The sequence below is a fragment of the Heteronotia binoei genome, chromosome 1 (genome assembly GCF_032191835.1).
Source record: "Heteronotia binoei isolate CCM8104 ecotype False Entrance Well chromosome 1, APGP_CSIRO_Hbin_v1, whole genome shotgun sequence".
Taxonomy (NCBI): Eukaryota; Metazoa; Chordata; class Lepidosauria; order Squamata; family Gekkonidae; genus Heteronotia; species Heteronotia binoei.
In genome coordinates, this window is record NC_083223.1 from 263,086,863 (window position 1) to 263,228,682 (window position 141,820).

General features: G+C 48.2%; 3 protein-coding genes across 4 annotated transcripts; 2 read left to right on the forward strand and 1 right to left on the reverse strand.

Moving 5' to 3' along the window:
- Positions 1 to 2,213: 2,213 nt before the first annotated feature.
- Positions 2,214 to 49,204, forward strand: USP21 (ubiquitin specific peptidase 21). The gene is made up of 13 exons (XM_060257121.1): positions 2,214 to 2,297; positions 3,405 to 4,218; positions 11,626 to 11,685; positions 18,672 to 18,795; positions 22,779 to 22,890; positions 25,388 to 25,525; positions 26,587 to 26,651; positions 27,405 to 27,508; positions 30,683 to 30,769; positions 33,501 to 33,579; positions 42,873 to 42,980; positions 43,336 to 43,450; positions 48,568 to 49,204. The coding sequence occupies exons 2-13, from the start codon at positions 3,430 to 3,432 to the stop codon at positions 48,656 to 48,658; spliced, it is 1,872 nt and encodes a 623-aa protein (XP_060113104.1). The 5' UTR covers positions 2,214 to 2,297; positions 3,405 to 3,429; the 3' UTR covers positions 48,659 to 49,204.
- A 3,567-nt stretch (positions 49,205 to 52,771) lies between these two features.
- Positions 52,772 to 78,715, forward strand: PPOX (protoporphyrinogen oxidase). Of its 2 annotated transcripts, none has more exons than XM_060257145.1 (13): positions 52,772 to 52,892; positions 55,776 to 55,869; positions 57,919 to 58,053; positions 59,318 to 59,433; positions 59,548 to 59,680; positions 66,277 to 66,421; positions 68,675 to 68,865; positions 71,963 to 72,023; positions 72,314 to 72,432; positions 73,162 to 73,275; positions 73,655 to 73,804; positions 76,305 to 76,347; positions 78,261 to 78,715. In XM_060257145.1, the coding sequence occupies exons 2-13, from the start codon at positions 55,783 to 55,785 to the stop codon at positions 78,395 to 78,397; spliced, it is 1,431 nt and encodes a 476-aa protein (XP_060113128.1). In that variant the 5' UTR covers positions 52,772 to 52,892; positions 55,776 to 55,782; the 3' UTR covers positions 78,398 to 78,715. The 2 variants fall into 2 exon arrangements, with proteins under 2 accessions (XP_060113128.1, XP_060113137.1); XM_060257154.1 differs by having other exon boundaries at positions 52,865 to 52,887.
- A 4,996-nt stretch (positions 78,716 to 83,711) lies between these two features.
- Positions 83,712 to 118,364, reverse strand: B4GALT3 (beta-1,4-galactosyltransferase 3). Its single transcript, XM_060257134.1, has 7 exons — positions 118,227 to 118,364; positions 109,410 to 109,712; positions 101,357 to 101,592; positions 98,086 to 98,276; positions 92,557 to 92,679; positions 88,567 to 88,671; positions 83,712 to 86,333 (listed from the first exon to the last, which is right to left on the reverse strand). The coding sequence occupies exons 2-7, from the start codon at positions 109,660 to 109,662 to the stop codon at positions 85,760 to 85,762; spliced, it is 1,482 nt and encodes a 493-aa protein (XP_060113117.1). The 5' UTR covers positions 109,663 to 109,712; positions 118,227 to 118,364; the 3' UTR covers positions 83,712 to 85,759.
- Positions 118,365 to 141,820: the final 23,456 nt, after the last annotated feature.

Sequence of the window (141,820 nt, forward strand, 5' to 3'; positions counted from 1 at the left end):
GGGCCAACAACAGGGCAGGGAGGCCAAGGCCTTCCCCTCAAAAGAACATCAGAAGAGCCTTGCTGGATCAGGCCAGTGAGGGTCCATCTAGTCCAGCATCTTGTCTCACACAGTGATCTCAACTAGTTCCTCTGGAGGGCCGACAACAGGGCAGGGAGGCCAAGGCCTTCCCCTCATAAGAACATCAGAAGAGCCTTGCTGGATCAGACCAGTGAGGGTCCATCTAGTCCAGCATTTTGTCTCACACAGTGATCTCAACTAGTTTCTCTGGAGGGCCAACAACAGGGCAGGGAGGCCAAGGCCTTCCCCTCATAAGAACATCAGAAGAGCCTTGCTGGATCAGACCAGTGAGGGTCCATCTAGTCCAGCATTTTGTCTCACACAGTGGCCTCAACCAGTTCCTCTGGAGGTCCAACAACAGGGCAGGCAGGCTGAGGCCTTCCCCTCATAAGAACATCAGAAGAGCCTTGCTGGATCAGGCCAGTGAGGGTCCATCTAGTCCAGCATCTTGTCTCACACAGTGGCCCCAACCAGTTCCTCTGGAAAGCCGGTAACAAGGCATAGAAGTTGAGATCTTCTCCTGATATTGTCTCCTGGCACTGGGGCTCAGCGGCTGACTGCCTCTGAACATGGAGGATCCCCTCAGTCACCAAGGCTATTAGTCACTGAGAGACCTATCCTCTATGAATCTATCTAATCCCCTGTAAAGTTGTCTGTCCCTGTGGCAATCACTACCTCCTCTGGCAGCGAATTCAACATCTGAATCACTCTCTTTGTAAAGAAGTCTATCCTTTTATTAGACATCTCGTGTGATTTAAATGCTTTGTTTGACATTGTGTCATCCACCTTGGGTATCACTGAGAGAGGCGTGTGTGCTGTACATCAATTTTTGCCAGTCTTTGTTGTTAGCGTAGAACATTCAAAAAGAAGATGTAAGCCTACAACAGACAGTAGAGCCCTGTAGCGCAGCGTGGCAAAGCTGCAGTACTGCAGTTGGAGCCCTCTGCTCACGACCTGAGTTCGATCCCCGGCGGAAGCTGGGTTTCCAGGTAGCCGGCTCGAGGTTGACTCAGCCTTCCAAGGTCAGTAAAATGAGGGGGGGAAGTGTAGATGACCGGGGAAGGCAATGGCAAACCACCCCGTAAAAAGTCTGCCGTGAAAACGTTGTGAAAGCAACGCCACTCCAGCAAAAACGACTGGTGCTTGCACAGGGGACTACCTTTACCTTTACGCCTACAACACTCGCATGCAAAATATAGATTAGAAGATCCTAAGGCTGGACGGCTGGGACCTGGACGGGCCAGGCTAGGCTGGTCTCATGAGATCTCAGAAGCTAAGCTGGGTCAGCTCTGACTAATGTTTGGATGGGAGCCCACCAAGGAGAATCCGGGTTCTTACACAGGGGCAAGCCATGACAGATATCTTCATTTGTTTCTTGCCTGGAAAACTCTATGATAGTTGTCCCCATCATTGTGTCTGTGGGTGCTGTGGTGCCCACCAAGTGTTTTTAGCAAGTGAGAGGGGCAGGTGGGACTTCTGCCCAGCAGGACTTCTGATTGGCCATTGGAGATTGGATTGGCTGTGCGAGTTAAAGTAACACTGCTTTGGCGGCAGCTGCCTCTTTCCTCTCTTTCTCAGTGTTTTTTTTAAAAGTTGTTCCTCTTGTCCCTTGCACTCAGGCTTCCTTTGCGTGTGGCCCCGCCTCTCATGGCAGCCATAATGTGATTGGCCCCGCCTCTCACACCAATCATATTGTAGTTGCGCCCACCACCTTGTGTCCCAATTCCAAACATGCCGGTAGTAGGCTCAAAAAGTTTGGGGACCTCCCCTACAAGGCCCACTTGATGGCACTGTCTACCACCACCAAGGCTGGTGGAGAATGCCACTTGGGTAAATTTTGTGTGCATGTGAGCAAAGAATCAGCGTCTCTTTCCTGTACCTCCTTTGCCATTCCCTTCTGAACTTGTGCACCCTGTCCACACCTGTGCCTTATTACTGTGGCTCTGTCTTCCCTACCTATTTTGTTGAAGTATTTCCAGATTGCTGTCTTGGTTTCGAACACTGAGGGCTGCAAGCTTTTCTTGGGGCGGAGAGCTGAGGTACTCAGGAAGCCTGAGATCTCTCCAGTGCGTATCTGAATGCAGGGAATCATCTCTCAACAAAAATGGAGTCATCTCTTACGAGTCCTGTCTTGTGTTCTGTCTTGCAGGGCAAGAGGGAGCCCTCGTGCGGTCAGCCACCTCTGTGAGGTGTGAGCCCTGGGCTGGCCGGGGCGAGAGGCTCTCAGCTAGTGAGAGGTACGTACCAACTTGGGGTGGCTCTACTGGTATCGATTGGGTTCAGTGTTCCCTCTAAGTGGAGTTAGCGTGAGCTAGCTCGCAGTTTCTTAGCCTCCAGCTCACACTTTTTTGGTCCTAGCTCAGGAAGGAGGGCCCCAGAGCAAAGTAATTGATGCAGTAGCCCACAGCTTTAATGCCAGTAGCTCACGAAGGAGAATTTCTGCTCACAAGGCTCCACAGTTTAGAGGGAACATTGATTGGGTTGCCAGCTGTGGGTTGGGAAACTTCCTGGAGATTTTGGGGGGACTCTGGGGAGGGCAGGGTTTGGGGAGGGGTGGGCCCTGTTGTACATCGCCCAGAGCCCTGGCGCTAGCTGGGATGGGGCGATTCATTCAGTCCAATCAGTCAACTAGCAGAGTATAATGCCTTAGAGTCTACCCTCCAAAACAGCTATTTTCTCCAAGGGAACTGATCTCCACAGTCTGGAGATCGATTGTAAGAGCAGGAGAGTGCCAGGGGCCACCTGGAGGTTGGCAACCCCCAGCATTGCCCTGGTTGGTGTAGTGTGGGGCCAGTTTGGTGTAGTGGTTAAGCATGGCTTTTTATGTGGAAAAGGCCTAGCAGGAATTCATTTGCATATTAGGCCACACCGCTTGACACCAAGCCAGCCGGAACTGTGTTCCTGTGCGTTCCTGCTCATAAAAAGCCCTGTGGTTAAGTGTGCGGACTCTTATCTGGGTGAACCGGGTTTGATTCCCCACTCCTCCACTTGCAGCTGCTGGAATGGCCTTGGGTCAGCCATAGCTCTGGCAGAGGTTGTCCTTGAAAGGGCAGCTGCTGTTAAGAGCTCTCTCAGCCCCACCTACCTCACAGGGTGTCTGTTGTGGCGGGGGGGGGGGGGGGAAGGTAAGGGAAACTGACTGCTCTGAGACTCTCAGCTTTAGAGTATAGGGTGGGATATAAATCCAATATCATCATCTTTTTCTTCCTTCACCCCTCTGTCAAGGGCTTTTTATACAATGAGGCATGAAAGCCCGCAGGCTAGCAAGCCTGTCGCTCCCCGCAAGCTAGCGTTCTTATGGCTGCAGTTCCCTCCCGTGACTGTCTCCGGCTCTCTCTTCCTAGGGCTTTCCTCTCCTTTCTCTCCACGATGCCCCAAGCCTCTGAGCACCGCATGAGCCGAGCGAGAGAGCAGGCAGTCATCACCTCTCAGCCGAAAGCGACCAGCAGGCTCCCGAATGGGCACCGGACCGTGAGCCAAGAGCACCGCGGCCCCGTGGCCGTCTCCAACGGACTCTCCGTCACCCCCAAGCTCCGGCCCTTGCCCCCAAGGCCCAACCCGCTGGACGACCGGGGCAAGAAGACCGAGCTGGACCGTGGCCGGACCTCCAAGCGGGCCGAGGCCCTGCGGAGCTCCACCTCCCGGCGTGGCCCGGTGAAGGCGGACCATGCCCTCAAAGTGCCCGGCTGCCCCCAAGGCGGCGCCATCCCCGGCAGCACCTCCTTCACCTTGCCGCCCGGAGTCCTCCTGGGCGGGCCGGACTCGGAGCGCCGGAGGAGCAGTCTGATCCGCTCCAAGTCGATCAGCATCGGCGACCTGAGCCAAGCGGGCACCCGCGGGGAGGAGCAGCTAAGCGCCGTCCTCAACCGGCTAGCCCTCCGGGACCGGGACCGCAGCCCCTCTTGCAGCCACAAACTCGGCCTGGGCTCCCTGGCCCTGAAGAGAAGCTGCTCGCTCCGCAGAGTCAACATTTCCGGGGGGCTGGACGGGAGGCCGACCGCCACGCTGCTGTCCGTCCGCACGGAAGGCTGCCCGAGGCTCCGCCCCTCGGACCCGCAGGCCGTGGAATACGCTCACACCCAAGACATCCCGGTGTCGACGAGCCCCCCCCAGAGCAAGACCCCCATTCCGAGAGGGCTGGAAGAGAAGGCATCCACTGTAAGGAGCTAAGCAAGGGGGAGGACTGAGGGTGGCTGGGCTTCTGCTGATGGGAGGGCTCACATAAGAACATAAGAGAAGCCATGTTGGATCAGGCCAGTGGCCCATCCAGTCCAACACTCTGTGTCACACAGTTTGTGTGTATATATATACACATATATATATACAGACAAACACACACTGTGGCTAATAGCCACTGATAAACCTCTGCTCCATATTTTTATCCAATCCCCTCTTAAAGCTGGCTATGCTTGTAGCTGCCACCACCTCCTGTGGCAGTGAATTCCACATGTTAATCACCCTTTGGCTTCTTGGCTAAGGGTTATACCGGGGTGCCCAAACTGGCTTGGAAGCCATGTCTGGCTCTTTCACACACATTGTGTGGCTCTTGAAGTCCCCACCGTCCCGTTGGCTTTGAGAAGGCATCTGTCTCTTTAAATCACTTCTCCAATCCAAATCAGGTGGTGGCTTGGAGAATGTATTTAAAGGTTAAATTTGCATTCTTTCCACATCTCTCTTCCCCATCTATTTTCCTTCCTTCCTCCCTCCCTCTCTCCCTCCCTCTAACTGAATTCATGTCTTGTTGCTCTCAAACATGACACCTACCTACCTACCTTCCTTCCTTCCTTCCTTCCTTCCTTCCTTCCTTCCTTCCTTCCTTCCTTCCTTCCTTCCTTCCTTCCTTCCTTCCTTCCTTCCTTCCTTCCTTCCTTCCTTCCTTCCTTCCTTCCTTCCTTCCTTCCTTCCTTCCCTTTCCCCCCAGCAAGCTGAGTACTCATTTTACCAACCTCGGAAGGATGGAAGGCTGAGTCAACCTTGAGCCGGCTACCTGAACCCAGCTTCCGGCTACCTGAACCCAGCTAGCTCCCTCCCTCCTTCCAACTGAATTCATGTCTTGTTGCTCTCAAACGTTTGACATTTATTCTGTGTGGCTCTTACATTAAGCAAGCTTGGCCTCCCCTATTTTATATTATTATACCCTGCCACCATCATCTTTTTCTTAAATACAGGGAAAGCCAAGGCACTGTGGCTCAGAGAGCATCTGCTTTGTATGCCAGTGGCCCCAAGTTCAATCCCTGGCATCCCCACTTAGAACACATGAAACTGCCTTCTACTGAATCAGTACCCTTGGTCCATCAAAGTCAGTCTTGTCTACTCAGGCTGGCAGCTGCTCTCCAGCGTCTCAGGCAGAGGTCCTTCCCATCACCTACTAAAAAGGTAAAGCACCAGTCGTTTCCAACTCTGGGGTGATGTCACATCACGACGTTTTCACGGCAGACTTTTTACGGGGTGGTTTGCCATTGCCTTCCCCAGTCCTCTACGCTTTCCCCCCAGCAAGCTGGGGACTCATTTTACCGACCTTGGAAGGCTGAGTCAACCTGGAGCCGGCTACCTGAACCAGCTTCCGCCAGGATCGAACTCAGGTCGTGAGCAGAGAGCTCCAACTGCAGGACTGCAGCTTTATCACTCTGCGCCGCTACTTGGTCCTTTTATCTGGAGATGCTGGGGGTCGAACCTGGGGCCTTCTGCATACCGAGCAGATGCACTACCACTGAGCCGCAGCGCCTCCCCGATCATATGGCCATCTGATAGTGATGCTGATTCTGTGAACTTAAATCATGAGAAGGAGGGCAGGAAGGGTTGCCTCAGGGCTTAGTTCTTGCGGCCGTTTCTTACACATCTAGGGAAATGCTGATCGGCACTTCAAGGTCATGCAGCGGTCTTTCTCCGGGCCTGTTTGGCCAGGGATCCTGGAGGTTTTTGCCATCTTCTGGGCTTGGTGCAGGGGTCACTGGGGATGTATGTGTGTGTGGTGAGGGAGGCATTTGTGAAATCCCTGCATTGTGCAAGGAGTTAAGACTAGAGGACTCTGGAGGTCCCTTCCAGTTCTTTGGTTCTAAATGTGAGGTGATGTAAAAGACCTCTTTCCCTAAGGCTTTGGAGAGCCGCTGCCAGTCAGAGAAGACCTTGCTGGACCAGCTTGATGAACTGGAATAGAACTGCAGGAAGAGCCGTTTGCCCAAAAGGTCTCACCCCGAGGAGAAGCCCCTTTACTTCCGACATTGTCAGGCAGGCCTGAGGCTCCTGCTTGCGAGGTGGGCTGGAGACCTTTTTTCAGGAGGGTTTTCTTTTTTCTGCCTTTGGCTCCTGGGCAAAACCACGCACGGCCCCGCAGTTGTGCTTCTAAGGCAGATTGCAATTCAAGGAGTGGGGACCGTCACACTTAATGATAGCATAGCAAGGCAAAGAAATGTCTCCGTTTCCATAGGAACAGGTGCACGTGCATAGAGCAAGCAGATGCCTCCTCCGAATTCGTTTTTTGTGAATGCCAGGAAAGTTTTATGTATGTGAAATCAGCCAGTATCATAATGCCCCTGTATAAATCGATGGTGCGGTCTCATTTGGAGTACTGTGTGCAGTTCTGGTCGCCGCACCTCAAAAAGGATATTATAGCATTGGAGAAAGTCCAGAAAAGGGCAACTAGAATGATTAAAGGGTTGGAACACTTTCCCTATGAAGAAAGGTTGAAACGCTTGGGGCTCTTTAGCTTTGAGAAACGTCGACTACAGGGTGACATGATAGAGGTTTACAAGATAATGCATGGAATGGAGAAAGTAGAGAAAGAAGTACTTTTCTCCCTTTCTCACAATACAAGAACTCGTGGGCATTCGATGAAATTGCTGAGCAGCCAGGTTAAAACGGATAAAAGGAAGTACTTCTTCACCCAAAGGGTGATTAACATGTGGAATTCACTGCCACAGGAGGTGGTAGCGGCCACAAGCATAGCCACCTTCAAGAGGGGTTTAGATAAAAATATGGAGCAGAGGTCCATCAGTGGCTATTAGCCACAGTGTGTGTGTGTGTATATATAAAAAATTTTTGCCACTGTGTGACACAGAGTGTTGGACTGGATGGGCCATTGGCCTGATCTAACATGGCTTCTCTTATGTTCTTATGAAGAAAGCGGATAGAGACGTTTCTTCTCCTAGAACACCAGACCTGGGCAGCTCAGAGAGTACGCTTGATGGGCAGTAGAGATAGAGCCAGGCGAGTCCAGGATGAGAGACCCCCAAGGATGCGCAGGGTTGCTACACGGAGGCAGACAGGGGCAAACCAGCTCTGCTCATCTCTTGCCTTGAAAAACCTACCTAGGGGTGTCGAACTCATTTGTTATGAGGGCCGGATCGAACATGAAAGAGACCTTGTCAGGCCGGGCCACTTGTGTAGTAAGATGCAGTGCCGGGTAGCAGAGATATTAACTTCATAAAGGACACTGACAAACACAATTAAATTTAAAAAAAAAAACCCAGAAAACTTAAAACATTAGCACTTGTTGGTCTTAAAGGTGCTTTTTTCATATCTCTCCCAAAGGGTCCAGGGAATTGGGCAAAGGAACTCTGGCTCTTTCTTTCCTTCCCCAGAGGACCAGGAGGGGGAGGGGCCTCTGCCAATAGAAGGAAGAGAGGCTTGGCTTGGTAACTCTGCTGTGAGATTGAGAGAGCCTGTCAAAGCAAGCTCTGCCTTCCCCCCCCCTTCCTCCCCAAGGGAGGAGCCTCAGCCAATGGAGAAAGTAAAGGTTTTGCTCTGTAGCTCCTGTGCAATTGAGCAAGCCTTGCGAAGCAAGCTCTGATGCAAAAAGAAACAAGGGAGACGGAAACAGATGACAGCCAGTCACTCAGGGGCCTGATTCGGCCCCCGAGACACATGTTGGACATCCCTGCCCTACATGGCCACTATAAGTCAGCTGCAAATTGATGGTGCTTTCAACCCCCAGACTAAGAGCAGACTTCTTTCTTCATGCAGTAGATTCAGAGGAGTTAGCCATGATAGTTGTTGCAAAAATAGCAAAGCCTCAGTATACCTTTAAGGCGAACAAATTGTACCATAGCATAGGCTTTCAAGAAACATCTGACGAAGAGAGCTGTGTTTCTTGAAAGCTTATGCTACAATAAAATTTGTTAGTCTTAAAATGGCTACCGGTCTCTTTGCTATTTCTTCACACAAGGGCTGCTATCAGACACATTAAATAATGCACTTTCAATCCACTTCCAGTGCACTTTCCAACTGGATTTTTCCTGTGTGAACTGGCAAAATCCAGTTGGAAAGTGCACTGAAAGTGGATTGAAAGTGCATTACTTTTTTGTGTGTGATCACAGCCAAGATATCAAGTCGCGGGAATTTGTCGTGCTGGAACCTGTGGGTCACTTTCACTAGCGGCGGTGTCTTCCCCTGGCACAGGGCTCCTTGTAATGGAGGGAAAGCTTCTTGCGCTGTGAGCAGATGGTGCTGTTAGAAGAGGTCTGTGGGACTCAGCCCGCTGCCCAAGAACATGATGGTGGGTGCCCCAACCTGGATAGCCCAGGCAAGCCCAGTCTCATCAGATCTCAGAAGCTAATCAGAGCAGATTCTGGCAAGTGATTGGATGGGAGACCTCTTTGGAATACCAGAGCCAGAGGCAGGCTTTATTCAGTCACCTCTCCGAGTATCCTCCAGGCCCCCAGTAGGGATCTGTCATCAGAAGTTGCCATGACTTTCAGGTGCAGACACACACACATAAACACCCATGTAAAATGCAACCCCCCCTCCCCAGTTTTTCTTTTTGAAGAATGTGGTGGGCCATTGGCTTTGTAAGGGGTTTAGATGCACGAGATCAAAATGGAGCTTCCAAGTGCAGCAGAAGAAGATGAAGATATTGGATTTATATCCCGCCCTTCACTCTGAATCTCAGTCTCAGAGCGGCCTACAATCTCCTTTCCCTTCTTCCCCCACAACAGACACCCTGTGAGGTGGGTGAACCTGAGGGGGCTCTCACAACAGCTGCCCTTTCAAGGACAGAGGCTCAGAGAGGCCTACAATCGCCTTTCCCTTTCTCCCCCACAACAGACACCCTGTGAGGTGGGTGGGGCTGAGAGCGCTCTCACAGCAGCTGCCCTTTCAAGGACAGAGAGCGGCCTACAATCTCCTTTCCTTCCTCCCCCACAACAGACACCCTGTGAGGTGGGTGGGGCTGAGTGGGCTCTCACAGCAGCTGCTCTTTCAAGGACAACCTCTGTCAGAGCTACGGCTGGCCCAAGGCCATGCTAGCAGGTGCAAGTGGAGGAGTGGGGAATCAAACCCGCTTCTCCCAGATAAGAGTCCGCACACTTAACCTCTACACCAAACTGGCTCTGAATCAATGTTCCCTCTAAGCTGTGGAGTCTTAGGAGCAAAAATTCTACTTTATGAGCTACTGCCATGAGTTGTGAGCTGCTGCATACCTTGGTTTGCTCTGGGGCCGTTTTTCCTGGGCGAAGACAAAAACGTATGTGCTGGAGACTAAAAAGCTGTGAGCTAGCTCACACTTCCTCAGCTTAGAGGGAACAGTGCTCTGAATACCAACTGCTAGGGACAGGACATGGCTGTTACCTCGTTGGTCTGGTCCCAATTTGAGGGTGGGCACTCAAATAGCCCTTCATCCACTGGGGCCATGTTCTGGTCTGTTTCATCACAGTGCATGGACAGCATGGCCAATAAGAGAAGCTTTTCTCTCAAATGTGCTGCTCTTAGTTGACCTGCTGACCAGCCAGCCTCTGTTGCCACGTCCCCAGGCCCTCTATTTTGGGAGAACGTGCAGCTTCGGTCTGCCCCTTCCAGCGTCCCACCTGGTTCCCTACTTGCACCCAGTTTCCCCAGCAACACCGTCAACTCACATGCCGGCCCACCTGGCGCCAGATGAAGGTGTAACCGTTAATTAATTCCCCCCGGGGAAGCCTTTTTCTGCATTCTTAACAGGGCTGGGGAGCGGCTCGGTGGCAGCCCAGGGGAACAGCCAGCTGGGAGGGACGAATGTTCCTATTGGCTCCCTGAAAAGTCACGCGGTAGCCCTGTGGCAGGTGGCAGCTGTGACTCCTTGGCCTACTCTGGGCCTTCTCCTATGTCGAAGACCTCCTAAGAGGCCAGGGCACCCTACACATCAGGTTTTGTTGTGGTTGTATATGCGCGTGGCGTTCTTTTTTAGTCTTTGCTGGGTCTCCAAACAACCCCACTGCTCCCCTGAGGATCTCTCTCAGCTAATTAATCCCACAGAGCTGAGCCTTCAGAAGAGCCAGGAATAGCCAAGGGAAATCGGATCAGCTAATGAGCCGGTGGCTTATAGGGACAGGGGGAAGGGCCCTGCCGCCCTTTTGCCTGTGGCGCCACACCGGGCGAGCTCCATTTCTCCCTGCCCTCCGCTCGGACAGAGGGGAGCCATGCCGGGGCTCCCGGGGGCCACTCTGGTGGAGCTGCCCCGCAAGCTGCACCGCACCCTGGCCACCAAGCGGGAGCTCCACGGCCGAGGGGCCGACATCTCCGAGTCGGTGGTGCACACGGCGGTGATGGGGCTCCTCCTGATGACCAGCGAGGTAACGGCGCGGGGGTCCCCTTTCGGCCGTCGTGCCGTGAAAGCTGCCGCCGCCAGGTCTTGGGGTGGGGGAGGTGGACGATGGCTTGGGGCAAGTTTGGTTTTGGGGGAGGCTTCAGCCAGAGCAACTGGATCATGCATTTGGGGGTGGTTCAAGACCAGGAGTTGTCCACCTTTTCAGACACAGGAGGCATTTTCCACAGGGGAGGGTGGTCTTAAAAATTCACTTTAGTAATTTTTTGCTTCAGTGTGAGATGCTTTTCTGATTTTCCCCATCTTTTTTTTTTTTTTTACACTCTTCCCTCCTGCCTGAAAGGAGAACAGCAGAACTTCCGAGTCTTTTATTTATTTACTTACTCATTGGGGATTTTTGTATTGTGTGTGTGTGTGTGTGTGTGTGTGTGTCTGCACCTGTGAGGGACAGTGGCTCAGGGGTAGAGCATCTGCTTGGGAAGCAGAAGGTCCCAGGTTCAATCCCTGGCATCTCCAAAAAAGGGTCTTTATTTATTTATGATTTGTATCCCACCCTTCCCACAAAGATGGCTCAGGGTCCAGGCAAATAGGTGTGAAAAACCTCAGCTTGAGACCCTGGAGAGCCGCTGCCAGTCTGAGAAGACAATACTGACTTTGATGGACCGAGGGTCTGATTCAGTATAAGGCAGGTTCATATGTGAGTCTTGGCGGCTTCTGGTGATTGACTACATCAGGGGCAGTGTTCCCTCGAAGCTGAGTTAGCGTGAGCTAGCGCACACATTTTTGTCTTCGCTCAGGAAGGATGCACACTGATTTATGCAGCAGCTCACCACTTTGATGCCAGTAGTTCACAAAGTAGAATTTTTGCTCACTAGACTCTGCAGCTTAGAGGGAACATTGATCAATGGTGTGTGGCCTGATATGTAAAGGAGCTCCTGCTACAAAAAAAAGCCCAGAATAAAAGAAGCCGTCTTAGCGAAAGGGACTGGGCAATCAGCGGGGGAAGTAGTCATCTGTTTTGTGAACATGTGTGTGTTTGTGTTTTTTTTTAGACCCATCACACCCTCCTGCTGGGGTCCGGGCACGTTGGTCTCCGCAATCTCGGCAACACGGTAAGAGGAGGGGTTCTTCTCTCCCCTCGGCTGTTGGCAATCAGCTTCCCCGCAGAGGCGCTCGCCTTTCAGAAACGTCTCTTAAAAGCGAGAAGCGATGTGCAGTTTCTGCTTCTCAAAACGCTGCCTTAAAATAGCCGTCGTTGGAAAGTCAAAACGGGCAGCGGCTTGCTGCGTTTGTCGTTAAGTCAGCCTTCTGGAACCGGAGCAACGCAGTAGGCGAACCAATGCCTCTTACCGGGCTGTTCCAAAGAGCAGCACGGCTCCGAACGCTTGCGTGTACCGGAGGGGGGGTGGGATAGGCAGAGCCATGAGCACGGTTGCTCTGTGCCAGGGAGAGAAAATGGGAGAGAGGGAGGTGGTGGCTCCATGGCAGAAGACGTGCTCGGAGTGTGGGAGATCCCAGGTTTAATTCCTGGCATCTCCAGCTACGAGGCTGCTGGGGGAACACCTGCTCGGTAACCGAAAAGGGACACGGCAACTGGGAGAGCAGCAGAGGCAGCTCACCACAACAACACGGAAAATGGCAAAGCTGGATGCCTGTGGGAAAGAGCACAGGAGATGTTGCCTTGCAGGCCTCATTTTGGGCAGGAGTGGAGCTCCGGAACCTCTGAATCAGGGGTGTCAAACTCATTTGTTATGAGGGCCCGATCTGATATAAATGAGGCCTTATTGGGCTGGGCCACGTATACACCTATTTAAGATTAAGGAGCAGAGAGATAAACTTTATAAAGGACTTAGACAAACATAATTATTTTTTTAAAAAAAACTTAAAACATGCTTAAACCGTTAGCACTCGTTGGTCTTAAAGCTGCTCTCTTTGTCTTTTTCCCATGGGATCGAGGGAACTGGGCAAAGGAAGCTCTGGCTCTTTCCTTCCTTTCCCAGGGGACTGGTGGGGAAGGCGCCTCAGCCAATAGAAGGAAGAGAGGCTTGGCTAGTAGTTCTGCTGTGTGATTGAGAGAGCCTTGAAAAACAAGCTCCGCCTTCCTCCCCAAGGGAGGAGCCTCAGCCAATAGAGATAATAGGGGTTTTGCTCTGTAGCTCCTGTACGATTGAGCAAGCCTGGCAAAGCAAGCTGTGATGCAGAAGGAAGCAAGAGAGAGGGAGAAGGAAGCAAATGACAACCAATTGCTCAGGGGCCTGATAGGAGCCCTCTGGGGGCCTGATTCGACCCCCAGGCTGCATGTTTGACACCCCTGCTCTAAATTTTGTTGTGTTCTTTCTTTCTTCCCTTCCCTCCAAAAATTGCTTCTAGGCTCCATTGTTCAAACCCGCTGTGAGAATTTTGCTGAACTCTAAGATTTGACAAACCTTCTAATATTTTCCCCCACAAAAAAGGGAAAAATAACCAACACATCTAAAGCAGACAGATGGAAAACTTCCTCATGCCACTGTTGCCACATAGGCGAACGTAATTTAAAAAGTATGATTGGAGGAAGTTTTTATTATGACAGTTCTAATTCAAAAATTGGTGCTTGGAGGGGAGCAACAGTGGGACGGCTTCTAGTGTCCTCATCGCACTGGTGGATCTCCTGATGGCACTTGGGTTTTTTGGCCACTGTGTGACACAGAGTGTTGGACTGAATGGGCCATTGGCCTGATCCAACATGGCTTCTCTTACGTTCCTACTGTGTGACACAGAGTGTTGGACTGGATGGGCCATTGGCCTGATCCAACATGGCTTCTCTTACCTTTACTGCGTGACACAGAATGTTGGACTGGATGGGCCATTGGCCTGATCCAGCATGGCTTCTCTTATGTTCTTAAGAAGCATTTTAGGGTAGATGCTGATATAATTTATTACACCTTCTGGTTAATGTCGGTTTTGTGGCATATGCAAGTGAGTTGTGCTGTTGAGCTCTGGCACCCCTTTTTCTACGCAATGACTCCTGCCGCCTGATCCAGCATGGCTTCTCTTATGTTCCTACTGTGTGACATAGATTGTTGGACTGGATGGGCCATTGGCCTGACCCAACATGGCTTCTCTTACGTTCCTACTGTGTGACACAGAATGTTGGATTGGATGGGCCATTGGCCTGATCCAGCATGGCTTCTCTTACGTTCCTACTGTGTGACACAGAATGTTGGACTGGATGGGCCATTGACCTGATCCAACATGGCTTCTTTTACGTTCCTACTGTGTGACACAGAGTGTTGGACTGGATGGGCCATTGGCCTGATCCAGCATGGCTTTTCTTATGTTCTTAAGAAGCATTTTAGGGTAGATGCTGATATAATTTATTACACCTTCTGGTTAATGTCGGTTTTGTGGCATATGCAAGTGAGTTGTGCTGTTGAGCTCTGGCACCTCTTTTTCTACGCAATGACTCCTGCCGCCTTGTATGTGGGAAAGGGCACAGGAGGTGCTGCCTTGTATGGGGTCAGATTGATATCCTGTCCAGTCTGGGGCCGTCTGCTCTGCCTGGCATTCTGCAGGGCTTTTTTTGCAGCAGGAACTCCTTTGCAATTTAACCCACATTCCCCTGATGTAGCCAATCCTCCTGGAGCTTACAGTAGGTCCTGTAAGAAGAGCCCTGTAAGCTCTTGGAGGATTGGCTACATTGGAGGGTGCGTGGCCTAATATGCTACAAAAAATAAAAGCCCTGGCATTCTGCAAGGCGAAAGGGAGGGCTTTTTCTCAGGCCCACGTTCCTGTAGATGCCAGGATAGTTCTTGCACTGTCACGCACCAAGGGCACGTGCTCTCCCGCAGAAGACAATCCCTGATTAAAATATACAATTGGCTGCCAGAGGATGTAGTGAGGGCCATAGGATTATACAGCTTTAAAAGCGGGATTAGACAGATTTGTGGAGGAGAGGTGTATGAGCACCTATGAGTCATCGTTGACTAATGTCATCCTCTGAATCCTAGAGCCAGGAGGCAACACCAGGGGAAGGCCTTGGCCTCTCTGCCCTGTTGTTGGCCCTCCAGAGGAACTGATTGAGGCTACTGTCTGAGGCAGGATGCTGGACTAGATGGACCCTCACTGGTCTGATCCAGCAGGGCTCTTCTGATGTTCTTATCAGGGGAAGGCCTCGGCCTCTCGGCCCTATTGTTGGCCCTCCAGAGGACCTGGTTGAGGCTACTGTGTGAGACAGGATGATGGACAAGATAGATCCTCACTGGTCTGATCCAGCAGGGCTCTTCTGATGTTCTTATGAGGGGAAGGCCTTGGCCTCTCTGCCCTGTTGTTGGCCCTCCAGAGGAACTGATTGAGGCTACTGTCTGAGGCAGGATGCTGGACTAGATGGACCCTCACTGGTCTGATCCAGCAGGGCTCTTCTGATGTTCTTATCAGGGGAAGGCCTCGGCCTCTCGGCCCTATTGTTGGCCCTCCAGAGGACCTGGTTGAGGCTACTGTGTGAGACAGGATGATGGACAAGATAGATCCTCACTGGTCTGATCCAGCAGGGCTCTTCTGATGTTCTTATGAGGGGAAGGCCTTGGCCTCTCTGCCCTGTTGTTGGCCCTCCAGAGGAACTGGTTGAGGCCACTGTGTGAGACAGGATTCTGGATAAGATGGATCCTCACTGGTCTGATCCAGCAGGGCTCTTCTGATGTTCTTATGAGGGGAAGGCCTTGGCCTCTCTGCCCTGTTGTTGGCCCTCCAGAGGAACTGGTTGAGGCCACTGTGTGAGACAGGATTCTGGATAAGATGGATCCTCACTGGTCTGATCCAGCAGGGCTCTTCTGATGTTCTTATGAAGGGAAGGCCTTGGCCTCTCTGCCCTGTTGTTGGCCCTCCAGAGGAACTGGTTGAGGCCACTGTGTGAGACAGGATGCTGGACTAGATGGACCCTCACTGGTCTGATCCAGCAGGGCTCTTCTGATATTCTTACCAGGGGAAGGCCTCGGCCTCTCTGCCCTGTTGTTGGCCCTCCAGAGGAACTGGTTGAGGCCACTGTGTGAGACAGGATGCTGGACTAGATGGACCCTCACTGGTCTGATCCAGCAGGGCTCTTCTGAGGTTCTTATGAGGGGAAGGCCTCGGCCTCTCGGCCCTGTTGTTGGCCCTCCAGAGGACCTAGTTGAGGCTACTGTGTGAGACAGGATGATGGACAAGATGGTTCCTCACTGGTCTGATCCAGCAGGGCTCTTCTGATATTCTTACCAGGGGAATGCCTCGGCCTCTCTGCCCTGTTGTTGGCCTTTCAGAGGAACTGGTTGAGGCTACTGTGTGAGACAGGATGCTGGATAAGATGGATCCTCACTGGTCTGATCCAGCAGGGCTCTTCTGATGTTCTTATGAGGGGAAGGCCTCAGCCTCTCTGCCCTGTTGTTGGCCCTCCAGAGGAACTGGTTGGGGCCACTGGGTGAGACAGGATGTTGGACTAGATGGACCCTCACTGGGCTCTTCTGATATTCTTCTGAGGAGAAGGCCTCGGCCTCTTTGCCCTGTTGTTGGCCTTCCAGAAGAACTGGCTGGAACCACTGTGAGACAGGATGCTGGGCTAGATGGACCCTCACTGGTCTGATCCAGCAGGGCTCTTCTGATATTCTTTCTGGTTAGATGAGGCTGAATGACTATTTAACCCCACAAGCTACCTTTGTGGGAATGGGTTTAAGCACAACCTCGTTCTGGCTCATTTTAAATAGCAGTGAGACCTGCATGTTTCTGCTCTGAACCCTGCCACTTAGCAAAGAACCCTGTGGGATTTGAAAGCTTGTACCATCTTGAATTGAGGCTTTGGGTCCCCACTCCCCCCCCCCCCGCAAAGTCCCAAAGCAGTGAGGAGGCCTGAGTTTAAGCTGTTGGTGTGACCCTGGGCCAGTCACGCTCTCTCTTAGTCTACCCTACCCCGCAGGGTGGTTGTGACAGTGGAATGGCAGAAGAACCGTCTAGGGCAGCCCCCAGAACTGCAATATGCAGAGCTTGGGCTTTTCTGCCCCGTGGCTTTCTCCTTATCAGAAACCTGCTGCCGCCTTAAATGTTTGAGGAGTGATTTAAAACTGCCCTTTTCCCAAGGAGATGGAGTGGAGGAGGAATGCAGTTAGCGATAGGCTGTTTTCTGGCTCCAAGAATCCAAATGTCAACTGTCACAGAATCTGTTGTCAAAGGCTTTCACAGCAGGAGTCCATTGGTTGTTGTAGATTTTCCTGGCTGCGTTGCCATGGTTTTGGCATTGTGAGACCTGACGTTTCGTCAGCATCTGTGACTGCCATCCTCAGAGGTGTAACCCAGAAAACTTCTTGTGAGGAGAAGGCCTTGGCCAATCTAACCTGTTGTTTGCCCTCCAGAGGAACTGGTTGAGGCCCCTGTGTGAAACAGGATGCTGGACTAGATGGACCCTCACTGCTCTGATCCAGAGGGCTTTTCTGACGTTCTTATGAGGGGAAGGCCTCAGTCTCTCTGCCGTGTTGTTGGCCATCCAGAGGAACTGGTTGAGGTTCGTGTGTGAGCCAGGATGCTGGACTAGATGGACCCTCACTGCTCTGATGCAGCAGGGCTCTTCTGAGGTTCTTTTGATGACCTCAGCCACTAAGCCCTGCTGTTGGGCCTCCAGGGGAACTGGCTGGCCACTGCGTGAGCCAGGATGCTGGACTAGATGGACCCTCATTGGTCTGATCCAGCAGGGCTCTTCTGATGTTCTTGTGAGGGGAAGGCCTCGGCCTCTCTGCCCTGTTGCTGGCCCTCCAGAGGAACTGGTTGAGGCCACTGTGTGAGACAGGATGCTGGACTAAATGGACCCTCACTGGTCTGATCCAGCAGGGCTCTTCTGATGTTCTTGTGAGGGGAAGGCCTCAGCCTGTATGCTCTGTTGTTGGCCCTCCAGAGGAACTGGTTGAGGCAACTGTGTAAGACTGAATGCTGGATTGGATGGACCCTCACTGGTCTGATCCAGCAGGGCTCTTCTGATGTTCCTTTTCCCATGTGACCCCAAGAAAGCAGCTCGAAGGAATGGAGAAGGGAAAGAAAAGAAATCCAGGTTGGGGAGCTGACTTCGGCACCCACACAGTTCAGCATTCCATTTCCTACAGTGGCTGACCAGATGTTTTTGGGAATCCCAACAGATATTGCGCAGAGGGTGCAGCTGTGCCCCCACCATGAACCCCAAGCAAAGTGGCATTCCAGAGTCTTGGCATACGGAAGTTACCTTCTAGCTTTTGACCACCCTCTCTTTCTCTGTTACTCCCTCTCATCCCCTCTAAGATTCTAAGAAACTCACTGCCAGCCAACACAACTATTTTTTTTTTAAAGCAGGAATGCAGTTCCAGCTGGCTTGGCATCTGGGGGTGTGGCCTAATATGCAAATGAGATCCTGCTGGGCTTTTTCAGCAGGGGAGTGTTGCTCACTGCAGTAACCTTCAGGACATGTTGCACTTGATCATCGTAAAAAGATACCAACTGATGTCTGACTTGGAAGATGCTGTTTCCGGGGTTTCTGAGAGGCAGTTTCGTGTAGTGGTTAAGTGCTCGGACTCTTATCTGGGAGAACCGGGTTTGATTCCCCACTCCTCCACTTGCAGCTGCTGGAATGGCCTTGGGTCAGCCATAGCTCTGGCAGAGGTTGTCCTTGAAAGGGCAGCTGCTGTGAGAGCCCTCTCCAGCCCCACCCACCTCGCAGGGTGTCTGCTGTGGGGGGAGAAGATACAGGAGGTTGTAAGCCACTCTGAGTCTCTGATTCAGAGAGAAGGGCGGGGTATAAATCTGCAGTCTTCTTCTTCAGGGTCAGATCTTGTTTTCCAAATACGAAAGAGCAACGGAAAGAGCAAGGGGCATCCGTTAGGGTGGGCTGGCCCCCAATCCACTTTCAGAGGCTTTGCGGTCTCCTTTGGGGTCCTGACCCAGGAGACGGGAAACGCGGCACTCGGCGATAGCACCGCGTTTCCTTTCTCCCTCCAACCAAGGAAGGAGCTGGCCTCTGCCAGGAACGGAGAAGGGGGGAAAAATCCAGGCTGGGGAGCGGACCGGGATGGGAAGATAACAGTAAAGCTCTTGATGCACGTCCTCTCTCTCTCTCTCTCTCTCTCTTTCCCGGCAGTGCTTCATGAACGCCGTGCTCCAGTGCCTGAGCAGCACCAAGCCCCTGCGGGACTACTGTTTGCGCCGGGAATTCCGGCAGGAGCAGCCCAGCGCCCTGCGGTCCCAGCAGGAGCTGACTGAAGGTAAGGCGGGCAGCTTCGAAACGAGACGCGGGCGCTTTCGAGCAGGTGTCGGCTTACGTAACGAAGTCTCCGCCTGATCTCGCTCCGGCCAGTGGGATTCTTGCAGAGAGTTGGGGATCTAAATCCGTCTCCGAAGGACCTTAATCGGCAGTCCCTTGGCTGCTGCTGTTGCATAAGCTCTTGGCCTTGAGAGGGCCCAGGGACCCCTCCATCTTGTCCCTCGCTCCTCCGTGAGGTTTTTCAGAGGCTGTGCTCGCCTGCCCTTGGTTTGCACACGTGCTACAAAGAGGCTGGGTTAACCGCTAGTGGTTTGCTATGGTGCTTCTGAATGGTCAGAGGGCTCCGTGTGCATTATTGTACTCCTTACAACAACTCCGTAAGAAGGCCAGGGCCGTGCTGCTAGAGAGCCATCTCGGTGTTGTGGGCAAGAGCACAGACTCTAATCCGGAGAACCGGGTCTCATTCCCCGCTCCTCCTCCTCCACATGCAGCCGGCTGGGTGACCTTGGTCCAGCCCAGGGGTGGCCAAACTGTGACTCAGGAGCCAAATGTGGCTCTTCCACACATATTGTGTGGCTCTCAAAGCCCCCAAGCCCCCCCCCTCAAAATTGGTTGACTCTGCATTTTTCTCTTTAAATCACTTCTCCAAGCCAAACCAGCCAGCAGCTTGGAGAATGCATTTAAAGTTAAAGTTGCCTCCCTCCCTCCTTCCCTTCTTTCTCTCTAACATCTGGCATTCATATCTTGTAGCTCTCAAACATTTGATGTTTGTTCTGTGTGGCTCTTACATTAAGCAAGTTTGGCCACCCTTGGTCCAGCCACAGTTCTCTCAGAGCTCTCTCGGTCCCACCTACCTCCCAGGGTGTCTGTTTTGGGGATAGGAAGGGAAGGAGATTGTAAGCCACTCTGAGACACTGAGTGAAAAGCAAGGTATATATCCAAACCTCTCCATTACTTTTGTTTTGCTGGACCTGAGTGCACAGTGACTTGTCTGGGGCCATCAAGTGAGTTGGTGGCAGAGATGAAATTAAAACTTAGGGTTTCCCGATTCTGTCTCCTTGCTGCTACACTACAACAGTGGTTTTTTTGCTGGGTGTCTAAATGCCCTTCATACCCACTGGCCAGGTCACAGGAGGAAGGGATCAGATTCCCACTTGCAGAGCAAATGGATAGAATACAGCATGCACATTTTCACTTATATCTCTGTAAAGAAAAAGGCCAAGAAGAAGAATATATTCTTTTTACCATATATGGTGGACTTGTGAAAGAGCAAAACAGTATTGGCAGATGATTCAACAAGAAATTTCTAGGATCTTGGGGTACGAATTCAAGAAAGTGCCAGAGATCTTTCTTTTGGGATTACAAATGGAAAAGTTTCCAAAAGAAGATAGAACTATAATATGGTATATGCTCTCAGCTGCTAGGACATTGTATGCGCAGTTGTGGAAGCAAGAAAAAATACCAGAAAAATGGGATTGGATAGTTAAAGTTATGACATGGAGTGAAATGGACAAATTAACAAGAACTTTAAGAGACTGATTTGGAGGTTTTTAAGATGGAGTGGAAAAAATTTAGAAGATATGCAGAAAAAGAGTGGAAAGTAAAAGGACATTGGACAATTTTTGATAATGATTAAGTCTTAGAAGAAAGAAGAATATTAATTTTTGGTTTTAGTAGTTAAGTGTATCTTTAAATGTTAGTAGTTTTTGATAATGATTAAGATTAAGATTAAATTTTAGAAGAAGATAGAGTATAAATATTGGTTCTTGATTAGAATAGAGTACCTTTAAATATTATTATTTTGAATTATTATCATCAGCGGGAGCCAAGTAATGGGGGGAGGGTAATTAGAAAGTAATATAGGGGATGGTGGTGAAAAATGATTAAGGATGTAGAAATAGAAATTGTTACCTTATGTTACCAATGTTTATAATTAAGACTGGGGAGGAGGGGGGAGGGAAAAGGGTAATGTATGGGGGAAGGCATTAAGTGATTATTAATATTTTATTAGTATTAGATATAACTGCCATATGTTACCAATAAAAATTGTTTTAACAAAAAAAAGAAGAAGAATATATTGGATATATACCTCGCCCTTCACTCTGAATCACAGACTCAGAGCGGCTTACAATCTTCTATATCTTCTCCCCCCACAACAGACACCCTGTGAGGTGGGTGGAGCTGAGAGGACTCTCACAGCAGCTGCCCTTTCAAGGACAACCTCTGCCAGAGCTATGGCTGACCCAAGGCCATGCTAGCAGCTGCAAGTGGAGGAGTGGGGAATCAAACCCAGTTCTCCCAGATAAGAGTCTGCACACTTAACCGCTACACCAAAGTGGATGCCTTTTTCCCTTGGGGAGTTAGGCCAGTCTCTAGGGCTGAATGAAGCCTCATTTGGGAAGCTCTCCCTGGCCAGCAGGGAGCTGGAGGACCAGGGATGACCCATGGTCTGTTTGTCGTTGCTGTGTAATTATTTCCTAAAACCTTCAACCAGAAACGTTGCCAGTTATTTTATTAGTCTTCCATGCCTCCACAGCTGCTATTCTGGTGTAGCTCTATTGCCCGCCCCCCATCTAATTATTCCAGAACACACCTTTCCCCAGCCCTCCAGTCTGAGGAGCCCTTGCTTTCTCTGCCAGTGTTTCCTCAAACTTTCTTACCTATCCCACCCTTCTTGAGACTATCCAATGGCAGGTAGAGACTGTGGTGCCTCCCAGTGACATGAGGGCACTTCAGCCAATCACTGCCAGTGGGTTCACCGGCAGTCATATTTGTCTGGTCTGTCAGCACAGCTACTGTGGAAAAGGATCCTTGGCTGGATTACACTCTCTGCTGTTACTACTTCCTGTGAATCTTAATCAGGGCTTTTTTTGTAGCAGGAACTCCTTTGCATATTAGGCCACACACCCCTGATGTAGCCAATCCTCCTGGAGCTTTACAGCAGGTAGGCTTGCCAATCCCGGGTCCCAGCGGGGGTTCTTCTGCTTTCCCAGGCTCCTTCCTGCCCCGAGTCAGCTGGCCAGTGGGGGAAAGCCCCGCCCCCAGAGGTCCATGTGCCTTTCTACCTCCGGAGGCTTCAATCTTTGATTGAAAGGCTTCCTCTTGGGATGGGGTGTTTGTGTTACTTGGAAGAAGTTGGCAGCAACTTGTGAGTAGAGAGGCCAATCCCTCACGTCAGAGTCACCAGAAACGGGGGTGGGGGAAACGTCTGCTGAGCACTTGATTATTCCCTATGTGGAGGTCGATTCTCATAGGGTATAACAGGGAATTGATCTGGAGGTTTCGGGGGCTCCGGGGGAGTGTTTTTGGAGGTAGAGGCACCAAATTTTCAGTATAACATCCAAAGTACCCCCCAAGTTTCAAAACGATTAGACCAGGGGGTCCAATTTTATGACCCCCAAAAGAAGGTGCCCCTATCCTTCATTATTTCCTATGGAAGGAAGACATTTAAATAGGTGTGTTGTCCCTTTAAATGTGATGGCCAGAACTCCCTTGGAGTTCAATTATGCTTGTCACACCCTTGTTCCTGGCTCCGCTCCAAAGTCTCCTGGCTCCACCCCCAAAGTCCCCAGATATTTCTTGAATTGGACTTGGCAACCCTAACAGTAGGCCCTGTAAGAAGAGCCCTGTAAGCTCTTGGAAGATTGGCTACATAAGGGGTGTGGCCTAATATGCAAAAAGAGCCCTGTTCCTTAATTACTGCCTTGTGGTGCTTTTTCCTTCCTCTGAGTTCACTGCAGCAGCTGTGCTCCTTGGACTAGGCCTTGGAGCCAGGTTCATTTCTGCCACAGCCTTGCGTGGACGACCTTGCCCGAGTCACTTTTTTAAAAACAAAGTGGGAATGGTAAACCACTGGCCTCATTACAATGAGAACGGATCAAAGGCTGCGAGTTCAGCCAGTTGCAGATCAAAAGATTTGCAGAAATGAGGCAGAGAAGAGAAGACTAACGGTTGGGTGTTCTTGTTCCTTGGGGGTTCTCCCAGCTTTCGCAGATGTCATCGCCGCCTTGTGGCACCCTGATTCCACAGAGGCCACCAACCCCGGCCGCTTCAAAGCCGTCTTTCAGAAATACGTGCCATCCTTCACGGGATACAGGTGAGGGGAGCCGTCTTTCTAGCCCTCTTCCTTCCGCCATCAGCCACGCGGCTGCTCCTTCACATAATCAAGCTCCAGGACCAAATTAAGGTGTTTAAGGTCAAAGGCCAGGATCAAAATAAGAACTGACAGTCTGCTGTTGATATCTGACTCTTTTGAAGTTCCTTTAGCTGAAATATCAATTTAAGTGTCGGTTCTTAAAAGTAGTGAGTTCGGGATGCCAGGGAGGGGGTACCTGTCTGAACATCTTGGAACAGAGGTGAGGCAAAGGTTGGTCCTCTGTATAAATGCTCCTGTATAAATCGATGGTGCGGCCTCATTTGGAGTACTGTGTGCAATTCTGGCCACCGCACCTCAAAAAAGATATTATAGTATTGGAAAAAGTGCAGAAAAGTGCAACTAGAATGATTAAAGGGTTGGAACACTTTCCCTATGAAGAAAGGTTAAAACGCTTGGGGCTCTTTAGCTTGGAGAAATGTCGACTGCGGGGTGACATGATAGAGGTTTACAAGATAATGCATGGGAGAGAGAAGGCAGAGAAAGAAGTTCTTTTCTCCCTTTCTCACAGTACAAGAACTCATGGGCACTTAGTGAAATTGCTGGGCAGTTGGGTTAGAACTGATAGAAGGAAATAATTCTTCACCCAAAGGGTGATTCACACATGGAATTCCCTTTCACAAGAGGTGGTGACAGCTACAGGCATAGCCAGCTTCAAGAGGGGATTGGATAAGCATATGGAGCAGAGGTCCATCAGTGGCTATTAGCTGCAGTGTATTGTTGGAACTCTCTGTTTAGGGCAAGTGATGCTCTGTATTCTTGGTGCTTGGGAGGGGCAAGTGTGACGGCTTCTAGTGTCCTGGCCCACTGATGGACCTCCTGATGGCACCTGGTTTTTTTGGCCACTGTGTGACACAGTGTTGGACTGGATGGGCCATTGACTTGATCCAACATGGCTTCTCTTATGTTCTTATGTCACTTACCTGTTAAGTTGGCATCCCATTTTTTTTGGCCAAAAATTGACACTTAAAGCAGCTCCCTGGAATTAACCCACTCTCCACCACCAATAAAAATAAATGTTATTGTCCAGTACAGAGGTTTCTTAGCAAGAGTTTCTCAGCTTGTGGCTTCTCGGCCTCCGTTTCAGTGGGCTCATCTGGGTTAGAGGAAAACTCCGGGTTGGATCCAGGCATGACAAAGGGGTGTCTGTCTGCTTCCCCCCCCCCCCACCCTCTAGAAAGAGGAACCAGTGGCCCTGTCAGCCAGAGCTGCATCCAAGCACAATGGCGAAGGGCCTGGCTCCTTCCTGCCCTGCCGAGGTGCATTGTGGGAAATTCCCAGCTTGGCTACGGGTCTACATTGTGCAAATCTCTCTTTGTGAAATTTGCACACCGCTTTGAGCTGCGTAAACTTTATGACTGCAGTTTTTTTTTTAAAAGGCAAATGCTGTGCTGGGAATTATTAGGAAGGGAATTGCAAACAAATCAGCCAGTATCATAACGCCCCTGTATAAATCTGTGGTGCAGCCTCAGTTGGAATATTGTGTACAGTTCTGATCACCATATCTAGATAGTGTTAGATAAGATGCAGAAAAGAGCAACTAAAATAATTAAGGGGATGGAACACCTTCCCTATGAAGAAAGGTTAAAGAGATTAGGGCTCTGTAGCTTGGAGAAATGCCAATTGAGGGGTGACATGATAGAGTTTTACAAAATTAGGCATGGGATAGAGAAGGTAGAGAAAGACGTACTTTTCTCCCTGTCTCCCAATGCAAGAACTTGTGAGCACTCAATGAAATTGATGAGTAGGAGGCTTAGAACAGCTCAAAGGAAGTCCTTCACCCAAAGAACAATGAACACGTGGAATTCGCTGCCGCAGGAAGTGGTGGCAGGTACAAGCATAGACAGCTTCAAGAGGGGATTGGATAAAACGATGGAGTAGAGGTCCATAAGACGCTATTAGCCACAAGGTCTTGATGGAGCACTCTGTCTGGAGCAGTGATGCGCTGTATTTTTGGTGCTTGTGGGAGGGCTTCTGGAATTCCGCCTCCACTGGTGCAGCTCCTCATGGCACGTGGGTTTTGGCCACAGGGTGTTGGACCGGATGGACTTTTGGTCCGATCCAGCAAATCTCTTCTTATATTAATTGGTCTTGGAGGTGCTATTGAGCTTGGATCTTTCTGCCTTTATGTTTTTGTTTGTCTTCCCAAAAAACAGCAACACTGTCTTTAGATTCTTCTCTCCCCGACTGCGAAGGCTGGTAGGGGGAAGGAGGAAGGCTGAATTCTGCAGAGCAATTCCACCCTTAATGGCACCTTCTCTTGCCCACGGGCTCCTTGGGCTGGGGAGAGACACCGACAGGGGAACAGACCTGCCCCCAATCTGCCAGGGCCTTTGCCCTGATGGAAACTCCCAGATCCCTTTACTTAGAAGGTATAAAGCTTGACTGATACGTGTTACCCAACGCCTTTTAAGAAGCACATTTCCCTCCCCTTCTCCAGCCAGCAAGATGCTCAGGAGTTTTTGAAATTCCTCATGGATCGGTTGCACGTGGAGATAAACAGGAAGGGGCGAAAAACTCCCAGCATCCTCTCCGACACTAAGAGGACCTCGGTGCTGGAGGATGCCGACACATTGAGGTGAGCCGGGCCCATCTGGGTGCCTTCCTGTGAGCTGGAGATCAGGGGAACTGAGTAGCCAAAGAGCTTCCCCTCCATAATTGTCCTTACGAGAACTCAACGTTGGTCAGGGTTGTTATTCCCATTTTATAGGTCAGTGCTGGAAGCAGTGAGTCATTGGCTTGGACAGGCCATGGCTCAGTGGCAGAGTATTTGCCTGGCACACAGAAAGCTCCAGGTTCAATCCCCAGCATCTCCAGTTAGAAATACTGGGCAGTAGGTGGAAATGGTCCCATTTCTCGCTCCAGCACTCCCAAACTGATTTTTCACACTGGCTTGTAGTGTAGATTGGAGGGAGTGATGGAGAGTGGCTTTCCTCCCCTCGAGAGTGTCTCATTGAGTCTGAGATTTGAACTCAGGACTTTCAAGTGCCTGGGCTACCCCAGCTCTTGCTCGCAGCTCCTCCCTCGGTGGTGCAAGCAGCGTCAGGTTTTGCTCAGTCGGAGCTCACATTATCCTTGCCCTCTTCTGTTTCCCCTGGCACTGAAATTTAGACTGCAGGCTTCTTGAGGCAGGGGCTTTTCTGTGTCATTTATGCCCCGTACACTGCTGGTGAGTTTTAGCCGCTGTGTGACACAAAGCATGGGACCAGATTGGCTTAAACCAGGGGTGGCCAAAATTGCTTAATGTAAGAACCACATAGAATGAACATCAGATATGTGAAAGCCAGGAGAGAGGGAGGGAAATAGATTTTTTTTTTGGGGGGGGGGGGAGATGGAAAGAAAGCAACTTTAAATGATTTAACTCAAGTGATTTAGAGAGATAAATGCCTTTTCCAAGCTGGCTGGTGGGGGATGGGGGCTTCAAGAGCCACACGATATGTGTGAAAGAGCCACATGTGGCTCCCGAGCCGCAGTTTGGCAACCTCTGGCCTAAACCAACATGGCTTCTCCTACATTCTTATGGTGTTGTGCAATAAATTTGCAGACGACCCGCTGCTGCCGCCGCCACCTGCTTCTCCACCTGTGGGGCTGGCGCTGCCCTGCCCCATGTCACACTGATGTCCCTTTTCTTTCCCCCAGTGATGACGAACAAGCCAACCAGATGTGGAAGCGCTACCTGGAGAGGGAAGACAGCAAAATAGTAGGTGAGCAGGCCGGCCTTCTGAGGAGCCCAGCCGAGACTTCTGACAGCCCCCTCTGCTTTCTCTCCTTGGTTTGAGAGATCCATACCCCACCTATCAATTGAATGATCGTTGCAGATCATTCAGTTATTCTCCTATAATGTGGACGATTGGGGGAAAATATCCTAACGTGTTAATTTCTTGAAATGGGCATGAACAAAGTCTTTTAGAAATAAGGAATCACTTTATACTTCCACTTCTAACACTGCCACGGGTAAGGGCAAACTTCTTGCTAGTTTGAAGAAGAAGATGATGATATTGGATTTATATCCCGCCCCCCACTCCGAAGAGTCTCAGAGCGGCTCACAATCTCCTTTACCTTCCTCCCCCCACAATAGACACCCTGTGAGGTGGGTGCAGCTGAGAGAGCTCTCACAGCAGCTGCCCTTTCAAGGACAACCTCTGCCAGAGATATGGCTGACCCCAAGGCCATTCCAGCAGCTGCAAGTGGAGGAGTGGGGAATCAAACCCGGTTCTCCCAGATAAGAGTCCGAGCACTTAACCACCGCACCAAACTTTGAATGCCCTCCTGGTGTTATGAGATTCAAGGATGTATAAGTATCCGGCAGGCATGGCCATATGTCTTTTGTTTGTAGAAGAGAGATAGTCTGGAGACAGGAGGCTGTCCATTTGCCTTTCATTATGTATCCCTCTGTTTAATGAATGAACCGGGCTGGGTTTGCAGCCTAACAGTGCTCCCCTCCTTGTCTCCGCCAGATCTCTTTGTCGGCCAGCTGAAGAGCTGCCTCAAGTGTCAAGCTTGTGGCTATCGGTCCACCACCTTCGAAGTCTTCTGCGACCTCTCCCTGCCCATCCCAAAGGTAGGCTGAGCGGTGGCTCCCAAAGACCCTCTGTGCCAGGTCGGGCTGTTGGTCCTTTCGACAAAGCGGGCCGTGGCTTGGTGGGAGGGCCTCTGCTTGGCGGGCAGAAGGTTCCCGGGTTCAGTCTCCAACATCTCCAGTTAAAAGGACTGGGTCGTAGGTGATGGGAAAGACCTCCGCCTGAGACCCTGGAGAGCCGCTGCCTGTCATCGCAGGGGACGCGGCTCAGCACAAGAGCCTCTGCTTGGCATGCAGAAAGTCTCAGGTTCAAGAAGAAGATAGAAGAAGATATTGGATTTATATCCCGCCCTCCACTCCGAAGAGTCTCAGAGCGGCTCACAATCTCCTTTCCCTTCCTCTCCCACAACAGACACCCTGTGAGGTGGGTGGGGCTGTAGAGGGCTCTCACAGCAGCTGCCCTTTCAAGGATAACCTCTGCCAGAGCTCTGGCTGACCCCAAGGCCATGCCAGCAGGTGCAAGTGGAGGAGTGGGGAATCGAACCCGGTTCTCCCAGATAAGAGTCCGCACACTTAACCACTACACCAAACTGGCTCTCCCCGGCATTTCCAGTTAAAAGAATAAGATAGCAGGCGCCTTGACCTGAACAGCCCAGGTGATCTCGATCTCATCAGATCTCGAAGGCTAAGCAGTGTCGGCCCTGGCAAGTATTTAGATGGGTGACCTCCTTGGAATACCAGCAGTCGGGAGGGCAGGGGCAGGCTTTATTCAGCCACCTCCCTAAATATCCTCAGTAGGGGTCAGTCACCAGAGGCCACCATGACTTCCAGGGACACACACACACACAAAGAGGACTTTTTTTATAGCAGGAGCTCCTTTGCATATTAGGCCACACTGCCCTGATGTAGCCAATCCTCCTGGAGCTGAGAGGACTCTAAGTACAAGGCCTACTGTAAACTACACCAGGCTACACCAGGCTGGGTGTGGCCTAATATGCAAAGGAGTTCCTCCTACAAAAATAAGTCCCAGTCCTGGGCAGGGTGAGAGCAGGCTGGGCTCCTCTTTTGCTGCACTTCTGGCTTTCAGGGTCAGGGGCTCGCCCCCTCCCCCTTTTGGAGCCAGAATGGCCCGGCAGAGGGTGGCCCCCGGGTGAGAATAACCCCAGTGGAGTGAGGGTAAGGTTTTTCCCGGTGTCCTAAATAGCCAGTATTCCCATCCGCCTCTGAACAGGGATGTCCCATTTAGCCTTCGCAGCCAATAGCTTGTTGATTTATCTAAGCTCCCTTGAAATCTGTCTGAGGTCGTGACTGTCATCACATCCTGGATCAGTGAGTTCCACTGGTTGATTTATGGGCTGTGTGAAGAAGCATTTCCTTATAAGTGCATCAGTGCTTTGGTTCCTCTAGCTCACTGTGGGTTGCTCCCACAGGCCTCTTGAAGCTTCGGACACCAGGAGCTCTGACCTGGGTCATAGAATCATAGAGTTGGAAGGGATCCCTGGGGTCATCTAGCCCAACCCCTGGGCCATGGACTGGTACTGGTCCATGGCCTGTTAGCAACCGGGCCGTGAGTTGTATAATTATTTCATTATATTTTACAATGTAGTAATAATAATAAGACATTGGATTTATATCCTGCCTTCTGCTCCGAATCTCAGAGCAGCTCACAATCTCCTTTATCTTCTTCCTCCACAACAGACACCCTGTGAGGTGGGTGGGGCTGAGAGAGCTCTCCCAGAAGCTGCCCTTTCAAGGACAACTCCTACGAGAGCTATGGCTGACCCAAAGGCCGTTCCAGCAGCCGCAAGTGGAGGAGTGGGGAATCAAACCCGGTTCTCCCAGATAAGAGTCTTAACTTAACCACCACACCAAAATAAAGTGCATAATTATATCATCCCGAAACCATCCAATGGTATAATCCGAAACCATTGTGTTCAGTTTTGGGCACCACATTTTAAGAAGGATATAGACAGGCTGGAACGGGTCCAGAGGAGAGTAACGAAGATGGTGAGGGGACTGGAGACCAAGTCCTATGAGGAAAGGTTGAAGGAGCTGGGCATGTTTAGCCTGGAGAGGAGGTGGCTGAGAGGTGATATGATCACCATCTTCAAGTGCTTGAGGGGCGTCCTGTAGAGGATGGTGTGGAATTGTTTTCTGTGGCCAGAACCAGTGGGTTGAAATTAAAAGAGTTTCCGGCTCAACATTAGGAAGAACTTCCTGACCATTATAGCGGTTCCTCAGTGGAACCGGCTTCCTCGGGAGGTGGTGGGCTCTCCTTCCTTGGAGGTTTTGAAGCAGAGGCTAGATGGCCATCTGACAGCAATGAAGACCCTGTGAATTTAGGGGGAGGTGTTTGTGAGTTTCCTGCATTGTGCAGGGATTGGACTAGATGACCCTAGAGGTCCCTTCCAACTCTATGATTCTATGATTCATCCCCCGCCCCCTGTGGAAAAATTGCCTTCCACAAAACCGGTCCCTGGTGGCAAAAAAGTTGAGCCCAACCCCCTGCGCAATGCAGGAAACTCACAAATACCTCCCCGCCCCCCCCCCCCCCTCACATACAAACCCAATGATCCTGGCTCCATGCCCAGAAGATGGCAAAGCAAAACAAATCACTTCAGGACCTCTTGCCAGACTGGCCTGGAGAAAAATTGCTCATTGACCCCAAAGTGGCCAGCAGCATTTCCCTGGGTGAGTAAGAAAGAGCCACAAGAACTAAACCCTGATGCGACCCTTCCTGCCCTCCTTCCCATGATCTGCCTAATTCACAGAATCAGCTTTACTGTAAGATAGCCATCAAGCCTCCGTTTAAAAACCTCCAAGGAAGGAGAGCTCACCACCTCCCGAGGAAGCCACTTCCGCTGAGGAACCGCTCTAATCGTCAGGAAGAAGTTAGCCGGACACCTTTTTTTGATTTAATTCCAACCCCTTCTTGACATGTTACTCCAAGGGTGGTGCTTTGGCCCTTCTGCACGCCAAGTGTGCCTCCTGCCACCCAACTGTGGCCCTTTCCCAAAACTGCATGGCGGCTGAGGGGTGGGATGGGGAGGTCGTAGCGGGAGGCAATAAATGCGGCAGGACTCTCTGCAGCGGCATCCGTTTCCCAGCTCTTTTCCTAGCAAGCGGGAAGGGGTGTTGCTCTGGTGTACAGAGTCCTCGCTGCAGCTGTCCCAGGACTCTGCCTTCTTCTCATGCGTCCTCACTCTGGTTTTGCAGAAAGGCTTCACCGGCGGGAAGGTCTCCCTGCTCGACTGTTTCAGCCTCTTCACCAAGGAGGAGGAGTTAGATTCGGAAAACGCGCCGGTAAGTTTCCACCGCTCGGGCCGGAGTTGCTGAAAGTAAGAAACGTTCTGAAGTGTCTGCGTGGTGTTTTCATGTTCCACGAAACCCAGGCCCTGGCCGTGGGACAAACAGTGGGAGTTTGTTCAGAATTCAGCTCAATTTGTGTCATTAACAGATTAAGAACACCAGAAGAGCCCTGCTGGATCAGAGCAGTGAGGGTCCATCTAGTCCAGCATCCTGCCTCACACAGTGGCCTCAACCACTTCCTCTGGAGGGCCAACAGCAGGGCAGAGAGGCTGAGGCCTTCCTCTCATAAGAACATTATTAGAGCCCTGCTGGATCAGACCAGTGAGGGTCCATCTAATCCAGCATCCTGCCTCACACAGTGGCCAACTAGTTCCTCTGGAGGGCCAACCACAGAGCAGAGAGACTGAGGCCTTCCTCTCATAAGAACATTATTAGAGCCCTGCTGGATCAGACCAGTGAGGGTCCATCTAATCCAGCATCCTGCCTCACACAGTGGCCAACTAGTTCCTCTGGAGGGCCAACAACAGAGCAGAGAGACTGAGGCCTTCTCCTCATAAGAACATCAGAAGAGTCCTGCAGGATCAGACCAGTGAGGGTCCATCTAGTCCAGCATCCTGCCTCACACAGTGGCCAACTAGTTCCTCTGGAGGGCCAACAACAGAGCAGAGAGACTGAGGCCTTCTCCTCATAAGAACATCAGAAGAGTCCTGCAGGATCAGACCAGTGAGGGTCCATCTAGTCCAACCTCCTGTCTCACACAGTGGCCTCTACCAGTTCCTCTGGAGGGCCAACAACAGGGCAGAGAGGCTGAGGCCTTCTCCTCATAAGAACATCAGAAGAGCCCTGCAGGATCAGACCAGTGAGGGTCCATCTAGTCCAACCTCCTGTCTCACACAGTGGTCTCAACCAGTTCCTCTGGAGGGCCAACAACAAGGCAGAGAGGCTGAGGCCTTCCCCTCGTAAGAAGATGATAAGAATCCTGCTGGATCAGATCAATGGTCCATCTAGTCCATCATCCTATCTTACACAGTTAGTTCCTCTGGGGGGCCAACAGCAGGGAAGAGAGGTCAAGGCGTTCCCCTCATAAGGCCTTCTCCTAATGAGAGTCGGTGTGGTGTAGTGATTAAGCATGGCACACTCTAATCTGGAGAACTGGGTTTGATTCCCTACTCCTCCTCCTCCCCATGCAGCCTGCTTGGTGACCTTGGGCCAGTCACAGTTCTCTCAGAGCTCTCTCAGCCCCACCTCCCTCACCAGGTGCCTGTGGCGGGGAGAGGAATGGGAGGTTGTTGTAGAGTGTTTTGAGATTCCTTAGATTAGAGAAAAGAGGGGTATAAAAACCCAAGTTTTCTTCACAAGAACATGAGAAGAGCCCTGCTGGATCAGACCAGTTGGTTGCCCATCTAATCCAGCATCCTCTCTCACACAGTGGCCTCAACCAGTTCCTCTGGAGGGCCAACAACAGGGCAGAGGCACTTGCACCTGCTGGAATGGCCTTGGGTTAGCCATAGCTCTTGCAGGAGTTGTCCTTGAAAGGGCAGCTGCTGTGAGAGCCCTCTCAGCCCCACCCACCTCACAGGGTGTCTGTTGTGGGGGGAGAAGATATAGGAGATTGTAAGCCACTCTGAGTCTCTGATTCAGAGAGACGGGCGGGGTATAAATCTGCAGTCCTTCTTGCTCTTCTTCCTCTTCCCCTTGAGGTTGCCTCCTGGCTCTGTGATTCAGAGAATGCCTCTGAATTTGGAGTTTCCCTCAGTCACCATGGCTAGTAGCCGTAGATATAGAGTTATCCTCCACAAACCTATCTCATCCCCTTTTAAAGCTGTTGATTCCTGTGGCCATCATTGCGTCCTCTGGCAGCGAATTCCACGTTGTGATCTGACTTCATGTTGAATTACAGGCTGTCGTTGAATTATGCAGTACGGTTAGGAAAAGGAGTGTGGGGAGGGGGAGAAGCGAGCCGGGCATGGTGTCAAGGGGAGGGCCAGTGGGCCGGGAAGGGCCTGGGGGAAATGCTGCTGCAAAGGTTCTTCCGAATTCTCTTCTGACTTTGCCTCTGTGGCGGCAGGTTATAAAGGTTTGCTGCCTTCTGAATTACTTAGATCCAAGTGGGCGGCCGTGTTGGTCTGAAGCAATAGAACAAGGCGGTAAACAAGTTCGCCTTTAAGAGCAACGAAGTTTTATTCAGAATGGAAGCTTTCGTGTGCTCTAAGCAGACTTCGTCAGACACCCAAAACTAACAAAGCCGGAATGTTACCCAGATTTATGGCACTTCGCACCCACGACATTAATCTGCTTTTTTTTTTTATCACCCTCCAATGTTTTTTCAGCCCAGTCAGCAAGATTAGCTAACAAACACAGACCCAAATTTGTGATTCTTTTAATCTGCTGAAAGCACTCCCATGATTCTGCAGACCAACTCGCTGCCCACTTGCTGCTTGCCATTCCAGTTTTGCCTGATGAAGCCTGCTTAGAGCACACGAAAGCTTCCATTCTGAATGAAACTTGGTTGGTCTTAAAGGTGTCACTTGTCTACTGCTTTGCTCTTCTGAATTACTTGTCATCTGAAATAACTGAAAAGGTTGCTTTATTCTTGAGTTTGGTAACCCAGGATGGATTGTCCAATGTATAGCTGCATATGATTGTTTTTGTTATTTCTGTCTCCGTTTATCTATTTGTAATCCGGTATATGCCAATGAAGGCTTTTGTGTGTGTGTTGGGGCAGGTATGTGACAAATGCCGGCAGCGGACCCGAAGCACCAAGAAGCTGACCATCCAGCGCTTTCCCCGCATCCTCGTGCTACGTATCCTTTCCACACATCCTCAGTGGCTCCATTCAAGGCAGAAGGGGGGAGGGGGAAGAATTCTGCAGTTATCAGGGCTTTTTTTGTAGCAGGGACTCCTTTGCATATTAGGCCACACACCCCGATGTAGCCAGTCCATGAAGAGCTTACAGGGCTCTTCGTACAGGGCCTCCTGTAAGCTCCAGGAGGATTGGCTACATCAGGGGGCGTGGCCTAATATGCAAAGGAGTTCCTGCCGCAAAAAAAGCCCTGGCAAGTCAGTAAGAGTGACAGCCAGAGGTTTTGACGCTGTCTGGGGTAGTAGCGTACAGCAATCTGAAACAGCAAAAAGCTACATTATAGTAATGGCCTACCTTGCATGTTTTAAAAGTTGAAAGATCATAGATGGGAGACAAATGTTATAGAAAGGGTCTTCCCCTAATAGCCTTTTGTTTAGGAATCGAACACTACTTGAACTTTTTCCCACTGGTTCAGTTTTTTCCCACCCTTACATAACGTGTTAAAACTACATCTTTTCAAATTATGTCCCTGTTGTCTTTTTCCAATACTTGGCATAGTGCAGTCTGTCTGCCATGAACCTCTAAGATAAAAAAACACCCTTCTAGTCTCTTTTGAGAGTGACCCTTTCAGATGACCAGAGGAGTTAGCCGTGTTACTCTGTTGCTGCAAAATAGTAGAGAGTCCAGTAGCACCTTTAAGACTTACAAATTTTACTGTAGCACAAGCTTTCAAGAAACACAGCTAAGAACATAAGAGAAGCCATGTTAGATCAGGCCAATGGCCCATCCAGTCCAACACTCTGTGTCACACAGTGGCAAAAAAAAGTTTATATATATATACACACACACACACACACACACACACACACTGTGGCTAATAGCCACTGATGGACCTCTGCTCCATATTTTTTATCTAAACCCCTCTTGAAGGTGGCTATGCTTGTGGCCGCCACCACCTCCTGTGGCAGTGAATTCCACATGTTTTTTTTTTCTTTTCATGAAGATCTTTTTTTATTCAATACTACAACATAACAACATATAAACATAAATAACAACAAATACACTAATCAACATTAAAAAAAATACAACAATGAAGCCACCCACACACCTCATAAACACTCTCCCATTCACACAAGGAGTGTTAGGGGTTTGTCAATTCAGGTTCCTATTATTCCAAAATGAGTCCTTGCTTTTCACCCAATTATACATAGGATCCCATGCCTCTTTACATTTTTGTAAGTTACCATCATGCAATCTTGTGGACAATATATCTAATTCCGCAGCTTCTAATAGTTTGGTATATCTAATTCCGCAGCTTCTAATAGTTTAGTGAATTCCACATGTTAATCACCCTTTCGGTGAAGAAGTACTTCCTTTTATCCGTTTTAACCTGACTGCTCAGCAATTTCATTGAATGCCCATGAGTTCTTTTTTTTTTTTATATATGAATATATTTATTGTTTTAGTCATTTACATTGAGCTTATCCTTTTTCTCATACAGAGTATACATCTGAATCTCTATCTCCCTTTACAAGGTATTCTTGCTCGGTCCTTTTAATTTAAATGTTCTTATATCAGTCCATATTGAGGTCTTCTTGCTTCCAAGTAGTACCGTCGTTCTTTAGTCTTCTCCTTCTAAGCCTTATTAAGTCCATTTTCTCTTTCACCTTCATATTCTTGTCACTTCCGAGCTTTTCCTGCCCTGACGATAGGGATGAGAATGTTTTAGTACATAGGATTTGATTTCCTATCACATTCATCAATCTATTTTTCTTCCCTAATCCCTCCCTCCCTCCCTTGCGTGCTCAACTTTCTAGCCAGGGGCACAAATTAAGAAGCTTCCACCGAATGTCCCGCCGTTGACCTTCTAGTGACCACTTTAAATATGGATACCATTTCTCCTTTATCCTTTTTGTTTTTGACCCCCATTGTTCATCACGATTAAGCATGGCTATAATGTCCGACTGAACATATTCAAATAAATAATTATGCCAGTTTTGCTCCGTCCATTTGGTTTTATCCTTCCAGCCAAAGGCTATTACAGCCTTGCCAGCTAGCACCATTGCTTTGAATAGATCCAGCCCTTCTTTATTGATTCCGTATTTATTTAGTATGCTCCCGAACATTAAATCTAGATCTATCGTTGGTCTTATAGCAAAAAAATTATGGATATGCTCTATTACCTTTTCCCAAAAGGGTTTAACTTCTGAGCATTCCCACCACATGTGGGAATACCATCCTTTTTTCTTTCCACAGTGCCAACAGTTAGAATTCAAACCCTGGAACATATTGGCTAATGCTGCTGGTGTTCTGTACCATTTTGTGAGGAACTTTAGCTCCAGTTCTCTAAATTTATGCGTTTTGAGCTGATGTATACCTTTCTTGAGACTGTCAAATACATTATCTGCTAAGTTAGTTTCAGAGCTCCATTTTTTTTTAACTAAATTTTTTATCTCCTCCTTATCCGTCGTCATTTCCCTATATATCCTTCCTACTGTCCCTTTCTTTGTTTTTATCATCCCTTTTAACAACTCCTCCATTGGTTCTCCTTCAGTCACCAATCTGTCTTCTATTGTCTTCCTAATTCTGTTATATAATCCTGTTATTTTCAGCCAATATTTCCTACCTATTTCATCGTATAGCGTTTGCAATGGTTTGAGTGTCTGCCCAACTAACATATCTTGTAGCTTGTTATACCCTTTTTTACTGAGTAATCTCCACCATCCTTTATCGTCATTGTTTTCATCCAAGGCCTCTAATGGGGTTTGTTTAGATGTTCCCTTTAACCATTTTAATTGCCATTTTCTCCAAATCATTAGTGCTGTTTTCCTCGGTCCTGTTTCTAATATGTTAACTTTGATCTTGCGTCCAGTGAAAACCCCTAAATTCCCTATTCCATTATTTGCCTCATTCTCTACTCTTACCCACTTCCTCTCCCTTTCCTCTCCTATTTCCATTAATGCTTTTAATTGAAATGACTCATAATAACTCCTCAGATCTGGGGCCCCCCAACCCATGTTTGTATTATGCGCATATATGAAATGCCTTGAAACTCTACTTTTTTTGCTACCGAATATCCATTCTTTTATTTTTGCGTTCCAACTATCAAGTTTTTGTTTTTTAATTTCTAAAGGTATCGTTTGGAATAAGTACAGTAGTTTCGAAGTCCAAAACATTTTCGCTATATTAATCTTGGTTGTTATGTTTAACATCTTCTTGCCCCATCTCTTCATATCTTTTACTATCGTACTCCATATTCTGTTATAATTCTTTTCTACCAACTTTTTAACATTTTTGACTAAGTCTATTCCTAAATATCTGATTTTCTTGACCCCTAGTCCTATCCCCGTTCGTTCATGAATCTCTTTCCTTTCCTCTTTTTTTACATTAATGTACATTATTTCTGATTTTGCCATATTAATTTTTAGTCCTGAGTTTGATTCAAAGTCCTCTAATATAATCTGTATCTCCTTTACTGCTTCTTTTGGATTAACTATGACTATAATCAGATCGTCTGCAAACAAGTTCAACTTAATTTCTTCCTTGCCTAAATGACATCCTTCAATTCTCCCCGAATTTCTGAGACGTTGGGCTAACTGTTCCATTGCCATTATGAAGAAAAAGGGGGAGATCGGGCATCCCTGCCTAACTCCCCTCTGGATTGCGAATTGTGCCGTGTGTTCTCCATTAAGTCTAACTACAGCTGTACCTTCTCTATATATCTCCTTAAATACCCTTATTGTTGATTGACTTATCCCATATTTATCCATAACTGTCCACAAAAAATTATGTGACAATGTATCAAAGGCTTTATAGACATCTAACTTCAATAACGCCAATTTCCCGGACTTGTTATGGCTCAAAACATTTATTATGTTTCGGATTGGATGTGCAATGTTCCTACCTTCTACAAAACCATATTGATCTTCTTTTATAACTTTTTGTATAATATTTTTAAGCCTATTGGCCATTACTTTGGCAAAAATTTTATAATCCTGATTCAATAGGCTAATTGGTCTGTATGATCCTACTTCTTGAGGATCCTTTTGGGGTTTTAAAATCACTGTGATTTCTGCCTTTCTCCATGTGTCTGGAGCTATGCCCCCTTTAAGTATATTATTAAATACTTCTTGCAATTCTGGTACTAATATTTCTCTCATTTCCTTATAAAATTCTGCTGAAAATCCATCCAGTCCAGGAGATTTTCCTACCTTTAAACTATCTATCACTCTTTCAATCTCTTGTCTTGTTATATTGTCCTCTAATCCTCTCTGCTCTGTATCTGTCAACCTTACTCCTATCTCTTCTTCAAAATCTTTCACTCCTTTTTCTCCATATAAATCTTTATAAAAAGTCTCAAATGCTGCTTTTATTTCCTCTGAATTCTGTGTTAGCTTTTTATCCACTCTGATACTTGTCACACTTTGCCTTTGTTTCTTATTTTTTAGAAAATTTGCTAGTCTCTTAGCTGAGTTAAGAGTATTTCTCTGGTATTCATTTTTTACCATGACCTGTTTCCTCCATAATGCCATAGAGTCTAGATCATCTAGTTTTTTCTGTAAATCCCTAATTAACTTGTGTCTAATGGGGCAAAACTTCTGAGCTTGGTCTTTTTGCAGTTTACCTAATTCTTGAAGCCTGCCTTCTCTGTCTGCATACCATTTTTTCTTTATCTCCTTTTCTTTCATAATACATTGTCCTCTGATCACCGCCTTAGCTGCATCCCATAAGATATTTGTTCCCACTGTACCTCTATTCTCTTGAAAGAATAGCTTCGTTTGTTCCATAATATGTTTTTTATCCTTATCCTTAACCATAACCATATTATTGTATCTCCATATTCTTTTGGTTTGCTTATGTGTTGTTTTAAATTCTACACTTATCGGGGCATGATCCGATATCCATATTGGGTGGGTAATAACTTTTTTAATTTCCCAATTGCATGTTCTATTAATTAATACATAATCTAAACATGAAGTCGTTTTATATCTCCCTGAGAAGTATGTGGGTTCAGGTACCAATTTAAGAGCTTTATATACTTCAATAAAGTTCCATTGTCTCCAATTTATTATTTTATCCTTATTAACATCCTTATTAAAGTCCCCCGCTAATATCACCTCCCCTTCAATAAATTTACTAGCTTTTTTTAGAACTTTTAATAAAAAGGTTTTCTGTCCTGTATTTGGAGCATATATATTTATCAATGATGTTAACCTATTTTCAATCAAACACTTAACCATGACAAATCTCCCTTCAGCATCTCTTATCACCTCTATTGTTTTTATATCATACCTTTTATGGGTTAGGATTGCTACCCCCCTTGCTTTATTTGATCCCCGTGCCTCTGCCAAAATTTCCCAATTTGGGTCACTAATCAAGGGTCTTTTATCTCTTTTAGATTTATGAGTTTCCTGGAGCCAAACTATGTCTATATTTTGTTGTTTAAGGAATCTAGAGAGCTTGTATCTCTTTAAGTCTGATCCCAAGCCATTGACATTCAGTGTCAGCATCCTTAATGTTTTATCCATATTTAGATCGAAAACTACCATTCTTTTGTACCCCTGGCTGAATACCTAGTTTACTTTTGTACCCCTTCCCATTCCCAAATACCTCTTCCCTCCCCTTCCCCATCTCTCCCCCCCCCTTTGTGTAGAGCCATAGACTGAGGATGATCACTCATCCCTTCTCTACACCTTGAGCAAGCGCACTCCCCCCCCTCCCGGGTTATGTTACTACTTATTTAACCATTTTGTTTTTATTTGGATACTTCCCTTAATATGTCTCAGTCTCGAGACAGTCTTATCCTTTTCTCCGATCGAGTGGATGCTCCTTCTTCTGGGTCCTGCTCCTGTGACTGGGGTTGGTGAGGTTCCTCCATAGGCATTGGTTCACTGCTCCTCTCATCTGCTCCCAATGTCTTTAATAGCTCCCGTGCCTCTTCAGGGTGCCGTGCACAAAGTCTTCTTCCCTCCTGGTAGATAACTAAAGACGCTGGATATGCCCAGCTAAATTTAATGCCGCTTTGATTAAGTTTCTGTGCATAGGGTTTCATTTGAGACCTTTGGTGTAATGTTTCTTTACAAAAGTCTTCTTTCACATAAACTTTTCTGCCTTTAAAAGTTAAGTCTTTAGCTTTTTTAAGTGTTTTGAGGACTCTTTGCTGCAGTTTCTCTCTTGCTAGTTTCATTATAACTGGGCGGGGCGCCCCGCCCTGCCTTCTTGTTTGAAGTCTGTGAGCACGTTCTACTTCTTCTAGTTGTATCTCCATGCCCTGGTCTAATAACAAATCCACCAGTGTTTGCTCTAAATCGCAAGACTTAACTTCTTCTGAAATGCCAAAGAAGATAACATTCTTCCTCCTGCTTCGGTCTGAAAGTTCTGCGGATTGTTTTTTCAAAAGGTCAATTTCCCCTTTATTTTGCAGTGAAAGAGCCTTTGCTTCTGTCGCAACGCCAGCGACTGCCTTAAGTTCTATGCCTAAGCTCTGCATCTGTGTTGTTAAGTCAGCCAACGTTGCATGTACTTTAGCTTGAGATTCAAGCATTAAAGTCTGGAACTGTGCTAATTGCTCTGAGAGGCTTTTCACAGTGACCGCCATGTTATCTCAGCTTCCTCAACCTCCCCTCCTTTTCTTTGATATTATTGCTTATTTAAGCTTGCTTATCTTTAAGCCACTTATCTTTTCACTCTGCTCCTCCGTATGTTAGACGTCTCGCAGCCAGTTTCGATGACTCCCGCTTTTAATTACGTTGTTTTACAGCTTGTATCTTTGTTTTCTTAGGGAGAGTGGGGACGAGGCGTCCGAGTCTTAGCGCGTGCGCATTGCTCTCAACCGCCGAATGCCCATGAGTTCTTGTATTGTGAGAAAGGGAGAAAAGTACTTCTTTCTCTACTTTCTCCATCCCATGCATTATCTTGTAAACCTCTATCATGTCACCCCGCAGTCGACGTTCCTCCAAGCTAAAGAGCCCCAAGCGTTTCAACCTTTCTTCATAGGGAAAGTGTTCCAGCCCTTTAATCATTCTAGTTGCCCTTTTCTGGACTTTCTCCAATGCTATAATATCCTTTTTGAGGTGCGACGACCAGAACTGCACGCAGTACTCCAAATGAGACCGCACCATCGATGTATACAGGGGCATTATGATACTGGCTGATTTGTTTTCAATTCCCTTCCTAATAATTCCCAGCATGGCGTTGGCCTTTTTTACTGCAAACGCACACTGTCTTGACATTTTCAGTGAGTTATTTACCACGACCCCGAGATCTCTCTCTCTCTCTCTGTGTGTTTCTGACCAAGAGTCCTGTGTTTCTCTGAAGCTTATGCTACCATAAAATGTGTTAGTCTTAAAAGTGTCGCTGGACTCTTTACCACCTTTCAGATGTGTTGAACGATAAATTTATCTTTGACCCTGAAATGCCTCTTGCTCCAAGGACAGCTGTCAAGAGTTTTGAAAACTTGGCTGTGAATAGATTCTTTTCCCAGCCTGCGGCAGCTTTCTGGGTCAGCCTGGACTGGTGTAGGCCAAGGGTCTTCTGGCTAACTTCCTCTCTCTGGATGAGACAAGTGGTGGATCCAACCAACGAGGGCTTTTTCTGTAGCAGGACGACACCTTCGCTGATGGAGCCAATCCTCCTGGAGCTTACAGGACTCTTTGTACAGGGCCTTCTGTAAGATCTTGGAGGATTGGCTACATCAGAGGGGCGTGGCCTAATCTACAAAGGAGTTCCTGCGACAAAAAAAGCCCTGCAGCCAACACGTGGGAATACGGATGTTCTGACCCTGTGGTCAGAAACAAAAGAATCAGGTAAAGAGGTAATGGGAAAGACCTCCACCTAGGACCCTGGAGAGTCGGTGCCCAGTCTGTGTAGCCAAGACTGCAATTGAAGGACCCCGGTTCAGTATGAGGCTGCTTCACTTGTTTAAGTGTAGTGGTTAAGTGCCAGTTTGGTGCGATGGTTAAGTGTGCGGACTCTTATCTGGGAGAACCGGGTTTGATTCCCCACTCCTCCACTTGCACCTGCTGGAATGGCCTTGGGTCAGCCATACCTCTGGCAGAGGTTGTCCTTGAAAGGGCAGCTGCTGTGAGAGCCTTCTCAGTCCCACCCACCTCACAGGGTGTCTGTTGTGGGGGGAGGATATAGGAGATTGTAAGCCGCTCTGAGTCTCTGATTCAGAGAAAAGGGTGGGGTATAAATCTGCAGTTCTTAAAAATAACAGCTGCCAAGCACATCTTTGGTGCCGGGAGCCTGACGGACAGCTAATTTGATTCGCTGATCTGTCAGGTGCATGCTTCATTTTGGGCAGGAGTTCACAGGAGCAGAGTTCCGGAACCTCTAAATGTTATTGTGCTCTTCCTTTTTTACCCCACCCCACCCCAAATACTTGCTTTTGGACTCCATTGTTCAAACCCTTTGTGAGAATGTTTCTGAACACGAAGATTTAATTGTTATAGTGACAAAATAACTAATGAATTGTAATAAGTAACTTTCTAATATTTCCCCCCCAAAATGACCAAAACATAGAAAGCAGACAGATGGAAATCTTCCTCATGCCACTGTGGCCACATAGGAGAAAGTAATTTTAAAAATATGATGGGAGAGTAAGGTGTTGACAATGATAATTCCGGAAGCATTTGAAGGTAGATGCTGAGCTGATATCATTTAGTACACCTTTTGGTGATGTTAAGAGCCCCGTGGCGCAGAGTGTTAAAGCTGCAGTACTGCAGTCCTAAGCTCTGCTCAAGACCTGAGTTTGATCCCTGGCGGAAGCTCGGTTTTCAGGTAGCCGGCTCAAGATTGACTCAGCCTTCCATCCTTCCGAGGTCGGTAAAATGAGTCTTCAGCTTGCTGGGGGGAAAGTGTAGGTGACCAGGGAGGCAATGGCAAACCACCCTGTAAAAAGTCTCCCGTGAAAACATGAAAGCAGCATCACCCCAGAGTCGGAAGCGACTGGTGCTTGCACAGGGGACCTTTCCTTTTCCTTGGTGATGTCAGGAGTGTGTGGCATATGGAAATGAGTTGTACTAATGAGCTCCGGCAGCTCTTTGTCTACAAAATGACCCCTGGTCAGTTGATTTGCGAAGCCCTTACAGAAGCCGGGCTCGTTCCACAGCCGAGAGCCATCCTCTTATCCTCTGTCTGCCGTTCTTGAATTATTTTGAAGGACAAGGGCTAGTGGGTGTCAGCACAGGGAGACATAGCTGCCCAGTGTCCAGCCAAGGCCTTCCACGCAGGCTTCTGCAGCAGTCTCTCTGCCATGTCTTCCAAGCGGTTCCTTAACAACCCTCGTCCCAGATCTGAACCGCTTCTCCACCACCCGCTACTCCATCAAGAAATGTTCTGTGTACGTGGACTTCCCCCTCCAGCAGCTCAACCTGAAGGAGTTTGCTAGTGAAAAAGCTGGTGAGTGGAGCTTGGGTGGGCGTGCCACATCTGGCAGGAGGAGTGGGGCAGCTCGGAGCTGTTGAGCTGTCCCCTGTGCCCTCCTGTATGCCAGGCTCCAAGCCCGCTTGGGAGGGAAGGTCTTGGGTGGCAGCAGTGGATGCACTTTCTCTGTGCTCTTCCTGGAAGGGGTCCCAGGCAGCACTGGTGCTGCTGATGTCACTTCCGTCGCTGCCTGCCCTGTTGGAGTGGCCCAAGCTTGGCTCTCTTTGGCCACGATCTGGCCCTGTTGCTGCACTTTCCTCGGGCTGCCAAGGCAGAGGAGGTCTGAAACTTGGCATATTCTTGAAATGCCTTCTCTCCACCTCTGTCGCAGGAACCCCCGTGTACAACCTCTACGCCCTCTGCAATCACTCCGGCAGCGTCCACTACGGCCATTACACAGCCTTCTGCAAGGACCAGTCTGGCTGGCGGGTTTACAATGATTCCAGGTAAGCCAGGGACACCGAGTTGTACAGAAGCCTGTGGATTTGGGGGAGCATAGGGGAAAGTGCGCCCTCCCCCGGACGGCCAAGCGAGCCTGATGTTGTCAGATCTCAGAAGCTAAGCAAGCTCAGCCCCAGTTAGTATCATTGAGGGGAGAGCACCAAAGAAACGCAGGGGCACTACGCAGAAGCAGGCAACGGCAAGCCACCTCTAAACGCCTCTTGCCTCGGAAACCATGTGAGGTTTCTGTAAGTTGGCTGCGTCTTGGCGGCACTTCTTCCCCACCCCCCAATCCCCATCAACAGTGCCCTGATTTGAATGGCCCAAGCTAGTTTGGTGTAGTGGTTAAGTGTGCGGACTCTTATCTGGGAGAACCGGGTTTGATTCCCCACTCCTCCACTTGCACCTGCTAGCATGGCCTCGGGTCAGCCATAGCTCTAGCAGAGGTTGTCCTTGAAAGGGCAGCTGCTGGGAGAACCCTCTCCAGCCCCACCCACCTCACAGGGCGTCTGTTGTGGGGGAGGAAGGGAAAGGAGATGGTGAGCTGCTCTGAGACTCTTCGGAGTGGAGGGCGGGATATAAATCCAATATCTTCATCTACCTCACAGGGTGTCTGTTGTGGGGGAGGAAGGGAAAGGAGATTGTGAGCCGCTCTGAGACTCTTGGGAGTGGAGGGCGGGATATAAATCCAATATCTTCATCTACCTCACAGGGTGTCTGTTGTGGGGAAGGAAGGGAAAGGAGATTGTGAGCCGCTCTGAGACTTCGGAGTGGAGGGCGGGATATAAATCCAATATCTTCATCTACCTCACAGGGCGTCTGTTGTGGGGGAGGAAGGGAAAGGAGATTGTGAGCCGCTCTGAGACTCTTCGGAGTGGAGGGCGGGATATAAATCCAATATCTTCATCTACCTCACAGGGTGTCTGTTGTGGGGGAGGAAGGTAAAGGAGATTGTGAGCTGCTCTGAGACTCTTCGGAGTGGAGGGTGGGATATAAATCCAGTATCTTCTTCTTCTTCTTCTAACCCGATCTCACCAGATCTTAGAATCTAAGCAAGGGTCAACCCTGATCAGTACTTTGATGAGGGATGGAGCTTTTGTGTACAAGCACACTTCCTCAGATACATTGAAGTGGAAGACAGCAGTTCATATACAGGGACAGCTGCCTCTAGGTGAACTATGTTGGCCTTAAGTGTGCCGCTGGACTCTAACTTTTTCCCTTTCAAGGGCTCTGAACTGCTTGACTGCCGTAGGCTCTCCTGTCCTGGGGAAGCTTTTATTTTCTGTATCCCCCCTTCCCCTCAAAGAAGTTCCGGTCACACCCACGCTTTCTTAGGAATCAAACCGGGTTTGTTTCCCCACTCCTCCACTTGCAGCTGCTGGAATGGCGTTGCATCAGCCATAGGTCTCCCTGAAATAAGGATGTTCATCCGTATTTCAAGTTTTTTATTAAGTTTAAGCAGAAGGGGAGGGGGGAAGAGGGAACAATACCAAAGAAAAATAAAGTATACACGCTGCAGTTGTTTCTACTACGGAAAAAGCTATAAGATTCATTATGCCTGCAGGCTACCATGTCTTAACCAAATATTACCATTAAGAACATAAGAGAAGCCATGTTGGATCAGGCCAATTGCCTGTGTCACACAGTCCAACACTCTGTGTCACACAGTGGCCAATATATATATAAATACACACACACACACACTGTGGCTAATAGCCACTGATGGACCTCTGCTCCATATTTTTATCCAATCCCCTCTTGAAGCTGGCTATGCTTGTAGCCGCCACCACCTCCTGTGGCAGTGAATTCCACATGTCAATCACCCTTTGGGTGAAGAAGCACTTCCTTTTATCCATTTTAACCTGACTGCTCACTAATTTCATTGAATGCCCACAAGTTCTTGTATTGTGAGAAAGGGAGAAAAGTACTTCTTTCTCTGCTTTCTCCATCCCATGCATAATCTTGCAAACCTCTATCATGTCACCCCGCAGTCGATGTTTCTCCAAGCTAAAGAGCCGCAAGCGTTTTAACCTTTCTTCATAGGGAAAGTGTTCCAAACCTTTAATCATTCTAGTTGCCCTTTTCTGAACTTTTTCCAATGCTATAATATTCTTTTTGAGGTGCGATGACCAGAATTGTACACAATATTCCAAATGGGACCGCACCATCGATTTATACAGGGGCATTATGATACTGGCTGATTTGTTTTCAATTCCCTACCCGGTTCTCCCAGATAAGAGTCCGCACACTTAACCACTACACCAAACTTGCTAGAACCTTGTACTAATTTGCTGCCATTCACAGGTTTTACCAAGGGCCTTAATCCACTCGGCTCTACTTATTGCCCAGTTAACTTAAGCATATTGGCTCTAATTAGCCCTTCCTGACAACTAACCACCACCCCCAAACACACACACACACACACACACACACCTATATGTACTGGTTGGCAGGCTATTTCAGTGTATCAAAAGGTATGCTGTACCCAGAATTAAACTAAAAGGTGTCACTGGGTTCAAACTTTGTTCTGTGTGTATCTGAAGAAGCGTGCATGCACACGAGAACTTATACCCAGAATTAAACTTCGTTGATTCTAAAGGTGCCACTGGACTTCAACTTTTGTTCTGAGGTACCAGTTCACCATAACCATTAAGGCTAGAAACTTGTGGGGTTTTCCCCCCCAAAAGAAAGTAGGGGAGGGAAGCAAATAATACTGAGAATCACAAGATGGTGAATTCTGCATCCATTGTTAGTTTGCACCAGGGCTTTTTTGGTAGCAGGAGCTCCTTTGCATATTAGGCCACACACCCATGATGTAGCCAATCCTCCAAGAGCTCACAGAGCTCTTAGTACAGGGTCTACTGTAAGCTTCAGAAGGATTGGCTACATCAAGTGGGTGTGGCCTAATATGCAAAGGAGTTTCGGCTACCAAAAAAGCCCCGGTTTGCAGGTTTTCTGTGTTCTGTGAAAACATGGCAGCCACGAAACCCTGCTTTTAAGGGACGGGAGTCAATGCCCAGAGTAGGCCATGGCAGCCCTTCCAGCATGGCCTCAGCCTCACGTGTGCCCCAGGGCTAAAGGCTGGATGTTCTTGGCCCAGGGCCTGCGGGCAAAGGTGAAGAGACAGCTCTTCCTGGCTAAGCAGCTTACGCTTCTATATCTGGCAGCGTGTTCTCTGTGGAAAGCGGGAGAGAGCAGACTAACCAAGCCATCGATGCGGCACTTGAACAACAACGCACCCCCAAAGCCTGTTTTGAGTCTGCCCTTCTCGATCACAACCCCAAAGCCTATTTTGAGTCTGCTCTTCTCGATCACAAGCGTTTGTGTCCAGTGTGCCAGACTAGGGTTGCCAATCCCCAGGTGGGTTTAGAAGGAGAAGAAGAAGACTGCAGATTTATACCCCACCCTTCTCTCTGAATCAGAGACTCAGAGCAGCTTACAATCTCCTATATCTTTTCCCCCCACAACAGACACCCTGTGAGGTGGGTGGGGCTGAGAGGGCTCTCACAGCAGCTACCCTTTCAAAGATAGAGTCTCAGAGCAGCCTACAATCTCCTTTACCTTCCTCCCCCACAACAGACACCCTGTGAGGTGGGTGGGGCTGAGAGGGCTCTCACAGCAGCTACCCTTTCAAGGATAGAGTCTCAGAGCAGCCTACAATCTCCTTTACCTTCCTCCCCCACAACAGACACCCTGTGAGGTGGGTGGGGCTGAGAGGGCTCTCACAGCAGCTACCCTTTCAAGGATAGAGTCTCAGAGCAGCCTACAATCTCCTTTCCCTTCCTCCCCAACAACAGACACCCTGTGAGGTGGGTGGGGCTGAGAGGGCTCTCACAGCAGCTGCCCTTCCAAGGACAGTCTCAGAGCAGCCTACAATCTCCTTTACCTTTCTCCCCCACAACAGACACCCTGTGAGGTGGGTGGGGCTGAGAGGGCTCTCACAGCAGCTACCCTTTCAAGGATAGAGTCTCAGAGCAGCCTACAATCTCCTTTCCCTTCCTCCCCAACAACAGACACCCTGTGAGGTGGGTGGGGCTGAGAGGGCTCTCACAGCAGCTGCCCTTCCAAGGACAGTCTCAGCGCAGCCTACAATCTCCTTTACCTTCCTCCCCCACAACAGACACCCTGTGAGGTGGGTGGGGCTGAGAGGGCTCTCACAGCAGCTACCCTTTCAAGGATAGAGTCTCAGAGCAGCCTACAATCTCCTTTCCCTTCCTCCCCAACAACAGACACCCTGTGAGGTGGGTGGGGCTGAGAGGGCTCTCACAGCAGCTGCCCTTCCAAGGACAGTCTCAGAGCAGCCTACAATCTCCTTTACCTTCCTCCCCCACAACAGACACCCTGTGAGGTGGGTGGGGCTGAGAGGGCTCTCACAGCAGCTACCCTTTCAAGGATAGAGTCTCAGAGCAGCCTACAATCTCCTTTCCCTTCCTCCCCAACAACAGACACCCTGTGAGGTGGGTGGGGCTAAGAGGGCTCTCACAGCAGCTGCCCTTTCAAGGACAACCTCTGCCAGAGCTATGGCTGACTCAAGGCCATTCCAGCAGGTGCAAGTGGAGGAGTGGGGAATCAAACCCGGTTCTCCCAGACAAAAGTCCGCGCACTTAACCACCACACCAGTCTGGCTCTCTCCTTCTCTCCCTGCCGATTTCCATGCTGTAGGGGAGATGATGCAGAGAGAATGCCTGTTCAAAGGGCACTCAGTGAATGTTCAGGGTCAGCAAGGGCACAAAATGCACAAAAAACCGCGTGAATTACTTGAGTAGGCACTTTCAATTCCTTATTAATAATGTATTTTTTCACAACTTACTCGTCAGAACAATATATTCTGTAACATTGCATATACTTATTTTCTTGTAATCAAAAACATCCATACACATATCTCTCAAGTAGGGGCTTCAGAGGGGTTTAATGCCACAGGAGTCCATCCTCCTGAACAACCATTTTCTCCAGGAGAACTGATCTCCAGTTTGGAGATCGGCTGTCATTCCAAGGGATCTCCAGGCCTCCCCTGGAGGATGGCAACCTGAGCTGCTAGATGAATCCAGCAGTGGAGGGCAGCTCCAGACGCCCGTTCTCATCCCTCCTCCTTTCCTTTTTTTTCTTCTTTCCTCCCTGGCAGAGTGTCTCCCATCAGCGAGAACCAAGTCCCGTCTAGCGAGGGGTACGTCCTTTTCTACGAGCTGGACGACGCCTACTGGAAGAAGCAGTAAAAGTATTGAGCCCAGCACTTCGGCCTGCTGCCCTCGTTACCTCAGAGACTGGTGCTCGGGTCTTTTATTTAAAAGGAAAAAAAAAAGAAAAGCAACAAAAAAAAAACCCTAACAACAAACAACACTGTGTGCGGCTTGTTTCTAAGACTGACCCGGTTTATCCACCCCGCCTACATATATCCCTTCATAATATAATGTTTTTTCCTCATATCGTATTTTTGAGGCAAGACCAGGGAGGAGAAGGGGGAGCAGCCGGATTAGGGTTGGGGGCCTACCAGGCTACGGTTCGAGCGGGCGAGGGTCCGTACAGGGGTCTGGAGAGACCAGGCCAACCCGCTTCCGACTGTTCATCCCCAGTGCCCCCTCCCTGCCAGGGGAACTAATGCCCATTTCTCCCCCACTCCGTTGGAGACGGCACCGACCACTACTGATTTTAACGACTCTGTGACTTTGTACATAAAGATGGCTTTGTACATAGGCGATGGCTGAAAAAATTAAATGAAGAGGATGAGATTTTTTTTTGTGAATAAATTTACTAAAAAAAAACCCCTCACCAGTATTTTTCTCGTTTGTTTCATAGAATCATAGAGTTGGAAGGGACCTCCAGGGTCATGTAGTCCAATCCCCTGCACAATGCAGGAAACTCACAAACACCTCCCCCCAAATTCACAGGATCTTCATTGCTGTCAGATGGCCATCTACCCTCTGCTTCAAAACCTCCAAGGAAGGAAAGCCCACCACCTCCCAAGGAAGCCTGTTCCACTGAAGAACCGCTCTAACAGTCAGGAAGTTCTTCCTAATGTTAAGCCAGAAATTCTTTTGATTTAATTTCAACCCATTGGTTCTGGTCCTACCTTCTGGGGCCACAGAAAACAATTCCCCACCATCCACTATAAGACAGCCCTTCAAGTACTTGAAGATGGTGATCCTATCACCTCTCAGCTGCCTCCTCTCCAGGCTAAACCTCCCCAGCTCCTTCAACCTTTCCTCATAGGACTTGGTCTCCAGACCCCTCACCCTCTTTGTCACCCTCCTCTGGACCCGTTCCAGCTTGTCTATATCCTTCTTAAAATGTGGTGCCCAAAACTGAACACAATACTCCCGATGAGGTCTTACGAGAGCAGAGTAAAGCGATCCCATCACTTCACGTGATCTGGACACTATACTTCTGTTGGTATAGCCCAAAATTTCATTTGCCTTTTTAGCCACTGCATTACACTGTTGACTCATGTTCAGGATATGGTCCACTCAGACCCCTAGATCGGGTAATAAGGTCTCTGGAGCAGCATTGTTAGCTCTGCAGAATTACCGCTTGTGGTGGGTCGATGCGCTTGATGTCTGGAATGGTGCATCTTTGAGCATGGGCAGAGTACTTTCTCTCCCCCTACACACACCCAGGGAAAAGAATCAGGAAGGGTCAAAAGTGTCTTACTTGATCCCAAGTACCATTCTTTCGTGAAGGGAACCATCTTTCATTTAAAAAGAAGAAAAAAGGTAGGCTTCTATACCCCACTTCAAGGAGTGGCTTGCAATCGCCTTTGCTTCCTCGCCCCACAACAGACAGCTCGTGAGGTAGATGGGGCTGAGAGAGCTCTGAGAGAGCTTGTGACTGACCCAAGGTCACCCAGCAGGCTTCATGGAATTTGGGAAGGAAACCTGTTTCTTCAGCCACTCTTAACTGATACACCACTCTGGCTGTCTTGGACGTGACCTCTGACCTCTGAGTATGCAGGACATGCCTTCCTCCTCTTGCAGGGGGAGGGGCCATGGCTCAGTGGTAGAGCATCTGCTTGGCATGCAGAAGGTCCCAAGTTCAATTCCCGACATCTCCAGTTAAAAGGATCGGGTATTTGGTGATGTGAACGTCCTTTCTCTCCCTAAGAGAGCGGCTGCGAGTCTGCCAGAAATCAGTCCAAGTCAGCTTATTTGTGAAACATGATGCCTCTGACCATATGTAGAGTGCTATGATGGATTCGATAGTTGTTAAAAGTACCTGGGCAATTTTGGGATATGCTGCTATTTCGAATGAGAGATGTCCAGAGACTTCCAGACTTCCTAGAAATTATGGTATTTTGACCTATATGTGCATCAGTTTATGGGAGCTCTAATTCCAAATGGAAATAGAGATTTCCTACAAATTTTGGGTTAAGGTGGTACTTCTTACTCCTGCGTGTACTGCTCAGTATGAATGAATTCTGTCTTTTATGGAGGGTTGGTTTGTCAGTGGCTACTAGCCATGGTAACTAAAGGAAACCTCCATGTTCAGAGGTATTAAACTTCTGAATCTCAGAGCCAGGAGGCAACACTGAGGGAAGATCTTGGCCTCTCTGCCCTGTTGTTGGTTGTCCGGAGGAACTGGTTGAGGCCACTGTGTAAGATAGGATGCTAGATGGACCACTGATCTGATCCAGCAGGGTTATTCTTATGTTCTGTTCATTATATCTGGCCAAGAGTTTTGTGTCACCTGGAAACTTGTGCATTCCTTCTCCCAAAAGACAATGCTTTGGGCTTTGTTTTGCTGTGGGCTTGAAGGCTGATAAGAGGCTGGGGCAACCGTGTTTGAAAAATAAAACAGTTGATGTTGGTTGCTGGGGAAATTGTCGCCAGGGCCCAATTAATACATCTGTTCCCATGGGACAAAGGAACCCCAAAGGCAACTGTCTCCCTCTGGTCTCTTCACCGATTCTTTTGCTGAAACTCTCTGGTGTGTTTATAAAAAGTTCTCCTCCCTGCATGGTAACAAGTGGCTTCTCTGAGATTCTTACAAGTTAAAATATAATTGTCTTGGATAGAGGGTGCAAGAAGTTCTAAGCAGCCTCCTTAGTTCCACTGGAAAAAAAATCCAAGATCGTCGTAATATCCTTTATTGCGACCAACCCAAATGATGTGAAAATAGGTTCAAGGGTTTGAGTTCTCCAGAACTCTTCATCAGCCTCCTGAATGTTAAGTAAAACAAGAGTAAGATGAAGAAAAACACTCTTTGTAGCTCCTGCTTTCTTTGCTTGCTTCTTCCTGCATCTATCTTTCTCTATTTACTTCATTTATAGTCAGTCTTTCTCTTCCCTGCAATAGAAATAGGAAGCAGCTTGCATTGTTGTCCATTTTGTTCTCACAACAGCCCTGCGACGTAGGTTAGACTGTGGAGATTTGGGGGTGGGGGTGGAGCCTGGGAAGCTTATACTCAGAGAAAAAACTACGTTGGTCTTAAACTGGGGTGGCCCAACTTGCTTAGTGTAAGAGCCTCATAGAATAAGCATCAAACATTTGAGAGCCATAAGACGTAAACATCATATCTTGGAGGGAGGGAGGGAGGAAATAGATGGTTGGAAAGAGAGGCGGAAAGAAAGCAACTTTAAATGCATTCTCCAAGGTGCCAGCTGGCTTGGTTTGGAGAAGGGATTTAAAGAGCGACATGCCTTCTCCAAGCTGGCTTACAGGGTGGGGTGGGGGGCTTCAAGAGCCACTCAATATATGTGAAACTGCCGCACGTGGCTCCAGAGTCACAGCTCTGCCACCACTGGTCTTAAAGATCCCACCCGAGCCACAGTTTGGCCACCCCAGGTCTTAAAGGTGACGCTGGACTCAAACTTTATTCAACAGGCATAGCTCACCTAGACACAGAGATGAGGGAAGATGCCCCTGGTGAATTTCTGCCTAGAATGGAACTCTTAAAGGCATAGGAATCCTGGAAAGGACAGGAGATCAAAGCCTGAGAACCTTTTACCGCTAACAGAGGCGTTTGTTCTTTTCTATTTGCTTATCCTGTTTTCGTCCAGAACTTCCTGGAAGCCCCTAAGGTCCTCCTTAAAACTTTGCTGGAAAAGATCCTCCTTAAAAATTCGCTGGGTGGGGTTTGTGGATGCCACACCCATACCCAGCAAGCCCCGCCCACTAGCGAAGAGCTGTACGAAGAGGAAGCTCAGCCGTCCACTCGCCCCGCCTTCCCTTCCCTCTTGGCCTCGCCCCTTTTCCCCTAAAGCCATCTGATTGGAAATGAGGCAGTCAACGCCCTGAACTGCGCGTCATCGTTCCTATTAGCCAATCCCAGCAGGCGGGGTTAGAGCTCATCTGGAAGGAAGAGGCGCTACTGGCTTGTGCGGGAATCCAAGTTTTGGGGGAGGGGGGGGGAGACTGCGAGTTACGATGCGTGCATGGACTCGGTTCACGTGTGAATGCAGCCCTAAGCGGCGATCGAGGCGGTATTAATGTAGTTCTGGCCTGATCGTGCTGTAAGGTTGGTAATTTTTCTTGGGACGGGGTGGTTAGGCAGGAGAGGTGACTTGGGGGCGGGGTCCTGGGATTTGGAGATTCAAGGGGTATGCATTGCCGGGATCCCTTGTAAAGCAAAGGGCGTGATCCCCATTTGTATGTGACCTTTTGGGGTGGGAGCTGTTGAAAGGCGATGAGGCCTTTCTTCGCCGGAGATATTGATCTTTGTAAGGTTGGGGGTAATTGGTCCTGAGGTTCAGGAAAAGGAGCAAGCGGCAGGCAAGAGCCTGGGGAAGAGCCGGGAGGGGGTGGGTTGCAATATGACAGCGCTTGAAGGAAAGCTGCCTCTGCACAAGCTCTGCTCGCCCATTACAGGTTCAATCCCCAGCATCTCCAACTAAAAAGGGTCCAGGCAAATAGGCATGAAAAACCTCAGCTTGAGACCCCGGAGAGCTGCTGCCTGAGTAAATACTGGCTTTGATGGACCGAGGGTCTGATTCAGTAGAAGGCAGCTTCATATGTTTCTAAGAAGTGGCTAGCAGGCTTTAGAAATGAAACTGAGCAGGCCTCGGATTCAGCAGGAGCTCACAGGAGCACAGCTTTCTGAGGGTTCCCCCTCCTCCTCCCCACCTTGTCCGTTGAATAGTAGGTGCAGCTGGATAACAATCCCTGGGTAAGCTCCACCACCTATTTTTCTACAAAGTGACCCTGAATACTTGGATAAATGTGGAATTTAAGTCACCCATTCGACCGAGTGTGTGTTGACTGTAACCATGAAAAATACTCATGTATGGGGTGAAAAAAAGATAAAACAAACATTTATCAGCAGGGGTCATTTTGTGGAAAAAGAAGTGCCGGAGTTCATTAGCACAACTCATTTGCATGATATTTGCATCTGCCACGCACCCCTGACATCACCAGAAGGTGTGCTTAATTAGAAAGGAAGAGCACAAGAAAATTTAGAGGTTCCAGAGCTCTGCTCCCGTGAGCTCTTGCCCAAAACGAGGCCTGTTTATCAGATATGAATTATGCTGGCATTCAGGGCAAACTTTTTTTAAACAGGCCTACAGTCCAGCAGGGGAGGGAGCTGGAGATAAAGTGGATGGGGGAGCAGAGACGATTCGGCAGTGGGACTGAGTGATTAAGGGTTTATCGAGAGACCCTTAATTCAGGTTAGTGTGATGCTGAATATTCCGTAACGGCCTCTCTGTGCTCCCAGTCAAGTAGCATAGTGGCTGGTGGATTCTTTTGGATGGAACCCGCCCCCCCCTCCCCAATTTATGCTCTCCGGCGAAGCGAGAATAGTTGTAGACCTTAGTAGTAATTGCGGCCATGAAACTGCAGTGAGACTTGCTTTGTACTTGTTCACCTGGAGTGAGCAGGTGTACTTTATAGGGTTACCCTCTCCAGGTTGAGAAGTTCCTGGAGATTTGGGGGTGGAACCTGTGGAGGGACCTCAGCAGGGCATAAGGTCATAGAGTCCACCCTCCAAAGCAGCCATTTTCTCCAGGGGAAAATTATAATCTGGAGAGCCAGCATGGTGTAGTGATTAAGTGTGGCAGACTCTAATCTGGAGAACTAGATTTGATTCCCCACTCCTCCTCCACACTGAAGCCTGCTAGGTGACCTTGGGCCGGTCCCAGTTCTCCCAGGACTCTCTCAGCCCCACCTGCCTCACAAGGTATGTGCAAAAAAAAGGTCTTAGTGGATCATACGCTGAATGGCTAAAAAGGCAAATGCAATTTTGGGCTGTATCAACAGAAGTATAGCGTCCAGATCACGTGATGTGATGGGATCGCTTTACTCTGCTCTCGTAAGACCTCATCTGGAGTATTGTGTTCAGTTTTGGGCACCACATTTTAAGAAGGATATAGACGAGCTGGAACGGGTCCAGGAGGGCGACAAAGATGGTGAGGGGTCTGGAGGCCAAGTCCTATGAGGAAAGGTTTAAGGAGCTGGGGATGTTTAGCCTGGAGAGGAGGCAGCTGAGAGGTGATAGGATCACCATCTTCAAGTACTTGAAGGGCTGTCATATAGAGGATGGTGTGAAACTGTTTTCTGTGGCCCCGGAAGGTAGGACCAGAACCAATGGGTTGAAATTAAATCTAAAGAGTTTCCGGCTCAACATTAGGAAGAACTTCCTGACCATTAGAGCGATTCTTCAGTGGAACAGGCTTTCTCGGGAGGTGACGGACTCTCCTTCCTTGGAGGTTTTTAGCAGAGACTAGATGGCCATCTGACAGCAATGAAGATCCTGTGAATTTAGGGGGAGGTGTTTGTGAATTTCCTGCATTGTGCAGGGTGTTGGACTAGATGACCCTAGAGGTCCCTTCCAACTCTATGATTCTAAAATGCCTCTTGTGGGAAGAGGAAGGGAAGGAAGAAGATGATACTGGATTTATGTCCCGCCCTATACTCTGAATCTCAGTCTCAGAGCGGTCACAATCTCCTTTACTTCCCCCCCCCCCCGCCACACACAACAGACACCCTGTGAGGTAGGTGGGGTTGAGAGAGCTTTCAGAGAAGCTGCCCTTTCAAGGACAACTCTGCCGGAGCTGTGGCTGACCCAAGTAGAGGAGTGGGGAATCAAACCCGGTTCTCCCAGATAAGAGTCTGGAAAGATGACTGTAAGCCTCTTGGAGACTCCTTAAAAGACAAAGCGAGATATAAAAAACAATTCTTCTTCAATTGTAATTCTGGGAGATCTCCAGGCCCCACCTGGACACTGGCAACCCTGTTTGCATGCCTGGCCCAGGAGCAGAGAGGTGACGATACTGTTTTCCCCAGGAGAAAAGAACTGGGACCAGGGAGGCATGTTATTATGGAGTCTGAGGACCTTTCCAGTGAAGTGAGGCTGCCGCTGACCCCTGTCTACTTCCTGCGGCTCAGCATTCTTCTTCCTCTTCAGGCTCCCAATGCAGCGGACGGTGGCTGTCCTTGGTGGTGGGGTGAGCGGCCTGGCTGCCTGCTACTACTTGGTCAGAAGCCCCCAGGCACCCAAGGTAAGAGCTTCTCCACCTGTAGGCCAGCTGCATGCTGGGAAGGCTGTTCCTAGGGGCCTGGTTTGGATTTCTCCAATCAAAATGGCCCTAGGGGAGCACTGAGGAAATTTTCAAGGACCCCATCAGTACATGTGGAGCCCTTAATGAGTAACCAAAGAGATTGGGTGAAATAGAAGAATAAAGTCAAGGTCAATTCCAGGAAAGCTAAAATTATATTAAATTGTTTGTGTGTGTGTGTGAAGTGCCATCAAGTCCATCTTATGGCAACTCTTTGAATTCCTTCCTAATCCCAAAGTGGTGACTAGCATTACCCCCCAGACATATAAGAAAGGCCACAAGGGCTGAAGACTGGCTCGTCCTTTCCTGCCCTCCTTTTCGCGATCTGCCTAAGTTCACAGGATCAGCATTGCTGTCAGATGGCCATTTAGCCTCTGCCTCAAAACCTGCAAGGAAGGAGAGCCCGCCACCTCCCCAGGAAGCCTGTCCCGCTGAGGAACCGCTCTGTCAGGATGTTCTTCCTAATGTTTAGTTGAAAACTCTTTTGATTTAATATCCGTCTGCTTCCCTTCTACATATATAGGCTTCTGTACGTTGTACGTACTGGCTTCTGGTTCTGTGTGGCTTCTAGTTGGGCATCCTGTGATTCACAGGAACGGTGCTCAGCATTTTCCAAAAGCATCTGGGCGTCCTGTGGACCCTAATGGCCCAGCACCACCAGGAATGCTCAGCCTCTAAGCAAAGTTTAAAAACCTCATGTAGTGGCTGAACAATAATTCTGTAACTCGGTGTGGAAGGGAATACTGGCTTCGAAAGGTTTACAAAACCAGCAACCAAACCTGTTAATCCGATTGCCCCCCCCCCTCCTCCCCAAGTATTTGCTGAAGCTAACTTAGTTGTTTCTAGGAAGATAGATTCAGGTATTGTGTTGATCTGAAGCGACCGGACAAAGTTTGAGTCCAGTAGCACCTTGAAGACTAATAAAGTTTAAGTCTCGGGATAACCTTTTGTGTGCATGCCCACTTCATCAGATACCATGAAGCGGGCATGCACATGAAAGCTTACATGCAGAATCAGACTTTGTTGGATAAAAGAGGGGACTGGATAAACACATGGAGCAGAAGTCCATCAGTGGCTATTAACCACAGCATATTGTTGGAACTCTCTGTCTGGGGCAAGTGATGCTCTGTATTCTTGGTGCTTGGGGGGGCAACAGTGGGAAGGCTTCTAGTGTCCTGGCCCCACTGGTGGACCTCCTGATGGCGCCTGTTTTTTTTGGCTACTGTGTGACAGAGTGTTCGATTGGATGGGTCATTGGCCTGATCCAACATGACTTCTCATGTTCTTAAAGGTGCCACTGGACCCAAACTTTAAGTTGTTTCCAGTTTATTTGTAGTCACTGAAAATCATGTATGGATGTGTATAAAGTGCCATCAAGGTGGTGACTGAGTTTGGCAATCCCAGCCAGGGGCAATCAAGGCAAGTAATTAAGCAAAGTGGTTTGCGCTTGCCTTCCTCTACAGAGTCTTTCTTGGTGGTCTTCCTTCCAAGCACTGTTTCTGCTTAGCTTCAGAGATCTGACGAGATTGGACTATACCAGGGGAGGCCAAACTTGTTTAACGGAAGAGCTATGTAGAATAAACGTCAAATGTTTTGAGAGCCGCAAGGAAGGAAGGCAAATATATGGGGGAGGGAGAGGTGGAAAGAAAGCAACTTCTAACTTTAAATGCATTCTCCAAGCTGCCAGCTGGCTTGGCTTGGAGAACTGATTTAAAGAGAGAAAAGCCTTCTCCGAGCCAGCCATTTTGGTGTTGGGGGCTCCAAGAGCCATACATGTGGCTCTTGAGCTGCAGTTTGGCCACTCCTGCGCTATACCATGTCTCCTTCCCTCCCTGAAAGTCACATTTACCCCAGAGTAAGTCCTATTGAGTTCAGTGGGGTATCCTTCAACATAAACATGCAAAGGATTGCAGAGGTCCACAAGCAGCTGAAGCTGTAATGTGTCTAGAGGACCATTTCTGGCTACTGATGTCCTTCCTCCCCTCCAACCAGGTCATTCTCCTGGAAGGCAGCAGCCGTCTCGGGGGCTGGATCCATTCCACGTGCACAGAGGAGGGGGCAGTTTTTGAGCATGGGCCTAGAGGGATCCGTCCTGCCGGAGCGGTGGGGAAAAACACCCTACTGATGGTGAGTTCGGAAGGCGGGGGGGTTATCAAGGCTTCTTTTTTTGTAGCAGGAACTCCTTTGCATATTAGACCACTCCCCTCTGATGTCGCCAATCCTCCAAAAGCTTGCAGGGCTCTTATTACAGGGCCTACTGTAACTTCCAGGAGGATTGGCTATATCGGAGGGCATGGCCTAATATGCAAAGGAGTTCCTGCTACAAAAAAAGCCCTGGTTTGTGCCCTGATCTTCTGATCGACTATTGGAGATTTGATCGGCTGTGCAGATTTTAAAAAATGTTGCTTTGGTAGCAGCTGCCGCTGCAGCACAAGGATCTGCACTGTGTGACTGAAGGTAAACCGTGGCCATCGTTTTGGCAGCTGGCTCTGTCTCCTGTGGTAGCCATTTTGTGTCAGCCCTTTTGTTCCCACACCCGCCACGCTGGCTCAGAATTCCAAATGTGCTCACAGGCTCAAAAAGGTTGGGGAGTTCTGGGTTAGTGTGTCAGATGGGGAACTTGGAGACCTGGGTTTGAATCCCCACTCTGCTTCCTGGCTGATCATGGGCCATTTCCACATTCTCAGACTCCTCTTCCTCACCTTCCTTCCTCGTTGTGAGAAAATGAAGGAGAGGAGAACAGGATAAGCCAGTTTGGGTGGGAGAAAGGAGAGTATAAAGGACATAAACATGTCAGCCTCTCATGGTGTGATTATGGAACAGAAAAACTGCTTGAGATCAGTACCAGCTGCTGGTGATCTGTTTTATTCAGTGCCTGCCGCTCACAATGTGCTTTTCCCCCTTCCCCCAGTCAAAGTGCATTATGTAACTCCTGATTGGGGTCCTATTGTCTTCTCAGATGGTTATGTAACCATCAGTTACCGCCCTGGGATGTTTCTCGCTGTTATATCCTCTGAAGAAAATATCCTGTCTCTTTTTTTTCCCAGTTTTTCTTCCAGCCCATATGATTTTTAATCTGTGTTGTTGGAAAATCAAAAATACTATTTTCAGGGCTTTTTTTGTGTGTAGAAAAAGCCCAGCAGGAACTCATTTGGATATTAGGCACACACCCCTGACATCACCATTGTTCCACACAGGGTTTTTGTACAAAAAGTCCAGTAGGAGCTCATTTGCATATCAGGCCACACCCCTTGTTGCCAAACCAGCCGGAACTGCGTTCCTGTGTGTTCCTACTCCAAAAAAGCCCTGGCCATTTTTAATTTCCGTAACGCATGACCAGTAAACTTCTCTGCACTGTGCTCACTGTAGCAGGACCCCAATTCTTTTTTAGGTTTCTGAACTTGGCCTCGAAGCAGAAGTCCTTCCCGTCTGTGGTGACCACCCGGCCTCCAAGAACCGGTACCTCTACGTTGGGGGATCCCTGCACAAACTCCCTTCTGGCATTGGGTATGTTAATTTTCCACAAACCTTGAGAGGGGGTGTCTTTGAGGCAGCTTGGGGACTCAGTGGGATAAACCCCCTTTTCCTGAGCACCTTTGCTGTGTTCTGCCTGGGTTTCAGTGGCATTCTCCGGACGGTCCCGCCTTTTTCTCGTCCCCTGATCTGGAGTGGGCTGAAAGATCTGACGGCCCCTCGTGGCTCCAAGACGGACGAGAGCATTCACACCTTCGTGGAGCGCCGCTTCGGCCAACAGGTACGCGTTGTGTGTTCCAAACTTTGCCTGGCTGGGAAAAAACTCTGTTGGTGGCTGTTGATAACTAAATGGAACCTCCTGGGTCAAAGGCAGTCTACCTCTGAGTACCATTTGTTGGGGGGCAAATGACAAGGGAGAGCTGTTTTGTTCACGCTTTGCTAGTAGACTTCCCAAAGGGCCAGGCTGGCTGTCACAAGAAGGTGGTTTTTGCTGAACAAGATCAGGGTTTTTTTTGTAGCAGGAACTCCTTTGCATATTAGGCCACACGCCCCTGATGTAGCCAGTCCTCCTGCAGCTTACAGTAGGTCCTGTACTAAGAACCCTGTAAACTCTTGGAAGATTGGCTACATCCGGGGTGTGTGGCCTAATATGTGAAGGAGACCCTGTTGCAAAAAAGGCCCTGGTGGTCATATTGTCTGCTCAGACTGGCAGCAGCTCTCCAGAGTCTCAGGCTTCCACATCTCCTTCTACCTAATCTCTTTAACTGGAGATGCCAGACATTGAACCTCGGACCTTCTACGTGCCAAGCAGAGGCTCTGCCACTGAGCCACTGCCCCTCCCAGCTATTGTGGCACCAGGATTCTAAGCTTAGATAGCTCATGTCCAAGATCCTATAGATCTTGTTCAGGGTTATAATAGGAAGACAGAGAAGTGGCAGGTGAGGAAATTTGCCCAGTATTATAAGAACATCAGAAGACCCCTGCTGGATCAGACCAGTGAGGGTCCATCTAGTCCAGCATCCCAGCTCACACAGTGGCCTCAACCAGTTCCTCTGGAGGGCCAACAGACTGAGAGGCCGAGGCCTTCCCCTCATAAGATCAGAAGAGCCCTGCTGGATCAGACCAATGAGGGGCCATCAAGTCCAGCATCCCGGCTCACACAGTGGCCTCAACCAGTTCTTCTGGAGGCCCAACAAGGCATAAAGACAGAGACCTTCCCCTCATAGGAACATCAGCCCTGCTGGATCAGACCAGTGAGGTTTCATCTAGTCCAGCCTCCTGTCTCACACAGTAACCAGCCAGTTCCTCTAAAGTTCCAACAACAGGGCAGAGAGGCCGAGGCCTTCCCCTCATAGGAACATCAGCCCTGCTGGATCAGACCAGTGAGGTTTCATCTAGTCCAGCCTCCTGTCTCACACAGTAACCAGCCAGTTCCTCTAAAGTTCCAACAACAGGGCAGAGAGGCCGAGGCCTTCCCCTCATAGGAACATCAGCCCTGCTGGATCAGACCAGTGAGGTTTCATCTAGTCCAGCCTCCTGTCTCACACAGTAACCAGCCAGTTCCTCTAAAGTTCCAACAACAGGGCAGAGAGGCCGAGGCCTTCCCCTCATAGGAACATCAGCCCTGCTGGATCAGACCAGTGAGGTTTCATCTAGTCCAGCCTCCTGCCTCACACAGTGGCCAGCCAGTTCCTCTGGAGGTCCAACAACAAGGCACAGAGGCTGAGGCCTTCCCCTGATGTTGCCTCCTGGCTCTGTGATTTAGAGGCTTCATGCCTGTGAAGGTGGAGGTTCCACTCAGTCACCATGGCTAGCAGCCATTGATAGCCTTATCCTCTGTGAATATCTCATCCCCTTTTATCTCCCGCTCCCAGTGGGCCATCCAGTCCAACACTCTGTGTCACACAGGGCTCATATCAGGCCTGCAGGCAACTCACTGTCCTCTGCTTCCTTCTCTCTCTGCTGCTTCCTTTTGCATCGCTACTTGATTTGTCAGGCTTGCTCAGTTGCATAGTAGCTGCAGAGCAAAGTTTCTGTTTTCTCCATTGGCTGTCCATGTGACTACAGGGTTGCCACATTTCCCCTCTGGCACTGCTCAAGTGCATTTAACAACGTCTCAGAGGGGAAGATCTTCCTGGCAAGATGACTGTACGGCACAGGGAGTTCCACCGGCTTCATTTCTGCACTTCTGGGAGCCAGACCGGGGGGGAAAGATACTTTGCAACCCTGTGGAGGGAGTGAGGCAAGAAAAGCTCCCATTCCCCTGTGCAGATGTTATTTCTTTTGCTGGGTGCTGGGGCGGAGGAGAAGCACCATATGGGTGGGGCGGCAGCTGCCTTCCTTATCTCCTCTCCACAGTGCCAGAGAGGAGGTTCAACCCTCCTTGCCCCACCCTGTTCTTTCACATAATTCCCTCCCAAGATGCTCAGGAAAAGCTGTGCTCTGAGAACTTGTGCCCCTGGAGATTCGGGGCCTTCCTGTCCTCTTTAAGCACTGGGGCTGGCTGGTTGAAGGGGCCTTGCTGGAGGCAGGTTTCTCTCCGCTCTGGGACTGTCCTCAATTAAGGAAGGCTTCCAGTGCAGTCAGAAAGCTGGCTTTATTGATAGATAGAAACAGTAGCAATATACGTCTTTTGTCAGAAGTGGTTCACCTTTGGGGTGGTCAGTACTTTATACCTTCTCTGGGGCTGTTACGCAGCCCGCCAAAAGTACAGTGCAAAAAAGCCCGCGCAAAGCAGAACAAACTGGTTCCCTAAACATTAAGCCAGGGGGTGTCAAACATGCATCCCGGGGGCCGAATCAGGTCCCTGGAGGGCTCCTATCAAGCCTCCGAGCAACTGGCTCTTGTATGTTTCCTTCTGGCTCTTGTATGTTTCCTTCTGCGTTGCAAGGCTTGCTCAATCACACAGAAGCTACAGAGCAAAACTTCCATTTTCTCCATTGGCTGAGGCTCCTCCCCCTCCTGGTCCCTCGGGGAGGGAGGGAAAGAGTCAACAGCTTCTTTTGCCCCGTTCCCTGGATCCCATGGGAGAAATACAAAGAAAGCACCTTGAAGACCAACAAGTGCTAATGTTTTAAACATGCTTTATTTTACGTTTAAAAAAAAAATCTTTAATCGTGCTTGTCTGTGTCCTTTAAAAGCCAGTTGGTGTAGTGGTTAAGTGTGCGGACTCTCATCTGGAGAACCGGGTTTGATTCCCCACTCCTCCACTTGCACCTGCTGGAATGGCCTTGGGTCAGCCATAGCCCTGGCAGAGGTTGTCCTTGAAAGGGCAGCTTCTGGGAGAGCCCTCTCAGCCCCACCCACCTCACAGGGTGTCTGTTGTGGGGGAGGAAGGTAAAGGAGATTGTGAGCCACTCTGAGACTCTTCGGAGTGGAGGGTGGGATATAAATCCAATATCATCTTCTTCTTCTTCTTAAAAAGTTTATAGCTCTGCCAGTTTGGTGTAGTGGTTAAGTGTGCAGACTCTTATCCGAGAGAACCCGGTTTGATTCCCCACTCCTCCACTTGCACCTGCTAGCATGGCCTTGGGTCAGCCATAGCTCTGGCAGAGGTTGTCCTTGAAAGGGCAGCTGCTTGTGAGAGCCCTCTCAGCCCCACCCACCTCACAGGGTGTCTGTTGTGGGGGGAGAAGTTATAAGAGATTGTAAGCCGCTCTGAGTCTCTGATTCAGAGAGAAGGGTGGGGTATAAATCTGCAGTTCTTCTTCTACCTAATCTTAAATAGGTACTAACATGGCCCAGCCTGACACAGCCTGGCCCAGCCCAACAAAGTTTCATTTATGTCAGATGCGGCCCTCCTAACAAATGAGTTCGACACCTCTGCATTAAGCAGTGTGAGCTGTTTCTGAGATGAGGTAAAGCAGCCTTGAGACAGTGGCTTTACTCTTCTCCACAGAGCAGAAACGGATACACATGACTGTTACAATGGACAGAGCAAAGCCAAGAGTGAAGCAGGCACAGTGCACCCTCCCCCATTCTTAAGACAAGAAGGTATTTCAGCAAGCAGAAACATAAAAATGGAAAGGCCCCTTGACAGTTACCTCTGGCAGGGGGCAGTTAACAGCAGGAGGCTTTGACTTCTGTGCCCCGTTTGCAGATCTTCTCTGGGTATTGGGTCCAGACTCCGAGGTGGGGCAGCTGCCAGGGCCTAGAGCAGGGGTGTCAAACATGCGGCCTGAGTGCCAGATCAGGCCCCTGGAGGGCTCCTATCGGGCCCATGGGCCAACTCACTGTCCTCTGCTTCCTTCTCTCTCTCTCACTTCCTTCTGCATCACAGCTTGCTTTTGCCAGGCTTGCTCAATCACACAGGAGCTACAGAGGAAAGCCTCTGTTTTATCCATTGGCTGACCAGCACATGAAGCAACTTATGTACAAAAGCATTGACCATGGGATTTCTGTAATAAATGTCAATCAAAAGTAGGTTTGCGACTTATAGACATGCACCTGAACAGCATACTCAAGATTGCTACAGCACAGATATTGTCGCCAGATTTTGATGCAATAATCCAGAGCAAGAGGCATCAGTTATTAGAAACCGTTAAATTAGCAAGATATTGCAAGAGTGCTGATCTTTTAAGCATATTTAATTTTAAGTTTTTAAAAAAATCTTTAATTGTGTTTGTCTGTGTCCTTTATAAAAAGTTTATATCTCTGCTACCTGCCATTACATTTTATGACACACATGGCTCGGCCCAACGAGGTCTCATTTATGTCAGATCTGGCCCTCATAACAAATGAGTTTGACACCCCTGGCATAGAGCTTCTTGGGGGGGGGCACTGCCACTGACCCTCCCTTACCACTTGTCTGCAGCTGACCCTCCCTTACCACTTGTCTGCAGCTGTGCTCCCCGCTGCCCAAAATCATTGAGGAAGGCCATGTGGGTGGGGCACGGGTGGCACTTCCGGTCACCATAACAGCAGCAGTCCCAGGCAGCACGGGGGAGTGGTTAAGAGTGTCAGATTCTAATCTGGAGGCACAGCATTGAGTCCCTGCTGCTTTTTATTTATTTTTTAATTTATTTTATTCAATTTATATCCTACCCCACCGAGGGCGGGATATTTTCCACATGCAGCCTGCTGGGTGACCTTGGGCCAATCACTGTTCTCTCAAGAGCAGTTCTCTCAAAGCTTTCTCAGCCCCACTGACCTCACGGGATGCCTGTTGTGGGGATAGGGGTAATGGAGAGTCAGCGTGGGGTAGTAAAGAGTGGCGAACTCTAATCCGGAGAACCAGGTTTGGTTCCCCACTCCTTCTCCATCTGAAGCCTGATGGGTGACCTTGGAGCAGTCCCAGCTCCTGTCAGAGCTTTCAGCCCCACCCTCCTCACAAGCAATGTTCCCTCTAAGCTGCATAGTCTTGTGAATAAAAATTCTACTTTGTGAGCTACTGGCATTAAAGTTATATCTTCTGAGAGATAAATACCTTCCTTTTGACCCAGGCTTACTCCAATATAGTCATTAACAGACATTCTCACATTTTGACATATTTCTGCTTTATTTCTGTTTTTGACATATTTCTGTTTTCTGTTTTATTGCTCATGCTACTCAGATCAAAGGTTTGCTCAATTTGTTAATTTTACTATTCTGTCCCTGAATCTTAGATTTGTACCATTTTGCCTTCTAAACCACTCCCTACCAGATAATTTTACTATACTGTCATTGGATCTTAAATTTGTACCAGTTTGCATTCTGAGCCACTGATTACCAGCTATGTGTGGCTTTGCTCACGGTACCGGATTCCTCGTCTGATAAAGTGTGCTTAGAGAGCTCACGAAAGTTTACATTCTGAATAAAACTAAGTTGGTCTTAAAGGTGAATCTTGACTCCTATTTTGTGGCATTAAAGTTGTGAGCTACTGCATGAATTAGTGTGCTCTGAGTGCCATCCTTCCTGAGCTAGGACAATAATATGTGAGCTGGAGGCTAAAAATCTGTGAGCTAGCTCATGCTGACTCAGGTTAGAGGAAACACAGCTCACAAGGTGCCTGTTATGGGGAGAGGAAGGGAAGGAAATTGTAAGCCACTCTGTGACTCCTTTGAGTAGTAAAGGGTGGGGTATAAAAACCAACTCTTCTTTTTCTTCGACATGCACTGGCCAGTGCTGTTGGGGAGAGGGTGTGGAGGTCAGGAAGTCAACAGCTGTAAGCTGCCTTGCAGGATAGGGCTGGATACAAATACAAAATTTAAATTAAATTAAATTAAACTGCAAGTGGGAGAAAGATGGACAGGTAGGACGGGGCATGCAAGTATAGGGGTGGCAAAGTGTCTAGAGTGCTGGAAGTTGTATCTGGGGGATCCTGGTTTGAATCCCCCCTCCTGCCATGGAAGCTTGCTGAGAGACCTTGGGCTAGTCACGCTCTCTTTTAGCCTAACCAACCTCACAGGGTTGTTGTGAAGATAAAATGGAGGAGGGGGGAACGATGTAAGTTGCTTTGACTCCCCACTGGGAAGAAAGGTGGGGTACAAATGGATTAAATAAAAAGTAGATAAGAAGGGGCGCCCAAGTGTGGACAGATGGGGGCCCTTGGGCCATGTTAGGACCATCATTATAAGGAAATGGGATACTGGACATATTGGGCCTGTGTTCTGAGCAAGCGCCACTCTCTTTGTACTAAGCAGTTTGGTGTAGTGGTTAAGAAAGGCAGACTCTAATCTGGAGAACTGGGTTTGATTCTGCACTCCTTGGGCCTGTCCAGTTCTCTCAGAGCTGTTCTCTCTAGAGCGGTTCTTGAAAGAGCTCTCTCAGCCCTAGCTACCTCACAGGATGTCTGTTGTGAGGAAGGGAAGAGAAAGGAGATTGTAAGCCGCACTGAGACTCCCAGTGAAAGTCAGGGTATAGATCCAATCTCTTCTTTTTTTCTTCTTTTTCTCTTAGCTGGCTGACATTGTCATCGACTGCCTTTGCCGAGGGGTGTTTGCCGGAGACTGTCGGACGCTGAGCATGCGCTCCTGTTTCCCAGTTTTGTTCCAGGCGGAACAGACGCACCGTTCAGTCATCTTAGGCATGGCTCTTGGTGGAGGTGAGGCCTGAAAGGAAACCAGTGGCCCATCAAGGGTCTCCAACCTTTGTGAGCCTGTGGGCACCTTGGGAAGTCTGACGCAGAGTGGTGGGCAGAATCACAAAATGGCTGTTGCAGGAGGCAGAGCCAACCACAAAATGTCCGCCACAGGCGGCGGAGCCATATACACAGAGGAAGCCTACACGCAGGGGAGAAGAGGGGAAATGTTAAAACTACACTGGGAAAGAGGAGCAAGAGAAAATAAAGTCAGCACTGTGGTGGCAGCTGTTGCTGAAACAACATTATTTTAATCTACACAGCCAATTGGATATCCAGTAGCCAATCAGAAGTCCTGCTGGGCAAGACCCGCCCAACTGACTTCGCCCACTTTTTAAAAACACAGTGTTTAGACAACAGGGCAAGTCTGGTCCAGTTGAATACTGCTCTGTTAAATCTTTTTGAAGCCCTGCATGTAGAAAACTAACATTTCAAGGAGAAAAATGGGGCTAGAATCCTTCCCCACAGCTTGCTAGTTTTCTGTGTTTTTAAATTGGAGGAGAGTTCAGTCACGTAAGTTCCTCCTCGCACTCAGACAGAACTGTCCAGACGTATGCCACCTGCCTCAAAGTAGGTTTTGTCAGCGGAGATTGGGACCACGGAGGCAAAAGGAACTGAAGAAAAGCAACGAACTCACTCCGTGTACAAAATAATTCTCTATGTAATCCAAAAATGCAATTTATAGTCTTGAATAACAAATCAATGATACAGCAAAAAGACCGTCCAATGCACTGCACAACTACTGTCCAAAAATCATATTGGCATTTAAACTGTAGTCCAATGATAAAAAAGAACCGGTCCAATTTCATTTCAGATGTAAACTATCCTTCAGGGGACCGTCTTCCAAATTCATAGCTTCAGTAGTGTTGGTGCCATATTTCATTTCCAGGCTTTCCAAGTTTCTGTTTCATTTTAATTCATTTTTCTGGAACGCCACTGTCAATTACAATCCAAATGCTAATTGGCAGTGGCTTTCCAGAAAAATGAATAAACTAAATAGTGCACTGTCAATCCACTGGATTTTGCTGGTTCACACAGTAAAAGCCAGTTGGAAAGTGGGTTGAACGTGCATCATTTAGTGTGTGGAATCACAGCCAAAACCTTGCGATCATCTATTTTGCTTTCGCTGGTCAGGCGGGAGAACATAGAGCACTGCCGGTTGAATTTCTACCTGCTGTGCTGCTGTTAGGGATGCAGAAGTCCTAAAAAAAGGGGTTCCTGGGGGCAATAATGAGAAGTTGGACCCCTTTTAAGCATAAGTATTTTAATAAATGAAGATCATCTAGCTGTATTTTGAAGGCTGCCAATGAAGGGGAGCTCACCACCTTTCTAGGAAGCTGGTTCCACCTCTGAACTACTCTTACCTTAAAAAAATTATTCCTAATATCCAGCTGGTACTTTTCTGCTTATAATTTGAGCCCATTGCTTCAGGTCCTATCCTTGGCTGCCAAATGGAATTTTTGTTGTTCAGTCGCACAGTTGAGTCCGACTCTTTGCGACCCCATGGACAAAGTCCCGCCAGGCCCTCCTGTCTTCCACCATCCTCCGAAGTCTGCTCAAATTCGTTAGTTACATCAGTAACGCTGTCCAGCCATCTCAACTTTTGCCGTCCCCTTCTTCTTTCGCGTTCTCTCTTTCCCAGCATCAGGGTTGATTTCCTTTAGGACTGACCGACTGGATCTTCTTGCAGTCCAAGGGACTCTCAAGATTCTTCTCCAAATGGAATCTCTACCCAGAAAAAATATGGCCCAACTGTCTTGTGTTGGTCACCTGTCTGGCCTATTTGCATAGTGAGGAACCCCAAGGGCTTGTGGGGGCTGCCTTGTTTCTCCCTTTATATTCGCCTCACAATTTCTCTTCCCCATTCTCCTGGCAGTCCCCATACTCTCTCTGTCCCTTTTCCTTATTTCCTTCCAAGCCATCGATCAAGCTATCTTTTATCTGCCTTCCATCTTCAGCTGCTTTTACTATTAACTTCATTTTTCTCCACAAGAGGGACTCAAAGCCGTTTCCACCATTCTCTTCTCCATTTATCCTCATTACAACCCTATGGCATAAGTTAGGCTGAGAATGGACCCGTGAGATTCCACAGCTGGGTGGTGATTAGAATCTGAGTCTCTCAGATCCTTGTCTGGTAGATAGCAAAAGTGCTGTCAGCACTTAGAAAGAGGGGCAATGTGACGATTCAGTTGCCTGTTTCTCTGCCTGTCCTGTAAGGAGAAAGCATCCCCGTGGAATCCCCGCTGATTCACAGGGCCCAGAAGGAGCGCTGGAGCCAGTGGTCGCTGCGCCGTGGGATGGAGGTCCTCCCTGAAGCCTTGGCGGACTTCTTGAAGCGTCGTGGGGTGGAGATCCACCAAGATGCCTCCGTTAAGCAGCTAGAGAAAACTGCAGCTGGCGGCTGGCAGGTAGGGGGAAAGCACAGGGTGGGGAAAGGGCCTCAAATGAGGCTGGATGTGGCCCTGATCTATCAGTGGAGGGATGGGGATTGGGGCTTTTTTGTAGCAGGAACTCCTTTGCATATTAGGCCACACCTGCTTGATGTAGCCAATCCTCTAAGAGCTTACAGGGCTGTTCTTACAGGACCTACTGTAAGCTCTTGGAGGATTGGCTACATCAGAGGGGTGTGGCCTAATATTCAAAGGAGCTCCTGCTTTTAAAAAAGCCCTAGTGGGGATGTGGCATCTTCCTTCTCTCCTGTGTTGGGATGAAGCAGAAGCTGTGGATGTTCCCTTCTGCAGAAGAGGGGGTGAAGCTGGGAGCATGTATATCTGAGACCCAGCTTCTCACTCTCAGGAACAGGAGTCCCCAACACGGTGCCTGTGGACACCATTGTACCCACCTAATATTTTTAGAAACTGGGGCAGGGCCAGGTGGAGCTTCTCCCCAGAAAAGTTTTTGCTTGACTACTCAAGATGTGATTGGCTGTGAAGATTTTTTTTTAAAAAAACATTGCTTTGGCGGCAGCTGCCACCACCGCATAAAGATCTTCACTGTGTGATGGAAGGCCAGCTGTGGCAGCCATTTTGTGGCTGGCTCCACTTTCGCAGGAAGCCATTTTGCGTCCAACACCCTGGGTTAGAATTCCACAGTGGCTGCAGGCTCAGAAAGGTCGGGGACTTGTGCCCACTTCACAGCACAGTGGGTAGAAATTCAACCAGCAGTGCTCCATGCCCCCCCCCCACCTGACAGTGACAGCAAAGATGTTTAGGGACCTGAAGGACACGATGCCGCTTGCTGTTCTCCATGCAAAACAGAATTTAGAGATGCAGAATAGCTTCAGCCGTGGCTTTCCTGTGAATGTATGAACCTGCCATGATAGCCCCCAAACCAGATCCTCAGTCCTGCTCGGATTGGCTGCTCCTCAGGGCCTCGGAGAAACATCTTTCCCACAAACCTGGTACCTGAGGTCCTTTAAGTCCCCAACCACCGGGCCACAGACTGCTACCGGTCCGTGGCCTGCTAGCAACCAGGCCGCGGAGCAAGGCAGAGCAGCTGCTCCACCCATTTCGCCTGCCCGGGACCCAGGTGGACGAAAGAGACAGCGTGGCCTCACTCCAGAGCTTCCTCCCCTTGCAGGGGAGGCAGCCTTGGAGTGAGGCCATACCGCCTCTTTCGTCTGCCTGGATCCCAGGCCAGCAGAAGGGACAACACTGCTGGGACCTTAGCCTACCCCTCATTTATAGACCCTTGCCGATCAGCTGATTGGCAGGGGTCTTTAAATGGGAGGGGAGCAGTGTTCCCTCTAAGCTGAGTTAATGTGAGCTAGCTCACAGATTTGCAGGGGAGGCAGCCTTGGAGTGAGGCCATACCGCCTCTTTCGTCTGCCTGGATCCCAGGCCAGCAGAAGGGACAACACTGCTGGGACCTTAGCCTACCCCTCATTTATAGACCCTTGCCGATCAGCTGATTGGCAGGGGTCTTTAAATGGGAGGGGAGCAGAGTTCCCTCTAAGCTGAGTTAATGTGAGCTAGCTCACAGATTTTTAGCCTCCAGCTCACACATTTTTGTCTTAGCTCGGGAAAGATGACCCCAGAGCACAAGAATTGATGCAGCGGCTCACAACGTTAATGCCAGTAGCTCACAACTTTAATACTAGTAGCTCACAAAGTAGAATTTTTGCTCACAAGAAGAAGAAGAATTGCAGATTTATACCCCGCCCTTCTCTCTGAATCAGAGTGGCTTACAATCTCCCATATCTTCTCCCCCCCCAACAGACACCCTGTGAGGTGGGTGGGGCTGAGAGGGACAACCTCTGGGACAGAGCTCAAGGACAACCTCTGCCAGAGCTATGGCTGACCCAAGGCCATTCCAGCAGCTGCAAGTGGAGGAGTGGGGAATCGAACCCGGTTCTCCCAGATAAGAGTCCACACACTTAACCACTACACCAAACTGGCTCTCACAAGACTCTGAGCTTAGAGGGAACATAGGAGGGGAGGCAGTTGGCCTTTCTGCCGCCTGGCCACCTAGTGGGGAGGCGGCAGGAACAGCCCCAGTCTCCTTTCCTCCCTCCATTTAAAGACCTTCATGGGGGGGGGAGGGACAGGGCATGGGGGGGGCAGCTTGAGGAGGCAACCCCCCCTCCACCGGTCTGTAGAAAAATTGTCTTCCATGAAACTGGTCCCTGGAGCCAAAAAGGTTGAGGGCCACTGCTTTAAGAGGCGATGCCAGGGTTGAACATATGAAGCTGCCTTATACTGAATCAGACCCTTGGTCCATCAAAGTCAGTATTGTCTTCTCAGACTGGCAGCGGCTCTCCAGGGTCTCAAGCTGAGGTTTTTCACACCTATTTGCCTGGACCCTTTTTTGGAGATGCCAGGGATTGAACCTGGGACCTTCTGCTTCCCAAGCAGATGCTCTACCACTGAGCCACCGTCCCTCCCCTAACTTGGGGCATTCCATGCGCAAAGCCATATTGCCACAGCCCCCTCCTGTGATCTGGGGCTTAGATGTCCTTGAGGTGGCAAGCCACTTTTTGGGAGACTAGGTTTGCCGACTTCCGGGTGGGAAACCAACAATTAGAATACCGTGAGGAACCAAAAGACCACCTAACAGATATTTACATTGATAATTGTAAATACCTTCTAAACATCTTCTGTTTGCTGGTTCCAAAATACATACACTAACAAACAGTTTATAAATACATTAAAGCATTCACAATCCCAAAGTTCATGTAAGCAGGGCTTGTATTGTAGCAGGAACTCCTTTGCATATGAGGCCATACACCCCCGGCGTAGCCAATCCTCCGAGAGCTTACAGGGCTCTTCGTACAGGGCCTACTTGTAAACTCTTGGAGGATTGGCTACATCAAGGGTGTGTGGCCTAATATTCAAAGGAGTTTCTGCTACAAAAACAGCCCTGCGTGTAAGTATGATGAAATCAATCCCAAAGTTCATGAAAGTCAGTCCAAATTCCAAACTGCCTTGAGGTCCGTTTCTGCAGACTTTGCTGCAGCCAGAGACCACAGGAGCGAGAGGGAAAGCTGATTTTGCTTTTCTGCCCTAGATCGCCTTGGAGGATGGTGTCGTGGAAGCCGACCATGTGATCAGCGCATTGCCCGCCAAAGGTAGGACATGTGGCTTCTCCCAAGAGTTGTCATTTTAGCTTCTAGGGAGAGTTTAGGTCTGATTTGATCGAGAGTCCACTGATTTCTCTTTTCGTTGAGCCGTGTGCGTGAATGAAGACTGGCAGTGATACTGACCTCTCATAAAAGAAGGCAGAGATCTCCACAGTCATGATGAGCCATAGTTCTTGATCCTTCCTGGTGTCCTGCTGATGGACGGGCAGGCCTCAGGAAGCAGGTCTTCCTTCCCAAACGGTCCTGCCACGTCTGCATTTTCTTTTCCCTGTTCGTAGCTCTCGCTGCATCTCTCCCAACCTGGGCTGAGCCGCTGAGCCAAGAGCTGCGCGCCATCCCGGCAGTGTCAGTGGGGGTCGTGAACCTGCAGTACAATGGGGTGGAGCTTCCTGTCATGGTAAGATGGACCCTCTCTGGTCTGATCCAGCAGGGCTCTTCTGATGTCCTTATGAGGGGGAGGCCTCGGCCTCTCTGCCCTTTTGTTGGCCCTCCAGAGGAACTGGTTGGCCACTGTGTGAGGCAGGATTGTCCCTCACTGGTCTGATCCAGCAGGGCTCTCCTGATGTTCTTATGACAGGAAGGCCTCGGCCTGTCTGCCCTGTTGTTGGCCCTCCAGAGGAACTGGTTGGCCACTGTATGAGGCAAGATGGACCCTCACTGGTCTGATCCAGCAGGGCTCTTCTGATGTTCTTATGAGGGGAAGGCCTCGGCCTCTCTGCCCTGTTGTTGGCCCTCCAGAGGAACTGGTTGAGGCCATTGTGTGAGTCAGGATGCTGGACTAGATGGACCCTCACTGGTCTGATCCAGCAGGGCTCTCCTGATGTTCTTATGAGAGGGAGGCCTCAGCCTCTCTGCCCTGTTGTTGGCCTTCCAGAGGAACTGGTTGAGGCCACTGTGTGAGTCAGGATGCTGGACTAGATGGACCCTCACTGGTCTGATCCAGCAGGGCTCTTCTGATGTTCTTATGAGGGGAAGGCCTCGGCATCTCTGCCCTGTTGTTGGCCCTCCAGAGGAACTGTTTGCCCCCTGTGTGAGACAGGATGTTGGACTAGATGGAGGCTCACTGGTCTGATCGAAGAGGGCTGTTCTTGTTCATTTGGTTCATTCAAACATTTCCTTTTTTCAGGGCTTTGGACACCTGGTACCGTCCTTCGAAGACAGCAGCCTCCTGGGCATCGTTTACGATTCCGTCGCCTTCCCTGAACAGGACGGATCCGGCGGCCCTGCTGTTCGACTTACGGTGAGAACAGAGTGATGCCACCCAGGGCAGGCCCTACAGAATGGTAGCAAGTCCGGTAGATCCCAAATCTCTGTGGGGAGCTGATTCCACCAGGTTGGGGCCAGGGATGGCCAAAAGATGTTGATTAGCTGATCACAGTAATCTCCGGGGCTCATATGGGGAGGCAATCCTGCAGTATGTCAGTCCCAGATCACGTAAGGCTTTAAACATCAGTACTAGAACCTTGAAGCGGATCCGGTACTCGATTGGTAGCTAATTCAATTTGCGCAGCACCGGCCAAACGCTTGCCCATAAAGGAATTCAGTTAACAGCCGTGCTGCCGCTTTTTGCATCGGTTTCCAGATCAGCCCCAATTAAGTGACTTCTTTGCCCCCTGCAGGTGATGCTGGGTGGTGCGTGGTTCACACCCAGCCTGGGTGACCCAGACACCATCTCGGATGCCACTCTGGTGAGAAGAGCCCAGTTGGCCGTGAAGGAACAGCTAGGGGTGTCCGCTGAGCCATCTCGCACGATTGTCAAGGTGCACAAGGTACGCATGGAGGAGAGAGAGTTCCCTAGCTTGCTAGTTCTCTGCCCCCCAACCCAAATTTTCTTCCATATTCCAGAGTCGATGCCTGAAACTTGAGGATGGGAATAAAAAGAAAATTAATCGAGGGCAGGGCTTCTTTTGTAGCAGAAACTCCTTTGCATATTAGGCCACACCCCTGTGATTTAGCCAATCCTCCAAGAGCTTACAGGGCTCTCAGTACAGGGCCTTCTGTAAGCTCCAGGAGGATTGGCTACATCAGGGGTGTGTGGCCTAATATGCAAATGAGTTCCTGCTACAAAAAAAACCAATCAAGGGCTTTGCTTGTAGTTAGCGGTGGCGGTTAGTACACAGCTAGGGCTTCGAGAGCCAGTTTGGTGTAGTGGTTAAGTGCACGGACTCTTATCTGGGAGAACCGGGTTTGATTCCCCACTCCTCCACTTGCAGCTGCTGGAATGGCCTTGGTTCAGCCATAGCTCTGGCAGAGGTTGTCCTTGAAAGGGCTGCTGCTGTGAGAGCCCTCTCCAGCCCCACCCACCTCACAGGGTGTCTGTTGTGGGGGAGGAAGGTAAAGGAGATTGTGAGCCGCTCTGAGACTCTTAGGAGTGGAGGGCGGGATATAAATCCAATATCTTCTTCTTCTATCTTCTTCGAAGCTGTCATTTCTGGCTCTCCAGTTAATCTGTTGGGTGAGGAAGGATTTGAACCCAGCTCAGAGTGGCGCAGAGTGTTAAAGCTGCAGTACTGCAGTCCTAAGCTCTGCTCACGACCTGAGTTCAATCCCCAGTGGAAGCTGGGTTTTCAGGTAGCCGGCTCAAGGTTGACTCAGCCTTCCATCCTTCCGAGGTCGGTGAAATGAGTACCCAGCTTGTTGAGGGGGGGGGGGGAATGTAGATGACTGGGGAAGGCAATGGCAAACCACTCCGTAAAAAGTCTGCCATGAAAACGTTCTGAAAGCAATGTCACCCCAGAGTCGGAAACGACTGGTGCTTCCACAGGGGACCTTTCCTTTCCTCCAACTGTATGGCCCCTCCCAAGCTGTCCCCTTTGCTTACCGCCACTCTGAACTAGTAGTGGCATTGCTGCTGGTCTTTTTGCTTCTTTCTCTCCCCTTCCCTTACCCAGCATGCAGAGCAAAGTGTGTGTGTTGGGGGGGGAAGAGTCAAGAGGTCTCTGTCTCTGAGAGAAGGGCACATAAGAAAGGGGTTAGGGGAGCAGAGCTGCTGTGACTGCCCAGGCAAAGGGGGATTGGCTTGTGGAACTCAAGGCAGCTTACAGTGCTGAGAGCCCAGGGCCACCAAACCGCCCCCCCCCTCAAACAACAAATCCTGCAGTGGGCCCCACCAGACATGAAATCCTGGCTATGGCTAGGGCAATTCCTCCGATAAAAAAACAACCCCAAGAACTAGCGATCTTCTGCAAAACGGGGCTCCCTTACCCCTATCGCTTTGAGCCGGGGCTACCGGGGCAGATTCGGGACCTCTCGCCTCTCTCCGTTCTGAGCCTGGTATTCCCCCCGCAGCCGGTCTAATCCTCCATTAATCCAATAGCAGCCAATTCCTGTCCCTGCACTCAACCGCCCCCCCCCCCCAGGAAATGAGAGAGCAAGAGGTGACAAAGGTTATGAGGGGGTGCCAGATCCAGGTTAGGAAACTCCTGGAGATTTGGAGTTGGAGCCTGGGGAGGGCAGGGACCTGAGTGAGGGCTCCAGTGCCAGAGAGTCCACCCTCCAAAGCACCCATGTTTTCCAGGGGAGCTGTTCTCTGTAGTCTGGAGGTAAGCTGTAATTTCAGGGGATCCCCAGGTCTCACTTGGAGGCTGGTGTTCCTAAAAGTGGGTTTGAGACTATGGGACAAGGAGAGAGAGAGAGATGCCCAGTTTGGTGTAGTGGCTAAGTGTGCGGACTCTTATCTGGGAGAACCGGGTTTGATTCCCCACTCCTCCACTTGCAGCTGCTGGGATGGCATCAGGTTAGCCATGGCTCTCGCAAGGGTTGTCCTTGAAAAGGCAGCTGCTGTGGGAGCTCCCTCAGCCCCACCCACCTCACAGGGTGTCTGCTGTGGGGGGAGAAGATAAAGGAGATTGTAAGCCGCTCTGAGTCTCTGATTCAGAGAGAAGGACAGGGTATAAATGAAGAAGATAATATTGGATTTATATCTCACCCTATACCCTGAATCTCAGAGTCTCAGAGCGGTCACAATCTCCTTTACCTTCCTCCCTTCCACAACAGACACCCTGTGAGGTAGGTGGGGTTGAGGGAGCTCTTACAGCGGCTGCCCTTTCAAGGACAACTACAAGAGCTATGGCTGACCCAAGACCATTCCAGCAGCTGCAAGTGGAGGAGTGGGGAATCAAACCCGGTTCTCCCAGATAAGAATCCACACACTTAACCACTACACCAAACTGACTCTGAATCTGCAGTTCTTCTCATTTGGTTTCTCTCAGGATTTCAGTAGGCCAGAGACCTGGACTATTGTTAATTTCTCACCCCTTTATCTTTCAGGCCTGCATTCCACAGTATAATCTTGGTCACTGGAAACATATAGGTAGGTCTCCCTTCAGCTATTTGTGTTCTACTTTCAGATATTCAGATTCCACATGTGAGACTTATTAAAATTCAGAATTCTTTTTTTTTTTTTAAAAAAAGTCAAAGCATCACTACCTTCAACGATCAAGATCTTTTGAGTATGTCCTGACCCAATCCGCACTCCGTGCTGAGAGTTGTTAATATATTTATTTATTATAAACTGTGCAGGAGGGTCATCCCTTCCTCATAGCATATTTATTTAGTGAGAAGATGGTGCAGAGCTCAGAAGCTTTCTGGGAAGCCGCAGAGAATTTTAAGGAGATTGAAATTAAAACTTTCCAATGGCTACTAAAAACTGAGTACGTTCTGGGGTGGGGGAGGAAGAGAAAGATATATCTTGGTATCCGTTTCATCTTTCTTTTTCCAGACCTTGATACTTCCTGCATTCCACGATCTAACAAGGCAAATATCTCAGAATTACTGGGGGGGTGGGGACAGAAAAAAAGATATTGTGTTGTTTGACTAATAAAAGGAATTAAGGCTGGGTTCCTCCCCCTCCCCTGCAGTTTATATGAAAGTCACACTAACTATAGATTGATGTCTTTTTCTCCTATGTTGCTTCATTCTGCTTTTAAACACTGGGAGGTTTTTTTTGTTTTTTGCTGTCAAGTGGCAACCAACTTATGGCCGCCCCGTGGGGTTTTCAAGGCAAGAGACCTTTGGAGGTGGTTTGCCATCGCCTGCCTCTGCACAGCAACCCTGGTATTCCTTGGTGGTCTCCCATCCAAAGACTAACCAGGACCAACCCTGCTTAGCTTCTGAAATGTTACAAGATCCTATGAGCCTGGACTATCCAACATATTAAGAGAGAGCATAAGAGAAGCCATGTTGGATCAGGCCAATGGGCCCATCCGTCCAGCACTCTGTGTCACACAGTAGCCAAAAAAAACCCCACCAGATGCCATCAAGGAGGTCCACCAATGGGACCAGGACACTAGAAGCCCTCCCACTGTTGCCCCCTCCAAGCACCAAGGATACAAAGCTTCACTGTGTTCTTAGCCACATAGAGAACAAGAAATCCTTACTAAATACAGGTTCATCTCTTTCTGAGGCTTCCCAGTTGGCTATCCCCCTCCCCCATTGACTGGGATGGACCTGGATGGAATATATCAAATAATAATTCCAGTCTTCATGTAGAGTTCTGCTTTGCTCAAGAAGTACAGACGAAGACCCCGGGTTTTTATTATTTTTTTTCCATTTCAAATTATATCTTCAACAGTGGTATTAAGCTTCAATTTTGAACACCGAGGAACCAGTGAACCTTGGTCACTGGACTGAACATCAATTACACTTATACCTATTATTGTTCCTTTTTTCTTTCTTCAGTTTTGGATGCCAAGGAAGAACAATGTCAATTACAGTTATTCTTATTACTTTTCCTTTTTTCCTTCACAACATATCTGAGCACTAACACGGAATCAATCCAGTTATCGGTTAGAGAGGCATCTATTGACTTCTCCTCCACATGCAGCTGAAGGTGATCTTGGGTCAGTCCCAGTTCTCTCAGAGCTGTTCTCTCAGAGCTCTCTAAGCCCCACCTACCTCACAGGGTGTCTGTTGTGGGAGAGGAAGGGTAGGTGATTTAAGCTGCTCTGAGACTCCCAAGTGAAGGGCAATATTTTCTATTTTCTTTCCCTCCCTCCCCACACTTCCTTCCTGTCTCTCTCTTCTTCATGAAACTCAGGGTCAGGTCTGCTGTCCTTCCTTCCTTCCAAACCAAAAGAGAAAGAAATAGTGACTGGCCCAGGGTCACTCACTGCTCAGCTTTCTGGCAGAGTGTGGATTTGAACACACGTCTCTCCAATCCTAGTCTCTTTGGCCTGGCTTACCATTGCTAACACTTTCTCCCTCTCTCTCTTTCTCCCTCACCAGAAGCCATCACTGCTTACCTAGATCAGAAGAAGCTGCCCCTCAGCCTGGTTGGAGCCTCTTACGAGGGGGTCTCTGTCAACGATTGCATCTTCAGTGCCCGAAAGGCTGTGACCAAACTTCTCGGCAAGCCATCCTGAGAGGCGGGGAACCATCTTTTCCTCAGCTTTGGGACTCTTGTGCCAAATTACTCTCTCCTTCAGTTGCCACCAGGCTGGCTTCTGTGAGGCAAACTTCCCCATTCAGGGAAATTGTGGATTTCTGTCATTGGGCCTGGAAGGCTTGTATTTCAAAAGAACTGTTCAGAGGTGACTCTGAATGCTGCTTCTCCCGCTTCTTCGGAACAGAAGTGTACTTATGGGGTAGGGAGGAACATAGCCTACACCTCCCCAAGCCCCACGACAGACCTTGCCTTCCTGTTGTACATCTCTATCCCATAACTAAAATTCTGGGCTGTCAAATGAAACAGAGACTAGATCTGGCCTCTGTCAGAATTTTGAGAGGGCCCCAGGGTTCTTTTTGTAGCAGGAACTCCTTTGCATATTAGGCCATGCCCCCGATGTAGCTAGTCCAAGAGTTTAGAGGGTTCTTAGTACAGGACCTATTGTAAGCTCCAGGATTGGCTACATCAGGGGGGTAGGGCCTAATATGCAAAGGAGCTCCTACAAAAAGAGCCCTGGAGGGCGCCGTTTTGTTTTGTTGTCAAGTTACAGCCAATTTCTAGTGGCCCCCTAGGGTTTTCAAGGCCAGAGACATTCAGGGGTGGCTCGCCATTGTCTGTCTCCACCTCACAACCCCAGAATTCCTTGGTGGTCTCCCTTCCAAATGCTAGCCACAGTCAACCCTGCTGAGTTTCTGAGATCTGACAAGATTAGGCTAGCCTGGGTCATTCATAGAACTGATAAAAGGAAGTACTTCACCCAAAGGGTGATTAACATGTGGAATTAACTGCCACAGGAGGTGGTGGCAGCTACAAGCACAGACAGCTTCAAGAGGGGAATGGATCATATGGAGCAGAGTTCCATCAGTGGCTATTAGCCACAGCCTATTGTTGGAACTCTGTCTGGGGCAGTGATGCTCTGTATTCTTGTGCTTTGTGGGGGCACAGTGGAAGGGCTTCTAGCCCCACTGGTGGACCTCTTGATGGCACTTGGGGGTTTTTGGCCACTGTGTGACACAGTGTGTTGGACTGGATGGGCTATTGGCCTGATCCAACATGGCTTCTTTTATGTTTTTATATAAAAAGCTGACTAGTGGCTCAGTGGTAGAGCATCTACTTGGTAAGCAGAAGGTCCCAGGTTCAATCCCTGGCATCTCCAACTAAAAAAGGGTCCAGCAAATAGGTGCGAAAAACCTCTGCTTGAGACCCTGGAGAGCCACTGCCAGTCTGAGTAAACAACACTGACTGTGATGGACCAAGGGTCTGATTCAGTATAAGGCAGCTTCATATGTTCATATATATGCTTCATATGAAGAGGCCCAGAGAGCTAAATTGTCAGATATTGTTCCTATTTAAGAGTTGCTGTGCCAGATCTGACCGATGCTCTTCCTAGTCCAGCATCCGGTTTTACACAGTGGCTCACAGGGGGATCTTGGAAGGCCCATAAGTAGGGCATGGAGACCATGGCCTTTTTCCATACTGCTGTTGAGAGATACTGCCTCTGAACGTGGACTTTCCACTCAATGATCCCATCCTCTGTGAACTTGTTCAGTCCCCTTTTAAAGTTGAGTCAATTAGTGTCCATGGCAGCAAATGTCACTAGTTTATGACTCGGAATAAAGGAAGACTTTTATCTTACATCTCTTCCTCACAGCTTCATTTGGGCATTCCTGAGTTCGAGCACTGAGGGAAAGTTCTCTGTATGCACAGTTTTATAAGCCTCTCAGAAGTCTCTTTTCCCTGTCTCTACCCCCTGTGTCCTGTTCTAAGAAAAAAGCTTGGGACACCTTGGCCTTTCCTTGTTGAGAAGGTGTGCCAACCCCACAATCAAACTGGTAGCCTTTTTCTGTACTTTTTCCCAGAGCTAAATATGTATTTTGGGGATAGAGAAATCAATGGTAAGTTATTTAAGATATATAAACTTCAGAGATGCTCTGCTGGATCAGACCAGTGGCCCATCTAGTCCAGCATCTTGTCTCACAGAGTGGCCAGCCCAGTGCCTCTTGAGGGCCAACAACAGGGCAAAGAGGCCGAGGCCTTTCCCTCATAAGAACATCTGAAGAGCCCTGCTGGATCAGACCAGTGAGGGTCCATCTAGTCCAGCATCTCAGCTCACACAGTGGCCTCAACCAGTTCCTCTGGAGGGCCAACAACAGGGCAGAGAGGCTGAGGCCTTCCCCTCATAAGAACATCAGAAGAGCCCTGCTGGATCAAACCAGTGAAGGTCCATCTAGTTCAGCATCCCGGCTCACACAGTGGCCTCAAACAGTTGCTCTGGATGGCCAGCAACAGGGTATAGAGACCAAGGCCTTCCCCTCATAAGAACATCAGAAGTGCCCTGCTGGATCAGACCAGTGAGGGTCCATCTAGTCCGGCATCCTGTCTCACACAGTGGCCTCAACCAGTTCCTCTGGAGGGCCAACAACAGGGCAGAGAGGCTGAGGCCTTCCCCTCATAAGAACATCAGAAGAGCCCTGCTGGATCAAACCAGTGGTCCATTTAGTCCAGCCTCCTGTCTCACACTGTGGTCTCAACCAGTTCCTCTGGACAGCCAACAACAGGCTGAGTGGCTGAGACTTTCCCCTGATGTTGCCTCCTGGCACTGGTGTTCAGAGGTTGACTACCTCTGGAAGTGGAGGCTCCCTTTGGTCAATGTGGCTAGCAGCTATTAATGGACCTTCACTCTCCATGAATTTACTGAAGCCCCTCTTAAGGGCATTTGTAAGAAAACAAACCACGTTTAAGAACATCCCAGGCTACTTCTCTAGATTAAGTTTGCTATTGTCTGTAGAATGAAGATGGCATTGGCCCTTATGCATGCCCTCTTTAATTCTGGAGAACTCACAGGTGTGCCGATGTCTGTAATGGCACCTGGCCGTTAACATAAGAGTTAGCTGAGGTAATTTTGTGTTTTGTGGAGCTGGAAAAACCCAGCCACAAGGACTGACAGTTAACGACACAGCTGAGAACAGCTCAATTCGAGCCCAGTAGCACCTTAGAGACTAACAAGGTTTTTTGGGGATATATCCAGTCAAAGCTGCCTTCTAGCTGTTCAACTGCAGACCAACCCAGCTCTCCACCTGAAACTCTTGGAGAGACATTCAACACAGCTTTGTGGAAAACTATTATTATTTTGTTCCAGACACCCTGCACCACTCCGTCTCTCAACTTTACAGCCTCTTTCCAGGAAGGCAAGTTTAACAGGCCCTTTTAAGAACATGAGAAGCCATTTTGGAGCAGGCCAATGACCCATCCAGTCCAACACTGTGTCACACAGTGGCCAAAAAACCAGGTGCCATCAGGAGATCCACCAGTGGGGCCAGGACACTAGAAGCCCTCCCACTGTTGCCTCCTCTCAGCACCTTTTGGTTAGCAAAGCTGAGAGTGTTCAAAACGATCGCTTTTAACTGATCAAGAAGCCCATCAAGGTCAAATCTTGGTTCAGCATGCTCTGTTAGGTAGCTCTTTCCAGGAAGTCTGCAGGCAAGGAAAACACACACATTTCTCTCCCCACATAGCAACTTGTATCCAGAGACAGACTGCCTCTGAACTTGGAGGTTCCACTTAACCAGGACGGAAAGCTGGACTTTCCCATTAAATGTCTGATGCCCCATTGAAAGCCAACCCCGTATCTTGCAGCAGTGAGTTCCATAAGTACCTGAGCTGGGAAGTACCTGGAGATTTGGGGAGTGGGGGTGGAGCCTCAGCAGGTACTACGCTGTAGAGCAGGGGCGTTGAACTCATTTGTTATGAGAGCTGGATCTTCACCTTTTCGGGGCGGGCCACGTGTGTCATAAAATGTAATGCCAGGTAGGGGAGATATAAACTTTATAAAGAATACAGACAAACACACACAGCCTAATCCACCTCACCGGCTTGTTGAGCCTCAGCCAACACAAGAAAGAGGGGCTTGGCTGAGTAGCTGTGCTGTGCAACTGAGAGAGCCTGGCAAAGCTAGCTCTCCTTCCCCCTCTTCCTCCCCAAGGGAGGAGCTTTGCTCTGTTGCTCCTGTGCGATTGAGCAAGCCTGGCAAAGCAAGTTGTGATGCAGAAGGAAGCAGACAACAGTGGCTTCCTCGCGGGCCTGATAGGAGCCCTCTGGGAGCCTGATTTGGCCCCTGGACCCCGTGTTTGACACCCCTAAGTCTACCTTCCCAAAGCTACCATTTTATCAAGAGGAGCTGATCTTGATTGTTTGGAGATCCATTGTAATGTGGAATTGGCTACCTGGAGATTGGCAACCCTGTTAAAGTAAGCATTGTGTTGGAAGAAAATTGTTTATCTTTGGGTGTGCTACCCACTTCAGTGGGTGGACTATTTCTTGTATTGTGGGAAGGGAAACTGCATGTTACAGTTTTATAGATCATAAGAGTTGGAAGGGACCTCCAGGGTCATCTAGTCCAACCCCCTGCACAATGCAGGAAACCCACAAATACCTCCCTCCAAATTCACAGGATGGCCATCCAGCCTCTATTTAAAAACCTCCAAGGAAGGAGAGCCCACCACCTCCGGAGGAAGTCTGTTCCACTGAGGAACTGCTCTAACGGTCAGGAGGTTCTTCCTAATGTTGAGCCAGAAACTCTTTTGGTTTTAATTTCAACCCATTGGTTCTGGTTCTACCTTCCAGGGCCACAGAAAACAATTCCACACCATCCTCTATAGGACAGCCCTTCAAGTACTTGATGTGTCTTATTTCTTAGCCAGCTTTTTTTGCTAAACTGAAAAGCCCCCAATGTTCTGAAAAGTGCTTCAGCAGGTACAACCAACTCTCACCAGACATCAGGGGCAAACAGTCTGTATCTTTAAACACAAGCAGAAATTCAACAAGGAATATCCATTCCATCTTCAAGGCGGCCTGTGGTTTTGCCAGTTTCTCAACTGTTGAAAGAATCCTGCAGGCACCTCACTGGCTGCCCATCAATTAACTAGGCTCACTTTAAGATAAAGGTAGCTATGCCATACAAAGACCTTCATGGCCTTTGACCCTAATATCTATGAGACCTCCTCTTCCCATGCACCACTACAACAGCTTTACTCATCTGAGGATTTAATGTGCAACATTAATACTCGTGCTTTGCTTCAGTTCTGTTTTTAGCCTTCCGGTTGGTTCCACAACCCTAATCCTATTGCCTTGTTCATTGACTGTCCCGTCTTGTCGACTGTATCGATTTACTGTCTGTGATCCGCCTTGAGTGCAAGTGAGAAAGGCAGACTACAAAAAAACCAAATTAATCTCAGCAGCTGGAAACCAATGGGGAGCGATGTGCCAGCTATATGCAGAAGACCGACCCAGTCTCTGCTCAGTGGACAGTTTTTATTTCATTAAAAAAAAAAAAGACGATTATCAAAAACAGTTGAGAGGGGCGGGAACAGTTGGAGGCAGGAGCAACTGCAGGAAGGGAGAGATTTCTTCATAAATAGAATAAGTTACACACCATCGGCAACAGCTAAGAGATTGTGAAATGCACATCCAAGCGAGGAGAAATAAAGGGAGGTTGGCTGGGGTGTGGGGATACATATGGATGGCAGGCTGGGACCAGCCCCAAGAGAAGTGGGGGAGGGATGGAGAATACAGATCTGTTCTACAAATCGCTCGGGGGAAAGGGGGGGGCAGAACACCTTTCTCTTAAGAGGAGGAGTTTGCTAACTTCCATTGTCTAGCGCCAGAGGTCTTTTCTAGGGCTTTTTTTGTAGCAGGAGCTCCTTTGCATATTAGGCCACGCCCTCCTGATGTAGCCAATCCTCCAAGATCTTACAGGGCTTTTAGTACAGGGCCTACTGTAAGCTCCAGGAGGATTGGCTACATCAGAGGTTGTGTGGCCTAATATGCAAAGGAGTTCCAGCTACCAAAAAAGCCCTTTTCCAAGACAGACATGCCTCCTATAGGCCTTTGACTATGGAGAGAAGCTAGACTCTGCAGCATAAGAGTGTCCTGATTTGGGAAAGAGGGCAGCATCCTACAGCTCAGAGTGTTTTTGAAAAATAAAAAAGAACCTTCAAGGTACCCCCATTCAGCTAGACTTCAGCCCCTTGGCAAGGATTTTTCACCAGGCTGGTTTGCAGCGCCAAGCAGGGGCTGTAAAATGGAAACCGGTAAAGGCGGGCGGGGGCACTGCGGGGTCTGGAACAACAACTGCCAGGTCGAGGCGCCGTTTAAACAGGAGGCCAAAACTCACAGGTCTTTGCACTCACATCTCTCCTGTGTGGCTCGCGGCCCCCTTTTCATCAGGATGCAATGAGAGTGCAGAATCCCGTGAGTGAGTCCCTCTTTTGCTCCAGCCAGCATCGCTTTTAACCGGGCCTCAGTCACAGCGCAGGAGGCATTAACATTCTCCGCTCGGAAGGTAAGTCTGCCTAAGAAAAAAGGCCAAGGCAGCCCTAGTTTTACCATGGGGAACCCCTCTGGGCCACGTACCCCCTTCTTGTGAACCATCTAGTCGTGCCCATCGAGAGGAACCGGAAGAGGGCTCCAGGATACAAGCGGAAAGGAGGAAAGATCCACACCTGCTCTGAGCCATAACCTAAGACAGGATCTATAAATACCAGCCCCCACCAGACAGGAGTCTGGGGAAAGGAAGCAAAAATCTCATTTCTGCTTCCTCGCTCCAGAAACGTCATCTCAGCAGCAGCGGGCTGCAAAATAAGGCCTGAAGCTGCTTCCCTCTGTTTTGGAACAGGAAGCCGGTAAGGCTGACCCGTCTAGGACAGTCCGAGCCGCTTGCTTTCATCTCGGGAAACGGCATAGATCGGAAGCAGACCTCTGCCCCCTTCTGCTAACGTGGGACCTGCCGTTGTTTGGGGCTGGGGTAGCCAACCCCAGTTGATGAAGAAAGCTGCCTTTTAACCTGCTTGGCCAGCCCGCTCCCTCCTCTCCTCCCCCGCCGCTGCTTTTCAAGTCAACATGATTATCCTTAACAGTGTAGAAAGTCCCACGAAAGCCCAGCAAAGGGACAGATGACCTCTTCCAAGCAAGAGGCTAGGACCCCACTAGAGCACAAGGAAGGCAGAACCACCATTACGTGACTGGGTCTCTTCCCCGCTTTGGTAGGAGGGGACACACCAGGGAGCCGCGTGGCTCTAGCGCCCGGTGGCGAGAGCCATCATGATGCAACTTGGGTGGTCTCCCCCCTCCCCACATCTCTAGTCAAGTTGGGATTCGTCAGGCCCCTCAGTACCCAGCCTGCCTAGCTGGCAGACACAGGGAGGGAATCCCAAAGACCTCTGGGACACAGCACAAGCGCAACTCCGATTATTGGTTCTAGACACCAAATACACGGCCGGCTACTGCTGGAACCAAGACCTGGGCGGGGATTTCTAGGTGCCAGCTGGCACACGCCTGTCCCTTAATCGGCATTCGGCAGGCCGGTGCGATTGTTCGATGACTTCTGGAGCCTGGAGTCAAATATTTTCGTGGAGTCTGTTTCGGCTCCCGAGAGCCGATCCTCTTTCCCAGCATCTTCTTCTCCTCGCTTTGGAGCGTCCAGGCTGGGAGCAGATGTTCGTGAGACCGGGTGCCTGGAATTGTTGCTGGTCATATTCCGGGACTCGGTGCCTTCCTTCTCTACCGCCAGATTCGTTTGGGGTTTCTCCCTTTTTGAACCGGGCTGTTCCTTCTTTCCCGCGTCCGGCGCAGCCTGGGTTGTGCCGAAAGGCGCCTCCCCCCATCCCATGGCCTGGGAGAGTTTGGCAAAGGGGGTCTTGCGTAACATCTCCTGTCGGAAGTTGTGGTTGCTGCCGGTCGGATAGTTCCTCCCGCCCACGCTGGGCAAGGAGCCCTTGTTGGCTCTGGGGTTGGTACCGATGTCAGCGGTAATGTTAGTGTAAAGGGGCAGGAGTTCCTTGGAGAGGAGCGAGTATGAGAGGGAATTCATGCCGTCCTGAGTCCAGGCCCGGTGTGTCCTGATCAGCAGATCAAACCTGCAAAAGGGGGCAGGAGGAAAAAGAATTTGTACAACCTGAGAGATTAAAAAGCCAACAATAGGGCAAAGAGGCTGAGGCCTTCCCCTCATAAGAACATCAGAAGAGCCTTGCTGGATCAGACCAGTGAGGGTCCATCTAGTCCAGCATCCTGTGGAGACCCAGTTTGGTGTAGTGGTTAAGTGTGCGGACTCTTTTCTGGGTTTGATTCCCCACTCCTCCACTTGCACCTGCTGGAATGGCCTTGGGTCCGCCATAGCTCTGGCAGAGGTTGTCCTTGAAAGGGCAGCTGCTGTGAGAGCCCTCTCCAGCCCCACCCACCTCACAGGGTGTCTGTTGTGGGGGAGGAAGGTAAAGGAGATTGTGAGCCGCTCTGAGACTCTTCGGAGTGGAGGGTGGGATATAAATCCAATATCTTATCTGTTTCACACAGTGGCCTCAATCAGTTCCTCTGGTGGGCCAACAACAGGGAATAGAGGCTGAGAAGGTAAGAATAGAGTATAATGCCACAGAGTCTCCTTCCAAAGTTATTTATTTATATATTTCAATTTATACTCTGCCCTCCCTGCCAAGGCAGGCTCAGTAGCCATTTGCTCCACTAGGGATGCCAACCTCCAAGAAGGCGCTGGGGAACCCCCAGAACTACAGCTCACCTCCAGATTACAGAGATCACTTCTCCTGGAGAAAATGGGAGCTTTGGAGGGGGGAGGTTCTATGGCACTGTACCCCACTGAGGGCCTCCCCAGGCTCCGTCTCCAAATCTCCAGGGCCAACCTAGAGCTGGCAAACCCTACCATCCCTCCCAATCCCAATAGAGGCCTAGAGACCCTGCTGGAGATCAGGTGTAATTCTGGGAGATCTTAGCCACCACCTGAAGGCTGAGCAAAAGGTGATGAGGCCGTGAAACAATATACTTTGTAAACAATATTTGCAATATTAGCATACTAACTCACCGCCCATAAGAATGTAAGAGAAGCCGTGTTGGATCAGGCCAATGGCCCATTCAGCCCAACACTCTGTGTCACACAGTGGCCACAAAAATCCCAGGTGCCATCAGGAGGTCCATCAGTGGGGCTAGGACAACAGACACCCTATCACTGTGCCCCCCACACCAAGCACCAAGAATACAGAGCATCACTGCCCCCGACAGAGTTCCAATAATACGCTATGGCTAATACCCACTGACGAACCTCTGCTCCGTATGTTTCTCCAATCCCCTCTTGAAGCTGTCTATGCTTGTAGCTGCCACCACCTCCTGTGGCAGTGAATTCCATGTATTAATCACCCTTTGCATGTAGAGGCACTTCCTTTTATCAGTTCTAACCCAAACGCTCAGCAATTTCATCGAATGCCCACGAGTTCTTGTATTGTGAGAAAGGGAGAAAAGTGCGTCCTTCTCTGCCTTCTCTATCCCATGCCCACTTTCTCTATATTTAGGACTGCTTGCCATTCCACACTATTGCCTGATGAAGTGTGCTTCTAGCGCATGAAAGCTTACATTCTGAATAAAACTTCGTGGGTCTCAAAGGTGCAACTTGACTATTGCTTTGTTCTACAACCGGTATATCACAGCTTAATAGAAGAATTACAAACACTCCGACAAAGACAACAGCCCATGAATTAAATAAAGGCTTGGAAGAATATATTAAAAGTTGTTTTTCTGTCGATCATCCATGTGTATAGATTCAGTAACGTGATAACACACTTCCTAGGTTTCTATCTTCGTGTGTTTCTAACATCATCTTCTTTGACCATGTGATTATGTCTCTGGAACCAAAGCGCATTATAAGGAGATCAATTGTCTTGGTTGGTCAATTCCACTGCAAACCTTGCATGTTATACACAGAAGTAATTGCAAATTTTGCGTGGCATTCTTAAAAGTAATTGTTATTAAAAAGTGGATTGTGGTGCTTTCCCTTTAACCGCCGTGAACATAAATACTCAATACACTGCAGAGCACCACTGTGTGACACAGAGTGTTGGACTGGACAGGCCACTGGCCTGATCCAACATGGCTTCTCTTATGTTCTTATGCCCTTATATTAAGCTGTGATATACTGGCGGTAATTATTGCTTACAAAGTATATTGTTTCACAACCTCCTCACAAGTTTCCCTCAGCTTTGGCTGTGTTTCCCTTGTTTAGTTACCCCCTGGAGGCGGGCAACCCTGAGATGTGTGAGGAAACTTTGAACTCCAGAGTCAGTTCCTGGGCCCAAGAGAACAGCAGAGCACCTGTGCGGATTCTCTTCATTTCCCTTGTCGCCCTTATGCTTCACCATCTTGTAGTGGCCGACAGAGACGGGAGGCCGAGAGATCTTCATGCCAGCCAGGCGCACCCTGGAGACGCAGAGGGAAAAAGAGGACCTCAGGCTCTTGACAAGAAGGTCACAGGCACTTCCAGAGGTTACCACCTGCAAGGCAACCTCTGGAAAAGTCGCACAGACGTTCCCAATAGCACCCACACACACTCAGAACGCTAATGCCACTTCCCTCTCTCTTTTGTCTTTGCTGAAGGTTAAAAACTGCAAACTGTTTCCCTCCCCTACACACACACAGCAGGATATGAGCAGTCACCATGGCAACTGGTAATTCAAGCCGGCTTTGCTAAGAGACACAGCTGGGGAGCCCAACGATTCCCTCGGCCTGGCCTGCTGCAGCCCAACACCCTTTCCATTTGTTCACCCAATTCTCCTTTTTTTCCCCTCCTCTCCCCTCTGTGGTCTCCCTCGTGGGCAGTTTGAAGGCTCTTGAGTTCTTTAAAGCATCGTTCAATGAAGGAACACACTTCACCTAGCACGCGGACCAGGTAAAATCAGAGAGCACAAGATGCCTCTCCCATGGCCAGGAAGTGAAGTGGCCATCTTGTCAGGATCTCACTGGCCCCACACTGAACAGTGGACACCCCCACACACAAACAAAACTCACTATGATTGAGTCCAATTACCTCTGGATAGTTTGGCCAGGGATCCCTAACCTTTTCGAGCCTGTGGACCGGGAGTGGCCGACATTGCTTAACGTAAGAGCCACACAGAATAAATATCAGATGTTTGAGAGCCGCAAGACATGAACATCAGAGAAAAGGAAGGGAGGGAGGGAGGTAGAAAGAAAGCAACTTTAAATGTATTCTCCAAGCTGCTGGATGGCTTGGTTTGAGACAAATGCCTTCTCCGAGCCAGCTGATGGGTCAGAGGGAGCTTTGAGAGCCACACAATATGTGTGAAAGAGCCAAATGTGGCTCCCACGCCACAGTTTGGCCACCCCTGCTAGACGCTAGAGTGGCCAGGGGCTGGGGGGGGAAAGGAACTTAACAGGAATAGGAGGAAGGTCCGGCTGACATCGCAGCAGCTTCTCTACATCACTTCTGACATGATTTGGAACTGATGGCATAATGCAGTGATGTCAGGGCAACACTCTAATATTGGGGGCAAAAACTCTATAGTAAATTTGGCTTCAACTGTAGAGTTTTTGCCTAAATACCAGAGTGTCGCCCTGACGTTGCCGACATGACAACATCAATTCTGGATCACATCGGAAGACACAAAGGTCTAATGTCATCTAGACCTTGCTCTTTTTCCAGGAAAGCCCCACCCCACCCCCTCATAGGCAGCAAAACAGTGGAACTTGGTGGAGGGGGACGCCAGCCTCCACCAAGAGGTCTAGCAACTCTAGTGGACATTTTTGGAATCTGGACACAATCACAAAATGGCTGCCGTAGAAGGCAGAGCCAATCACATAATGGCTGCTATGAGTGGCTGAGCCACACACAAAGGAAGCCCAAGCGCAAGGGATAAGAGGTGGGATTTAAAAAAAAATACATTGTGAAAGGGAGTAAAAAACAACAATGTAGTGTAGTAGTAAGAGTTCCGTGCCTCAGAGTGGTAAAGCTGCAGTACTGCAGTCCAAGCTCTGCTCACAACCAGAGTTCGATCCTGGAGGAAGCTGGGTTCAGGTAGCTGGCTCCAGGTTGACTCAGCCTTCCATCCTTCCAAGGTCAGTAAAATGAGTACCCAGCTTGCTGGGGGGAGGGAAGCGTAGATGACTGGGGAAGGCAATGGCAAACCACCCCATAACAAAAAGTCTGCCAAGAAAATGTGAAAGCAACGCTGCCCCAGAGTAGGAAACGACTGGTGCTTGCACAGGGGATTACCTTTTTAGGTGTAGTAGTAGCTTGCCACCAAATAACATTCACTTGCACAGCCTATCTCCGATGGCCAATCAGAAGCCCTGCTTGGCAAGAGTCCCACTGGCCCCACCCACTTTTCAAAACACTTGGCAGCCAATGGGGAAAAGGTCCGTGGACTCCACGGTGCCCACTCCAGGTTGCCTTGCCCCAGGCAGTACTTCTGTTGCTGCCCTCCATTCAATTCTCCTGAATTATGGCCACACTACTTGAGAATCAATAATGTAGAGTTCCAAGCACTGTTCAGTCCCAACTTAGGCGCCATCCCCTGGCCCCCCACCAGTAGAGGGGAGGTGGGTAGAAACAGGGCTTTTTCGATGGTGCCTCTGAAATGCCCTTCCCCTCAGGGCTAGCCTGGTGCTGAGCTTACTTTCTTTTAGACACCAAGCCAAAACATACTTTTTAACCAGGCTTTTAAAACAAGGGTTCAGTCTTTTTTTCGCCTGTTAATATTGTTTTAGGCTGTTTACTTTAATGCCCTGGTTTATTTTCTTTTGTTTTATTATAGTTATGAACTGCTTTGAGCTGGTCTCTGGAGAGGCAACATCTAAGTTTTCTGAATAAATAAGTATCCCGAGAAAAGGGCTAAATCTTCTCCGGTGCCAAGACATTGTCTTCCCTCACCACCACTGTGCCGATAATCAACATCTCACAACAGGCCCTTTTCCCTGCCCTCTCCCAAGTTAGAGCATTTCAGAACATTCTGTGACCATCGCAGAAGCCCCAGTCAATGGCAAGCCACGTTTTACCCGGACGGTAACGAGTCCCTGAGCTGAGCCCTAGTTGGCTCACCAGCGACCATTTCACCTACCTGGATGCTGCAGCTTTCCCGCAACCCTGAGCAGGGGGAATGAGCATGCAAAGGTCCGAGAGGGAACGAGATGGAATGGAGAGAAAGAAAAGAGATGATGCCGATGAGAAGGCAGGATTCACCCCAGTCGGAGAGCAGGAAGCGGAGGGATGGAAGAAGCTATGCACCAACGTTCCCTCTAAGCTGCAGAGTCATGTGAGCAAAAATTCTACTTTGTGAGCTACTGCATAAATTAGTGTGCTCTGGGGTCATCCTTCCTGAGCTAAGACAAAAACGTGTGAGCTGGAGGCTAAAAAATCTGTGAGATGGCTCACACTAACTCAGCTTAAAGGGAACACTGCTACGCACCCAGAGTTTGCTAAGAGGAAGTCACCATTTTAAAGACCTCCCACCATGCTCATGAGACCCCCACAAATGTTAGCTACCAGCCTTCCAGGTTGTCTTGCCTAATTTTCACTATGAACACGAACTGCGACATCTGCACAAGCGCCAAATAAGCCTCCCTCTCTCAGTGTAGTACTCCGTTTCTTGACAGAAGTTTTCATTTTTTTTAAAAGACAAGTTTGTAGTCCTTATGGACACAGGGTTTTGTTTGGCAGTACATGGGATACTACTGCCTGGGGATCTGGTCAGCAGAATCCTTGAGTAAAATTCCCAGAGCTTCAGGACTGGAAACTTAAGAGACTCTGGATCCCACTGTATCAGATGCCAAGAAAATATGAAAGAGGCTCTTATTTACCTTTGTTTATATCCTGCCTTTCACCCCAATAGGGACCCCAAAGTGGCTTACATCATTCTCCTCTCCTCCATTTTATTCTCACAATCACCACCCTGCAAGGTAGGTTAGGCTGAGAGTGTGTGACTGGCCCAAGGTCACCCAGCAAGTTTCCATGGCACCAGTAGAGACTCGAACCTGTGTTTCCCAAATCCTAGTCTGTCACTCAGGGCTTTTTTTGTACCAGGAACTCCTTTGCATATTAGGCCACACGTCCCTGATGTAGCCAATCCTCTAAGAGCTTACAGGGTTATTATTACAGGGCCTACTGTAAGCTCTCGGAGGATTGGCTACACCAAGGGGGTGTGGCCTAATATGCAAAGGAGCTCAGCCCTGCTGACACTGTAGCCACTACACTACCCTGTCTCTGAGAAAGCGGAAGAAATGCTCATGATGGAGAAAGCGGGGCAGAGAAAGCCAGGAGAGATGGGGAAAACAGCAAAACGAGAGACCCACCTTGTGGCGATGTCGTCGTCTTCCCCTCCCCAGCCCCAATACTCGTTGGGGAAGCCGTTGATCTTCAGATACTGATCAGGGGTAAGCGCTGACACACCGCCAAAATATTGCGAGTATGGGAGGCTGGAGAGGAGGGAGGGAGAAAGACAGAGTTATTGCCTGTATCAGGCAAACAGGGTGCCCGAGGAGTCCAAAGTCTAGCAACAGAGCACTCACTGTGCATATAGAAGGTCCCAAGACACTAGATATCTCCGGTCCAAAGATTTTTGATAACAGGAGATAGCTTTCTCTGCCAGAGGACCACACACAATCAGAATACATCAGGGCTTTTTTTGTAGAAAAAGCCCAGGAAAGACTCATTTGCTTCTTAGGCCACACCCCCTGATCTCAAGCCAGCCAGAACTGTGTTCCTGTGCATTCCTGCTCAAAAAAAAGAGCCCATCCAGAGTCATTACCAATGGTCAGACTCTGTACATGGCAGCTTCAGAGGTTATAGGGCAGGGTTCAAGAATGGAGCATTTCTTTTCATGTAGAAGACCCCAATTTGTTGCAACCCCCACCCACCAGGCTGGACACATGTTGGACTTGATCTTTGCGGCCGGGGTTGCAGTGAGCGATATAACCGCAGAGGCGGTGCCGTGGTCAGATCACTTCGCCCTCAAGGCCCGTGTAGATATGCCTCCCCAAACCTGTTTAGGCGAGGAGCCTATTATGGCTCGCCCGCGGAGCCAAATGGACCCGGAACGGTTCCAAATGGCCCTGCGGGATCCCTGGCCCTCTGGCGACTCTCTCGATGGCCTGGTTGAGACTTGGAATAGCCGGCTCTCTAGGGCCATCGAAGAGATCGCACCTCGACGCCCTCTACGACCTCGGATTAGGCTGGCTCCGTGGTATACCCCAGAATTACGCCAGCTGAAACAAGGTCTCAGACGGCTAGAGAGGCAATGGCGGCGTACCCGCGACGAAGCGACTAGAACATCTTATAGGAAGTTTATGAACTCCTATGAGATGGCAGTCAAGGCCGCAAAGAAAACATTCTTTGCGGCTAAGATTGCATCTGCAAATTCGCGCCCGGCCCAATTATTTAGAATAATTCGGAATCTTACTACATTGCCACAGGGCAATTCAAAAGCTAAGGAATTGGAGATAGGCTGTGAGGCTTTTGCGAAATTCTTTGCAGATACGGTCCAATCGCTCCGCCGCGACTGCCCTACCAATTTAGATGCAGTAAGTGAACTCGAGACCCAATGCGTGCCTTCTGATTCAACTCTGGACTGCTTCGACCCGCTCAGCTTGGAGGAAGTCGACAGAATTCTTGGCACTGCACGATCCACAACTTGCGATCTGGACCCACGTCCCTCCTGGCTAATTAAGGCCTGCCAGGAGGAACTAAAATGTCCTATACGGGACATCATAAATCGTTCCCTTTCAGAGGGTGCTTTTCCAACACCCCTGAAAGAGGCAGTGGTCCGCCCTCTCCTGAAAAAAGTTACATCAGACCCGGCCGAATTGGCACATTACCGACCGGTCTCAAATTTGCCCTTTTTGGGCAAAATTATCGAGAGGGCTGTGGCGTTGCAGTTACAGGAGTTTTTGGAGGACGCTTCCGTCCTAGACCCATGCCAGTCCGGCTTTCGCCCGGGCCATGGGACAGAAACAGTCCTGGTCGCCCTCATGGATGACCTCCGGCGACAACTGGACCGAGGCGGCTCGACAGTATTGCTGCTGTTAGACCTATCGGCTGCGTTCGATATGGTCGATCATCGGCTGCTGTCTCGCCGCCTCGCCGACGCAGGAATTCAGGGGCTAGCCTTACAGTGGCTCTCCTCCTTCCTTGAAGGTCGGGGACAAAGGGTGGCAATGGGGGAGGGAGCTCTCTCAGAGACACCCACTTCACTGTGGGGTGCCTCAGGGGGCAGTTCTCTCCCTGATGTTGTTTAACATCTTTATGCGCCCCCTTGCCCAGATTGCACGGAGGTATGGGCTTGGCTGTCATCAGTACGCTGATGATACCCAGCTCTATCTATTGATGGACGGCTGGACTGATAATGTCCCTATAAACCTGGACCGGGCGTTACAAGCCGTGGCTGACTGGCTCAGGCTGAGTGGGCTGAAGTTGAATCCGACGAAGACTGAGGTCCTTTGCGTGGGCCGGGGCGGACCAGGAGGGGAGATCACCCTACCGGCTTTTGACGGTGCGCCACTGATACCAGTGTGCAGCATCAAGAGCCTGGGAGTGCTACTGGAATCCTCTTTATCAATGGAGGCCCAGATAGCTGCCACTGCTAGAGCCGCCTTCTTCCACCTTAAGAGGGCGAGGCAGTTGGCTCCCTTCTTGGAACGCAGCGACCTAGCAACTGTGATCCACGCAACGGTCACCTCGAGATTAGACTACTGCAATGCCCTCTACATGGGGCTGCCCTTGTACCGAACACGGAAACTCCAGGTAGTGCAGAACGCGGCGGCCAGGCTGCTGATGGGACTACCTCGGTGGGAACACGTGCGGCCTGGACTGCGGGATCTGCACTGGCTGCCGGTTGTATACCGTGTTCGCTATAAGGTGCTGGTTATTACCTTTAAAGCCCTATATGGCCGAGGACCTGCCTACCTTAGGGACCGCCTCTCCCCATATGTTCCCCAGAGAGCACTGAGATCTAGCTCTCAAAACCTCTTAAAAATCCCTGGGCCAAGAGAGGCTAGACTGAAGACAACTAGAGAGCAAGCCTTTTCAGCAATGGCCCCTCGATGGTGGAATCAACGTCCAGAGATGGTGCGAGCCCTGCGGGACCTGAATCAGTTCCGCAGGGCTTGCAAAACCTCTCTGTTTCAACTTGCTTTTGGAATAGAACCAGGCTAAACGGATTTGTAGTTATCCAGCCATCTTGTGCATGACTATGATCTACAGCACTTTATCGCACCTGTTTTATCTATTTAATTAACTATGTAACTGTATTTTAACTGAATTGTATTTAATTTTAACTGAATTGTATTTAAAATTGTTTCGTTACTATTGTATTCTTTTATATTGTGTATCATGGTTGTTCCATGTCTGTAAGCCGCCCTGAGCCCGCCTTTGGCGGGGGAGGGCGGGATATAAAAATAAATTTATCTTATCTTATCTTATCAAGTTTAAACTCTGCTATCGCTGTGGAAAGGATCTCAGATAAAAGGGTGTTGCAAAGGACCTTTCTCTGCTCGAGATTGTCAACGCTACAAATTTCGCAGCCGCAAAGTTCCACGCAGCACAGTTCTGTTTATTTTCCTCTCTTTAGCTATAATGGAAGGTATTCCTGCTAGGCTGGACTTTTGGGGAGGTAGTGCCTTCTGTGTTTAGTTTGCTATCTTCAGCCAGTCTTTGCTTCTTCTACTGAAGATTTCAAGAAACTTTCTAAAAAGTATTTTAAGAGTCCCCCCCACCCCCCCAGGAAGCTTTGACTCTCAGAATCTTAAACTTCGGAAATGTGTGTTGGTCACACTTGTTAGAAAACAAGTTAAGGAGCCAACAGTTAAGAACAGAAATATAGAGTAATTATAAATAAAATTTGTATATTCAGGGCTTTTTTTGAGCAGGAATGCCGTTCTGGCTGGCTTGGCATTAGGAGGCATGGCCTAATATGCAAATGAGTTCCTGTATGAAACAATGGTGATGTCAGGTGGTGTGGTCTAATAACAAGTGCTGGTCTTTTTTTACTTTTTCTACCAAAAAAAAAAAAAAGCCCGGCATGTATTTATTACAGAAATGTTTAAAAACATATAAAGGCCTTGCAACATCATAAAAGTGACATAGGCGCAAGAGGAAATGCTTATGACCTAATGTGTTTTGGCCCTCCTCAGAGGTCAAACAATGTAAAGGTACACACAGGCTCCTGTTACAATCAAAAGGCAGTAAGCAAGTTGATATAGGGTCAAAAAAAAGGGAATTTTCCAATATAAGATCAAATGACACAGGGAAAATATTATGTTTAGGCCTCCTTGAAATTGGCCCTGTGTCAATTACAGACTGAACAGTACTGCAAGTGTATCTCTTCCAATGCTGGTCCAGGAAGTACGGGTCAAAACCCCTAATCAGAGCCAATGTGCCTTCATTACAGGCACTGTAATGGTGCTGCTGGACTCGAATCCAGCTCTTCTGCTGCAGACCAACAGGGCTACCCACCAGAAAGCTACATTTTTTTTAGAAGTATTTTTCTGGCTTCTCAGTATTTTAAATTCACTTTATGCACTGCTTCGGGAGCACACACTGAAAAGCGGATTGCAGGTTTTGCAAATTGAATATTTCTCCAGAGCTTACGTCTTAAAAGGGCCCATCTCTCCCAGTACAAATCTGCGCACCCACTTAAACCTCTGCTGCAATTTTCCCAGGCTGCCCCCTGCCCAACGCCCACAAGATCGTAAGATCAGCAGTAGCCCAGTCACAAGCATTTTTGGCTGTGGTGCTGTCCCTGGGGAACAGCTGCCCAAAGAACACTGCTCACCTTTGCAAGTTTCAGGATGCAACGCAAAGCAACTATTGTTTTAAAAGGCTGTTGGCTGAAATTATTACCGAAAGGTCATCTAGGAGAGTGTGAAGAAGGGGTTAAGAATTATGACCTGTTTGGTTGTAGTTTTTAATACACCTTGTGCTGTGCCTGTTGTTGAAGGAGAAACATTGACAGAGGGGTGGCATGATTATGCATGGGATACATGCAGGAGTTACAAGATTATTATGCATGGGATATTTCCCACACTACAAGAACTCGTGGACACCCAATGAAATTGCTGAGCAGTTGGGTTAGAGTGGATAAAAGAAAGTACTTCTCCACCCAAAGGATGATTAACACATGGAATTCCCTGCCACAGGAGGTGGTGGCAGTTACAAGCACAGACAGCTTCAAGAGGGGATTGGAGAAACATCTGGAGCAGAGGTCCATCAGTGGCTATTAGCCAGTGTTTTGATGGAACTTTATCTGGGGCAGTGATGCTCTGTATTCTCAGTGCTTGGGGGGGGGGCAACAGTGAGAGGACTTCTAGTAGTCCTGGCCCCACTAGTAGACTTCCAGATGGCACCTGGGTTTTTTTGGCCACTGTGTGACAGAGTGTTGGACTAGATGGGCCATTGGCCTGATCCAACATGGCTTCTCAGAGAACAGTGCTCACCATTGGAAGTTTCAGATGCAATGCAAATAACTTGCTTTAAAAGGCTTTTGAAGGAAGCTGAAATTATACCCAAAGGTCGTCTAGGAGGGTCTGAAAAAGGGGCTAAGAATTATGGGCTGTCTGGTCATGGTTTTTAATGGATCTTTGTGCTGTGCTACAGATACCACATTGGGGACCCCTGAGTTAGAGGGTCAGACATATGAGAAGACTAAGGCTCACGGGAAAAGAGTAATGCTGGGGAAAGTTGGAAGAAAGCAGGAAAAGAGGATAAAATGGGGGGAAGGGAGAACCGTATGCATCAACCTGAGCTCCTTGGGAGAACCGTGAGATGTGACTGAGGTGGCAATGACTCAGCCCAGGCCGCCCCAGACGTTCTCCGCTGCCCTCTCTCACCTGTAGCCAAACTTGTTCATAGCAACAGAGACGTGCTTGGGACTCCAAGGGTCACAGGTATAAAGGTTGTGGTCGTTCTCAGGGATAAGATCCACGTCGTGGAGGAAGAGGCAGTCCCATTCCTCATCCTTCAAGGCTTCCTTCACGCCCACGTTCAGCAGCTTCGCTCGGTTGAAAGTGGAGTTCCCAGCCTGGAGAAGAGCAGTGTGGAATTGAGATGATGTGGTGATGGGGGAGGGGAGGGAGAGATACATGACCCTCCAAGTGGGCCTGCTATGGAGGCAGGATCAGCAGCACCCCCCAGGCAACGACCGCAAAAAAGTATAGAATCGTAAGAGTTGGAAGGGATCCTAGAGGCTATCTAGCCCAACCCCCTGCTCAGTGCAGAATCTGCCTAAAGCAGGAGTGGCCAAACTTTGGCTCGGGCCACATGTGGCTCTCCAAGCCTCCACCACCCTGTCGGCTGACTTGGAAAATACATTTAAATTTAAAGTTGCTTTCTTTCTACCTCTCCCTTCCCATTTATTTCCCTTCCTTCCTTCTCCTGTCTTGTGGCTCTCAAACATCTGACGTTCATGTCTTGCGGCTCTCAAACATATGACATTTATTCTAGGTGGCTCTTACATTAAGCAAGTCTGGCCTAGAACATCCCTGAAGTGTTTGTCCAGCCACTCCTTAAAAATTACTCTTGGTCTGCTGTTCAGTTTGAGTTGCGTTTTGAATCTTGGAGTTTCTTTAAACAAGTTTCATTATTTTCCACAGGCTGTGTTTGTTTTTTTGCTACTGCTTAAAGACTGCCTGGGAGGAGGGGCTCACCATCTCCCTCAGTAGCTGATTCCACTCTTGGGCAACTGTGAAGAAGTGTTTCCTTTCCACCCTTAATTTAAACCCATTATTGCAAATCCTATCTTCTGCTGCCAACAGGAGCAGTTCCCTGCCCTCCTTTAAGTCACAGCCCTTCAGATACTTCAAGAGAGCCGTCATGTCCCCCCCTCCCCCAACCACCTCTTCTCTCCAGACTGAACATTCCCAAGTCCCTCAGCCTTTCCTCCTAGGGCTTGGTAATTTTATCTCTCTAACTCAATTACTTCATTTATATGCTGCCTTTCTCTCCACTAGAGATGCGGAGCAGCTTACGTCCTTCTCTTCCCCTCTGTTTTCCACCTCACAGTCACATCATGAGGGGTGATAAACTAAGAGTGTGCAGCTGACCCAAGGTCATAACGCAAACTTTCACAGCAGAGTGGGCACTCAAACATGGGTCTCCCAGACTCTAGTATGATGCTCATAAGCACTATATCATGCTACCTATCCATTCTTAAGTACTGAAATTGTAATTTTATAGTTAATATAAATATTAAGAACATAAGAGCTCTGAGACATCGGACCAGTGAGGTTCCATCTAGTCCAGCATCCTATCTCATATCGTGACCTCAACCAGTTCCTCTGAAGGGCCAGCAACAGGACATCCGGGCTGAGGCCTTTCCCTCATAAGAACATCATCAGAAGACCCCTGCCGGATCAGACCAGTGGTCCATTTAGTCCAGCATCCTGTCTCATCCAGTGGCCTCGATCAGTTTCTCTGGAGAGCCAGCAACAGGCCATACAGGCTGAGGCCTTCCCTTTATAAGAACATCAGAAGAGCCCTGGTCCCTCTAGTCGAGCATCCTGTCTCATACTGTGAGCTCAACCAGTTCCTCTGGATGGCCAACAACTGAGTGTAGAGGCTGTGGCCCTTCCCCTGATGTTGCCTCCTGGTTCTGGGATTCAGAGGATTAGTGCCTCTGAATGTGGCGTTTCCCTCAGCCACCATGGTTGCAGCCACTGATAAGACTTATCCTCCAAATCTACCTCATCCCCTTTTAAAGACAAGAATATTGTGAACCAGCATGGTGTAGTGTTTCCAGTGTTAGACTAGGGTCAGGGAAAACCCAGATTCAAATCCTCGCTCTGCCATGCAAGCTTGCTGGAAGACCTTGGGTCAGTCACATGCTCTCCATCTCACCCGCCTCACAGGGTTGTTTGTGAGAATAGAATGGAGGATAAGGGAATGATGTAAGTCACCTTGGGGCCCCACTGGGGAGAAAGGTGGGATATAAATGAATAAATGGTCCAATTCTGGATAGAACACAAACACAAAAGAGGGGGCAAAGACCAACTGTCATTATCTGTAAAGCAGCAGTCCCCAACATAGTGCCCTATGTGTGCCATGGTGCCCACAAGACTTTTCCTGATATCTTCCAAGTTTTTTTAGAAATTGGGTGGGAAGGCTTCTGATTAGCCACTGGAGATCTGAGTGGTTATGCAGATTTTTAAAAAATGTTGCATTACCAGCAGTTGCCACCACAGCATAAAGACTTTTGATATGTGACTGAAGTTAAGCTGCGGCAGCCATTTTGCAGCTGTCTCCATCTCCTGAGGCAGCCATTTTGTGGCTGCACCCCTGGGCTGTGTCAGAATTCCAAATGTGCTTGCAGACCCACAGACGTTGGGGAGCCCCTGCTGTGAAGAGTTTCAGGTCACATTCCAAATTAAAACACACCAATGTAGCGTCTGAAGAGAGAAGCACCAGGGTCTGTGCTTCTACAGCTGCAAAGCAATGTTCCCTCTACGCTGCAGAGTCTTGTGAGCAAAAATTCTACTTTGTGAGCTACTGGCATTAAAGTTGTGAGCTACTGCATACATTAGTGTGCTCTGGGGTCATCCTTCCTGAGCTAAGACAAAAATGCGTGAGCTGGAAGCTAAAAAAACTGTGAGCTAGCTCACGCTAACAGCTTAGAAGGAACACTACTGCAAAGGCATGCTTGCTTGGGTAGAATTCGCCCCAAAAATCTGGAGGAATCCATTTCTGGAGTCTAGGTGCAGACTGAGAGAATAGAGGTGACAGGCTAATTTACAGCCAACTTTCTCCACCTACTTTATCAGCACTCAAAAATGGCAAAGACCGGGGGTGGTGGGGGGAGAACCATTCTCTCAGTCATTTTCCAGCTCCCAAGTACTTGAAGGGCTGTCCTATAGAGGGTGGTGTGGTTTTCTGTGGCCCCAGAAGGTAGGACCAATGGGTTGAAATTAAATCAGAAGAGTTCTCAACTAAATATTAGGCCCCAAGCCCAACTGATGGAGCCAATCCTCCTGGAGCTTACAGTAGGCCCTGTACTAAGAGCCCTGTAAGCTCCTGGAGGATTGGCTACATCAGTGGGGTGTGTGGCCTAATACGCAAAGGAGTTCCTGCTATAAAAAAAGCCCTTCTCCCCGCCCATAAACTACGCACCTGATGCACGACGTAGATTCCATACTGCAGCTGCTGGCGCTGAAGGAAAGGATGGAGATAGTACAGCAGGTGACGGAGGTGCGTCTCCCGGTTGCGGTGCGGGATAATTATGGCGGTGCGGGAGCGTGGCTCGCAGCAGGAAGGGCGGTACCGGCCCCCGTTGCTCACAGCTGGGTTCTTCTGCTGGATCTGCTCCAGGGTCGGCACGCGGCTGAAGCTCACCGTCAAGGGGCCAACTGGGATCAAGAGGTTCAACAAGGACAGAAACAGGACAGACGTCATCATAGGCCCCGCGCAGCCAGACTCAAAGACAACCTATACCTCCCTCTAATTAGAAGGGTTACCAACCCCCCCAGTGATGGCTGGAGATCTCCTGGGATTACAACTGATCAGCTTGCCTGGAGAAAACGGCTGCTCTGGAAGGTGGACTCTATGGCATTATGCCCCACTGAGATCTCTCCCCCACCCCTAAACCCCAACCTCCCCGGGTTTGCAGTAAAGAAAAGAAATTGTACTATTTGGAGAGAAATATTCTCAGAAAGAAACTAGGCGCATATTAAAGGAATAAGGTCACAGTTAACACACATGAATTTTGAGCTAGTTTCCATTGCTTTTATTCCATCCAAACCTTGAATGGCACAACATACACATTTAGACCTGTACAGAGCCAGGGCTTTCTTTGAGCAGGAACACATAGGAATGCAGTTCCAGCTGGCTTGGTGTCAGGGGGTGTGGCCTAACAGGTAAATGAGTCCCTACTGGGCTTTTTCTACAAACAAAGCCCTGTGCAAAAACAAGAGTGACATCACGGGATGTGGCCTAATATGCAAATGAGTTCCTGCTAGGCTTTTTCTACAAAGAAAGCCCAGTACAGAGCACAAAAAAGAAGCTTTAAACCTTTGAAATAAAACCAAAACATATACCTAAATTATGTATACAGTCATACATGGTCAAATTAAATAATTGGATATTGGATTTATATCCCGCCCTACACTCTGAATCTCAGAGCGGTCACAATCTCCTTTACCTTCTCCCCCCACCCCCCACAACAGACACCCTGTGAGGGAGGTGGGGCTGAGAGAGCTCTTACAGCAGCTGCCCTTTCAAGGACAATTCCTACGAGAGCTATGGCTGACTCAAGGCTGTTCCAGCAGCTGCAAGTGGAGGAGTGGGGAATCAAACCCAGTTCTCCCAGATAAGAGTCCACACACTTAACCACTACACCAAAATTTAAGACTATCCACCAAAAAAGTTTGCTACAGCCTTAGAAATTTCCAACTTAGTATCATTCAATAAATGCAGATAGATGGGCAGATTAGTCCAGTAATCGGGAGACAAAGAGAGCTTTCCAAATAATTCCTTGCGGGAGTTATCATAAAAGTTGGCAGTCAAACAGTATATGTTGAATCGAGTCAGGGTTATTCGGTCCACAGGAACAGTCTTTCATACAGAGGCACTCGATATCTCCTTTGTAGAACTCTAGATCGCTGCTTTTATTCTTTCACTATATGTCACTGTTTGGGTTGGGGGGGCGGGGTTGTCCTGTTTTGGCAATCTAGTGCTGTTGCATTCTTTCTTGTGCACCGCTCTCTTATTTTGCAGTCCCCTCTTAGTCACTGTTGGCTGTGGGCTGCGAACTGCTCTTATTGCCCTGTTTCAAGTGCGCAATCCACCTTGAATCTCGGGTAAGAACGGTAGACCATAAACGAAGCAAATATTGGCTTCTCGAGTTAAGCTATATGGAGTACCAGGAGCACTTAAACAGAGTATCATCACGTACATGATTAGTTGTGGACAAAATTACTCATCTTGAAACAGCAAACAGATAGTTGAAGGTATGTCATTAAGCCCATCAAATGCTGCAGCTTGCTCCCCCTAGAAACCTTCATGCTACACGTTTGAGTGAACAGCTACGTTCGAATCCATTATAAGCTTTCGAGAGTCCAAGTTCCCTTCATCAAATATAAGTAGGAATGGAGATCCTCTGAGCCAGGACTTTTTTTGTAGCAGGAACTCCTTTGCATATTAGGCCACACCCCCTGATGTAGCCAATCCTCTAAGAGCTTACAGGGCTCTTCTTACAGGGCCTACGGTAAGCTCCAGGAGGATTGGCTACTATATCAGGGGATGTGGCCTAATATGCAAAGGAGCTTCTGTTACAAAAAAAGGCCTGCCCTCAGCTCTTATATCTCATTCAGAAGGTGGGAGGGGAATTTAAGGGCTCAGATCTCCAACTCCAGTTGCATCAGACACAGGAAGCTTTAACTATCAACCAATATCCTTGGACTGTCTGTAGAGGAGATGAGGTTCCATTAGTGGTTCAGAAGGGATCTCTTGAAAATAAGCATAAATAGCTTCATTGTTTTCTCCTGCCCTGGCATTAAAGTCTCCAGCAATTATTAGGGTCATCTGTGAATGATCATTGATCAGATTGTTAATATATTCCTCTAAATGAGCTTAAAACAGTCCTTCTTCACCCAAAGAGTAATTAACATGAGGAACTCACTGCCACAGGAAGTGGCGGTAGTTACAAGCACAGACAGTTTCAAGAGGGGATTAGATAAACATCTGGAGAAGAGGTCTACAAGTGGCTATCAGCCACAAAGTACAGACGGAAGACTAAGTCTGGGGTGGAGCATTTGGGCTTCTGGCCCTACCGGTAGACTCCCTGATTCCATCTGAGTTTTGGGTGAAGAAATACTTCCTTTTATCAGTTCTAACCTGACTGCTCAGCGATTTCATTGAATGTCCACAAGTTCTCGTATTGTGAGAAAGGGAGAAAAGTAGTTCTTTCTCTTTCTTCTCTATCCCATGCACAATCTTGTACACCTCTATCATGTCACCCCTCAGTAGACATTTCGTCAAGCTAAAAAGCCCCACGCGTTTTAACCTTTCTTCATAGGGAAAGTATTCCAACCCTTTATTCGTTCTAGTTGCCCTTTTCTGCACTTTTTCCAATGCTATAAAATATTTTTTTTGAGTGTGGTGCTGGTGACCAGAATTGTACACAGTATTCTAAATGATGCACCATCATTTTATACAGGGGCATTATGATACTGGCTTATTTGTTTTCAATTCCTTTCCTAATAATTCCCAGCATGGCGTTGGCCTTTTTTATTGCAATCGCACACTGTCTCAACATTTTCAGTGAGTTATCTACCATGACCCCAAGATCTCTTTCTTAGTCAGTTTCTGCCAGTTCACACCCCATCAACTTGTATTTATAGTTAGGATTTCTGGCTCCAATGTGAATATCCTTGGCCTTAGTAGACCATACTGCAATATTATGGACAAGCAGTTTGATTCCAGAGTTGTCAGGGAATTGTGTTATTCAGCAGAAGAGAAATCTCCTGTATTCTGCTGTTGCAAGAGCTCTTCTGCCTTATCGTTGCAGAAAGGTGGTTGGTCTTTCTGAGGACACTGAAGCTTCTGGGAATTGTTAGATCTTCCCACACAAGAAACTTTAAATTCATCCTGTGTTCTTGACGGTTCTTCATGCATGTCGCTTGGAGATGTTAGATTAATTACCCGAATGGAATATTCTAGGTCAATCAACTCTGGTAACTTAGCACAGGGGTGGCCAACGGTAGCTCTCCAGATGTTTTTTTTTTGCCTACAACTCCCATCAGCCCCAGCCATCAGCCGTACTGGCTGGGGCTGATGGTAACTGTAGGCAAAAAAACATCTGGAGAGCTGCCATTGGCCACCCCTGACTTAGCAGATTAGTTATATTAGATACTTCTTTGACGTTCTGATCCTGATACTTGTCTTCCATAATGAGTGACATAAGAAGTTCAGTTAAGGAGAAAGTAGTTGCAAGTAATGATTTCAAGTCACTAGATCTTGCAGAAAAATCCATCAACTCAAGATGCATACCAGAATCTAGCAGTTGACTAGTTAGCTCACTAGCTGAATGCTTTAAATTAGGCATGTACTTTTTCTATGCAATCAAAGTACTTTTCTAATTATTTTGATTATTTCCAGCCTTGTCAGATGGCTTTACCATTGCCACGGCACGTCTTAATTGATTCTGGGTTTGATCCAGTATCTTCATTTTCTGCCTTCTAGTTTGTGAGTGACCCTTGAACGAATTTGGTTTATGAGCAAAGATCAAATCAATCTATCCCTAAAGACTCTTGACAGATAGCTTTCAAAGGAAGCTAGAAAATATTTCATTTTTAAAAGCATATTTGGATTATAAAATATTTAGAAGAAAAAGATATTGGTTTTATACCCCGCCCTTTGCTACCCGAAGGCATCTCAGAGCAGTTTATAATCTCTTTTCCCTTTTCCTCCCCACAACAGATATCCTGTGAGGTAGGTGGGGCTGAGAGCTCTGATAGAAACTGCTCTTTCTAGAACAGCCTCTGACAGAGTTATGACTGACCCAAGGTAATTTCAGCAGATGCATGTGAAATATTTAAGTTAAAAGAATCTCGTTATGATTGGGCGGGGGGGGGGGCGGCCTTGGCAAATTTTTGTGATTTACTGCACCAACAGTGCCAATCTTTAGCATGACCTTGCTTTTTTCTGAAAATAAGAATTATCATTTAGCACACTTTCCATTTCAGGAGGGGTTCTTCCTTGGTCCATGGGGTCACCAAGCTCTTAAACAAAGTTATTTTGAGACTGCCCAATGTTAGTAGATCACTGGTTTCCCATAAATCTCAAGAACATTCCTAAAGACTTCTATTTCCTCAGATATTTCTGTCAGCTTTTCAAAGATTGAAATGACTGTGTTTGCCGTTAACGGGCATTGGTCAGTGACAAAGCTTGGAATTGCTGGAAGAGGCTTTATTGTATTCCCCAGATGTTTTCAGGGAAATGGTCACCTTCCCCAGCTGCCTCATGGGTCAATTCTTTCAGGTCTGAATCTGTACCACAATTATCCTGATTACTTGGCTCAGTATCAATCAGGGAAGCATCTCTGTTTCCTAAAAGGGAATCTGGTTTGAATCTGAGCAGCGTCAGTCAAAAGTGTATCTCTTTTCCTTAAAGGCAGGGGTGGAATTCTAGCAGGAGCTCCTTTGCATATTAGGCCACACCCCCTGATGTAGCCAATCCTTCAAGAGCCTTCAAGGCTCTTTTTTTGTAAGCTCTTGGAGGATTGGCTACATCAGGGAGCTGTGGCCTAATATGCAAAAGAGCTCCTGCTAGAATTCCACCCCTGCTTAAAGCGGAATGTCTCTTAAAGTCTGGAAAGAATTTATAGAATTTAGACTACCCACAAATTCACTGAAGTAGCAGTGGTCATTAAACAACTTCTCAATCTTCAGTTGTTTTGATTTTTCTCTCTTGCCTGTTGGAATCTGACTGGTTTGTTGTTGTTTTGGCCTTGCTTATACACAATGAACTGTTTTTCCAGCTATTCCTTACGGTTTTGACTAATTTACGGTTTTATAAGCGACTCCTAGAAAGCTTAGCTTGTCTCTGAGTAGTTCAGGGATGTTATCATTTATTCTTTTATTCGTTTATTATTTACTCTTCAGGAATCAGCAGTTAGACAACAATACAGCAGGAAACAACCATAAAACGATAAAGAGAAAGAAGTTTGGTGTGCAATAAAATGATGGCCAAAAGCAAACTGACTCCTGCCACTTGATCAAAATGGGATTTTCAGAAGCTGGTTTCATCTTAGTTCTTTCATCTCTGGGACTATCTCCCACACTTCCCCCCCCCCCCAAAAAAAATCCCTCTCTCTTATAATTTACGGTCCAGTATTGCCAAGGAAAGCAGCCCCGTGGCGCAAAGTGGTAAGCTGCAGTACTGCAGTCCAAGCTCTGCTCGCAACCTGAGTTCGATCCCAGGAGAAGTAGCCGAGTAGCCAGCTCAAGGTTGACTCAGCCGTCATCCTTCTGAGGTTGGTAAAATGAGAACATAAGAGAAGCCATGTTGGATCAGGCCAATGGCCCATCCAGTCCAACACTCTGTGTCACACAGTGGCAAAAATTTTTATATATACACACACACTGTGGCTAATTAGCCACTGATGGGCCTCTGCTCCATATTTTTATCTAAACCCATCTTGAAGGTGGCTATGCTTGTGGCCGCCACCACCTCCTGTGGCAGTGAATTCCACATGTTAATCACCCTTTGGGTGAAGAAGTACTTCCTTTTATCCGTTTTAACCTGTCTGCTCAGCAAATTCTATGAGAACCCAGCTTGCTAGAGGGAAAGCACAGATCACTGGGGAAGGCAGTGGCAAACCATCCCATAAAGTCTGCCAAGAAAACATGACGTGATGTCACCCCACGGGTCGGTAACGACTCGATGCTTGCACAGGGGATGACCTTTACCTTTATTGCCAGGGAAGAAGAAGATGACGACTGCAGATTTATACCCCACCATTCTCTCTGAATCAGAGACTCAGAGCGACTTACAATCTCCTATATCTTCTCCCCCAACAGCAGACACCCTGTGAGGGAGGTGGGACTGAGAGAGCTCCTACAGCAGCTGCCCTTTCAAGGACAACTCCTACGAGAGATATGGCTGGCCCCAAGGCCATTCCAGCAGCTGTAAGTTGAGGAGTGGGGAATCAAACCCGGTTCTCCCAGATATGAGTGAGCGGGGAATCAAACCCGGTTCTCCCACTTAACCACGACACCAAACTGGCTCTCAGTCTCATGCGTTCATGCATAAGGCGGCACCATGGATGGTCAGAAATTCAAATAAGAGGGCTATAGATCCAACCCAATCTGAATTCTCCCTAAAAGCTAAAACAACTAACCTGAGGTTATCATACTTCGGTCACATTATGAGAAGACAAGGCTCACTGGAAAAGACAATAATGCTGGGAAAAGTGAAAGGGAGCAAGAAAAGAGGAAAATCCAACCTGAGATGGATGGACTCAGTCAAGGAAGCCACGGCCCTCAACCAGACCAAGGCTGTTAATGACACGATGTTTAGGGTTGCCCATAAGATGGACACAGCCTTATGGCACTTAACACAGCCATTTCCAGGGTAACTGGAGTATTTACATCCTTCAGGCCAGGTCCCCACTGGCCCATTGCGGGGGGGGGGGGGGGCAGGTAGGGCTACCAGCTCCAGGTGGGGAACTCCGGAGAATTGGGGGAGGAGCCTGGGGAGGACATGGACCTCAGTGGGGCACAATGCCACAGAGTCCACCCTCCAAAGCAGGGTCTTCAAACTCATTTGTTATGAGGGCTGGATATGACATATATGAGATCTTGTTGGGGCAGGCCATGTCAGGCTGGGCCGTATGTGTACCTATTCAAGATTAAGTAGCAGAGATATAAACTCTATAAAGGACACACACAAATAAAGTTTTATTTTTTAACGAACTCCTGCCACTTTAAACATTTATTTATTATTTATTACATTCAATTTCTATCCCGCCCTCTCCGCAAGCGGACTCAGGGCAGCTAACAATATGCTTAAAACTAGCACTCGTTGGTCTTAAAGGTGCTTTCTTTGTATTTCTCCCATGGGATCCAGGGAACTGGGCAAAGGAAGCTCTAACTCTTTCCTTACTTCCCCAGGGGACCAGAAAGGGAAGGAGCCTCAGCCAACAGAAGGAAGAGAGGTTTGGCTCAGTAGCTCTGCTGTGTGACTGACAGAGCCTGGCAAAGCAAGTTCTCCCTCACCCCTTTCTCCCCAAGGGAGGAGCCTCAGCCAATGAAGAAAACAGAGACTTTGCTCTGTAGCTCCTGTGTGATCGATCAAACCTTGCAAAGCAAGCTGTTATGCAGTAGGAAGCAAGAGAGAGAGAGAAGGAAGCAGATGACAGCCAACTGTTTGAGAGCCTGAGAGGAGCCCATTGAGGGCCTGATTCGGCCTCTGGGCCGCATGTTTGACACCCCTGCTCCAAAGCATCCCTTATCTCCAGGGGAACTGCAGTTTGGAGGTGAACTATAATTCCAACAGATCCCCTGCACCTACTTGGGTCTTATGCAAGATTAGGATCCTGTTTAGTTCCTCCGGAGCTCTTTCCCACCCCTGCATTCATCGGTCACAACCCCCTTCACTTTTCAAACCCCAAACAGAGCATGTGTGTCGCAGGCACCTTTATGCCCACCCCACAAGTCAGACTCACCAAGATAAGGCGATCGCTCCGGGCAGTAGGGCAGAGATCCTGTGGGGTTTCCATGACGGGGATGCTGAGGCAAGAGGCTAAGGTTGGTGTAGACGTCATGGGTTCGTGAGTAATCAAAAGACGGGTTCGAATCATGGCCAAAGATGGAGGCCAGGTTGCGGAAGCCGCCAAAGGAGAAATAGGCCATGAAGGCAAACTGGAAGCAGATCAAGAGGGCCAAAGTGCAGGGCCGATCCAGAAGTCTTCGGAGCATGGTGCTGGGGGACAATCGCTCCTTTCGGGGTGAGGGGTGGGGTCTTACTCCTGAAAAGTAGAAGACAAAGTCACTCCCTGCTTATGAAGAAAAAAACCCTTCCCTCTTCCCCCAAAGGAGTGGGAAGACAGAACATGGCACCAGCAACCAGCAGGGTATACAGCCTCACAGACTACATTTCCCAGGAATCCCTGTGAGAAAGCCACAGATATTAAACCAGATTCCAACCAGTTTACTTTGTAGCATAATTGTGTTCTCAATGCTACAGGATTATTACTGTCAGCAGGTTCTACTGGTAACTTTCTGCATTCCAAACTTTACCCTGTGATTGATTTTAACTGGCAACAGTTGATACAAAACATCAGGAATAGTTTTAAGTTGCTAGTGTGCTACTGTTACAGAGGTGTGTGAATGGGGGTGGGAAATGAGCATCCACTGTGATGTAATAAATTGTAGCTTTAATGTCACAAGTCACCTCACAGGGAGGGGAGGGGCCATGGCTCAGTAGTAGAACTCCTGAAGAACTGGAGGAGAAGCCAGTTTGTAGAGGTTAAGTGTGCGGACTCTTATCTGGGAGAACAAGGTTTGATTCCCCACTCCTCCACCTGCAGCTGCTGGAATGGCCTTGGGTCAGCCATAGCTCTCATAGAAGTTGTCCTTGAAAGGGCAGCTGCTGTGAGAGCTCTCTCAGCTCCACGCACCTCACAGGGTGTCTGTTGTGGGGGAAGGAGATAAAGGAGATTGTAAGCCGCTCTGAGACTCTGATTCAGAGTGAAGGGAGGGGTATAAATCTGCGGTCTTCTTCTTCTTAGAGCACCTGCTTGGCTTGCAGAAAGTCCCAGGTTCAATCCCCAGCATCTCCAGCCAAAAGGACCAGGCAGTAGGTGATGGGAAAGACCTCAGCCTGAGACCCTGGAGAGCTATGCCATTCTGAGCAGGTAGCCAGTAGAATGCAGCTTCATGCGGGTTCACATACTTTGTATAGAGGTTCAATCCCCAACATCTCCAGTTTAAAAGACCAAGCAATAGATTATACAAAAGACCTCCACCTGACACCCTGGACAGCAGCTACCACTCTGAGTAGACAACACTGACCTTGGCAGTCTGGTTCCGTATAAGGCAGCTACACATGCACACCTCACATTTTCTTCCCAATTGCAAAAAAGGTCCCTCTTATCGAGGATTTAGAAAAGGAAGAAATGTCTGTAAACTGAATTAATAAGAATAGGCTTATGTAGGCCTCAGCTTCAGTGGGAGCTCACAGGAGCACAGCTCCTGAACCTCTCTGAGAGTTCCTCCTCCTCCTTCTGAGAGTCCCACCTCCTTGTCCATTGAATAGTTGGTGCACCTGCATAACAATCCCCAGATGAGCTCCACCACCTATTGTTCTACAAATGACCTCTGCCAGGAATTGCTCCGACATGAGTAGGAAAGAATGTTTTTGTAAGCTTAGAGGAATGCATGTTCTTTTCCTTTCAGGTGGCTCATGAGCTATTGAAATTTCCACTTTCATGTGTAGGTTAAGAAGAAGAAGAAGATATTGGATTTATATCCCGCCCTCCACTCCGAAGAGTCTCAGAGTGGCTCACAATCTCCTTTACCTTCCTCCCCCACAACAGACACCCTGAGAGGTAGATGAAGATATTGGATTTATATCCCGCCCTCCACTCCGAAGAGTCTCAGAGCGGCTCACAATCTCCTTTCCCTTCCTCCCTCACAACAGACACCCTGTGAGGTAGATGAAGATATTGGATTTATATCCCGCCCTCCACTCCAAAGAGTCTCAGAGCGGCTCACAATCTCCTTTACCTTCCTCCCCCACAACAGACACCCTGTGAGGTAGATGAAGATATTGGATTTATATCCCGCCCTCCACTCCGAAGAGTCTCAGAGCGGCTCACAATCTCCTTTCCCTTCCTCCCCCACAACAGACACCCTGTGAGGTAGATGAAGATATTGGATTTATATCCCGCCCTCCACTCCAAAGAGTCTCAGAGTGGCTCACAATCTCCTTTCCCTTCCTCCCCCACAACAGACACCCTGTGAGGTAGATGAAGATATTGGATTTATATCCCGCCCTCCACTCCAAAGAGTCTCAGAGCGGCTCACAATCTCCTTTCCCTTCCTCCCCCACAACAGACACCCTGTGAGGTAGATGAAGATATTGGATTTATATTCCGCCCTCCACTCCAAAGAGTCTCAGAGCGGCTCACAATCTCCTTTCCCTTCCTCCCCCACAACAGACACCCTGTGAGGTAGATGAAGATATTGGATTTATATTCCGCCCTCCACTCCGAAGAGTCTCAGAGCGGCTCACAATCTCCTTTACCTTCCTCCCCCACAACAGACACCCTGTGAGGTAGATGAAGATATTGGATTTATATTCCGCCCTCCACTCCGAAGAGTCTCAGAGCGGCTCACAATCTCCTTTACCTTCCTCCCCCACAACAGACACCCTGTGAGGTGGGTGGGGCTGAGAGGGCTCTCACAGCAGCTGCCCTTTCAAGGACAACCTCTGCCAGAGCTATGGCAGACCCAAGGCCATGCTAGCAGGTGCAAGTGGAGGAGTGGGGAATCAAACCCGGTTCTCCCAGATAAGAGTCCGCACACTTAACCACTACACCAAACTGGCTCTCCCAGGGTTAAGCAGGGCCCCCTGAACATTGTGGACCAGTGACTTTGGCAGGCTTGTTTGCAACGTTTAACTTCAAAGGCAACCTCATCAGCTTCAGAAGCCTTCAGTTGATGACTCTAATTAATATGACTCCCCTAAGTGCTACCCCTTGTGTTCATAAATCAAACTAATTCGAGCTGTCATTTGATCAAAGTCATCGTGGCTGATAAAGCTCACGCAGTCAGTCTTATGAATCTGAATATATTTGCATATCCATAAAACAGCAACTCCACCGCAGAAGAAATGTCACTTCTAGGATTTGGAAATGACGAAGGGAACAGTATTTTGATTCAACTTGCCCACAGGAGCCAGGTTCAAATACCCACTCTGCCCCAAAGCATATTAGGCGAACTTGGACCAATCGCTCTCAAGAAGAAGACTGCAGATTTATACCCCTCCCTTCTCTCTGAATCAGAGACTCAGAGCAGCTCACAATCTCCTATATCTTCTCCCCCAACAACAGACACCCTGTGAGGTTGAGAGGGCTCTCACCAGGGTTGCCAAGTCCAATTCAAGAAATATCTGGGGACTTTGGGGGTGGAGCCAGGAGACATTGGGGTGGAGCCAAGATCAAGGCTGTGACAAGCATAATTGACCTCCAAAGGGAGTTCTGGCCCTCACATTTAAAGGGACGGCACACCTTTTCAATTCCTTCCTTCCATAGGAAATAATGAAGGATAGGGGCACCTTCTTTGGGGACTCATAGAATTGGACCCCCTGGTCCAATCTTTTTGAAACTTGGGGGGTATTTTGGGGAGAGGCACTAGATGCTATAATGAAAACTTGGTGCCTCTACTCCCAAAAACAGCCCCCCCCCAGAGCCCCAGATACCTGCGGATCAATTCTCCATGATTTTCTATGGGAATAAATCTCCATAGGGAATAACAGAGTTCCCAGCAGACATTTCCCTCCCCTCCCCCCGCTTTCTGACGACCCTGAAGCGGGAGGAGGCTCTCCAAACCGGGGGATCCCCTGCCCCCACCTGGGGATTGGCAACCCTAGCTCTCACAGCAGCTGCCCTTTCAAGGACAACTCTTGCGAGAGCTATAGCTGACCCAAGGCCATTTCAGCAGCTGCAAGTGGAGGAGCGGGGAATCAAACCCAGTTCTCCCAGATAAGAGTCCACACACTTAACCACAACACCAAACTGGCTCTCAACCTGATTCATCCCACGGGGCTCTTGAGAGGATCATTGGAAAGAAGGAAAAACGATCTATGGCACTGTAAGGCCCTACAAGGAGAAAGAATATGTGTTCATGTGTGTGTGTGTGAAGTGCCATCAGTTCCCACCCAGCTTAGCGTAACCCTGTGGGGTTTTCATGGCAAGAGACAGAGGTGGTTTACATAAGAACATAAGAGAAGCCATTTTGGATCAGGCCAAAGGCCTATCCAGTCCAACACTCTGTGTCACACAGTGGCCAAAAAAAACAGGTGCCATCAGGAGGTCCATCAGTGGGACCAGGACACTAGAAGCCCTCCCACCATTGCCCCACCCCAAGCACCAAGAATACAGAGCATCACTACCCCAGACAGAGAGTTCCAACAATAAGCTGTGGCTAATAGCCACTGATGGGCCTCTCCTCCATATGTTTAGCCAATCCTCTCTTGAAGCTGTCTATGCTTGTAGCTGCCTCCACCTCCTGTGGCAGTGAATTCCATCTGTTAATCACCCTTTAGGTGAAGAAGTACTTCCTTTTATCTGTTCTAACCCGACTCCTCAGCAATTTCATTGAGTGCCGATGAGTTCTTGTATTAGAACAGTGTTTCCCATTTTCAGGGTCATGACCCGGTACCGGGCCACGGAAGCCTCACTACCAGGTCACAAGAAAAGCCAAAGCTAGCCCCACCCACAGTAAAGCTAGCCACGCCCCATCTCTGTGTTGTGCAGAGAGGAGCTGGGCTGCCTCTCCTTCCTTCTCCCCCGCTCCCAGTGTTTGAGAGAAAAGCTGGCATCCATTGGCACTTTACACCCATTAAAAGTGTTCTTCAGGGTATGAGCTTTCATGTGCTTTGCAGTATGTTCTTTTGGGGAGATTTCCCTGGGAGGCCTGGGCAGCAAAGAAGGTGTGTGTGTTTTTTCACCCGGGAGGGGTGGGGAGTGGGTATTCCAGTAGCTGGTTTTTTTACCAAACGACCCCTGGGCAAAATTTTTGCTGGCTGGGGTCATCTGGTGGTGAGGAAGGCTTTTTTTCCCTTTGCCCCCCTTCTTTCTTTCCTTCTCTGCAAGTGCTCCTCTGTCTGTATTCTTGGTGCTGGGGGGGGGGGAAGCAACAGTGGAAGGGCTTCTAGTGCCCTGGCCCCAATGGTGGACATTCTGGTGCTTTTTGGGCATTGTATGAGGGAATTTTGGACTGGCCTGATACAACATGGCTCCTCTTATGTTTATGTCCTTTCTTTCCATGTCTTTCTTTTCCTTTCCTTTCCTTTCAACCTTTCCCTTTCTTTCCTTTCATTTCTGCTGGATGAAACTTTTATGTTCATCATACTGTTGTAGCAGACATAGGAGCTCTGCCAATGAAAAGTTGGCACCTCCAGTTGTAGCCAGGTGGCCTTCTATGAAATTTCTGTGTTAGTGAGTGAGAGTGAGAGTTGTGGGGCAGAAAGAGATTATTGGAGATTACTGTAGTATATCTCAACAGCACTGGAAGAGATGGTACTATGCACCTGGCACCATTTTACTGGTCCTGCTTTTAACAGCTGTCTGACACCAAAATTAAACTCCTCTTGTAGATATTAAAAAGGATGAAAGTCATTCACTGGCTAAGTATCTGCACAACAGGTTGCTTTTAAAGGCATGGGAAACACAGCCAGTAAAAAGCTGCAAGTCCCTCATAAATATCATTTTTTGGGATAACTGCAGAAAAGCTTGTATGAACATGGAACTTGAAATTAATTCATTAATAGTAGTACAATTCTCTGCTACCTTTCACAGCAATTTCCCAGTGTTTCACCCAAAGAAAAGTATGCAAAATAGCTGTCAAAAGATTTTCTTGAAACCAAGTAAGCTTGGTTGTAGCTTGAGGCAGGGTTCCAGTAGTAGCAGCTGAAGAAAAGGTCTACTAAATGTGTCAGCATATTTTGAGGTAGAGCAACTGCCAGGGCCCAGTGTGGGTGGTACACAGTGCTGGCATTCCTGATGGCAAAGGCAACAGCACTCCCAACTGCATACACTGGCCAGTGCTGTTGAGGAAGGGATGTGTAGGTGGTGCAGGCAATTTAACATGGGCATTAGGAAAGCTTGCAAGCTGGAGAAGAATATACAAACAGATAGGTGCATGCAGATGTGGGGGTGAAAAGAGAGGACCGCCCACTTTCCACCCCCATTTTGGCTCAGCATGAGTTTCAGAGAGATTTTTCTGAAAATTAATTTACTTCCGAAGAAGAGGCAGGTTTGGGGGAGTGCCCTGGAAGTGACATCACAGAAAAAGGTGGAATTTTGGTTCAGTGTGCCCTGGAAGTGACATCACTTGGACCTTGACACCACAGGAAATGACATAATTCCTGACTCCATCCCCAAATTTTAGTGGGCCACGAAGGAGGTGTAAAAATAACCGGGCCACAGGAAAGAAAAGTTTGGGAAACCCTGTATTAGAACATAAGAGAAGCCATGTTGGATCAGGTCAATGGCCCATCCAATCCAACACTCTGTGTCGCATAGTGGCAAAAAAAAACAACAGGTGCCATCAGGAGGTCCATCAGTGGGGCCAGGACACTAGAAACCCTCCCACTGTTCCCCCCCAAGCACCAAGAATACAGAGTAGGTATTTGGGGTAGGAATTTGTGGGTTTCCTGCATTGTGCAAGGGGTTGGACTAGATGACCCTTTTATTCTACCAGTTTGGTGTAGTGGTTATGTGTGCAGACTCTTATCTGTGAGAGTCGGGTTTGATTCCTCACTCCTCCACTTGCACCTGCTGGAATGGCCTTGGGTTAGCTATAGCTATCACAGGAGTTGTCCTTGAAAGGGCAGCTGCTGTGAGAGCTCTCTCAGCCCCACTCACCTCACAGGGTGTCTGTTGTGGAGGAGGAAAATAAAGGAGATTGTGAGCTGCTCTGAGACTCGGAGTGGAGGGCGGAATATAAATCCAATGTTGTCTTCTTCCCCACTCCTCCACTTGCACCTGCTAGCATGGCCTCGGGTCAGCCATAGCTCTCCTAGAGGTTGTCCTTGAAAGGGCAGCTGCTGTGAGAACCCTCTCAGCCCCACCCACCTCACAGGGTGTCTGTTGTGGGGGGAAGACAATAAAGGAGATTGTAAGTCACTCTGAGTTTCTGTTTCAGAGAGAAGTGGGGTATAAATCTGCAGTCTTCTTCTACCTTTATTTACAGGTTAAGCATCAGAGCCTTACCTATCACTCATTGCAACATCAGGAAGTTATTTTATTTTCCTTTAAGGCATGTACAGTTTCCCCTTTCCAAGTCATGACAAAAGAGTTTGGCAAGCGTCCACACAACACGTCACCCAAGACATTTAACAAAGCCGTTAGCCACGGAGCCAAACAAACCTGTGGCTTGCCCCGGGCCCTCACAGAGAAATCCCATGTGTTTGCTGGCAAACAGATTACTTCACACGAGACCCGGAGTGCAATTAAAAAAAAGGGGGAAGTTCCTGGTTTGAAATCCACCTGCAGTGAGGAATTTGCTAGGTGGCTTTATGCACGCCAGTCACTTGGTTTCTCCATAGGTCACCTGCCTCCAGATTCTCTGGCTTGTAGGGCGGTTGGAAGGATTCCAGCAAAGCCAGCGTAGCTCAAAACCATTCTGGAGACTCAAAAGTACTTTATAAATAAGCCTTTACCAGTTACATACAGGCAGGCCTTGAAGTCATCAGGAGCTCAAAGGAGCACACCTCCTCCCCACCCACCCACCCACCTATCTTGTCCACTGAATAGTAGGTGCAGCTGCATAACAATCCCTGGATGAGCTCCACCACCTATTTTTTCACAAAATGACCCCTGCACACAGGTTGTGTTATGCTTGCGTGCACCCAGGTACACAGCATGGTAGCAAGCGTCAAATTCAGCTTCTGAAGAATGCCGGCAGTCACAGTTTTAAAAGAAAGAAAACAGGTTACTAGTCCTCATGATTCCAAAGACATGCTTTCCACCTACGTCGGGAGCGCCTGCTACCATTTCAAGTAGGAAGAAGTATGGCTGATTCAGGTTTCCCAGAGGCCGAGGGTGGGGCTTCAGTGCCCTTCAGAAACACCTTGGCCCCTCCCCACAACTAGCAACAGAAACCACACCATATAAAAATATATATTTTTTTAAAAAAATGAAGAATAAATAACGCTCTACAAGGGACTCCTACGGTATTTCTCTCCTCCTCTCACCAGCCAGTTTTTCCCTTTTGTCCTAGGAAACGAAATCTTCCTCCTGTGAAAATCAGGAAAACGCAGCCTGGGCAGCCCCCACCCCAATTTCCCCCCCATAGCCATAGTAGAAGACTATATATAGTAAAAGAATCCTACGTAAAACAGAAAGCGTCCCGCTGCCTTTGGCGCATTCCTGGTAACTTTCAGTCGCTTTCTGCAAAAAGGGGGCGACCGAATCACTCACCTGCCCCCCCCCCTAAAAATCGCCCACCTGGCAAAAAAAAAATCACCTTCCCCCGCCCCAATCCTAGCTTTTCCCATCCCTTTCCAGCCCCCTCCCCAATTGGGTGGGGGGATCACCCCTAATCTCCCCCCACGTCTCATCAAAACAGCCCCTCCATCCTGCCTGCGCTTAGCCAAGCTGCCTCCTTCTGTCCTCCCGGCACCCTTGGAGCCAGGTGCCCTCTGCTTCGAGGGGCAAGCTGGGGAAGCCACCCCCCTGCCGCCTTCCCCCACCCTGGCACCCCCGGGTGCCCCCTCTCTCCCTCCACCCCCGGATCTCCCGACTCCCAAGTACCTGAACGCTTGGGGCTGGCCAAGCGCGGAGATTCCCTCGGCTAACCCCACCCCAGGCTCCGAAGCACCAGCGCCGCCATCTTCGGAAAGTGCAAAATGCAAGCAGGGGGCGGAGATGCCGGGAGGACCAGGGGGTGGGAAAGGGAGAGACGTCGGGAAAGAGGGCCGGACTTCGAGGCCCTGCCCCTTAAAGCGGCCCGCATGGCTGGGAGGCAAAAGCCGCCCGATCTGGCTCGGCGGGCGAGAGCTGAGCCGGGGGGAAGGGGGGGGGGAGATAAGAGATTCGAGAGAAGGGGGTCACTGAGCGCGTGCAGAGTGCGCCCTTCACTCTCCCTCGCAGCCCCAGTGGGCGTAGCTGGGATGGGACTCCAGGGTTTAGAAAACCTGAGGTCGCAGGGAGGGGTGTTAGCCGGAGTAAAATACCCCCCAACCACCACCACCACAAGCCACTTCATGCGTTTTAGGTTGTTGTTGTTCAGTCGCACAGTCGAGTCAGACTCTTTGCGACCCCGTGGACAAAGTCTCGCCAGGACCTCCTGTTTTCCTCCATCCTCCGAAGTCCGCTCAAATTCGTGTTAGTTAACGCTGTCCAGCCATCTCATCTTCTGCCGTCCCCTTCTTCTTTTGCCTTCTGTCTTTCCCAGCATCAGGGTCTTCTCCAGGGAGTGCTCCCTTCTCATTTGGTGGCCAAAGTATTTGAGCTTCAGCTTCAGCATCTGACCTTCCAGGGAACAGTCAGGGTTGATTTCCCTTAGGACTGACTGATTGGATCTTCTTGCAGTCCAAGGGTCTCTCAAGATTCTTCTCCAGCACCACAGCTCAAAAGCATCTTTTAGGAGGATCATATAAATAAAACATGGGATCTCTTTTGGAATGCTCTGTCCAGAGGTCAGGGGCAGGCCAAATTCAGCCACCTCTCCAAATATCCTCCAGGCTCCCAGTAGGGGTCAGTCACCAGAGGTTGACATGATTTCCGGTGCAAGCAGACAAGCAGGCACAAAATATATAGATATAAGGAAGTATTATTTCTTAGTTTATCCTTGATTTCATACTAAATTTAGAGGTTTATAGTTTTAAATGGCATTGTCTTTTATAATATAATTGTATTGCCTTCTACTTGTTATTATCCGGACTCTTATGAACAAATGCCTAATAAAGGTTTTGCAAATACAGATATATAGATACAGATCTGGGGCGGCCAAGATGTAGTTCAGGAGCCACATGTGGCTTTTCCACGGGTTTTCGAAGCCCGCAACTCCCCATTGACTGACTTTTTAAATCACTTCTCCAAGTCAGTTAAAGTTAAAGTTGCTTTCTTTCCACCTCTCTCCCCTCCACCTCTTTCCTTCCTTCCTTCCTTCCAACATATGATGTTCATGTCTTGCGACTCTAAAACATCTGACGTTTTTGCTCTGCGGCTCCTACGTCAAGTGAGTTTGGACACCCCTGATATAGATATACACAAACTACTACTAATAAAACAACACAAACCAGGGTACGGGCTTTTGCATTCTCCGGAGCTCCTCATAAGGATTGCAATAAAAAAGGCCAATGCCATGCTGGGAATTATTAAGAAGGGAATTGAAAACAAATCAGCCAGTATCATAACGCCCCTGTATAAATCGATGGTGCAGTCTCATTTGGAATGTGTGCAATTCTGGTCGCCGCACCTCAAAAAGGATATTATAGCATTGAAAAAAGTCCTGAAAAGGGCAATGACTAGAATGATTAAAGGTTTGGAACTCTTTCCCTACAAAGAAAGGTTAAAATGCTTGGGGCTCTTTAGCTTGGAGAAACGTGGACTGCAGGGTGACATGATAGAGGTTTACAAGATTATGCATGAGATGGAGAAAGTAGAGAAAGAAGTACTTTTCTCCCTTTCTGACAATACAAGAACTCATAGGCATTCGATGAAATTGCTGAGCAGTCGGGTTAGAGCAGACAAAAGGAAGTACTTCTTCACCCAAATGGTGATTAACATGTGGAATTCACTGCCACAGGAGGTGGTAGCAGCTACAAGCATAGCCAGCTTCAAGAGGGGGTTAGATAAAAATATGGAGCAGAGGTCCATCAATGGCTAATAGCCACAGTGTGTGTGTATAAAATTTTTCGCCACTGTGTGACACAGAGTGTTGGACTGGACGGGCCATTGGCCTGATCCAACATGGCTTCTCTTATGTTCTTATGATGTTTTTTTTAAAAGCCTCTTTTCTGCCTCTGGTGTAGAATGTGCCAGCCCTTCTTAGCAGAGGAGGAAAGAAGAGAAAGAAGAGATTCCAATTGAAAAAGGAGATTTTTCGTGGTGGAGCAAAGAGTAGATTTCTGCCTGATGCCTGGCTCAGAAAGACCCATGAGGAAAAGCAACCTTCACTGTGGGCATCCAATCATTTATTTCTCACCTCTCACAATATGTTTAACTAAGCAGGAATGACCCTTATCAGAACTTGAACAGGAGACCACCAAGGGCAAACCACCTCTGCAGGACTTACCTTGAAAATCCTAGAGGGACACCATAAATTGGCTGTAACCTGATGGTATTTTACAAACACACACATACCTTTCCTTTAAATATTCCCAGTTAAACAAAAACAGGGTCAACACATAGATTAAAAACCAAGAATATAGACCAGGGGTGGGCCAAACTGTGGCCCAAGAGTCACGTGTTGCTCTTTCACACATATTGTGTGACTATTGAAGCCCACACTGCCCTGTTGGCTGGCTTGGAGAACGCATTTGTTTCTGGAGGCTTGAGGATGTATTTAAAGTTAAAGTTGCTTTCTTTCCACCTCTCTCTCTTCCCTACCCCTATCTCTTTTCCTTCCTTCCTTCCTGCTCTCAAACATCTGATGTTTATTCTGTGTAGCTCTTACGTGAAGCAAGTTTGGTCACCCCTCCCTGATATAGGCCCTTTACTGGGTTGGAGTTTCTCATCTAATGGCAGATTTCCTTGCTTCCTCCATCTTCAATTTACCCTTTCAAGTTAGAAGAAGAAGACTGCAGATTTATACCCCGCCCTTCTCTCTGAATCCGAGACTCAGAGCGGCTTACAATCTCCTATATCTTCTCCCCCCACAACAGACACCCTGTGAGGTGGGTGGGGCTGAGTGGGCTCTCCCAGCAGCTGCCTTTTCAAGGACAACCTCTGCGTAGACTCTGGCTGACCCAAGGCCATCCCAGCAGCTGCAGGGAATCAAACCCAAGGCCATCCCAGCAGCTGCAGGGAATCAAACCTGGCTCTCCCAGGTAAGAATCTGTACACTTAACCACTACACCAAACTGGCTCTCTTGAATGTTCTCCAGCTAAGATGTTACTATAATTAGCATGCTTATTATCATAATTAGCAGGCTTTTTTGTGATTGGGTTTAATTAACAGTTTAGAAGGGCCAAGCCCAATTCAAATGACCCTGTTGCTAGAACAGTTCTGCTTAATGTTGGCAAGATTTGCAACATATTTCTGTTCCAGCAATTCCTTTCCTTGGGGCTAATGGCAGGTCACACCCTTGTCGACAATTATAGATGGGGCATTTGGGGTACTTATGGCAAGATCGTGCCCTAATCTGGAATAACTTGTTCACCAAACACCATTCCAGAGGGATAGTCTCATTCATCTGTTGCAAAATAAAAAAGAGCTCTGTGGAGTTTTGCTTCTGGCATAAAATCTCACAGCTTGGGTGGCCAACCTCCAGGTGAAACCAAAAGCATTGTTATCATTGAGGAGGTTGGCCACCCAAAAGATTCTTTCCATTTAACAAACTCCACGTAAATAAATTATATACTCTTTAACAGAGGGCTCATTTAAAGAAGATATTGGATTTATATCCTGCCCACCACTCTGAATGAGTCTCAGAGCAACACACAATCTTCTTTACCTTCCTTACCCCACAACAGAACCCTGTGAGGTGGGTGGGGCTGAGTGGGCTCTCACAGCAGCTGCCCTTTCAAGGACAACTCCCCGAGAGCTATGGCTAACCCAAGGCCATTCCAGCAGTTGCAAGTGGAAGAGTGGGGAATCAAACCCGGTTCTCCCAGATAGGAGTCCACATACTTAACCACTGCACTGAACATAAGAACATAAGAGAAGCCATGTTAGATCAGGCCAATGGCCCATCCAGTCCAACACTCTGTGTCACACAGTGGCCAAAAAAATTATACACACACACACACACACATTGTCGCTAATAGCCACTGATGGACCTCTGCTCCATATTTTTATCTAAACTCCTCTTGAAAGTGGCTATGCTTGTAGCCGCCACCAAAGTTCCTTTGTATCTATTGTGCTCTAGACGCCACACCTCCAGGTGAAGACTGAAGATCTCCTGGATTGACAACTGATCTTCAGATGACAGAGATCCAGGGCTTTTTTTGTAGCAGGAATATCTTTGCATATTAGGCCGCACCCCCTGATACAGCCAATCCTCCTGGAGCTTACAGTAGGCCCTGTACTAAGAGCCCAACATTGGCCATGTTGGCTGGGGCTGATGGGAGTTGTAGGCAAAAAACATCTGGAGACCTACCGTTGGCCACCCCTGCTGTAAGCTCTTGGAGGATTGGCTACATCAGGGGTGTGTGGCCTAATATGCAAAGGAATTCCTGCTACAAAAAAGCCCTGCAGAGATCAGTTCCCATGAAGGAAACAGCTACTTTGGAGGGTGGAATCTAGGGCACTGTACCCTCCCCAGTTTCCACCCCGAAATTTCCAGGAATTTTCAAACCCTGAGCTGGCAACCCTGGCTTGAATTGATCCCGTCTTTCCTCAAACTTCATTTCCCAAACGGGTAAGGTGCATTTGGATTCCTGCTTCATCCCAAAAAATATGCTGACGCTTGCTGGGTGACCTTGGGCCGTTCACACGCTCTCAGCCTAACCTGCCTCACAGGGCTGTGAGGATAAAAATGGAGGAGAGGAAAATGATGGGAACCTCTTTGGATTCCCATGGACCTGGAAGGCAGGATAGAAATAAACTAAAGTACATACTCTACCTGCGAAACAGCTTCCTTGTCAATACAATTAGGATAGGCAAAGAAGGGCATTGCCATTTGCCACAGGAGGTGGCGGTGGCTACAAGCATAGCCACCTTCAAGAGGGGGTTAGATAAAATGCCCAGCTCCTTCAACCTTTCTTCATATAATCCAACGTGGCTTCTCTTATTTTATCTTATTGCCTCTGCGTGTGGTTTGGGAGCTGCACAGAAGCAGAGAGAAGGGTGCTCCAAAGAGTGACGAGAAGAGCACAAAAGATTTGTGGATGTTCTCTCCCCTCATTGGTGGATCTGTATAATATGGGATGTAAAAGGAAGATACAAATGATCCTAAGGGACCCTTCACATCTGGGCCATTTGCTATTTGAGATCTTACCGTCAGGTAGACGATATAGAGTGTTGAAGGCTAGGACAAACAGATTTAAGGACAGTTTCTATCCAAGTGCTGTGGTTAGGTTAAATGCAGGGTTATGAAGGATTATCTGTTTTAGATGTATTTAAATGGTTTAAATGGTTTTATGAATGTTTATCTGTTTTAGATGTATTTTAAATGGTTTATGAATATGTGTTTGATGTGTTGGTATGTTTGTGGAAGAGCACCTCATTTCGTTGCTCTCTTTTTGTTGAGAACAATGACAATAAATCTATCTATCTATCTATCTATCTATCTATCTATCTATCTATCTATCTATCTATCTATCTCTTTTTCAATCATCTATCTATCTATCTATCTATCTATCTATCTATCTATCTATCTATCTATCTATCTATCTATCTATCTATCTATCTCTTATGTTCTTATTTGAACTATTCCAGGTTCAATAAACTGTGATCCTGAGTTTCTGTAGCGGCTCATAGTAGGACTGCCAATCCACAGATGGGTAAACAAATTGGAAACCAGAGTGTACAGATTAGTAAAATAAACAACAAACACTGTGTAATTATATGCTGCAAATAAATGCTTTAAACATTTAACTTTCACATAAACTTCTAATGAGTCCGAAGGCCATAACCATAATTCCAGTGCTTAATCCAGCTCTGGATACTTGAAAATAAGGTACCAAATTCTGCTGTCCATTACATTCTTCTTGTTGATAGACGCAGGCAGCACCAATGATAAAGATTCCTTCCTGAGGTAGCAGTCCTCAGTTCAACAGGTACAGCTACACGAGTCCCAGGTTCAAGTCGTGTTTCATTGCCGCTTCTACTGGCCGCTTATCCTTCATTCCAGAACCTGTGCTTATGTCACAGCTTGCAACTGCTTTCTGAAAGTCTTTCTCATATGCACGAATGGGTTTATGATTACTGCATCTAGCATTTGCACAGGGTTTTGGGGATGTTTCAATTGCTTTGTACACACAGGATCATAGAATATAATCATCGAGTTGGAAGGGAGCCCTCAGGGTCATCTAGTCCAACCCCCTGCACAATGCAGGAAATAAGCATATACCACCCCCAAAATTCACAGGATCAGCATTGCTGTCAGATGGCCATCTAGCCTCTGTTTAAAAACCTCCAAGGAAGGAAAGACCACCCCACCCCCACCCCCGAGGAAGCCTGTTCCACCGAGGAACCACTCTGTCAGGAAGTCCTTCCGAATGTTCAGCTGGAAATTCTTCTGATTTAATTTCAACCCGTTGCTTCTGGTCCACCCTTCTGGGGCAACAGAAAACAATTTTGCACCATCCTCCCTATATGACAGCCCTTCAAGCACTTGATGATGGTGATCATATCAGCTCTCAGCTGCCTCCTCTCCAGGCTAAACATGCCCAGCTCCTTCAACCTTTCTTCATAGGATTTGGTCTCCAGACCCCTCACCATCGCCCTCCTCTGGACCCATTCCAGCTTGTCTATATCCTTCTTAAAATGTGGTGCCCAAAACTGAACACAATACTCCAGGGGAGGTCTTGCCAGATTAATTTTATTACACATAATCTTATTAGAATCCTTATAACAGCCTTGCAAAGTAGGTCATTATGTTTAGCATCTCCATTTAGTGGTTGCCTAGGGCCAGTTAATTAAAAATATAGAAGAAGAGCTGAACTATTAGTAGGGTTGCCAACCTCCAGGTGGTGGCTGGAGATCTCCTGGAATCACAACTTATCTCCAGGCTACAGAGATCAGTTCCCCTGGAGAAAATGGCCACTTTGGAAGGTAGATTCTATGTCATCATACCCAGCTGACATCTCCCCCCTCCCCAAACTCTACCTGCCCCAGGCTCCACCTCCAAACACTCCAGGAATTTCCCGACTCAGAGCTGGCAACCATATGAACTAGGCACTTCTGGCCACTGCGCTGTTCCGATTGCCACTATTTTTCCAGCAGTCCTCCACAGTATTGTGAGACAGGAAGAAATACAATGAATAAGAGGTGTGTGTGTGTGTTTGGTGTAGTGGTTAAGTGCACAGACTCTTATCTGGGAGAACAGGGTTTGATTCCCCACTCCTCCACTTGCAGCTGCTGGAATGGCCTTGGGTCAGCCATAGATCTCACAGAGCTGTCCTTGAAAGGGCAGCTTCTGGGATAGCTCTCTCAGCCCCACCTGCCTCACAGAGAGTCTGTTGTGGGTGGGGGGAAGGTAAAGGAGATTGTAAGACACTGTGAGACTTTAAGATTCAGAGTATAGGGCAGGGTAATTTAACTTAATTTTTCAATTTATACCCCGCCCTATCCCACAAGCAGGCTCTGGGTGGCTTGCAACATTAAAAACCTTACAGAAACGTTAAACAAACCACATCCAGACTAGATAATATCATAATTACAGAATTAACAAAAACCATGATCTACATCATTGGCAACAAATCATAAACCACATATAGGTTGGTGATATTCAGCATAACATAAGCAGTTAGATGGTAAGGTGCTAATAAGGTGCCGGGGGTGATTGAGTGATGACTTCAGAGGACACACACTGGCTCAATTAAAAGCCTATAAACCCAGTGTCATCATCTTCTTCTTGTGTGAAGACAGTGGACAAAGAGAACTTTTTCTCCCTCTTCCAAAATACTAGAACTCAAGAGCTCCCAATGTAGCTGACGGGCAGCAAGTTCAGGGCAGACAAAAAGGAAATATTTATTTACACTGTGGAATATGCTGCCTGAGAATGTGGTGGTGGCCACTAGACAGCCTTAAAAAGGGGTTAAACAGATTCATTCATTGCCTGCCTGGTGCGAAGGTAGCGGACATTATGTGTGTAGTAGATAGGCTGATTGGCAGTGCTGGGGAGGAGCCAGTGGTCGTGGTGCATGTTGGCACCAACGATGTGGGGAAATGCAGTCGTGAGGTCCTGGAGGAAAAATTTAGGCTGCTAGGCGGGAGACTTAAGGCCAGGACCTCCAAGGTAGCCTTCTCAGAAGTGGTACCTGTTCCACGTGCAGGGCTGGAGAGACAGGCACAAATTAGAAGTCTCAATGTGTGGATGAGATGATGGTGAAAGGAGGAAGGGTTTAAGTTTGTTAGGTACTGGGATGCTTTCTGGAACAAGCGGGAGCTGTACCCGCTGGACAAGTGTACACTTGTCCCCAGATGGAACCAGGCTGCTGGCGCTTAAAATCAAAAAGGTGGCAGAGCAGTTTTTAAACTAAATCTTGGGGGAAAGCCGACAGGAGATGAAATGTCTCTGGTTCGGGAGGACTCATCTCAAAGAGATGAAGGGTTAGCTGTTACTTTTCTACTGGGTAATGGATCAGAGTTGTCCACTGAGATGGTGACACACAGAATGGACTGCCTGCCAGAGTCTTGAGGCGGCAGGAGGAAGGTGGCGGGCCTAGCTTGCCTGGGAAATTATAGATGTTTGTACACAAATGCTAGAAGTGTTCAAAGTAAAATTGGTGAGTTGGAATGTTTAGTGTTGGGAGAAAACAGACATTGTGGGGATTTCATAAACTTGGTGGAATGAGGAGAATCAGTGGGACACGGTGATACCTGGATATAAGTTATATCGGAAGGATAGGGTTGGAGGTGGGGTGGCTCTGTATGTCAGAGAGGGCATACGGTCCAGTAAGATTGAGGTCAGAGAATTAAATTCCCTTCTAGAAATGCTTTGGGTTGAAATAGAGGGCCCAAAAGGAAATTTAACTGTGGGAGTTTGTTATCGCCCACCAAATCAAAAGATAGAGGACGATTATAATATGATGGAAGGCTTAAAGATAGTGGCTAGACGTAAAAACTGTGTCATCATAAGTGATTTTAACTACCTGCAGATTGATTGGGTCAATATGTGTTCTTGTCGAGAGAAAGAGATTGAGTTTCTAGATGCTCTCAATAACTGTGCTATGGAGCAGATGGTCTCTGAACCTACCAGGGGTGGGGAGATCCTGGATTTGGTCCTAAGTAATGCTCAAGACTTGGTGAGAGATGTAAAAGTGATCACACCGCTTGGGAGCAGTGACCATAACGTTATTGATTTCACTGTTTGTATAAATAGAGAGTTGCCCCAAAAGACCAGCACAACCACGTTTAAACTTTAAAAGGGGTAAATTGTCTGAGATGAGGAGGCATGTGAAGAGGAAACTGAAAGGAAAGGTAAATACAGTCAAAACCCTTGGGGAAGCTTGGAGGCTATTTAAAACTACAGTCCTAGAAGCTCAGATAAAATATATACCACAAGTTAGGAAAGGCACAAACAGGTATAAGAAAAGGCCTGCATGGTTAACAAACTAAGTAATGGAAGCTGTAAAAGGTAAGGAGGACACCTTTAAGCGGTGGAAAACCAGTCCAAGTGAGATTAGTAAAAGGGAACACAGGCTGTGGCAAATCAAATGCAAGACTGTGATCAGACAGGCAAAAAGGGACTATGAGGAGCATATTGCAAAAAACATAAAGACCAACAATAAAAATTTCTTCAAATATATTAGAAGCAGGAAACCAGCCACAGAGGCAGTGGGGCCCTTGGATGACCAAGGGGTCAAAGGATTACTGAAGGAGGATAGGGAAATGGCTGAGAAGCTGAATGCATTTTTTTCCTCCGTCTTCACTGTAGAAGATGAAAAGGGTTTGCCTGCTCCAGAACCACTTATATTGAAAGGGGTGTTGAAAGACCTGAGTCAGATTGAGGTAACAAGAGAGGAGGTCCTACAACTGATAAACGAATTAAAAACTAGTAAGTCACCAGGTCCGGATGGCATACATCCAAGAGTTCTGAAAGAACTCAAAGTTGAACTTGTGGGTCTTCTGACAAAAATATGTAATCTTTCATTGACATCTGCCTCCATTCCTGAGGACTGGAAGGTAGCAAATGTCACCCCCATCTTTAAAAAGGGTTCCAGAGGAGATCAGGGAAACTACAGGCCAATCAGTCTGACTTCAATACTGGGAAAGTTGGTAGAAACCATTATCAAGGAAAGAATGAGTAGGCACATTGATGAACATGGGTTATTGAGGAAGACTCAGCATGGAGTCTGTAAGGGAAGATCTTGCCTCACTTACCTGTTACATTTCTTTGAGGGGGTAAACAAACATGTAGACAAAGGAGACCCGATAGATATTGTTTACCTTGACTTCCAGAAAGCTTTTGATAAAGTTCCTGATCAAAGGTTCCTTAGTAAGCTTGAGAGTCATGGAGTAAAAGGACAGGTCCTCTTGTGGATCAAAAACTGGCTAATTAATAGGAAGCAGAGAGTGAGTATAAATGGGCAGTCTTCGCAGTGGAGGATAGTAAGCAGCGGAGTGCCACAGGGTTCAGTACTGGGTCCCATGCTCTTAACTTGTTCATAAATGATTTGGAGTTGAGAGTAAGCAGTGAAGCGGCCAAGTTTGCAGATGACTCTAAATTGTTTAGGGTGGTGAGAACCAGAGAGGATTGTGAGGAACTCCAAAGGGATCTGTTGAGGCTGGGTGCGTGGGCGTCAACGTGGCAGATGTGGTTCAGTGTGGCCAAGTGCAAAGTAATGCACATTGGGGCCAAGAATCCCAGCTACAAATACAAGTTGATGGGGTGTCAACTGGCAGAGACTGACCAAGAGAGAGATATTGGGGTCATGGTAGATAACTCGCTGAAAATGTAAAGTCAGTGTGCGATTGCAATAAAAAAGGCCAACAGCATGCTGGGAATTATTAAGAAGGGAATTGAAAACAAATCAGCCAGTATCATAATGCCCCTGTATAAATCGATGGTCTCATTTGGAATACTGTGTGAAATTCTGGTCACCGCACCTCAAAAAGGATATTATAGGATTGGAAAAAGTCCTGATAAGGGCAACTAGAATGATTAAAGGTTTGGAACACTTTCCCTATGAAGAAAGGTTAAAACGCTTGGGGCTCTTTAGCCTGGAGAAACGTCGACTGCAGGGTGATATGATAGAGGTTTACAAGATTATGCATGGGATGGAGAAAGTAGAGAAAGAAGTACTTTTCTCCCTTTCTCACAATACAAGAACTCGTGGGCATTCAATGAAATTTCTGAGCAGTCGGGTTAGAACGAATAAAAGGAGGTACTTCTTCACCCAAAGGGTGATTAACATGTGGAATTCACTGCCACAAGAGGTGCTGGCAGCTACAAGCATAGCCAGCTTCAAGAGGGGGTTAGATAAAAATATGGAGCAGAGGTCCATCAGTGGCTATTAGCCACAGTGTGTGTATATATATAATTTTTTTGGCTACCGTGTGACACAGAGTGTTGGACTGGATGGGCCATTGGCCTGATCCAACATGGCTTCTCTTATGTTCTTATACAGGATAGCTCTATCAGCAACTATTAGCTATTGTGACTAAAGGAAAACTCCACATTCAGAAGCAGTCAACCTCTGCATCCAAGTATTAGGAGGCAACATCAGGGGAAGGCCTCAGCCTCTATGCTGTTGTTGGTCTTCCAGAATAACTGGTTGGCCACTGCGTGAGATGAGGTTGCCCGCTCTGGGTTGGGAAATTCCTGAAGATTTTTGGGGTGAGGTTTGGGGGGGGGGTTAGGGAAGGGAGGGGCCTCAATAGGGTGCAATGCCAGAGAGTCCGCCCTCCAAAGCTGCCATTTTTCTCCAGGAGAACCGATCTCTATAACCTGGAGAGTTTAGAATCATGGAATCATAGAGTTGGAAGGGACCTCCAGGGTCATCTAGTCCAACCCCCTGCACAATGCAAGCAACTCAAAACACCTCCCCCTAAATTCACAGGATCTTCATTGCTGTCAGATGGCCATCTAGCCTCTGTTTAAAAACCTCCAAGGAAAGAGAGCCCACCACTTCCTGAGGAAACCTGTTTAATTCAGGCACCACCTGGAGAGTCGCAACCTAAAAGGATTTCAGACAGGATGGACCATGGGTCTGTGTCAGGTCTACAACTCTCTTTTAATAATAACAACTCTCCATTTCTTTAGGATTAGTGGTTATTGTAAGGCAGGATAGTATCACTGACAAAGCCAGTGACAAAATTAAGGCAGGTTACAGGTGCATGAATATATATAGAAGCGGTTAGTCATTACATGTGCACCAGACTTTCTGGCGCGAGATAAGTTCAAAACAGAATTGTTACCATGCAAACATTCTCACACTCTGAAATTTGTTAGCAAAACACTCCTAACAGATAGTCACGATCTTGAAAGGCAGACACCATTAGAAGGCCCAAATACTTTTGTTTTTCCAGCAGCATAGCAAGTGTTTCAGAACAGAGCGGGTAATAAAACAAGCATTAACATGGCAAGTGATCTTGACAGTCTGATCCAGCAGGGCTCTTCTGATAGTCTTATTTTCTGTTATCCACCTGGAGTATCAGTGATAAAGGCAGTCCCCTGTGCAAGCGCTAGTCATTTCCGACTCTGGGGTGACGTTGCTTTCACAATGTTTTCATGGCAGGCTTTTTACAGGGTTGTTTGCCCTTGCGTTCCCCAGTCATCTACCCTTTCCCCCCAGCTAGCTGGGTCCTCATTTCACCAACCTCAGAAAGATGGAAGGCTGAGTCAACCTTGAGCCGGCAACCTGAACCCAGCTTCCGCCAGGATCGAACTCAGGTCGTGAGCAGAGCTTAGGGCTCTTGTATCAGTGATAGGTGATGACAAAGATGAAAAAGTGTTGTTGTTTTTTAAAGAGCTGCCAGTGCCTGAGAGCCGATTGTTGAAATACCTGAATTCAGCAGGTAAAGAGAGAGAGATTTTACCTCATGCCTCTTAAAAGAAGTAATCACAACAGACTAGTCTGTCAATATTTTACAGAAACAAATAGCTTGTTTTCCCTCCGCCGTCAGCCTTTGAAAGGCCCAATGTGGGTGGGTGTCCCTCTGGTGAGAGGAAGATTAGATTTATTGCTCTTGTTTATAGTCACAGCAAGGCTGCTGGTGTGATCTCTACACTTCTCAGAAGCTCAAAGGTGCAACCTGAGATAGCTTCCTAGGACATCCTAACAACGAGGCGACAGTTGGTTCCCAGTTCCCAAGTCACACTTTGTAGCTTCTTGTTCACAAACCCCACAAATCGATCAGTTAGTTTGCAGTCCAGTAGCACCTTAAGAGACCAGCAAGACTTTCAGGGTATAAGCCACGGGTGGCCAAACTGTGGCTTGGAAGCCACATGTGGCTCTTTCACACATATTGTGTGGCTTTTGAAGCCCCCACCGCCCCATTGTCTGGCTTGGAGAAGACATTTCTCTCTTTCATTCACTCCTCCAAGTCAAGTCAGCCAGTGGCTTGGAGAATGCATTCAAAGTTGCTTTCTTTCCACCTCTCTCCCCCCAATCTATTTTCCTTCCTTCCTCTTTCTTGCAGCTCTCAAACATCTGACGTTTATTCTCTGTGGCTCTTACATTAAGCAAGTTCGGCCACCCCTGGTCACATCAAGTCTAGGAAATGCCTGGAAATTTGGGGAAGGATTTATTTATTAGGGTTTGTAGAATCTTTCGGCCTCATGTGCCGTGTTCTACTGGAGAAAGTTTTTCTTCCAGACGTTTCGTTCTCGGCTGCAGAGAACATCCTCAGTGGCATTGCAGCCGGAGCAGGCGCTCTGACCTTCTTGGCTGCTGTGCATTGAGTGAGGCCAGGGCTTGAGTGAGGCCAGGGCTGCTGCAGAGCTGCTATTTCTAGGCTGGAGGGGGTGTAGTGAAAGGGCAATAGGTTGCCTGGCCTCACTCAATGCACAGCAGCCAAGAAGGTCAGAGCGCCTGCTCCGGCTGCAATGCCACTAAGGATGTTCTCCGCAGCCGAGAACGAAACGTCTGGAAGAAAAACTTTCTCCAGTAGAACATGGCACTTGAGCCCGAAAGATTCTACAAACCCTAATGATGTTACCAGCCGTGAAAACCTGAAATGTTTGATTTATTTATTGATTGTATGGCTCAATGACATACAGGAAGCATATAATTATATAAAATATGTAGCCAAATTGAGAGTCAGTTTGGTGCTTCTAATCTGGAGAGCCGGGTTTGAGTCCCCACTCCTCCACATGCAGCCAGCTGGGTGGCCTTGGGTCAGTCCCAGTTCTCTCAGAGCTGTTCTCCCAAGAGCTGTTCTCAAACGAGCTCTTTCAGCCCCACCTACCTCACAGGGTGTCTGTGGTGGGGAGGGGAGGGGAAAGGAGTTTTTAAATCATTCTGAAACTCCAAGTGAAGGGTGGGGTATCTTCTTCTACAATGGGTATGCAGACCAATTGGGCAGCCCCCCCCCCCAAATATCTAAATTTTCAATCCACTCAGCTGGGGAGAGTTCACTGAGATCCGTCACATCTCCCTGGAAAGCAAGATGCTCACATTCCTGTGACAGATGGGAAATAGTTTGGCGGGCTGTACCACAATCACATTTTGCCCCATTTAAACAACAGGTCTGCATAACTGCCAAAGTCTGTTTGTATTCTATTAGCCGTATTTCATACTTTACGTGGCAAGTCAAATCCTGGATGGATCAAGGGGTGGCAGAGACCTCAGTGGGGCACAATGCCATACAGTCTCATACAGTCTGCCCTCCAAAGCATCCATTTTCTCCGGGATCATAGATCCAGAGGAATTAGCCATGTTAGTCTGTTGCTGCAAAATAGTAAAGAGTCCAGTAGCCCCTTTAAGACTAACTTTAAGAGAGCCAGTTTGATGTAGTGGCTAAGTGCATGGACTCTTATCTGGGAGAACCAGGTTTGATTTCCCACTCCTCCACATACACCTTGGATCAGCCACAAGTTCTCTCAAGGCTGTTCTGCTGAACAGCCGTTCTGTCAGAACTCTCTCAGTCCGAACCTAACTCACAGGGTGTCTGTTGTGGGGAGAGGAAGGGAAAGGAGATCGTAAGCCACTCTGAGACTTCTTTGGCTAGCAAAAGGCGGGGTATAAATCCAATCTCTTCTTAAACAAATTTTATTGTAGCATAAGCTTTCAAGAAACACAGTACTGACGAAGAGAGCTGTGTCTCCTGAAAGCTTATTATGCTGCAATAAAATTTGTTAGTCTTAAAGGTGCTACTGAACAATTTACTATTTTCCCCAGGGCAACTGATTTCTGTAGTCTGGAGCTGAGTTCTAATTCCAGGGGATCCCTAGGTCCCACTTGGAGGCTGGAATCCCCAGGGTTGTTGTAAAGAACGCTTGTAAAGAGAGGTACTATGCATATTGTAATCAGCATATTGTAATTGGAATGGAGGGACGGTGGCTGAGTGGTAGAGCATCTGCTTGGTAAGCTGAAGGTCCCAGGTTCAATCCCCGGCATCTCCACTATAAAAGGGTTCAGGCAAATAGGCATGAAAAACCCTAGCTTGAGACCCCGGAGAGCCGCTGCCAGTCTGAGTAGACAATACCGACTTTGATAGACCAAGGGTCTGGTTCAGTATAAGGCAGTTTCATATGTTCATATGTTCAGCCTCCTTACAACTACACATGAAAGCCAGTAACTTTTTGGGGAGGGACGGTGGCTTAGTGGTAGAGCATCTGCTTGGTAAGCAGAAGGTCCCAGGTTCAATCCCCGGCATCTCCAACTAAAAAGGGTCCAGGCAAATAGGTGTGAAAAACCTCAGCTTGAGACCCTGGAGAGCCGCTGCCAGTCTGAGAAGACAATACTGACTTTGATGGACCAAGAGTCTGATTCAGCATAAGGCAGCTTCATATGTTCATACGTTCAGCTTGACTGGAGCAGAGGAGAAATGCTTGAGGGAAGAGAATTAACATCTGTACTGAGAAAAGAATCCTATGTCCCTCTGAATGCCCTGACAGATAGTCCAGGCCCCAGGCTAACCTTATCTCTTCAGATAGATTCAAATGGGCAGCCCTGTGGTCTGAAGCAGTAGAACAAAGCAGGAGTCAAGTATCACCTTTAGGACCAACCCCTTTTTATTCAGAACGTAAGCTTTTGTGTGGTCTCTTAAGCACACTTCCTCAGAAGAAGGGATCAGGTACTGTGAGCTAAAATGCAAGCAGTTTGTTGATTAAGAGGGCAAACTAATTGATCACATGGTCACATAAAACAGTGTGGCTTGGCCATTTGGTCTGGATAGCCATAAAAGGTAATAAAATTCCCTCCTAAATGATGTTTCTGCAAATCACGAAAGGACATGTATATCACAGTTGTAGTCCACCCAATCTCTTCAGATCTTAGAAGCGAAGCAGGAGGGGGGCCTTGGTTAAAACTGGGATGGGAGACCTTCAAGGAAATTTAAGGTTGCTGCTTAGAAGTAGGCTTGCCAATCCCCAGGTCCCAGTGGGGGTTCTTCCTCTTTCCCAGGCTCCTTCCCGCACCCAGTCAGCTGGCCGGCGGGGGAGAAGAGGGGCGGGGAGCCCCGCACCCACAGCTACCATGTGACTTTCCACCTCCCGAGGCTTCAGAAGTTGGCTGCAACAGAAATGTCTGCTGGGCACTTCACTATTCCCTATGTGGAGATCGATTATCATAGGGTATAATGGGGAATTGATCTGGAGGCATCGGGGGCTCTGGGGGCAGCCTGTTTTTTGAGGTAGAGGCACCACATTTTCAGTATAGCATCTAGTGCCTCTCCCCAAAATACCCTCTAGTTTCAAAAGGATTGGACCAGGGGGTCCAATTCTATGAGCCCCAAAAGAAGATGCCCTTACCCATTATTTCCTAGGGAAGGAAGGCATTTAAAAAGGTGTGCTGTCCCTTTAAATGTGATGGCCAGAACTCCCTTGGAGTTCAGTTATGCTTGTCACACCCTTGCTCCTGGCTCTGCCCCCAATGTCTCCTGGCTCCATCCCCAAAGTCCCCAGATATTTCTTGAATTGGACTTGGCAACCCTACTTAGAGGTGAGGAATGGAAAACCACCTCTGAATGTCTCAAGGAAGGAAGGAAGGAAGGAAGGAAGGCTAGCCAGAAATGTAAACAATCTTGGAGTCTGGAGGGCGCTGCCCGTGAAAGAAGAACTGTGAGGAGGGTGGGAACTCAGTAGGGATGTGATGTCATAGAATCCCTGCCATTTTCTTCTGGGGAATTGATCTCTGCAGTTTGAACATCAGGGGTAATTTGAGGAGAACTGCAGTCCCTTTATAGAGCTTCGCTACCTAAAAAGGTGAGCTCAACATCTCTTGGCCCGCTATTGATTGGCTGGTTTGGGCCTTTCTGCAAACCATTTGTTGAACTGTATGATACAAGGTGAGTTTTAAAAAACCTAAGATTGCATTTTTAAAGCAACATCTGCAGATTTTACGTGTACTTAGCATTGTTCTTCTTAGCACATTTTCAGCAAATTCTCCTCTTCACGTCCATTGGGATTGACTCTTTACATTTTATTTGTGGCTTGGTAAAACAGATACCAGGTCCCTGCCTTTGACGCCAAAATCATCAATGCCTTCCTAGAACATCATCCGTGGCTAGAGGGACAAGGTTATCGAAAGCCCACGTCAGTTTGGGGAAGAATCGCAAGTGAGTTATATTCAAATACCACACGATTTAGAAAATGGGTATATAATTTCTGGCATGAAGACAGAAGGGGGCTGAGAACTAAAACTTTAGTCAAGCTTCAAGAAACAAAAATGTATTCTATCAGTAGCCTGAACCTTGAAGGTTCTCCTTCTAAGTGCAATGAATGCTGTGATATGTTTCATTCAAGGTGGCTGAGGTTTCAGTCTACTGAAGTCCTTGTCTGGCTTTCTCCACGGTTTTGTCCAGAATGTGAAGCAGCTGAGAATATTGGATTTACCCAGGATAAAATTACTGTGGATATGACTTACAGGATACAAACAGTTTCTCCGGCTGAGCACCTATGGTAAATGCTGATGTGAGTGATTTTGACGATCCACAAAGTTTGGTGATGTTTCGCAACAATGATCAAGAAGTGGCAGATGAAGCAGACTTTGGGCCTGCGGTCTCTGAAACTGATGCTAGGCTGTATTCAAGTGATAAAAAAATGGCAAGGAATTGTTGATTCCCTTGATGATCAGTTGCCTGATTCTGGGGATGTTGAAATGAGCGAGAGCAATGAAGAGGCCATGGCTAAAAATTTCCCTGTGCCTCAGATACTTTCCACAGCACAAGCTGTTGGCAGATCCAGGCAATTCAGAGCCTCCTGTTGATCAGAATTTACCATCACTGTGCCTAGAAGTGCATGGAGAAAGATATGCATAGGCACGTCACAATTTGGATTGCAGACTGGCTGGGCGACCATGCTAAGGAGAAAGATTTGGGAACATAATGAATTTTGTGTGCTGACCTTCAAATGTAAGCGTTTTAAAATAAACAGTTCTCAGTGGGGAAGTGTTCCATTTTGGTCCAGCAAAGCCAAATGCAAATTCCCTGGGTGCATTCAGCTATACATGACTGTGAAGAAGAAGCCAAGAAAGGAAGCAAGGAATGTTAGAATCCATATCAAGGTCAAAGGAGAAATAAGACACAGTATTGGCCAGGAATACCAAAGACATACAAGCCTACCAGAAGGACATAAAATAAGGAAAGAACTTAAAGGAGACACATCAAGTCAGCAGTGGATTAGATTAATTTGTCGTTCTGACCCAGATGCATTAATTACAGGCAACCCCAATGAGGTGAAATGTTCTTCTGAGGTAAAATGTTCTTCTGAGGTAAAATGTTCTTCTTCATTGCCAAACCTTTCCAGTGAAGGGAACCTCGATGCAGGGACGGATGTCAGCATTTTCCAAGACCGCTTTGACGTGCAAAAGAAGCAAGATGCAGCAGAACATTTTCTGTACAAAACGAGCCACATATATCTACAGTTGATTTCCGTTTCGCCTTTCACGTTACACATGTACATGGAAAATTTCCATGTTTAATTTCATGTTTGACTAACTGCTGGGAGCCGCCCTGAGCCGCTTGTGGGAAGGGTGGGATACAAATAATAAATAAATAAAAGCAGCTTTGTCTGCTGTGGAGCCTTCAGAGAGCAGGTTCGTGCGAGCTGCCACCAGATCCATTGTGAAGAAACCACCGCTGGCAAAGAACCCAATCTTATACTATGCGTTGTGCACCAAATCTCCCTCTGGCTCTTCCTGTGTACTTCCCATAGCAGAGATGCTCACTGATGACCAGAGCACTCCAACTCTACATCTGTGGCTGGCGTTACTTGCTCGTGATACAGTGTGTGTCACAGGACATTACCTGAAACCTCAGAAAATTGAATGTTGTCTTCGCTGGGCATTAATACGTGCTGTCGCGGCGGTTTTCAATAAGACGATTCTACCTCGATATCGCTTGTGCTATGAGGTATGTATTAATAACTGGGCCATCAATTTTACAGTCGTCCATATCCATCCAGAGCACATGATGGAACTTACAGCAAGACATGTAATTAAGTTAAAGCTTCCTGGACACGTTAAGAAGTTTTTCCTCGACTCCTTTGTACTCCTGCAACGTGGAGAAACAATCCAGGAATGTGGCGAGCTCATTAAATGCCTCAGCATATTTGGTAACAAACATCTCACAGAAGCTTGTAGGGCAGTGATCAACACCGTACGTCATGATTTGGAAATCCAGACGATCTCCACATGTACTAGGCTTCCCAACCCTCCCGCTCTGGCGGGAGTCCCCTGGGTTTGCAGCCTCATCTCCCGGTCTTCAAGAAGTGGGAAGCGGGGGGTGGGGGGTGGAGGGGGGGGAGAACATACCTGTAGGCTTCATTATAGAGCTCCTGAGCCGTTTGTAAAATGTCTGCCCCTTTAAGGCTGGGCAGGGAGCAGGAAGGGCTTGGGAGAACAGCCCCGCCCTTTCTTTTGCTTTCACTTTCACAGCAAGAGTTCTCCGGAAGAAGATCTGGTAAGTGTGTGTGTGTGTGTGAGAGAGAGGGAGGGGGCAGGGGATTCCCTGGTTTGGAGGCCCTCCCCCCTTTTAGAAAGCGTGGGGGGGAGGGAAATGTCTACTGGGCATTCTATTATTCCCTATGGAGAACGATTCCCATAGGGAATAATAGGGAATTCATCTGTTGGTATTGGGGGCTCTGGGGGGGCTATTTTTTGAGGTAGAAGCACCAAATTTTTAGTATAACATCTAGTGCCTCTCCCCAAAATACCCCCCAAGTTTCAAAACGATTGGACCAGAGGGTCCAATTCTATGAGCCCCAAAAGATGGTGCCCCTATACTTCATTATTTCCTATGGAAGAAAGGAATTTTAAAAAGTGTGCTGTCCCTTTAAATGTGATGGCCAGAACTCCCTTGGAGTTCAATTATGCTTGTCACATCCTTGTTCTTGGCTCCACCCCCAATGTCTCCTGGCTCCACCCCCAAAGTCTCCTGGCTCCACCCCCAAAGTCCCCAGATTTTTCTTTAATTGGACTTGGCAACCCTAACATGTACCCATGCCCTTGGTTTGAAAGAAGTCATTCTGAAAACACCACTGGCATCTATAGATCACAAATCACCATTTGTAAAATTAATTCCTTCAAGCGACTGGGAAGATGAGTTAATAAATGCTGCTTTCCCAGTCAATGTCTACTACAGCACAGAACTGAGAAGACTCTTGGCCAAACACATTGTGACACTCCCATTATGGAGCAGAATTATGCTCCGGGCCAAAGAGGGTTTGAACCCCAGAGATGGTCATTCAGATGCTGAAAACTGGTTTGGAATTGTTAAGGATCAAGTCCTGAAGGCCAAGCTTCATCCCAGACCAGCAGAATTTGTGGAAATAATGAAAGAATATGTGCAGTTGCAGTTGGCACCTTCCAGGAAAGGAGTCCCCAGAAACACTTTCTAAAAGGAAGGCCTTTGGAGAATGTCGGCACAGTCGAAGACATTTTGCATGCTGTGGCTGAACTGTGGAGCAGACTTCTACAAACTACACCAAAAAAAGTTCCCAGATACAAGAGAGAGCCACCTGTTTCCCTGCACCAAGGTAAACCTGGTGAAGCTGACTGACCTCCTCAGAATGGTATAGCACAATTGAACGGGAGAAAGAAAGAGCTCACAAATACTTGCAGCATCGGTAGTCTTCTGTATGTGATTCATATGAGCATGGAACAATATCCACAGCTAAAAAAAGAAATCGAGGCATTACAAAGCAGCATGGATGCAACTGATATGGTGGCTGGAGTAAATGATGCTTTTCGGGCAAAGAAATCCAGTACTAGAAGCCTGGAATGGCTAACGCAGTTTGAGAGCGGCGAGGGGAAGAGTCTGTGGGATTGCTGTGGAGCTGAAGGAGAGATGGTCACCTCATGTCTCTCTTACTTCTGGCACACCAGAAGATACTCCATCTGTGACAACCAAGACTGCCCCCAAAACGATCAGCAGGTGTATTCATCCAAGATAGCTGTGTGGTGAGTATCCATTCTTATAATTTGAATAGTTGCCAACCTCCAGGTGAAGCATGGCAATCTTCTGGGATTACAACCAGTGTTCCCTCTAAGCTGAGTTAATGTGAGCTAGCTAGCTCGTGGTTTTTTAGCCTCCAGCTCACCCATTTTTGTCTTAGCTCAGGAAAAATGGCCCCAGAGCAAACTAATTTATGCAATAGCTCACAGCTTTAATGCCAGCAGCTCACAAAGTAGAATTTTTGCTCACAAGAGTCCACAGCTTAGTGGGAGTATTGATTACAACTGATTTCCAGGCATCAGAGATCAATTCCCCTGGAGAAAATGGCTGCTTTGGAGGGAGACTGTATGGCATTGTACCCCACTGAGGTCTCTCCCATTACTCTCCCCTGGCTCCACCCCCAGTCTCCAGAAATTTCCCAAACTGGAGCTATCAACATTTAAAACGACATATAAAGCATTATCTTTTATTTACTTCATTTCCACCTCACCTTTCTCCCCAAATGGGACCCGAAGCAGCTTAGATCCTTCTCCTCTACTCCATTTCATCATCACAACAATGCTGGGAGGTAGGATAGCCTGAGAGTTTGGGACTGGCCCAAGGTCACCCAGCGAGCTTCCAGGGCAGAGCAGGATTTCAGACATCTATATCCCAGGCCCTAGTCAGACACTCTAACCCGGGGGTGGGCAGACTGTAGCTCAGGAGCCACATGTGGCTCTTTCACACATATTGTGTGACTCTTGAAGCCTCCAACAAACCTGCAGCTTGGAGAATGCATTTTAAAGTTGCTTTCTTTCCACCTCTCCCTCCTCTGTCTGTCCCCTATCCATCCTCTATCCATCCTCTGTCTTCCTTCCTTCTCTCAAACATCTGATGCTCATGTCTTGTGGCTCTCAAACATCTGACATTTATTCTACATGGCTCTTACAACTTTGGCCATCCCTGCTCTAACCAATACAACCATAGTTATTACCAATATGTTTCATGTCGTGATTATTGGACTGGAAAACTAACATTAACTGGCCTTCTTATTACGAACACAGTTTGAGTGATGCTAAGAAACTACACGAGGCGCTGAATGCGTTCCATGAGCCATCTTCTTTGCCGTGCTATGTGCCCTTTGAAGAGAAGACATTGGCAGGCGATGAGGTGAATGATCAGTGTATGTCATTCCACAGTAACAGGTAAGGTGTATATTCTCTGCGACTGGACACAGAGCCAAACCAAACACAAGAACGTAAGAGAAGCCATGTTGGATCAGGCCAATGGCCCATCCAGTCCAACACTCTGTCACACGGTGGCCAAAAAAATCCAGGTGCCATCAGGAGGTTCACCAGTAATGCTGACCATAGGTCTGGTCTAGGGCTGCCAACAGCAGTTAAAAGAAGATTTTGGTTTTTTAAAGATGCTGTAGAGCAGGCGGGCAAGGTGATCTTGTCCTCCCATGTGCCTTTTCAAGGGTTGAACCTCCCCCCAGTTGTTTTGGCTCTTGAAAAGGAAGGAAGAACAAGATTGCCTGGTTGCGCCTCGCTGTCCCTTGGGCCCTCATAGCATTTTTTAAATGGCCATGTTCTTCTTTCAAATGGCGTCAACCGCCACAGGTCAGACACGTGCCTGCTGTAACATGTAGTTTGGCTCTTAGCATGCGATCAAATTCATCCATCCAGTGCTTGGAAGCCATTATGGATGTCAGGAAAAAAAAACGGATGTCAACATTTTGTTTAGTCTTTCGCTAAGGTACAGAATCTTCCACATGCCATAGTTGTCCAAAGTGGGGGGGGGGGTCAAAAAGGGCAGTTCCAAAGTGGTTTGCCACTGCCTAACTCTGCCTGGCAACCCTGGTATTCTTTGGTGGTCTCCCTTCCAAATACTGACCAGGGCCGACCCTGTTTAACTTCCGAGATCTGACAAGATCAGGCTAATCCAGGTCAGGGTTATGATGAGTCAGTCTAACCCAGGGGTGGCCAAACTGCAACTTGGAAGCCACATGTGACTCTTTTGCACATATTGT

Coding starts and splice junctions, on each gene's coding strand:
- B4GALT3 (XM_060257134.1), bottom strand. CDS start 109,662: ATGCTCCGAAGACTTCTGGATCGGCCCTGCACTTTGGCCCTCTTGATC. Junction 92,680..98,085: donor ATGAACAAGTTTGGCTACAG/GTGAGAGAGGGC, acceptor CCTCCTCTCCAG/CCTCCCATACTCGCAATATT. Junction 86,334..88,566: donor AATGAAGAGAATCCGCACAG/GTGCTCTGCTGT, acceptor CCCCTTTTGCAG/GTTTGATCTGCTGATCAGGA.
- PPOX (XM_060257145.1), top strand. CDS start 55,783: ATGCAGCGGACGGTGGCTGTCCTTGGTGGTGGGGTGAGCGGCCTGGCT. Junction 59,434..59,547: donor AAACTCCCTTCTGGCATTGG/GTATGTTAATTT, acceptor CCTGGGTTTCAG/TGGCATTCTCCGGACGGTCC. Junction 68,866..71,962: donor CTGCAGCTGGCGGCTGGCAG/GTAGGGGGAAAG, acceptor TTTCTGCCCTAG/ATCGCCTTGGAGGATGGTGT.
- USP21 (XM_060257121.1), top strand. CDS start 3,430: ATGCCCCAAGCCTCTGAGCACCGCATGAGCCGAGCGAGAGAGCAGGCA. Junction 11,686..18,671: donor TCCGCAATCTCGGCAACACG/GTAAGAGGAGGG, acceptor CTTTCCCGGCAG/TGCTTCATGAACGCCGTGCT. Junction 42,981..43,335: donor GTTTGCTAGTGAAAAAGCTG/GTGAGTGGAGCT, acceptor CCTCTGTCGCAG/GAACCCCCGTGTACAACCTC.